We start from the raw sequence: 121,896 nt of genomic DNA, 5'->3' as shown, positions 1-121,896 counted from the left end.
GTGCTCAAAGGCAATGAACATTTTACGCGTACTTTCGCATACTGACTGGGGTGCGGACTGTGAAATGCTCTTGCGCCTTTATAGGGCACTTATTCAATCAAAACTCGACTATGGGTCCATCGTTTATGGATCGGCACGGAATTCTTACCTGCAAATGTTGGATCCTATCCATAACCAAGGATTACGTCTAGCACTTGGTGCTTTCCGAACAACACCAATGCAGAGCCTTTATGTAGAGGCAAATGAACCATCTTTAAATGACCGAAGGAAAAAACTTGCTCTTCAATATGCTGCCCAATTGAAATCCAACCCAAAAAACCCGGCTTTTTGATCTTGTTGTCAATCCGCAATACCGAAACATCTTCACTCAAAACCAAAAACTCTTACCAACATTTGGCATTATAATTTCGAATTTTCCTCATGAACTTAACATAAGCTTAGACAACATAGGCGAGTACACCGTATCGGATGTACCGCCATGGCATGTCGAAACAACGGATATTAACCTTACTCTACACGAGAGGGCAAAATCGAGTGCATTACCCAAAGAACACAACTCCTCCTTTCGGGAATGCATTACAGATTTTCCCTATCACGTTCAGATCTACACTGATGGCTCAAAAGATGGAGAAAAGGTCTCCGCAGCATGCTACACCGATCACCATTGCTCTTCAATCCGCTTACCAGACGGTGCCTCTATTTTCTCTGCGGAAGCATGTGCCATCGATTTGGCCCTCGACCATATCGATGAACAACGCATTAGAAAGGCAATAATTTGTTCCGACTCTCCATCTGTCCTTCAGAATTTACAATTACAAGATCTAAAAAATATACTGATACGAAACCTCGTTTTACGAATATCTCGTATCTTAAAAAAATGCAAAATAACATTACTTTGGATTCCGAGCTATGTCGGAATTAAAGGCAATGAACTTGTTGACCGCCGAGCAAAACATGCTTTAAATCTGCAACAAACAAATATCAAAATGCCATATACAGATTTCAAACCTGTAATTAGTTCTGCCATCCAGAGTAAATGGCAGCAACGCTTGTCTCTCGAGACGAGCAACAAACTTTTAAAAGTACAACCGAAACTTAAAACATCAACACCAAGTCGGAAGGATCGTAGAGAGGAAATAGTCCTCTCTCGGCTCCGTACCGGGTACACATATCCTACTCATTCGTTCCTTTTGAAACGAGAGGATCCACCGGTGTGTTATGCATGTGATGCTCAATTCACAGTGGAGCATTTTTTAATAGAATGTTCCGATTTCAAGCACATTCGTGATACATACTTTCGAGTCCCGGATATGAAAACCCTTTTCAGTTCCATGGATTCGAAAACAATATTTAGCTACTTGAAAGAAATCGATCTATTCTATAGACTTTGATGTCTTTTACGTTATCCTCTTTGACGTTCTATATATATCACAAAGTTCACATAATCTATTTGTACATATATATATTTCACCATTTTTAACCAACTTTTTTTTTATCATAATGATCTAAATATACAATACGAATGCTTTTAAAAGTTACAAATTTTATCTGATTTTAACGTTAAAAATAAATAACGATAGTATATTGTTTGGCCCTAAATGACCCTAGTTGTCGATGGGCCGTAAAACATAAACAAACAAACAATCAAATCATAATAACCTGCATTTTGAATCAATGAAAGAAGCATACATTTTCTCGTGTAGTCAAGGCAAATGTATATGATTATTATCATGATAAAATCATTAGCATATTAATTGTTTGAGATTCTAAATTATCATATCTCATAATTTTCTAACTTGATAAAAATAAGTGAAATTCATATTGTTAGATACGAATAAATTACTGTTTTAGGAACATTTTCCCTATGAAATGTTACATACACTTACAGGGCAATTTCAAAAGTTTATTTTCCATTGATTGATTGTTCATTGATATGCGATCGTTCATTTCATATCAGCAAAGAAAACATTTGATGAAATCAAATATCTTTCATTATCTCTCAATCAAGTTCTGCTGAATAATTTTTAAAAATTTCAAAGACTTACACTGTATATCTGCATCATGGATAATCACGGGAATTAAAAGATAAATACAGCGGTAAGCAAATTGGACTGGTAGAATGAATTAGAAATGTGTTCATAGATTGTTTTGGACATTAAATGTGAAGTGAATATCTCTCAGCATGTTGCGTTGTAATATATCACTGCGGTATCACTTGTAAGTGTTTTAGATGTATTGAGTGAAGTGAGGAATTGTATCCCCTGTTCACAATCGTACACGGCCTTTGCAAGCTTATACGCACGGAAATTTCATGATAATTACAATCGCTTCCACGTTACTGTATATATCAATCGCAAAGCTGGTCGGCCATTGTGTAGCTATAGGCCAACAAACAGCACACGTTTCATTTGTGACAAAATAGATAAACTTGCTTGTATTAGAAATGTTAATGTTGAGTCTCCGCGTAGTTGTATGTTTTATTTGAATCAGAAACTATCGATAGTTAACTGTAATGAATGGTCCGTTTAATATATTGAAAATACGAAAGGGCTAGTGTAGAAATTCGTCTATATATGTTGGTAAAATTAGGTCAGAACATCAATAAGTCTGATTTTAAATTGCCAAGTCGTATTTAATTACTACCAAACTTATTTGATACCTGCGAAATCAACTATCGCTAATTGGGACACCTGGCGTTGTTTTGACTAGACATGAATGCTTATCACGCACTCGGCATAGACCGCGAGTGACGCCTCGCGTGGCCTGTCTACCTAGCTTGAGGGAGCAGGTTTACAGGTAATAGTTTGATTAGAAATAATTAAGAGGTGTTCAGTCGCAATTAAATATTGAACATACTTAACTGCATTCAACAATACACGGATGATTTCTTAATTTACCACACAGTACGAGTACTGATAACGCATGTTATTTATACATTTTCGGGGCCTAAAGTTGCAATCAAGTCCCTCGTACGTGGTGTATTTTCAATGTAAAAGACTAAATCAACGCTTAAATATCTGATATATATTAATGTTTTTTCCCTCTCACATAGACTTAATGCCAACCAATTAACCTAAACGTGTCTGTCTGTTGATCAAAGTTTGGTACTTTCAATGGAGTTTGCCGAAAAAAATCTTACTTTATGTACATGGCCAATGACATCGCAGCGCAAAAATATATTTTCATCTTGACTGATAGCGCGAAAATATCCACACCGCGAACAGTTTGGAAGCTGACTAAGCGAAAATTTCGACGCGCGAAAATATCCACTTTTACAGTACTTCTTCTTTGTTGTAAATATTACATCTTTGTTGTTTATTCTACATCTTTGTAAGGTTTTCCAAATAACAATGCAATTTCATTAAGGATCTTACAAATGGTCTACAGTCAGATAATTAGCATGTATTTTGAACAACGTTTATAAACTAAAGATGACAATATCTTAATGGTTTAGATCTGTGTCTAATGGCAGTGTCTACAGGTCACATACGTAGCTACTGCCATATTGTACAGATATGTGGGGAAATTACATTTTAATTAAAGGTGACTTTGCGTGTCAAACAGCAATACATGTTCTGGTAGGATAATGCTGCATGGTTTCTTGGTGACTTCCGGATACATACTGGTGACTGGGTGAACAGGAAATACCAGCCATTATTACTTCGACTGACCATTATCCTTACAACAAATAATTCCCACAAACTAAATTAATCATAATTTATATAATATTAGAATGTCTGATCAAGCATAAGCATGTTGAATTGTTGTATGATATTGATGAACAACATAGCTGCATATTATTTCAAAATATATTTTGAAAAGGGCACAAATTTTACCTTTTATACTGAGCGCAAATTGCTAGTACTGGAATCAGTAGCACTGCATACCCGAACCGACGAAAAAACTATTCAATTCTTTCTTCTAAAAGAGTATTTCTTTATAATAGGTGATGCGCTCACCTGATATCAATGTTGAAATTCAAGGAAATATATGTATTAATTAAAATTTGTCGATCTAAACAGAAAATCCCAGTGAATTTATTTTTAAGAGCAATGAATGTAGGACCTAATCATTTCTCTTCTCAATATATTTTTGTATTGCTCATGTCTGCTTTTAACCTGCCTCCACTTTTGGCCCTTAGATTAAACTTTTGCCTTTGGGAGGAAAGCTCTGGGGGACCTGTCTTCTGGCCGAAGCATATTTGAGTCTTTTAATGTTTTTGTAGTTTACAACTTGGGTTAATTCTTGTAAGTATAATGTGACGTGATGAAGTACCATGCAACCTTGGGCAGCATATTTGGTGAGGTGTCATTATAAGACGGCAGTTGTACAACTCTCACAGGAAAACTGACACAACTGTATCGCAGCCTTTCGGTAACATACGTGATATCAACACCTTCGAATACAATGCGATGGGAGGTTGTCCTTAAATGTTCATCGTTATTGTTTAACAGACTTAAAACAAGCACCACTTTCTATATATATAAAGCCACTCCTTGGTGTTTCTATCCAGGCCAAAAAGAGTAATTGATAAAGGTTTAATATTTGTCATAACTGTTGTACAATATATAGAGATTCATTATCACTCCTTAAATTAATGCTGTCTTATAAAAACTTTGAACTATTTTGCACTATAAATACAAAATGTATATATAATATGTTTGACGTAAGTGAACATACTGAGGCAATTCTAAACAAAAGCATTCGATCCTCGACCATGTTAAGCAATCAACTTAAAATGAGCATTGATGGTCTAATCTCCGTACTTTTTTTCTTTTTATCATTTGTATCTTTTCTTCAAAATGACAAGAGAGTGAACCATCTTCTAGACATCTTCTAGGTTTAAAGTTTTTGAAGATTTTGTTTCTGAAAACAAGTTGGTAGATTTTTATACGGAACTCTGTGAAGTACTTCGTCCCGCTCTCTGCTTATTGCCTACTGCGTACTGTTGGTGATATATCCAATGCCTTCAGCGTATTGTCAGCTTAAATTTATATCCAATGTCTAGTACGTGCTGCTTGCAGTAATTCATGAATTAACTGCTTCCTACTGGCTATATAGTATATTTCCTGCCCACTGCTTATTGCTTACTTCGTACTACCTTTGCTCATTGATATCACTCGAGTGTTTGGCATAGAAGAGGACAGAGCAGTAAACACTACGCTGTATGTAGCACCTGGTAAGTAGTAGGCAGCAGACTGTACCTTATAAGAAGTAAGCAGTATCTAGGAAATGCATATGTATACAGCAAGCAACAAGCAGTCTACAGTACGTAGTTTATATAAAAAAAGCAAGCAGAAAGGAGAAGGCTGTCGCTGATTGAGTTTCCTAGTGATTTGTTAATTTATTTTTTCAAAACAAAGAAAACATGTAAATAACACCTATATGCAGCCACTGTACACAACCAATTAAAAATTGTTATTTCGGTCATTGTGTTCCTAATGTATTAAATATAAAATATATTCGCAGAAACCAAAAGCGTTTATTTTACTAATTCCTCTTTCTGGTTGATATCAGAACCTGACGTATTCGGTTTAGTATTTTGAGGTCGTTGTGGTGATATCCTTTTTCATTTACGAATGTCAAAGCCATTGGCCATGCGATCGTATCGTGTTCACAGACTGGAATGTGCTCCTTAGAACGTTTGCTAAATTCAACCTTCACTTAAATACAGCTATGATGTGAAAACGTTATTGCAGTCAATCTAGTACTAGTCAAAAATTTTAAACACAGAAGCAGAAACATTTTGAGGTACATTATAACTTAATGTCATTTCTTATTAGTGTGGTTACATTTTAATCTTCCATTAAAATGATAATAATATAGGTATCTCATTCATACTAAAAAGACAATAGGAACGCAAAATCGCCTACTAAGATACGTATTGACTGTAAAGCGGTTGAGTTCAAACTATATCCACGCATGTCAGCCTTTACCGATAATGTTGTCAGTCCAATGTCTCGTGCTGTAAGCATCTATCCAGGGGTTCGGAGTTCAGTGTAGTGTACATACAACATAGCTTCTACAGATAACATTGTCAGTTTCAAGTACTACATCTTTTTAAGGAATGCTACATACCAATACAACAAACTAGAATCGCGTCAATCATCTAATTAAAGAAACCTACGACTTGTCTAGAGTAACGTTATTATAATGAATTCTATACAAAGTATGTAAATTGAAACTGATAATATCTTAATGGTCTTTGTCTACCAGTAGTGAATACATGTGATACACACATAAATTTACATATCGTACAGACATGTGAGAGACGATCACGTTGAATTCAAGTATCAAAGGAGGCGTTGCATGTCAAACAGCAATACATGTTCCGATTTGAGAGTGATGTGTGATTTGTTGATGACTTCCGGACACATGTTGGTAGCGATGAAAACAGGAAATATTCATCATTACTTTCTCACTCACTATCCCTGCATATAAATTTACATATACAAATATATATATTTTCCCACGAAAGAAATAAAATATATAAAATACTAGGCTATCTTCAATGTTGATTTGTGCAATTGTGTCATATTAGTCTATACGACTGATGCAATTGCTTTTTGTTTCAAAATGTATAATATGAAAGCTTTTCGTCGCAGATTGTATAAGGCCTTTGTTTTTCACCAGGTGCGAATAAGACTTTCTATAGCAGTGACTGCATGCCTGAATTACAATGCCAATAACCGAAAACATTTCAATTATTTTCCAGTGACATGTTGGTTTAGTGACTCGGAACGAAAATTGATATTCATTTAAATTTAATCCATTTGTTCCCCCAAAGAAAAAAGTCAGAATTGGTATTATAATCGGTCCATCGAGCACCGAAATATCGACCCCAAAAGTGCGCGATTTGCACCTGCCGATCTAATGTTAACAAGCGTACTGGTCTCTAGCAGTGAACAAGAGCCTCCTGCAGCAGTGACGTCACCAAGTTCAACCAACGGCAGTGGTAGAGAGTGATAACTGTAAGGGGGAAAGTTGCCAAATAAACACGGACTTTTAGCAATTGGAATATGGTTAATATTAATGAAATGAAAGAATTGAAATGATTACAATTGTAGCTGAAATTGATATAGAATGTCATGCATACTTTGCTAAAGATTTTAATAAGATAAGCGTTTTAGATACGCGTGTCGGTCACGGTTCGCCTTATACTAGTTTGGGTTTTATTTGTTTATTTAATCGTATAACAATAACAAACATATATATATATAACATTTAGTATACTTGAAAGCATTGACGAAAATTGACTTCATTTTTCAAAATAACATAAGCCTCATCACAGTGTGTAGTAATGTCGGGGACCGCCAGCTATCTTTAACCAGATCTTCAGTCTTTAGTTATGATGGCTGTGTATTGTAAGTTATAGTCAAACTTTGTTTGTTTGTTTGTTTGTTTGTTTATATTTTACGGCCCATCGACAACTAGGGTCATGTGTAATATTTAGTTGTCTAATTAGATTGCAATTTACGAATAATTATATAATGAATAATCATGTTTTATCAATGCAGAAAATACAGTAATTATATTATTTGAGGGTTTATATAACCACGGACATATTTTGTCGTGATGCAATCTACGCACTAATGTTATTTATAGGTCAGAACATGTAAATAGACAATACTGCTTGTCAGTAAAACATAACTGGATTGCCGAGTACATGCATGTTAACCGAAGCGGCCTGTATCAGGGAACCCCAACAGGGAGTCCTGACATGCAGGGTATCTCATTAAGGACTTGAATAACTAAGTACATCGACATCAGCACTTAAACCACTAAGAGGAGACGTTTGTTGAAAGAATCGTCCTTTTCGTGCTTATGGCTCTCTGACAATATTACATAGATGTCCTGCATAAAATGAAAGTAGTAGTTTAATTTTGTTACATCAACAATTTATATTAGGGGTCAAAGGGTGACTTGGTTCGTTTTATGGACAGGAACTGTCCTCTAATAGGAAGACCAACTTCGTAGGTCTTTGCCTCTAAATAAACTTTACCAAAACACATACAGTTCAATGGAAACGCACGAAAATAGACTTTGTCTGCATGCGTATTCCGACATCAACATACACAACACGTTTTATCCTCTGGATACGACCTTATTCCATAAAACTTCTAATAACCGTATGGGAGTGAACAAACTTGTTCTTTAAAACATCTATACACATATCACAGTGAAAGAATATGAAATGATTGTCAAAGCAAATGATATACCTCAAATATGACAGGACAGGAAACTCGCTAAGGCGTTTTCACTTTCTTGACATTTTTTATTATGTAATGGTGTATTCTTATTCTTAATATTGTAAAATGTTCCGGGTGTGTTAACTTTGCTAGCTATTACACGCCAAAAACCACTAATCATTTTAGTATTGACATCATATTTCTTTATAAGCAGTGTAAATTAGTATTAAACCAAACCCGGTTTCCTCACAGAAAAGATAATACAAGTTTGTTTTTATTTCATCAATGATGTGAAACAAATAATGTTTTATCATCAATCCTAAAATAACTCAATAATACGGTAGCTGGGCATATTCATTGATCACATTATAAAAAACTTGCCCGCTCTTTGATTTGCCAATCTTTAACTTCCTTTGAAGTCTATATTTACATGAGTTGATATAGGCACATCTGGGGCAATTCTATAAAAATAACACAATTGATTGCTCGAGACTCAGCTCTGTTAATGAATCCTCTGTAGAAGACAGTCATTATCTCATCTCCGTCCAATCTGTTTGCTAATATATTAACGTTCAACAATGCCTCTTTGTAAAAATTGGAGCTATACAACTATATTTGTACTCTTAAGATAATATTCCAATCATTCTTCGTAGCTACGCAATTGCATAATGACAAGTACTAGTTGTTTAAGCTTCAACATATAAACTTATTCAGAATGTACCATTCCCTTCCTGCGTCTAACCATATGGTACTAATAGTTTTCACTAACTTTCTGATGAAGAAATTCCGCATAACATCATAACTCAGATAGGCGAGTTAATTAATGTTTCGATGTTGAATACTATTCCAGACTGCATGCTGCTTACTGCGTACTGACTGCTGTTTATACAATGCCTATTGTGTTTTACAAGCTTTCATTCATTTACTGTTCACTACTTATTGTTTGCTTAATATTTACTACCAACTACTTAATGGCTCCTGTGCGGTTATCGTCGTGGGTGTCTTGGAACGCAATAAAATGTAAACTGTAGGCAGTAATACATGTGTATATAACAAGCAAAAAGCAGTATGCAGAACACAGTGGATATACATGTAAAACTGGCAGAACGCAGTAAGCATTTACTGTAGTTAAGATATAGCAAACAGTACGCAGCACGCAGTACGTTGGACGCTGTCGCTTATGGAATTGAATAAATCTATGCTCTTTTTCCCGAACGAGGACATCGGTTGCTAACAGCTTTGCACCAGTGCTGTTAAAACTCAAAATGTGTCTTTTTCCTTATACAGTATGTTACCACGGGGTACAGTATGTAAACTCTCTTTTTAAACATTTTCTAAAATACATCATACAAAACGTCTAGACAATTTATCACATGTTTATATCGTATATCCATATATCAAGGCGTGGTTTGGTGGTAGGGGCGTGTGGATTCTATATTTGTAGAAATCATAAGAAATAATTTTATTAAATCGTCTGCCTAGTTGATATCAAAGTATATCGCACTAGATTTGCTGAAGTATATTGAGATACATACTACGACATAATTTCACGAGAATGTAGACGGCGCTGTGGCGACAGCCTTTCTTTTAAAAAGCCACTGTCCCCGTGATGTTCGACTGATATTGCGTGCCTGCAGTAGCTTAGCACAAAGCGCTGTGCGCTTCTCTAGAACTTAGCTCTATGGCTGACATATGACGCGAAGCCGTATTGACCATCAATCCTAAATGGAATTTACTATAACGATTTTATAATTTCATCGACATATTGAATAATCTGGATTAATCTGATGTTGGCCAGTTCCATAATCAGGTGGATCTTTTTTGCTCTGCCGTTTCTTATAGATAAGTCAATACTATATACTTAACTAAAAAGTATATATTGCTGAGGAATATTTATCCTTAAAATGTTAACATATGTGTCTCATTGAAAATTAAGAGACAATAGGGACCTGAAATACCCCACGGAGATCAATAGTACCAACTGAGAGGAGGCGGCGGTGTTAAACGTGTACTATATCCACACCGATCAGCCTCTACCGATAACATTGTCAGTCCAATGGCTCGTATTGTAAGCATCTTACCGGGCGCTGTAAGGAGGCGCAATGGGAAGTACATACAACGCAGCCTCTACTGACGTACAAACTTTAACAAATCATCAAATGAACTATACTGGCTTAAGTACCCCAGTTCCTGACGACTACTTACAGAGTTTCTACGATTCGTACGAGGATATGGCGTATAACACATTTGAGTACCCGGGCGAATTGGAAAACCTGAGAAAAGTCTGGGTACGAGAGCCTCACTTTATTCCAACGATAACTGTTTACGGATTGACATTCCTTACAGGTGTAATTGGAAATATTTTGGTGATTTTTGCTGTTTTGGGTGATCGGAAGTCCCGAAGTGTGACTTCTACTTTTATGGTCAGTTTAGCGGCAGCTGATATCCTGTTTTTGGTTGTATGTGTCCCATACGAAACGGCACGTTACGTTGTTGACCATTGGACATTTGGCGATGTTCTTTGCAAGTTTTCGGGATTTGTGGAAATGTTATCGGCATCTGCCTCGATTCTTAACTTGTCAGCCGTCAGTGTTGAAAGGTATGTTCCTTTTTATATCATAGTCATCATTTTATTCGATTGCAGTCAATGATGATTACAAAATGGTTTAATTTTCATTATAATATTTTTATTTTTTGCTCTGTCAGAGAGTATTAATTTTTAAAAGCTGTATAAATAATATTGATAAAACTTTTCGTATGTCTAATTTTGAAATCGTGTTCAATGTAAGGAAAAGTCTTTCCAGCTTTTCACCTTATTTTCATAACATATATATGAGGTTGTATGTCAAAAAGAATATTCAATTGATTCATATTTTTCAGGACATTGTCATATTTAAGTATTTAAAAAAATACTTTGCTTAGCTATACATATTCTTTATGTTTAATGTATGTTTCCTGTGGCTTTTAACTTCATATTGTTCTTCCTCTTCCATCATCAGAATTTAAAGAATAACATGTGTTTTTTTAAATAACCTTTATTGATTTGTTTACTCCAAAGTAGGGGAAAACTGTAATTATTGGCTATAAGTGTTACTATTACTGCAACGATACATGTACACACATATGTCTTAATATGATAAAAGTATGTGCATTGCATGGCTAAGGGTTTCTAATGTAAAGTACTATATAGATAGCAATATTCGCGAACTTCTGAAGATCCAGCTTGGACTACCGCGAAATTAACAACATATGTTCGCTCTTATTAACAGTGTTTAACTAAACAAAACATAATGTTACATGTTAGATTGTATTTAATTCCGTGTTTTAATGATTATGCAAGAAATAGCCAAATGTTACCAATTGAAGCGAGAACTTTCTTTTTGAAGAAGAAAGGTAACTCGAACAACAGTAAGACATCAAGTTGGCCCTTCATTTTGGTAACGGTCAAAAGGTCTCTTCAAACTTAAGAGTCGGACCCCATTTTTGAAGTCAAAAACATCCTCTCAATGGTCTACAGGATGCAATGTATGTCCTTCGAAATATTTCTGTCGAACTTAAATACCGTAAGAATGAACGATTTGCTCAGTCTTCCTAGCTTTGTAATAACAAAGCTCGTTAGCTAACCAATCGTCAATTACGTAAAAAATAACAACAAAAAACTAAGCATCACTTGAAACCATAATCATTCCAATAAGGATCACAGTTCATGCGATGATCGCTGTGATAGTTTTCTGCTGCGATGTCGGCGGCACCAGGCGTGGGCACTGATTGAACCTTTCAATTAATTCTGTGGATGAAGATTAAAACCTTCATTAGCATTCACCGTGACAATCTGGTCTCGATAAATCTAATCTAAGCAATTAGGGTTGGCGAAAGTATCTCCATAAAATCTGGGGTAATTGTATCACCGTTCTTTCTTATAAAACAATATAATTAAATAAGATTAGTAGAAGTGTGGGTCCTGTAGCTAGGTCAATAGCACGTTTATGATAAATGAAAGGAAATTTGTTGCTTTATTGACGAATTGTTCACTAAATGTACGTGGACTTCTGCACCTTCATTCTATGATAAACGGCACTTTTGGTTCGATACCAGTCAAAGGTGTAAAATAGTCATTCTCCCACAGGCCACCCACCAGGTGGCAATGAACAACAAACACATCACAGCATATTCACAACGCACTGCACGATTGCCATTTATATATAAAATTTATATATGAAATGCCATCAATCATGATTTTCTTCATACACTCAAATAATATTTAATACACATAAACTTCCGTCTATATTTCATTAAACACTGATCAATATTTTCTAATTCATTGGAAATACATTGTATTACATCAATATTCCCTATAACCCATACAACTATTCTTGCGTCATAGTGACAAAATGCCCATATACTATACAAACACATTTTATAAGCCCCAAAAAAACAACAACAAATTTTTTCCCTCTGTCGTCGCCCAGTGCGCTGCCTGAACTGATACTCTGCGGTGTACACGGGTACAACCCCGTGTGTCACACCACCCAGCGGAATACCCGTGGGAGAAAGTAATTTCGTGCTAATTCATTTCATTCAAACGCGCGAAATATGATGGGGTATGCATTACGATATCCTGTTTATCTTCGGATTGCGGCCGTCAATAAAGCTGATTGTTGGTTTGCATCCTGGATTGATTAATTGATACTCTACGTCTTTTCTACGGTTCATACGGACGAAACGATCAGTCGTGATTTATTTAGCTAAATATTCATGTGCAATATTCAAACAGTAACGCTAATTTATTCCAAAGGCAATATTACTTCTCGTATTGCATCAGGTAACACGCGACATGTGCTGCCACTTTCAAATTATATATGATATTTGAATTTGTCTGTAATCTATATTCTGTTCTGTGCTATACTCTATGGTTCTAATAAGTAGTCAAAGATTGCGTAAATCAAGGGAGATAACTATTAGGGTTAAAGTTCAAATGTGAAAATTAATTTATTGATACTGTAAAACAAACAGAGGACACAAATGTTTAAACAAAGCGTTCAGAGTGTTCTCAGTGAAAACTCGACCAAATAACACTTTCAAAAAGGTGAGGAAAAAGTTATAATGTTAACAGAACCTTTTCGAAACATGATTTTCACCTACGCAAAACGTATTTTACGGGGGATTCGGCCCATTTTCTAAGATTCTTTAGGGGGTTGTATTCAACCTTAAGTGTTTCGTCACTTTTTCATTGACTTCAAAATGTACATCATCAGAATACAATTGTCGGTTTGGTGTAAAGGATATACTAGTGTAGTTATCTTAACTACAATCCTCGCTTACTAACAATTGTTCCCTGGTCATGTCGTCAAATACATGTGTATATCCCCGTAGAAAAGGCATATAAGTTAAATCACCTTTATATATGATTTCAGTATTAAAAACAGCAAGTACCAAACAACGGATGAAACCTTGATCATCCTACTAGTAAGGCCATTAAGAAATCTTCTCCAATTTTATGAGTCAAAAATTACATTGGTTTACTTTGCGGAGGGATACATATTGTATCTGACTTCACTTTTAGGAAGAGTGGTCATGTTCTTCCGCGTAATGAAATAGTGTTTTCTGTGGCGTCGGTCTAATGCTAGGGTGAAATTGAATTTATAGATTAGTTATATTCATTTCATGTTCACATAAAATATTGACAATGTCGATCGTGGATACATACAGAGAGTAGAACTTGGATTCAAGAACACTTAGTACTCCTCATCATCGGCGATTTATCTCGATCTTTAATCACAACATAAGTTACAATCAGCCTATCCGTTAGCATCCATATCTGTTCATAATTGACCCTCATTTTATCGGAATTTTAATAACATGTCTATATTCTCGGTTTTCGTTTTATGTATCAATTGTTCTGTATCTTCCTTTAGTATTCATTATGTATGTTTTATTATATCAAAAGTTACATATATAATGCGTAATTATCTTCGTTGAAAACAGATTCGTATTTGCCATTTTAGCTAGATTCACAATACAGGTAAGTAGGACAATTTTTGTTCAACATTTTAACATTGAATAACCGAGGATCACAGTAATAATTAGCTAGAAAAGCATGGAACGACTGAAGCGATAAAACACCGATAATTTGTTGCATAAAAGCAACGTGCAAAGGTTTAAACTTTTCTATAGAGTTTACAACTGTTTGGGAGACACTTGTCGTTTATTTACAGTCGTACTCAGTCGAAATAGATTTGGGAGTTAAATGCAGGCTTCAGTCCTAAGACTTGAGTACTTGTACCTATTCACACATTATCTATTGGATCAACATCTCCAGTTCAAAACGTGCAGAGGATTTCCCACATTGATCAGCTTGAAGACACGTCTGTATTTTTCTCACAAACAAGATGCTATTTTTCTTACTATTTGTAAGAATATCTGTGATTGATACAATTTGGGACAGCTACATCCGGTTCAGATATTCAGGTTTGTGAACTATCGGTCTTCGCATATACGAGTCTCCGACAAAAACCTCGAAAAAATGAATGGTGATATAAATATATCGTAATTCTCATACACCTGCGCGACCTGTTCGGAACCAATCCTCCTCTTAGTTTGTCCATGTTTGATTGTTATAGAGTCATGACAATAATCGTTAAGCGTGCGTCTGGTATTAATTGAATATCCTATTTGCCCTAACTATGGCGCTGTATTGTGATCATGAAATTGTTGAAACATTATCCAAGACATTCCAACAGTTTACGAACGACGGAGACTTCATTTAGGATGTTACTTCCTCACTAGATTAAGCACATGTTGATCAACAGCATTGGATGTCAATGTCAGGTCGACGCTTAAATACTAAAAATCAGTTTAATGTCCAAGTAACTTACATAGTGATCCTTTCGAAACACGTATTATTGCTTCGACGATAGTTTTGTGAAATATTTGGATGCAAAGGAGAAATTCTGTTAAAAAGATACGAATATTTCCTGTAAATTACCATCACTTTTATATCTCAACATTTATTCTGACCATTGACATTTGAATTGATACACCAACCGTCGGATCGGTTTCGTGTGTAAAGAACATATTATAATGAGATATTGTTGAGCTGAGTGGGACAGTTTGAAATTGTTTCGATGTTTTCCCTTTTAATAATGCTATATAGATATTAGTGACATACTGATTTGCATGTTTTATATAAATATTGAAGATAATACTAAAGCTAAGATTAATCATTTCTTCCAATGAAACTACTGCACCACTATGACAAACCGCCATGAATGTGTAGGCTTTCTACTCGACAATAAAGCTAACGATGCATTTTATATTAATCACGTCAGGTTACGTCTTATAAAAATGTCATGATGAAAACTCTATTTGGAGAGTAGACTATAGTTTTGCTCTTAATATTTTCCGCAAGCCTTCTAAGTTCCCCCCCCCCCCCCCCCCCCCCCCCCCCAAAAAAAATACATGTAATCTTAGAAATTAACACTTTGTCGAAGAGACGACACACTCCGGTTTGGAATACCAACCTTTTCTCAGGTCACTTTTCAATTGAACACATTGGTTAACAAAAAGGTGACTTGGTATTCCTAAATAATAATCTTTTTCTCAACGTTTAAACATCATTCACCAACACCAGTGGTATTCATTGGAATGAAATAGCGATTAAGCTCGATACATTTAGGGAAACAGAGGAGAACTCGTTAAACTACTATCGAGACACAATCGCCAGTCGTGACATATTAAGGTGCCTGCGGTCGATCTCCTGCCTAATTACCATTTTTGATTAGTGGTCAAATCACATATAATATGTGGACAGGACACAAATTAGATAATGTGGTTAATTAGGGCCGATTGGTGATTAAGGCTGCCATGAAGGATTGAGGAAATGTTTTCCAGGAATCATGCAGTGCCTACATTACAGATAGACAGGATTTGAGAACACTGACCATTGTCCAATGACTACTGAAGACAGCTTAACCGAAAAGAGAAAAAGTCATAATTACATATATAAGTATTACATGTAAAATGAATACCTCAAGATCGTTTAAAGTATTTCTTTCAAATTGTTCAAGGTCAAGCATGTTTTTTTTTATATAAATCACGATAAGATACATTATACAATGTATGTACTTACAGGTATGCTAATGGTTAAGATGTCCCGAAACACTATCACTAACCCTCAACCGCTTGGTTGTGATTTCGAAACCTATGTGGGGCAGTTGCCAGATACTGACTGTAGGCCGGTGTTTTTTCCAAGGTACTCCTGATTTCCTCCACCTCCAAAACCTGGCTGTTAATAGGACGTTAAACAAAAACAAACCAAAACAAACCAAATTGAGCTGTTGTTCTTGCTACTGTTACATAGTTCTCCCTCTATGTGTACACATCGGAACAATTTTTTTTTTTTTTTATCTTTTTTACTTCTAATATATCTGTAAAATAAATATGGCAATACAATGCGGTTTATGCTAGCTACGATTTAAACTTCTATACTACATCGGCGTATGATTTAGAATTAGCTAGAATTGCATAATTGAGATTTACAACTGATCTTTATCTAAACTAAATATCGTATCTATCAAACGTTTCAAAACAAATTGATGTCAGGTAATGAAGAAAGTTGATTCATTCACACTAGTCATTTCAGTACGAAATTGCGATCAAACAAGTTTTCTGACAGCTCCTTTCAATGAAGACATTAGTTGCATTTCAATATCGGAAATATGTCACCAGTCATATGTTTTTTGAGTGTTCAACGAAAAGACAAAATCAATCCGTGAAGCCATCTACATGCATATCTCTCTCGGCTGCCGGATATCTGTCACCATTCGCCTATTTTTACAGGACGATCCCCGGGTCTTCAAAGGACACTTCTAACATGTTGAAAATTGTCATCTTTTTTGTCCAGAGATATTCTTAATGCATTTATGAACTTCGTTAGCCCATGTCTGAAGCTCGTCATTTTTTATCAAAGTGGACTAAAGTATGTATCGATGAAGTAGATGACTTCTAATGAATAATCTTCCACACGTTTGAAGGATGACCGTGATTTAATTACGTAGTGTTATTGACTGCTTCACACGCGATACACGTGACGTCTGTTGTACAGAAGCTACCTTACACATTATTGTATTAGAGTATATAATGAACGGCATTGATGCAGATGCTGTATTCGTATTCAATCTATCATTTGTATCGAATTTCAAGTCACATTATACTAACATAATATGGGCTCACAAATTATAAACTTAATTTTGAAAATGTGATGTTGAACAGCATAGCAGATAACATGACTGATAATGTCATCAAAATCGTATGTTTGATTGGGGCATATAGAATGTTACGTCATTATGCTAAACACTTTACTATATAGTACAGATTACATGCGCAATTCTTAAAAGGAGTCTTGTAGCTACTCCTTAATTCTTCTCTTGTATTTATATGATATACATGCATGTATGAAGGTAAAGATGAAAAGCTTCTAGATATTTTAAACATGCAACATATAACCCTCTTATAACCTTCCTTTATTTGTGAATGCCTCTATACATTTTTCCATGGGCTGTATATAACTTCATAAGATATTTAACAATTAAAAATATGCTTTATTAAATGGCAAATTTTTCTTTTGGTTTTCCTTGGTTTTATTCAATCAACGCATGATAACAGAAGAAATGGATTGAGCCATAATGGGACTGCTTTCTTAATTTAAACTTAATTAACAAACTTGTCATGTTTATTTGACTTTTGAATGCATGTTGAAACACAATATCATTAACATATATGCGTAGGTTACCATTAAGCTGCAACAAACAAGAGAACTATATAGATAGGAATCTGGACTGTCAAAGTCCCTCGGGATACATATCCCGATTTAACTGGCCTCCGTCTGATTTCGATCGTCACCCGGGAATAAACGTGAAGCGCCATCAGGGCCCCGATAATATAAAACAGTTCAAACACCATTATGGGGCGTTCATCTTTAAAGAGACGGTGCCATTTTTACCGAATAACGACCTAACCCTCATTACGCTTAATAATCGCTTTTGTACGTTTAGACATGTCCATTTACGTCTAGACTGTAGCGAACTATCTGGTCTCTATGCTAATGCTACATGACGCAGCGTCACTTGAAGTGCGATGCATGCGCCCGCTGGCCACGTGATATTTTCGGTAGACTCCTTTAAATTCTTGCGACTTCATTGTGAAATTTCAGTAATACTTCACTTAACCAAATGTGTATATATTGAATATTGATTTTAATTACAACTGGATTTAAGTTAAAATGTGTATAGTCACGATTTAACCTTATTTCGGCATGGATGTTGAAATGTAAAACCATTCCGAAAATATTACTGGATAATGGAATCATTGTTACTATACCAGTACTGCATAATGTTTCATCGACGACATCCATTTAGGTGTTATAAATCCTCAGTGTATTTTAAATTTTGATCTAAAGCATTGACGTAATTTCGCGTTATCACTGTCGCAAATTGAATTTTGTTTTATATATTGAAAGAGATCATCTTCCGTCCAAATGGCTTCCTTTCCGGTAATTCTCTCCAATCCACTAAAGCGAAACACTAGCCAATTAATATAGACGTAAAGCTATAGTACGTGTAAGGGACAGGAGATCCGGTAGATTACTATGGCTCAGAACACAGCCAACAGGAAAACATTCATGGCAAATTACTCAGTTTACTGGCTAAACTTAGGATGAACACCATCTGAATTATGTGTAGTTTTAACTGGCGAGACGAACAAGGATGATGATTGATAAATCGATATTGTAGAGATTAGATAAGTGAGTTTTGCTGTTGATGATATCAAGGAGACATATCCATCACATATTTAACCTCATTTATATTTTTTTTGTCAGAGGCCAATGCAGATATAATGGCAGCAGGCCATTGCAAAGGATGCTGTTAAATTAAACAGAAAACAATTCATATCCATTTTATTGATATATCACTGATGTTAAAAAGCGAATCAACTTAATGGGCATCCACGTTTTGTTTTTAATGAAACGAAATAGTAACTCTGATCCAGAAAAGATAATCTATTTTCTGAAAAAAAACGATAAAAAAGAAAAGAAAAAAAGACAGCTGACAACTTTAAATTCATCAATGAAAATGATAAAAAGTCTAGTTATACAAGTGGTGATAATCTGTCTCTTCTCAATAAGTTCGTTTGATCAATCACATAGTCAGGATATTGATCAATCGATTTGTTTTGTAAATGATGGTAAAATGTTCCCTAAAAGCGAAATAGGAATTTGAAATTGAAAATGATTAAATGAAATAAAATAAATTGTAACAAGGCGGGGGGGGGGGGGGGGGGGGGGGGGGGGGGGGGTGTTCTTAGTCACATATTACACATGTCATCTGTACAACACATATGCATTTTTATAAAAAAAAAAACACCTATCTATTTGATAAGGCATTAGATAATATACATAGTACTGAGGAGGTTATACCTTTGTCTAAACTTTCGTAACAGGCAATGTCTGTTGGATGTTATAAATACATCTTACATCACTGACACCTTCTACAGACGGTTACTATTTTACTTGTTTTCATTTTTAAAGCTAAATAAACTACTTTTGCACAAATTAATGTTTTGTATTGTTCAGGGATCATCGAAAACCACTGGTTATCTTTCGATGGCAAATTCACCATATTGACTTTGTTTAAATGGTGTTTATAATCCAAACAATGTAAATAGAGTGATACCGTTTTCATATGGATTTTCAATATTCGAGTATCGATTTTTACGATGATTTAGTGAAAACTTCGCAGGAATACATATGATTAGCATTATCCAGGACCTACATTTTGTATCTCAGTAAGATTTTGTTTTGCATAGCCTTCTGCCATCAAACGTTATCATGCTCTGGAAACAAAATAAAATTTAAACAAATGGCATTTGGGGATGGCTCAGAAAGATATGGCGAAACATCACATGGAATTTCAAGTGGCTTCTAAGAACACGTGACATTACTATTTATCGCAATCTAGATGTATTTAGAAATATCCCGACGTGTCTGCTTACAACAACACGTGCCTTATTATTGATCACAGTCTAGATGTATTTAGACCTATCTCGACGTGTCTGCTTACAACAACACGTGCCTTATTATTGATCACAGTCTAGGTGTATTTAGACCTATCTCGACGTGTCTGCTTACAACAACACGTGCCTTATTATTGATCACAGTCTAGGTGTATTTAGACCTATCTCGACGTGTCTGCTCAATACAACACGTGGCATTTTAAGTTGTTACAGTCTAGGTGTGTGTGTGTGATTAGAACAATATACAAGTGACATTAGTCTTTGATGTATAAATGATTAAGAATTATATTTGCATAATTCCATGTCGTGTGTAGACTAGGCCAATCTATACCGACAGTTTTTACCGTAGTGTTACTACATGTGTCATGACATGTAGCCTCTGATAAACTGTACGGCAACGATCATAACTCATGTATATAATTTTTACAACGGAGGATTGTAAGCATTTGGTGATCATTCTGTTGCTTTTCTATTGGTATCAACGTATAGAGTTGCCAGGATTCTTCTTCAGATAATTAAATTAAATTAAATCCATTGTTGCCTTTTTGCAGTAGCCTTTTTTCTCTTGATGTAAGTCACTTATACATGGGCTTTAAATAATCGTCACTGACACAAATTGGTATAAATTGAGACTTGCGTGAGATCTCTTTCCGGTGTGAATTGAAATCGTGGGTTACTAGATTTGACACATCAGTACACGAAACGGCAAGTGGCATTCATAGCCCTTTCTCAACAGAATTTCCCGCCATGTGTTGCGTAATCCACTTTTTCTTTTCACTGTTATCGATGGCGTTTTACATCGTTTGTTAAAGCTATTTGTTCGACATCAGTGTGCCAGTCTGCTAGCCGAGAATCCTGTGTTTACGATGACGGCGAATGTTCTGCTGATTTCAGCAAACGTTTAAGCATCATTGAAACGGACCAAATGCATAAAGGCAATGCCTACAAGTATTCATTGCAATTGAATCGTAATTGATGAAATCGGCTCATATCGCAGTGATTCAAACCGGATCAGTGGCACCTGCTAGGTAACCGGTATAAAAGTAACCGATACGAGCTCGGGTGTAAGTTCTCAAGGACATGAACTCACATATCTACTTAGTGAATGTCATAAAGCGAAAAATCAACGATGGTATTTCGTTGATGTATTTCATCTAACAAGACCAACAGCGTCACGGGAGCAGCGCTACATTCAGCGAATATAGTTTTAGACAGATTTGCATTCCCGATATTTACTTTCAGATTTTACAATCATATGTACAAAAGGCATATGTGTTGTATAAGGAGGGCAAAGCATCATGAAGCGTTACTGATAATGGTCCATATACTATTACATAATTTATATCCAAAGCTGTCCTTATCAATGTGTCGTTCCTACAATTGTTGCAATTGACTTGACCCTCCTGAAAATGTCATAACATATGGCTAATATTTACCAGATCATATATTCGACGTCCATTGAGAATATGCGATGGCAGTGAAGCTAATATTTACTTATTTTCTTACTAAGAATCTGTGATCTATTTGAAGACGCCGGTGACATTTCTGGTGTATGAAAGGTTAACTCTAGAGATTCACCAATATCCTCTCCATCTTAAGCTGGAATTTCGTGATTGTCTCTGGTTGACATCTATTTATGTGTAGTTACTCTCAGTAAATGTTGTTGCTGTCGCTGTGTGTACCTTCCACACACAATAAAACGTATAAGTTATTCGACAGTTGACAACGTTAACGTGGTTTTAAAACACGTACAAGCAGGGAACGCCGACATGCACACAAACCCTAATTCTAACTCATAATGAAATAAACAAAAGTAAAAAATATCTCTTTAAACGGGAATCATTATAAGCGAAGAAGGAGAATGCGAGAGTGTGTTCTAGGTCTTCTGCTTTATCGATGACACCAGTCATGCAAATCTAGGTCAGATCAAGTTGATGACACATCCTTCTGCGGAGGAGGGTGATGACAACAGAACCCCAGGCATGTGAAAAAAAAACAAAACAAAAAAAAACAAGTATGGCGTCATAATGCACAAAAGATATTTCTCTATGAGATCAATATGACGACCATAACATTTTCCAGTGGTCTTCAAAAGCGTCTGCGTCCATTTCTTTTGTTACAACATTGTGTCGCAGGTGTATTGCAAGTGGTTTAATGCATTTATAGCTTTTGATATTCAATAAAACATATTAAGATCAAATCAAAATAGTGCAGTGACCATAAACATGGTCAGCAATTTCGGATTTAAACTTAATATTACCCGCAGATAACACTCAACAAATCTCGGTCAAATGTACTTTTGTGTTTTTTTGATCCTACGGTATCTAAGTCTCAACTTGTTTTGAAAGGTGCCTTGTGTGTGTTTTGTATTATAAATAAACGGCACTTGATAAGTGGAAACATTTAAGAAGAACACTACAAGAATTATGCAGGTTTGTGTTTACCCTGACAAACATGATCTCTATTCTGAGGAAAATGTCATCAGACGTCACATTCCCATGCATATATAATAACTATGATGAAATAGTGCTATTTATGTAGGTCCAGTTCGATTGACAAGGCGTTATCAGTGTGTCGCTTCATTGCTTCACGAGTTCGCCTGATTGACAGACTGAGTGATATCTGCAATATTCATTCAGAAAACCATTTACACCACTCGTGTATCTAAGATACGTGTTTGGTCAATAGGTGCCTGTCCGCCTCACCTAGTAATGCGGATAAACCTTACAAGATTAGGTAGGGTCAAATATCTATACGAAATCAATCAAGTCAAGGTGCCACATGGTATCGGTTGATGTAGTTAGCGGAATAGGCAAGTGAGACTATTTGTCAGTAAGAACAAAGCTGTCATTGCCCGTAATGATTTCTTCGTTAATTATGTAGTTCTATTTGCGTCAAGGTGACATCAACATATGGCCCGCGTCTAAAGCTCCCGAAAAAACCCTGATTGAATCACTGAGGTAAGATCGGAAATATTAATAACTAACTATTCATCTTCCATATGTCTTGCATACCCTTTAAAATCGTTGCACATTGATCTATATTTCAATTTCTACTAAAGTTGGATTCAATGCAACCTTCAAATTCAATATGTGCGTATGAGATATTTATAGAGCACAAAGCGCCCTTATTACCCGGTCCTATAGTCCTAATCCATGCGTACGTTAGGCCTATGTGGGTAAAAAATCTCAACATTTTTATTTTACAGAAATAGTCAGAAATTACATACGTGTGAGATGATCAGGGGTCTGGAGGAAGTGAATAGGGCTTTCTGTAAGATCTACATTAAATGCATTTCAATGAGATTTTCAAAACAATCACGGGTAACTTTTTGTGAACTAAAAATCTTAATACTAAATTTTAATGGTCAGCCAATTTTTTCATTTAGCTCACAACAATGCTCGAATACTGATTGGTCAGCAAAGGCCCCATACTTATGTGGCCAGGGAACACAATATAAATCATAATATTCACATCCATATCTGTTCTACTCACAGAAGTGAAGTAATTCTTATGTTAGATTTGATTCGTTTTATCTTAATTCTTAATACGTATCCCACTAAGATCCAGGGTCATATTCAGAGATCTTTGACCATTTCAACTAGATGTCCTTAATTTTGACTTCGTGAACTCGCTCTTTCGACAGTTGTTTGACCTCCACGTAACGACCATTTTGTCAGTTGTTGCTGTGTTTAATTCTGATCAACTTGCTTCATTTATGTCTTAACAAAATAATCATCAGTTAAAAGAGTTATTTGCAGTTCATTAAAGTTTCAAGAGCAACTCAATTCATCACCCATGATATCGTTCAATTCTTAAATGTCAATATTAAAAAGCATTTTTGTTAAAGATTTGTCCACAGGAACAGCCATGTAATAAAACATTCAATCATCATTCAGGAGGATTTTTTTACTATTTTGGTCGTTTTCGCTTTGTACGTTATATCGGAATCTTAATTACTTTTGAAATGTGCCGATATATTGTTTGTCTATTGTACGGTCCTTTTAAAATTCGGTGCAGTATTTCAAATTATCAGTTCAACTTCATCGAATAAAAGTAATCGTATGGTCATTTTTTCAGTATAATGAAACATTCTGATTAAGATTATCTTTTTGGTGCTTGTTCACATTTTTCTACATTTCCTTTGACATTGATATACATGGATATATAGGGAACAAAACCTCAACATTTTATAACTTAAAAATAGCTAACTGAAAACAAAGTATTAACAAAGGAAAGATATAAAAATACATCTTTGAGTACTACAAAGAGACCAGATGTTCCTAACAGCTAAGCGTCTGCTACTTCATGGCGACACTGACTTTGTGAATATGGATAGGTTTCTAATGATCCCATGGTCGTTATCAAAACGGTCTAAAGGTAAAAGAAATAGACTATATTTGTCAATATTGTATGTTGCGATAAACGTCAGTTAATAAATGTATTTTATATAGGCCTATAGTCAGAGGTTTACTTGGTTTGTAAAAATGTATCAAGGTGTCGTCATTAATACAATTAATTAAAGTATGTCAATCATTTTGTACTCATAGTGAATGTTAGGAAATAAAGTAAAAAGTTTATTTCTATATTCAGGTCATGACTAACTTAATCTGTCTTTTCCAGTTATGAGGAGGCACACTGGTCTCAAAACGATATTGGTGAAGCAATATAATGACATTCACCAAAAACAGTAATTATTTCTGAACCAAGTTTGTATATAGGAAACAGAGGAACGTCCAACCGAGACTTCTTAATGAGTTTTAGATAATGTGTCATTTCTGGTTGTTGTTTGTTGCTAGACATAACATGTCGAGACCAGAACGAAATGAAACAGTGCGAAAGAAAAAGTCGCTCGAGGTCTATTACTGACCACACAACCATTGGTACAAAATTGCGTTTGTAAACTAGTAGATTAATTGTTGTTTAGGGCATTTGACTTTTAGCTTTTTGTGTCATATAGATAATTCGTTTGGACTTCTCCACTGTTGTTAACTTTAGCATCCGCGTGAAAATAAGTAATAGAAATGAACTTCAGATGGCATGAACATGGACTATAATTCCAAGTTAAAATGCATTTGGATTCACTGTATAATAAAACATCAGCTTTAAGTTACATTGTTACAAAGGATTACTAAAAGGATTAATAAAGGATTTCGGTTGGAGGGGATACCATAAGGTTACGAAGGCATAGTTTTGGCCATCTCGCAGATGCGGCTTCATGTACGTATGAAACAATCAATTTGGTTTGCATGATACAATTCAATTTGAAAGTGAGAAGTTTGATATCTCTGTAACATTACATCACGCTGGATGATAACATAAGTCATAGTCTATGCCAAGATGGTTTATCACTAGGGTAAAAAATAAACTATTGTATTGTCATAAATATATAAAATAAAGCCAACTGGTGATCTCATGTCCTAGTGAGCCCATCACATCGTACAATGTCTTAAAGCAATATTAGAGCATATCAGGAGTGTCATGCGCCATACTTTAAAAAGGGTTAATTAATTGAAGTTCGGTTCGGAACCCTTGAGGCGACAACGGTAATGAAATTTCCCTCGTTTGCGTGCAGCAAATATATATATATGTATTTTAAACCACAAACAACACAAGTTGGATAGAAGTCATTTCAATAAATACCTAGATCAATTTTGCAAAATGTCTACTACAGAAAGTGATCTTTCTAATATCATTTATCCGCCAAGTTGGATAAATCAGAAACAGAATGTCTTGCTTTAAAATATCTTACAACTGTGCATATCTTATGTCGAAAGAAAAATAAACAACCACAGATGATAGTGAAAGAACGAAGCGCGCGAGGGGACTTATTGTGGGAGGAAATCAGATTACTCTGAGAAAACCACGTGGTCGGGCAGGTGACGCCTTCACTTTTCATGTCCGATCCGGGAATCAAATCCCCTGGCCGCCTAGGTGAAAGACAAGTACGTTAACTCTGTGCAAACCGACCAGCCAGATAAAATACCTCCAAACTTGAGCCAATGACTGACGCTTTTAAATTGTCAGCAGAAACATTATACTGACAACAGACGAATGATATAACAATATATAATATATATGATTAGAGAGAAGCAAGTGTTACAGTAGATAAATATAGATCACCTTATCAGCAAGACTTAAATTTTCCTTCAGCTGAATAGAAGGATGTCTGCTGGGAAAGCGAAGGGTCGATAATCGGAGGCTCAGCACTGGCAGGTATTTTTCATTGCTCCTTTAACTTTCGACCAGGGGACAGAACAAAGGCCCTTCCTGAAATGTGCAGACGCCAAATCTAAAGCCAAAAGGGGACATTTGAAAAACTATTGGACGGTCTAAAGGAGAGGACATTAACGTCATACATGTTGTAAAGTATTACTATTGTATCGTTGTTTTACGCATCATTTGATGTGTAGTAAATTATCTTACACTGACGATCTCCTATCCAGAGATATTTATTTGAAAAAACATTTGCACCAAGTCGTACCCGACACTTTGACACTTTACCATGTAATTAAAACGAAGACATCCATAAACACCTTTGATAATCAAAATCAATGGCGCAATAGAAATGAATCTTGAGGAAAATTGAGATCATCATATTTTTATACACTGCAAATCCTTCAATTGCGTGATACATGTAATGCTTCTACCAAATACGCTTCCGATACATCATCTATTGTTATCTTGACAGCGTCGTGACTCACAAACAAAGTCAGGTAATAAGTAGAATTTCATTGAATTTTTGCAACGATGTTCAAGTAACCCTTTTCCAGACAGGGAGACAGATAGACAGGGGACTCATTCCCTGAGTATCAAAGTCAGGGGAAAATGGATAAGTAGCAAATGAAATATGTTAATTTACATGGCGTAAACATATAATTGATATTTATGTACATGTATGTTAACAATTTGTGGAACACATTTAAAAAGCAACCATCAGCATGCACTGTAGAATAACTACATAGTCGGGATATTGCGATGTATTAACACACTACCCTGCATCTCCTTGATACTGTATAACAATGAAAATAAAACTGATTGGCTGCTGACTCTCGCTGCTATACTTAAAACACGTGTTAGTCAGTTACATTCCGTAACTATGATGTATTTTCCAGGAATTACTGACATCATTGATATGTTTAACTGTCACAATAAGGAGTGAACAGATTGCACATCCACCTTTATAACGTGTAAACATAGTTAAACTAATTGCTCTGTATCGCACCTATTAAATGTTTTGAGACAAATCAACTTCAGTATTTACAATAAACCTGTTCAACGGCTTTGGATATGTATTATTGTTTAAAATGTTTGTAAAATGTTTTAATGACCGTTCTGTTGTGTCCGCGGTAATGTCTGGAAACGAATGACATGGTATGGATATTATTCAATAGTAAATGGGGTGATGTAAAACATTTGTTACCAATATCTACCATCACTATGGTTACATGATGTAAGTCATTTGTTACCAATATCTACCATCACTATGATTACATGATGTAAGTCATTTGTTACCAATATCTACCATCACTATGGTTACATGACCTACGTCATTTGTTACCAATATCTACAATCACTATGGTTACATGATGTATGTCATTTGTTACCAATATCTACCATCACTACGGTTACATGTTGTATGTCATTTGTTACCAATATCTACCATCACTATGGTTACATGATGTACGTCATTTGTTACCAATATCTACCATCACTATGATTACATGATGTATGGTATGTGTTACAAATATCTGACATCACTATGGTAACATGATGTACGTCATTTGTTACCAATATCTACCATCACTATGGTTACATGATGTATGTCATTTGTTACCAATATCTACCATCACTATGGCTACATGATGTATGGTATGTGTTACCAATATCTGACATCACTATGGTTACATGATGTACGTCATTTGTTACCAATATCTACCATCACTATGGTTACATGATGTATGATATTTGTTACCAATATCTGACATCACTTTGGTTACATGATGTACGTCATTTGCTACCAATATCTGACATCACTATGGTTACATGATGTACGTCATTTGTTACCAATATCTACCATCACTATGGTTACATGATCTATGTCATTTGTTACCAATATCTGACATCACTATGGTTACATGATGTAAGTCATTTGTTACCAATATCTACCATCACTATGGTTACATGATCTATGTCATTTGTTACCAATATCTGACATCACTATGGTAACATGATGTATGCCATTTGTTTCCAATATCTGCCATCACTATGGTTACATGATGTATGATATTTGTTACCAATATCTGCCATCACTATGGTTACATGATATATGATATTTGTTACCAATATCTGACATCACTATGGTAACATGATGTACTTCATGTGTTACCAATATATATAATTACTATGCATCAAACAATATGTAGTTACCCAAACGTAAATACCCCTCCATACAGGTATATACAAAACTCTTAATGTTCCCTGATGTTGATGTTACTGAATATCGTTATATGGACATTTAATTTAATTCAATACATAGAGCACACATTTGTGCTCTCTTATTTTTCCTGGGCCACTGCTATAAATACAACTACGGATACCCATTCTGGTTCTTTAATGAGTGCTCCATCTCCGTAGGCCTCGCTAGCCATGACGTTATCACGGAAGGAAATTAAAATATCGATATCCGATTAATGCATCTATTCTTGTTGATAACAAAGAGGCGAGGACCATAAGCAAGGAAATGAGGGAAACCAAAAAAACAAATAGCTTTATAATGTTCTATAACGAGTAGAGACCAGTTAATATTACTTAGGGGACCGATCGAAATTGTGAAAATACCATGTAATTATCTGAGTAATGATAACGTTACGGACAGTGTCAGTGCCCTTAAAACACAGTGAAAGGTAACAGCAACAGAAATAAAACCTAATATAATTATAAGAAGGGTTCACCCAAGATCGCAGCTTTATAGAAACGTGTATTCATACTTCTTTTACGGTCACTGTGGAAAATATACCAACAGACTACAACAAAAATTGAAATTGGCCCGCAATGAAATTGGAAGTCAGAATATCACAATGCCGTTGTGTATTACATCCGGGTCTCATACTGCACATGTTCGTTTTGGTCCTTTTAGGTTCAAGATATTATGTTTTTATTATCACACATACATTCTGGTTACTGGATTTCGCCTGGTTCTCCATGAGGATTCAGCACTTTGCCTGTCGAGCTTTTTTCGTTTCATGATATAAGATCATACTAAGCAGATTACCAGCTTGTGTGACATTTTTATATGCTTATAGAGCCCCTATTGAAATGTTTTTGTGTTATCATATACGGTTATGGTTAAGAATGTCATAGAAATATATAATTGTGGTTTTAGAAATTATATAGGTTTGTTTTGCCTTGTGTTTTAGATAATGTGCTATAATAGGTTTATTTGGCCTTGTGATTTAGATACTTACTATTATATAGTTATCTTGCCTTGTGTTTTATATATACTGTACTATAATATGTTTATTTTATCTTGTGTTTTAGATACCGTACTATAATAGGTTATTTTGCTTTGTGTTTTAGATATTGTACTATTATATGATTATTCGGCCTCATGTTTTAGATACTGTACCATAATAGGTTTATTTGGTCTCGTGTTTTAGATACTGTAATATTATTTGTTTATTTTGCCTTGTTTTATATATACTGTACTATGATAGGTTCATTTTGCCTTGTGTTGTAGCAGTATGATAACATTGAACCTAGATTGAACTTGAAAATATATAACACTACAACACACCAGCCGTTTACATCGGTTACCTTCACTGTACAAGGGTAGTGTTTACCACTCTATAAGCCTTTCAGAGATGAACGTTGATAAGTATGACGTGAGAAACCAAACCAAATCCTATTAGAATTTAATCTTAGATGTGATCAGAAAGGCTAAAAAAAAGGCAACGTTTATGAAATAAAATGAAACTAGTTTTTGTTGATGTGAAAGCATTTCCTTCTGCGGGTTAAACATGTATAAGCGATATATGCTTTCATGATCAAATGACTTGGCAAAACAAAAAAATTAATTTAATAATTGGTGTATTGTATGCGTTTTTGTATTTCTCAACTGACAGTAAACCGGTTAATATACCCATACATATAATTCAAAATTAATACATTTCATTTCCTTGAAAAAATAGCAACTCAAACGAAAATTATTTCCTGTGTATGGTTCTATTAAATGAAGATTGCTACAGAAACCTGACTGACTGTATAGCCATTTAAAGTAAGTATGGATATACCATGAGTCATCCCTGTGTCGCCGGTCACGTGTTTGTCACCCAGGCTCAACACGTCAGATTCTTAAACAACCAAATCAGCTGGCGACAATTACTAAAATTGTCCCTGAAAACATGGGTATTATTATTTTGTGACCTGAAGTAATCACTTTACGTGATTGGTTTAGTAAGTTGACATCAGGACACCGACAAATATGTCAGAAGTGACCAATGAATTATTAACAGTGTGTACTGAACAGCTTTTTGACTCTCGTTAATGGACTTCTGACATTTTCTCTGATTACCCGTAGTTTCGCGAAGACGTTTTACCTCTGATGTTGTAAGCCCCAACTGGACACTTAGTTATTTCGTGCTTTCATATGCGAGTACTAGACAGTGATAGACTAGATACTGATATTGATATTGTGCTATAACTTCTATAAAAGGTAATGAAAGGAATAATGAGTTTAGAAAAACTATGGTTTTGTTCCTCAATGAAATTGACTATGATCCATAGAAGAATAACAACCATAAAAACAACCGACAACTGCCATTGCTGATCAACATAGTTTGTAGGTGTAATGCCATTTCATTATGCCTTTATATATAGATGGATAGGCTGCAAACAATGTTCTTAATCAGTTCAGTCTAAGCTAACGAACATTCTGTAAATGTGGTCTCTAAATTGGTATTGAAAGGTGCTAATATATTGTGTCCTTTGACAATCGAAGTGTTACTGTGCTGGTTACAATACCAGGCTAATATATATACATGTATAGTATTTTAGCCGATTCTAATTTGTATTTTCCAAACTAAACGTCTAAAGCCATTGAAAAGGAGTGCAAATTGAAAAATAGAAAAAGCTTAGAATGTAATATTTCGTTTTTGCTAACAAGTGAGAATATATCATTTCCGCTCTTGTTAACAAGTACGAATATGTTTTTGCATGAAGCAAAGACAAATGCCAAATGTAACAATAACATCATGCATCGATATTTTTTATAAATACATACATTGTTTTGAATTAAGCAGCCGTTGAAATAAACAGTTTGTACTTTGCGAACCATATATGGGTTATATCAGTTTAGTTATAGTTTATTGAGATATCTAACCTCGCAAGAGAGTCTTGAAATTGTCAAATTACTTTCTATTCTGCGTGGCTATGAGAAAGATGGATGATCAGATTTCGTTAAGTGATCAGTATGACAAAATAATTTAGCACTTGACCATTTCAGAAGATGCATTTAGCTCGTTTGTCAGCAAGGAACACATTCCTCGCCACGTGTTAAGTGTATAACATACATCACCCTCGAATATCAACACGTGCGAAGATGCCATAGGCGATAACGAGGCTATTAAGTCCCCTGTAGAAATGAAGGTCAAGGGTTCAGGCATCACGGGAGTCGTCATCATAGATATGGCTGAATAATTCACAGTGACTTCCTAATAAACCGGACAGTTATGAGATCTGTTTCTGTAATTAAATACTTCTAGGTACCGGAGTCTTTCAGACGGTCTTCGGAGGATTTCTACGAATGGACAAATGTGAAACATGGACTCAAACATATACAGTAACGTCATCTGATAGTAATTAAACCGAATACTCGTATTTACATGTAATAAGCTTTATTTAAATCTTTGATATTGATGCGCACACAACTGATGATGAACTTCCTCAAGTTGTTGATTTGATTAAACAACGACGTCATTATATAACCAAAAACAAGTCCAATATTGAACATGAAACGAGATGCACTCGTGAAATTATCGATATTCTGTCATACTCGTGAAATATATGTTATATTAAACGGGAAATCATTCAATATCCTCTATATATTTCACAGAAATGTTATATTTCCAAATTTTGCTTTAGCACATACAGAAAATGTAGGAGTACATGTGATGGCAATTAGCTGTGTTTCGTCTACTATGCCCGTTTTAATATGAACTGCTTATACCTTCTATAAACAATGTTGTACATGTACAAGCAGCGAAATTGTAATTTTTATCCAATTCTCTTGAAGGAGAATAAAGTCGTTATCCTTATTTCATCAACATTATACAGTTATGAGTCAAACTGACATTACTGTTTCGATATCAAACCAGAGCACACACAGATTTGATGGCATAATCCTTACCATTTTAACTGCATCTTATTCCATAATATTCACTACAAAATCATCAATAGCATTTATTTTATATAACATCGTATTGCGCTTGCAAGTAACTTGAAGGAATGTATCCGGCACATCCGATTGGTTGAAATTATTGTTTGTTTTGTGGACTGTGACAGTTTGGATCAGATAGAGATACTGACCAAACTCAAAATGGTACATCTAGTTTGTAACATGCAGATTTATATGCGTAGTCTATTTAAGTTATCTTGTTATGTCGACTATAAGCAAAATAATAACAATGAATACACCTAATTAAATAGTTGACATAAACAAATCCTGCTTGTGTTGCTACATAAAGGTCAATGTCCTTGCCGCACCCAGATTATGGATGACTGGATAAGCTTGTTCACTTTAATACTGAAAGATTCCTCTAGCTTGTAGTTTTCACATATAAAAAACTCAAACTGATGCATTTTAATCTTGTAATCTTGTATACTATCCATAGAGTGCTATGTATGTCTCTATTTTAAGGGTGACGAATGCACGCTTATTAACTTATGAATTCTCAAGAGGCGTCAAAACGTTAATTTTGCAGAATCCATTTAAAGGGATAAAACGATTGACCCCTATATACAGTAAGGTTTTAATGGTTATATGCAGATTATGTTGTCGTTGGCATTGAATATTTGAAGAATCCCGAATAATTGTAGTAATAGGGGAGGTTTTTCTTAATTTTCTATTGAGATATTTTGCAGTCTTCAAGTGATATTGTATGAGTAATGGATTTGTATTAAATATTAAAAAGAAAGGCTTAGTAATTGCTTCAACTTGGTAGCACCATATTATATCAGGTTTTAAAATAAACATTTCCTTCAATAAAAAGTAACAGCTGTATATGGCAACGTAACCATAACAAAACGCAACACTTCTCTAATGATCCTTCGTCAAAATAAAAGAAATGTTAAGACTTTGCTAGAATGACAATAACAGGTCCATTCGTCTATGACGTTACACATTAAATCCATCTAAGGTCAGCCTACCTCATGAGTTCTCTGGTCTATAATACCAAGTCAATAGGGACTTAAACATCACTTAGGTACTCAGTCACAATCTACGATAATATAATCCGCTTAAAGGAGAAATAAACCACACGCTAACTGAATTAAGTGAACAGGAATCTCCAATGTAATAAATACATTTTCTCGTACTAGTGTTAGAGTGCGGAACGATTTCGATATCGTTCTCTTCGATGTTTGTAGTCAGAGAGGAGAGACATATTGCCAATTTGGAAGGGGGGATTGGAGGGGGCTATGTGTTTTCATATTCCTGGAGGTTTTGTATAATATACTTGCTCCTTTATTTGATCTGCATATTTAGATAAAAGTATAGCCTTAAGATACGTTAACTTGTATGTATAAGGCATGAGCATTAACAAGAGACGAACCATAGTTCGGGAAAGTAGTAATAAATAAATGAACATCTTCTAATGACCTCCTTGGGAACCATGCTGCTGCTATGCTAAGCAACAATTACACCAATTTCAAGACAATTTCAACAGGAACGTGTAGGCGATTTGACAATCTAAGTAAACACACATAGGTTATATACATTAATAGTTAACTGTTGATTGTGACTCAGTCTGATCACAGAAATATGATATATGTTGCTGTTCAAAACAGTTTGTGACTTTTAGCTTTTGGCTTTTGCTAACGAAACTAGCCTTTGAATTAAAAAAGAGGTTAATTTCTGTGAAAAAAAAAATCTGTCACAATAGAGTTTAAAACCTCTTTAAAAATACAGGACTTTTCGATTTGTTTAAAAATGAAACAAACCATATACAATATATATGCATCATTGCAAGTCTTGTTGAGCAGATATGAGAGAAATATCAAATATAAATTAACTTATATTCCTACATTTACATGTGCTTCAATTTGTTTCTGATGCTTTCAACTTAAGGTAGAGGTTGCTTCATATATCATTGTACAAGAGAAGGTAAATAACCTTACATCTGCATTCTTTATATGCAAACATGGACCCTACATTGACTTTGTCGTTTACTCAATCTCATGAGGAAGGATACATTTATCTGATCAGACTTTAATGACAACTGAGGAAGTTCCAGATTGTTGACCCTAATCAAAGCTTTCTTTTTCTTAAAATCAGTTTCATTTTACGTATTTAAATTTAAAAAATCCATATGCTTGGGAACTTTGTAAAATTCAGATAATTTACACTCGGTCTGTCATTGTGATCAAAACGTAATATTTATACGGCATTTAAGGATGTCGTTCTCTGATTATGTCACTTACATACGCTTTTATAGTATCATCACACTGGAATGCCATCCTGGAATGGTATCGAAACATTCTACAAATGCCACATTACATCGACAGCAGTCCTCATCGCCAGCGTAAATGCTGTCTATCAACCAGGGAACAGCAAGAATGACTTTAATGTGCTTAAGTTTGTCTCCCCTTACGAACAGAACCAATATTCCTCCTCACAAGGGTTAACTCTCAATGAAAGACGAAAAGTGAGAAAGGAGTTTCCAAAAGTGAAATATAACAACAGCCATTATATATATATACATCAATTGAAACGGAAGATGATTTTGTGAGGAAATATCGAAAGTGGTATGCCATAAAGGATTGTTCACAAATCTATTTGAAATCAGAATATTCAATAATAAATTGTCTGATAGTTAAAATTTCATCGCAGGCATGACAGAAAGGATAATTTTGGTTCCTTAACACTGAAATTGGATGTTGAGGTAAATATGGCCAATGTACAGACGCTTGAGGATAACTTCCTTTCAGCGATTTGCATTTCTTATAACATATTTACTCATCCTAGAGTCTATATCATGCAGTTGATGACTGATTTCGCCAATGTGACAATATGGCATGGCCGAAATCAGCAACAGCTGTGGTATTGCCTATTCCTTTTAATCAAACTATGATATCAATGGTTAAAAACCTAAGTAAATGTAGGTCAGTTTTATATAGTTGTATTGTAAGCGTTTTATTACTAAACTTATCGACTTTCCTAATTCTAAATGCTTAACAGATCATATCGTTAATAATGTTGTTATGTTCGATTAAGTTTAGTTTGTTTGTTTTTTTTGTTTAACTTCCTATTAACAGCCAGGGTCATTTAAGGACGTGCCAGGTTTTGAAGGTGGAGGAAAGCCGGAGTACCGGAGAAAAACCACCGGCCTACGGTCAGTACCTAGCAACTGCCCAACGTAGGTTTCGACCTCGCAACCCAGAGGTGGATGGCTTGTGTTAAAGTGTCGGGACACCTTAACCTCTCAGCTAGATTAAGACATAGGACGATACAGACAAAGGAAAACGTACTGTAAAAAATACTGTAAGCGTACTGTAAACGTACTGTAAAAATCCTTTATTTGGCGCACTCAAATTTTAGCGCATTTTCGAATTTAACAGATGAGCGCGTGCCAAAACTATTTTAAAAATAAAACACGGAGTATAAAAAGTGCAATTAGCGCAGCCAGAACTTAGCGGAATGATTTCATCGTAAACATATGTTACAGCTCCATTTTCCCCTCTTCCTTAACCATCGGTATATGTGTGAGCGTAGGAAGGAAGGAAACTGTGACGTGATCGCATACTCGAATAGAAGAGTATGTGATACAATGAGACCCAGTCGGATATACTTGTAATACCATCAGATAATGATTTAGATACATATCAACCAGACGTCTAAGACCCATTTTATATCCATAAATATCCAACATCCATGGAAAGAAAGTACATTTAGCAAAATCAATATCAATAATAAAAAACGTATGATATAATATATTTTATGTGAAACGGGAAACCATTCAATTTTCTTTTTATTGCATTTGATATGCTTCAAAACAAAATTTAAACATCGAAAATAAATAGTATCAAAAAGTGCTGGAATCAGTGACATAATTCATCAGGTCATCTATTTGCAACTTAACGGCACCATTTTGAAAGGACTTATCAACGCAATTTAAGCGTGTTCTGCTGTTATCGGATAATCTGTGCTTTACAAGCTATCGTCTAGTGAGTATTTTCTCAAAATCTAGACGAACATTTCAGAAATACAGCAAAATAATCCATTTATCTATATTGGCTTCGATAAGAAAAATCGGCAAGTTTCAATGAGGTGAATACAAAGGCTCGCTCTGATTGGTCAAAAACGAAAAACTTATATTTTCACTGCAAACTATTGTATTTCACTGCTCATTGCTGCAGTTAAAAATAAAGTTTTATTAGTTTGATAAATTGCTATATTTCTCTGTTAAAAATACAGTAAAATGGTTATATACCACCTACATGATACATTTTGTATGTGCCATCTTCAAGGGTGATGTCTGGAATTCCCTTCCTCAAGAAAAGTTTCTAAGACTATCAGTATCTCTGTATATTTGAAAATAGGAAGATATACTGTAGGAAACATGTGATACGATAAAGGGATAGTTCACTGATCAACCCATTTAGTCTATGATCGCCATTCACTCTTGTTTCAATTATGCTGCCTGTATCAGAATCAACATGTTCGAGGAATATTTTTACCTTACACTAGTCGTTGCCTTAGGCACAGACCCGACACAGAAAATTTAATTCATCTGTACACAAAATAGAAAGTGACAGATACATCGCGTGCCTAACTTCATAAAATCATTGGGAATTTACATGGTCGACATCTCATTCGGAAATTTCCTTCCACAACGTGAAGACGTGCTCGATGCTTGTTGAGATGCCAATCGGTTTGGTTGTCCCCACCCTAGTTCTCATTTCGAGAATATGACCTAGATTTACATGGCAGGTGTAGCGGATGAAGCCGCGGATACCGAGTCTCTCTCGAAACGCCTGGTCTTATTTTCCTTCTACTATTTCAAGGCTCTCTTTTTTGTTAAAACCTTTAAATATCTATTTTAGTTAGAATTCTTTTTTATCATTATATCAGCACTCTGTTGTTTTGGTGAATTATAATACTTATGTAAAGACGTGTTTGCTGCAGAATGTTTACAGGGCGAAATGTAATACCGGCGAACTAGGTCTGACCCCGAAATATTAGTCCTATGAAATTTAAGTACACAATATCTATAGTGGCGTCGTGTATCCGCTTGTATAAGAAGTGGAAGTGAGCAACCAGGCTTAAGTAGCTTTGCATCTACGCAAAAGGAAACGCGATCACTTTGATGGCGAGGTTCTCCACAGCTTAGTTGCAATAAATCGGTTAAGAAATGACTGCTCACAGAGGTGGCTACGGCTCAGACACTGGAATGTTTTCGCGATGACGTCTATCATTAAAGAAAAAACAGCTCAGCCTAGCTAGATTGAACTACAGCAAAAAGTGATTCGAAAGGTAAATCAGTGTCAGGATCCAAAATGTATAGGAAAACGAGAACGGTGACCTAGACTAGTAAAATTATTACTTCAATTATTTCAGTTTTAAAGTATTTTTTTTTCCGATTGATTTATTCCGATGTATGTGTGTTTAATTTCTTGGATTAGGCTACATTTCCCACATAAGTGATTAAGTTGCGTGCCTTTATTCTATATTATTTAACAATTTGCCATTTGTTTTCACTTTCGTGTTCGATTGCCGTTTGGAAACGCTTCAATCAATGTCAGCACCTACATAATTGTACTATTTGCCGGTTGGCGGACCTTCGAAATTATGATTCTGTTTAATCAAATAGTGAACTATCATCAGGTGAAGTACAAGGCTAAATAAATCGGTAAGTGGATAAACCATAACACCCTTAAACGTTTTCATTCTTATTTTTATTAAATACAGCAATTTTAGTTGAGGACCAAGACTATAAAGGTTTTAGAATTCGTCCAACTATATAGTTGTAGATCTATTACATAATCTTGTCATTTGTACAATCCGTTTCTTCTCAAAAGTGCAATATTTTGGTAATATGGGAATAAAACAAACAAGCAAGCTAACATGTTTTGGTCATTTCAATTTAAAATGAAGAGAGAACACCAAAAGGTAAGAGGAGAATAAGACCAGGAACTCTGAAACGGTAGGCATCGTCGACTTCATCGACGGCATACCCAATGCAAATCAAGGTTAAACACGGTAACGAGTCAAACCCTCAAACTGTGAAAAGGTGTACCTAATCTATCAACGAGAATCAAACACGCCTGTCTTTATAACACACAGGTACCATTATATTTCTATATATGATCATAATGTAGAGAGAGAAAAAATGTCCAAATAACCTTCATTCTTCTATATTTCCCGAAACTGTGCTGTTATCTGTCATATAGATGGGAACAGGCTAGATATGAGAAGCAGTACGTATTTGTACTTGATTTCAACTTCTTAACGGTATTTTTGATTGACATGGTCATAATGCTTTCGCTATTTCAAAAGAATAGATATTAAATCGAAGAAATTTGGAAAGGAAAGTATTGCCTGTTCTCATAACCTCTCGAATATAATCAACATTGAGAGGGACACACTTTTTTCCTTGTGATCTTCAGTTTGATAACCCTGTCACAAAACTTTACAAAGATGTTGTAGAAGAGATCTTTATCATTCCCAAGATAGACACCTTGTTACTATGTGGCTTGCATTACACCCATCTGGCCATACCATAACCACTTAGTATATTAAATGAATGCATTGACCATGAAATATATACACACACGAATCAAAAGGTCAACAGAGTTGAGAAGCGACAAAAACAAAGTTATAGACAATTATTGTAAATTTACTATAATAAACAATGACCTTTATATAAACATTTAGGAATGACAGAGAGTATACCTCATTGAATATTCTGTATCATAAAACGTTGACATTGCTATGACAAATTGTTCATAGATCATATTTATCGTAAACATATACCATCATAAACGCCTTTGACTGTTTGGCCTTTGTTGTTAATTGCTATTTTTAATCTGAGTTTTTATAGATAAGATACAGGATTTAGCCGTGATCGATACATTCATAATGATAATTAGGTATGTCACTGGCTGTATAACATCGTATCATCATTTTCTGTAGAAATTTATTCCAGGAACTTACGTAAATGTCTAAAGCAACCAACAACCATAACACACAGGTCGACACTTGAAGCAAAAATATATAATTACGTGTTTGATACCTTGAAACCCATGACACTACTTACCAACTCTTCCACATCATCAGCTTATCATCATCTATCCTTAAAGAAAGCGAAACCATCAAGGTCAGGCTAAACCTAGGCTGTTAATATAAGCGTGATGCTTTCAATTTCCATATAGTGAACTATCATTTCTTAATAGCTTCACATTTTTTGTTTGTCTGAATGTTGATGGCAAGGTACCATTAGCGCTCGGTTCAAACGTTGGTCAGATGAAACGTTGTAATCAGACATGAATTAATGGGAGATTGAAATCGATTTCTCGTGCAACATTTTTTTCTGACCACTACGATTGTCAATACTGATTTCCATTTCGTGATCATAAGCTTTCCTTCATTAAGGTTATAGCCTCTTCTCATAAACCTGCAATCAAACTTGCCAATATTCGACCTTGTATCAACGTGAAGAATACAAACAACTCGACTTTTCGAAAGCAAATTAGAAATTGCGATGCTGAAATCACCCTTTAGACACACAACTATCTAATTAAATATCCTAAAAGTTGATATGCCCATATACTGTTTTGGAATATGTTAACAATGTTTTCCTTGGGTTTCTTCAAATTCTTGCAAATTTCCATAATGCGTAGTATGTCGTCTACATTTCACAGGAAGTATAAAATTGACAAGTTACTGAGTCGTTGATCAATCACTATGTACATATCCAATGTCTACGGAACTTGTCTTCCCTCCAATGTATACATCCTCGCTAGCAGTGTATGAAAGATGAGGTTCATACAGTAATGTTATCGCTGATTTCTGTTTTGCCTTATTCATTTCAAGTAACATTCTCTTATTATATCATCCCTCCGGCAAACCCTCCACAATCCATTTTTAATGTTCTGCAACAGAAAAACTACGTGTACTTCTATGTGCTTCACCAATCACGTCAAACAATACTTGTCAGAAGAACACTCATATCCTGTGTAATTGCCCTCACGTTCCCCCTGGGTGTCTTGATACAAATGTATTCATTGAGCTGATGAGATTTTGTTGTGAATTCGGTGCATTTGTTTGACAGCCAGATGGAAGGCAGTGTTTGGGCTCGGTTGTATGGAGATGATGGACGAGTTATAAAACATTGACACTCCGAATGGTCTGTTGATTCTGCTACTTTGCTTTCACCTGTGATTGATTTGATAGTGTAGCAATTTTCACATATGAAGATATTTTTGTATACTGGAAACTGAACATCTCTCAGGGGCAAGAAAAAAGCAACACTGACATATCGCAGGTGCAATTAACGTTTGCGAAGCTCACCGGAGGGAGACATAACGAAACGCTTACACTTAAGTTTCAGAAACGTATAAGTATAGGAAGTTAATGCATTTTATGCATACACGATAGGTATGCTTGCGGGGTTGAAACATATTCCAAACATATCAATTTGTTGTCATATAAGTGTCTTTAAACACACATTTCGGCAGCTCAACAGAAAACCGGACGCTTTATATCCTTTTTGTACTTTTATAAGAGGAAAAAACAACTATATATTCAGACGACTTGGCGGTCGTTGAAAGAGCAGATGTCCAGAAGTAGTCCCAGGAGACGATGCCACGATATAAAAAAAACTATTAAAGCTGAATTAAACTAAAATTGGCATTTAATTGCTATACGTAAATAGTACAATACGCTGTTTTTTTGTATTTGGTTTTGACATCGGCGATGTTTGTGTGACATTTCTTTTACCAGATTTTGGGTTTGAATTAGGCATAAAGCATGAATAATATTAACCTACTTGTTACAGTGTTTATATTTGGTTTGGTTTTTTATTTTGTTTTTAACATCTGATTAACAAAAATGATTATAAGCACATATAGCAAAGACTGAAAGATTTGCATGCAACCCTACCTCATATTATATATATCATCTGTTACAGGTTTATTGTCATAGTCCTGCCAATCAAATCTCGTACCTGGTGCACCGCAGGAAACACAAAGAAAATTCTTCTCCTTGTTTGGTCAGTAGCCATCTGCCTAGCGTCACCACCTCTCTATGTAATGGTGAGTATAACACGGTTGTGTACCCAATAGCTAGCTGTAATTGAGATAGATATACATGTACAAATGTAGGATGAATAGACTGGTAAACTAAATCACGAAACATAAAATCATAAAACATAAAATGATAAAACATAAAACATAAAAACATAAAACAAAGACAAATATACACATATGTGAACAAATTCAGAATTAACACAAATATTGTTAATATTCATAACTTCACCAATTAAAACTCAGCAATGTATTCAGGTTAAAAACTACATGATGACGTACATGTATGTAGATAGATGGTAGTGTATATATCTGAATAAACATAATTTCAAATGCTGTGAAGTATTGAATGTTATGTATGGGGGCATATTTCTGCCATCAAGTTGCCGACTTACGACTTAGAGATGTCGACATATTTCCGAGAAGATGTCGACATCATAAAGAAATATGTCGACATAAACCGAAAAATATGTCGACTTATTAGTTTAATTGCCGAGATATTAAAGCCGTGATAATTAGCTAGGAAGTCTGAAACTCGGCTTTATATCCCACGGTGGCATATTTCTGCCATCGACTTCCTAGATAATTATCACGGCAATATTATCTCGGTAAGTAAACTATTAAGTTGACATATTTTCCGGTTTATGTCAGCATATTGTTTTATGATGTCGACATCTTCTCAGAAATATGTCGACATATTTGAGTCGTAAGTCGGCAACTCGATGGAAGAAATATGCCACCATAGTTATGTAATCTATACAAGGTACATGGTATATACTCCGATGTATAGTTTCCTTCGACATAATTGCTTTACACAAGTGTTATTTGTTGACTAATGATTGATTTGTGTGGTTTCGTATTGGTTCATCACTTCTGTGTACACTGTTTTTTTTTTATATCAATTTGAGCTACTAAAATATTTTCCACTGAAAGAAATATGAAATAGTTTTCTTTACTTTTAGGTATTATTGAAATGCAAAGATGACCTTAAATTTCAATATCAAACAAAAAAATATATTTTCTCATCGATGACGATCGTCAGGCTCTCGAACCATACATCTAACCGCCTATTGAACCAATATTAATCATAACGGCATTTTAATATTTTGTTATTTTTGAAGCTAGCAGCAGTCCGTGTCGTTTCATCTACATATCGTTAAGTATTATAATTGTCAACGTGATTTTATTGGGAAATATTATATCCTTGCGCGGTATAAAGAGACTGTCGTGTCAGAACTGTTAGCAGACAAACGTGTTCCTTGTTTTGATAATCTGACACTTAGCGATCCAGAGCAACTGTTTTAATCTCCTTTTAATTTTGCTACTAGTTGCAATCACAGTCTTTTTTACAAGTTGTAGGTTATCTCTTGTTGTTTCGGTAGAGTCTCTATAGCCTGTTGTAAGGAGGACTTATTTCCGTTTCCGCTAACCTCAGCTGTGGTAGTGATTTTATCTAAACGACCAATGTATACGATAGTGATAATGGTATACAGTTACTGTTCAGAGAGATTTTCGATTCCTGCGGAATGTATGATTATCAGACAATACCCCATAGGACGAAACTTTTAATTCATCGGTCGCTTTGTAAATGTATAATGTTTGATATCAATTAAAAAAAATGCAATCAACCAAACACCATTATTCTTATTTGCAGGTGTCATTGTCAGTTTATGCTATTTTTGTGATGTTGATTGGTTGACAATATGACTGGAGTGATGTGATCTAATCTTACATGTATCTATCCTTAGATATGTCATCTATAATGATGGTTTCACACATTACACTACAACTACGTCCAATGAGCCATTCAGGTTTGACAACAAACACCGGAAAAGATCCGTAAGATTATAAAAGCCCATGACGTTTATGTTTACGATTACCAGATCTCCTTCTGCGTACCATTTGCGAGATGACGTGCGTGGGCAATGTATCCGCTATGGTTAATGTTCACAGCTTCGCCATTTACTACGACAACAGTGTTTGTCGATCAAATGTGGACGCTTCCTGATTCCGTACAGCGATATAAACAAAAATATTCGATTTTCGCCAATAATTCTTTTTAAAACAGAATATCTTTGTTGCATCACATATTGAGAAATGTTTCAAATGTAAGTGAAGTCTAAAATAAATAACAATTACCTCCGTACTGTTACAACACTTCTATGCTAATCCCGTCCCGTCTCTAAAGCCCCGATATCTCTCTAAGGTACTATTCGGCTTGGTCAGTTCAAATAACATCTAGAATACCAGATAACCATTCAATGAAACATGGATCTTAGAGTTCGCGTCTCTCTGCCTTAGTAGGCTTTGTTCACTGTATGGAAGTCTTTAAGTACACAAATATTTGGCTAATCTGGGAGCGTCAATTATAACCTTCAACTTGGGTAGTAGCAGCTGGAATGTATAACGGATCCCCGATAGGGACATTGTTTCTAAATACAGCAGTATTGTATTGTTCGCAGACGGGACTGTAACGTAATGTCCCCCTCGAGAAAACAGTCGACTTGACAAATCATCATTATTAGAAAGTTTGACGATCTCTCGATCACATTACAGCTTTCGCCAGTGGATGAGTACTGTAGGACATAAAGTATAAAGTAAAGTATAGAATGTGAATTTTGGTATATTGATTTTCTCAGTTGATTATAAACAAGACAGTGTCATTACCTAAGAGTCATTTGTTTAGTTTGATATTAAAACTATACACAAGGACAAACATGTTTCTGTGGTTGTTAATGAATAATGATGGTTCTAATTAAAAAAGTATTGAAACATTAATGTTAAAAGATTTTAAAAGTTAAATTAACATTTTAGCTGTTTTGCTATGGTTGTGGACCTCAGGTTTAAGGTTATATGAAAATCAGCAATACAATTTCTTTTCGTTTAGCTACGATTGTGGATCCCAAGTTTAAGGTTCATTAAAGAAATTAACAGTAAGGTTTGGCTTTGGTTTTGCTATGATTGTGGAACTTAAGCTTAAGGTTCTATTAAGAAATTTACGGTAAATGTTTTCTTTTTTGCTACGGATCGCAAGTTTAAGGTTCTTTTGAGATATTAGAAGTTCCTTTATCTCATTCTGCTCGCTATGACCGCAGGCTCCTGATTTCTCCTTCTGTTTATTGTAGATAGTTTAAATTGCTTATATTGTGTAAGGACTTTGTCGTTGTTACGACGACAGAGATTGATTTATTTGGCGTTTGAATATGTCTGTCTGACTGTTTCGGGGTAAATGTCCTAGAAACAACAAGGACGATTGGCTAGAGGAAAGCCAAATCCATCGGAAGCAAACAAATCGAAGAAAAAATAATTACATTTGATGTAGGTTGGAACCGAATTTAGAAATCTTCAGACCCAAATTTTGGCAATAGGAAGTATCAATTCTGGCATCTTCACAGTCCCCTTAGTAGTATACATAGACACCAATGCACTTTTTTCACACCGGTCCATTAATAGTTGTCCCCATGGTTAACAATTTGGTATATGCAACATATTTGATTTATGGGTAGCTTCTGCTACACTAGTATTCTTTATGTTTGTCAGTAAAACTATATAGACGATGGTACTTTTCACAGATAAAAAATCCTTTGTATATAGAAATTCTCAAACAACCATTATGAGAGGAGTTGGATTTTTTAAAATTATCTTTACGACTACCAAGAGACTGATATTTTCATTTAGATAGCCTACGGGATATCATTATTGACAATAAGAGGATAAAAGTGAAATATCCTCTTGTTCAAGCTGATTTCTTGATCTTATATATGGTGCGTATTTCATTTTCTAATTAGCTAGAAAATAAGTAGATATTTTATTGTTGCCAATTAGTGTGTCTTTATATTAAATGGTTTATCAGATGCTGTTTTAGAGATAAATACAGATATCGGCACTCCCGAGTCATTTTCATATGATACATGACGTTATGACAACAAAATTGTCACTGTCACCTCCTTTTACACTGAAACCCGCATCCTGAGGAGTTATATGAAATCTATGTATTAGTCTAGATGTAAAGGCTTCTTATGAGGTTTCTCTCTTCAGTATCAATATGAAGCCATAACAATAAAAACCAACAGTTGAAGTGTAATTGGTAAATATAATGTGATGGGGTGAACGGGACATTGACATTGACCTTAAGCTAGGCCCAGGTCTACATAGATTGAGACAAGGTTTCCCCTGAATTGCATGTAAAATATTTGTATCATTATTATTGTTATTACAAGATAATCGGTATTTTTGTTAATTGTATCGACGAAGTGAGATCACACGAAAATGCGAGATAAGTGATAACCTGTAATTTTTTAATCAATAGAATGGATGTGTGTTTACAATTACTTGACATTTTTTTTTATTGGAAAACCTCAATCTGCCTTTGTTCATTTTTTTAAAAATTGCCCTCGGTTTTATTAGATACTTAGTCATAAAAAAAATAAGAAGCAATTGATATTAGATTGACCATAAACACCATCATAAGAGTGTATGTTTTTAGCATAATCATTAAGAAGCTTTGCGATACTGACTCTTCCAAACGCGCGTCTAATCCGGTATTGTTTACAAACATGGCGACTGGGAGCTGCCAGGCGGTGTGGATATGCATTTTAGTTACGTGTATGTACCCGTGTGGTCACTTAATCGAATTTAGTTAAAATGAGCTGAGATCAGTCGTATATTTGCTGTGGTGATCAACATAACATCCGGATTCTTTTCCCCATTTAAATCTGGCTAATTTAAGTCAATAATTTACCCGTTAGCGTCCTTGTATCTAAAATTGCTGAATTTCTTTAGAATTTGCTGCCCCAGTGACGGCTCATTCTTCGAACACCAACTCTGGTAAAGACAAAGGAAGGTGTTTATGTAGGATGTTCTTTGAAGTTTAATTATAGTCTGTTTCAATATGGAATACCAATTCAGGTAAAAATAGGGTCAACTTAGGTATATTAATCAGATAAAGTGTGTTTTGATTTTTTAATTTACAGTACTATCATATATGTTACTTTATAAGTAATAATGAAACGACAATATTCTATCAATAAATATATATAAAATAAATTAAAAATCAAATTTTCAAAGTACTATGCCTAACTATATTTTTTACTGTATTTATAATGGCAATATCAGATTTAAATATGTAGATGAAAATAACTAAAATTGGAAATTGTTTTCTAAATTCAAAGCACTAATCACAGAGATTACTATGTATAATGACAATATCTGTTGATTATGAACTTTGACGTTGACCTTTGCGTTTGTCATTCCGTGTATGATAAGAATCAAAAAAAAATATTACTGTTAGCTAAACCTGAAACAGATACATAGAAGAAGATTACAATAGTTCTACAAGAACTGACCCATAAAGTAATTACTGTATATGATAATAATTATCTAAACAAATCTGAAAAAAGCAACATATGCATAGCTTTTCGAAGAGAACCAGTACTTATTAAGCCTGAAACAGATACAACTTAACAAGAATATTACAAGAGTTCTGCCATAACTGATATATATAGTAAATCAATATAACACAAAATTTAACATAATGTTAATGTTTGATCAAACGTTTTACAGAGAATATGATTCGAAAGTATTCAACGATACAATTATTTATAATTCAAGATTCAGAAGTACATATTATGCCAAGATGTTGATAATTCATATATCAAAGCAAAATATGATGGCTTTCAAAGTGCGCTTCAGTTTTATGCACTATTTCTTAAACAGTTTGGCAATCATTAACAGTTAATGATTTTCTGATCACCTAACACAGGTGAGTTGATTTACCTGTGTTCTGGTGTGTTCTTACAATGAGAATATTTCTGTAACAGACTATAACTCCCTATAAACACACCTTAACCCCTATGTAAACACTCCATCCTAACCAGAGTTGGTGTTCGGGGAACCCCCCAGTGCATGCTAAAAGATAGTGAGTTATGTGATTAAATTAATAAAACGTCATGATATGAAACTAAAGGTGTTGTTTAAGTTAACTTTAATTTAAACATGCCCTCAACTTTTACTCAAACAAAACTTTTACTGATGTATTTTACGTTCGATGTTTGCACAGTCTATTTGAGAAAGGATTTTTTTTTTAAATTTATTCAAAATTTAGGAGCAACACTATACACATTTAACGCAAAAGTAAATGTTATTGATATGCAAATGAGAGTCGATTCAGACATTTCCTCGGTTCGCCTAGTCAAAATCAGTCAGATGAGATGCAGTGATCAGTGGTAATGATAACAGTTGTAAAACACTAGCGATCCCTGTCAGTGGTAATAATAACAGTTACAAAACACTAGCGATCCCTATCAGTGGTAATAATGACAGTTGTAAAACACTAGATATCCCTATCAGTGGTAATAATAACAGTTACAAAACACTAGCAATCCCTATCAGTGGTAATAATGACAGTTGTAAAACACTAGCGATCCCTGTCAGTGGTAATAATGACAGTTACAAAACACTAGCAATCTCGTTCAGTGATAATAGGGAACAACCAACCAAGTGAAAAAAAAATAGATTTTTGAAACATCCCCTGTGTATAGAAAGTTGAGCCAGGGATAACATGTCTGGCAGCCACTGATTGGTCAGTATGTTATGAAAGTAACAAAATAGATATGTGGCCTGATAGGTAACTGTCCATAAGAAATGTTGATATAAATTTCGTAAGTCCGATTGAATTTTTCCCCAAAAGTTCAGGTCATAATAATTAACAGGTAAACATTTCAGATTTTTGAGAATTTTTACTGCGAAATTCACCCATTTTCAAAATGGCTACCCTGGAAAAAATTTGAGCTGAAGGATCCATCTTTTTTTTGATAACGTGTTATATGAGGCCCTAAACTTTCGTTATAAACCATAATTGCCATATTGAATTCAAGAGTTTTAATGATATACTCCAAAACGTTAACACTAAAGTCTATGGAAAAACAATTGGTTGGTTGGTCCCTAATAATGACAGTTACAAAACACTAGCGATACTTGTCAGTGGTAATAATGAAAGCTAGCTATAACACACTAGCGATACCTGCCAGTGGTTATAATGAAAGCTAGCTATAAAACACTAGCGATACCTGCCAGTGGTAATAATGAAAGCTAGCTATAAAACACTAGCGATACCTGCCAGTGGTAATAATGAAAGCTAGCTATAAAACACTAGCGATACCTGTCAGTGGTAATAATGAAAGCTAGCTATAAAACACTAGCGATACCTGTCAGTGGAAATAATGAAAGCTAGCTATAAAAAACTAGCGATACCTATCAGTGGTAATAATGAAAGCTAGCTATAAAACACTAGCGATACCTGTCAGTGGTAATAATGAAAGCTAGCTATAAAACACTAGCGATACCTGTCAGTGGTAATAATGAAAGCTAGCTATAAAACACTAGCGATACCTATCAGTGGTAATAATGAAAGCTAGCTATAAAAAAAACTAGCGATCCCTGCTTGTGGTAATAATGACAGTTACATCTGAGAGAAAACAAGGAATTACGCTCATTAAAGATTTGAAAATCAATTGCCACATGTCTCTAACAATGATTCTTGGTTTACAGTTTTTAATACAATTGTAAGCAAATGTACGTTACCAGCAATCCGATAGCGAAGTGTTGGTAGCTAAAGTAAGTGAATAACATATGAAAGAGAGAGGGACAGAAACAAAGTTTAAAGACGGTAACACTTTAAATCAAACTCATCCATCTTAACTCCTAACTCACCATACCTCCCCTCCAACCAGACAATTACATCTTTTAAATATGATTTTAAATAGTGCATATATAAGCATCAAACTGCCTTCTTTGTAAAATATCTGTCTTATTATTGTCACGGGATAGCACCCAAATTGAATAACGCGCGTAACTGATTAATTTATCTGCAATCATGCGATAGGTTCAGGTCTATAAGTTTGCAAACAAGGCAGTGTAATATTTAAATGTCCGTTTTTTTATATCCAACCTGTAACAGTATTATCAATTTCCAAAGTCAAATGTTGCGCTGGCAAGGGGTCTTTTGTTTATGACTCCACATTTACAAGCGATCTTTTCATGAAAAAAAAATATATTCTCGAAATTTACACAAAATCACCAATATAATATCAACATTTTAATTATTCTATTCAATATGAGGATAGTAACATTTTGTACAACATAACTTTATAAATAATTGCAAGTTACATTGATCAACATTTCCCCCTGTAACGTGACGTGAAAAGAACATTTAATACAATGAAGTAATTTCGTGACAACGTCACGAACATTTTTCTCCTTATCACTACACCAATTGAAATTACTTGAGATTGGTAATCTGATAACTTACCATTTTGTTTAGTAAGATTATGTAGTGACATGTTAGGAACATAAAAAAGCAAAAAAAAAAAAAAAAAAAAAAGGTAAATGCAAATTCTTTGATAAGAATAATGTTTTTTCAAGAACTAAAATGTCATTTCAACGAAATCTCCTCATTCGAACGTCTTTTCGTAAATCCGTTTTTTGTTTGTTTTTGAACTGACCCTCTAATCTCAAATACACCATGCTAGATATCAGTATCAAGAGCAACCCTAAGCTATACTTTAAACTATTGTACAGCTGTAAATGAATATTGCAGGGTCACGTGCGAACTATTGAACACAGCGTACCGTATCAGAACTGAACCCTACCCTTTCAAGATTCAGATGTCAACACTGCCAGACAGCAGTCATAGCAACATCTAGGCCTACAGGGAAGTGGAGATTTCAGTGATTTATGAGTGTGGTTTAGTGATTATGTAATAAAGATGGTACATCACGGGTGTTTGTGCAATAGCCCAGACTATAACATTATGCGTTTGATTTTCCTTAACAATACGCATAAGCTGTATTTTGATTTATCACGGCTAAAATGACTATTGCACGGTCACTTGCAAACTAGTGAACACTTGTGACGTTTCGGAATTTGGTCAGGTGCAAACTATTGAACACCTGTGACGTTTCTAAATTAGTATATACCCTTTCTAGCGTCTAAGTCATCCAGATGTCAATACTGCCAGACGACTTCTAGGCCTACAGGGAAATCGAGATTTTAGTGATTATAAATGTGTGTTAGTGATTATGTAATAATATAAATATATCATGGGTGTCTGTGCGATAGCCCAGAACATTTGACACGAGGTGCTGTTGATCGACAGCTGTTCTATTGCACGAGGCCGAATGAGCTATCGCACAGAAACCCATGATATATTTGTATATTTGTATATTTGACGCTTGGTACTTGTAATGGACCGATGTTCTATTGCACTCAGCATTTGGCCTCGAGCAATAGAACATCGGTCGATTACCAGTACCTCGTATCAAATATTCTAGACTATTGCACAGACAACCATGATATGTTTGTTTAATGTTGCACATTGATAAGTTACTACTAAGCTCTTAGGTCTGCTTCGTTCCTTCATCTCTCAGTCAAGTAAAAACCAGTATGAGTTTGCTTGTGTCAGGAATCCGCCCTATTTGTTATGATATTACCATGCCCCGCAGCGTGCGTGCCCAATAGCATGATTTACATTTTTCCTAACGATAATGATATACATTTGTGTTGGTTTACAGAATTTTATTCTTATTATGCAGAAAGACTCGAACAAGAGGTGAAATTAAATAAGACCATCTTATGGAAGATGGCAACTTATTAAAAAGTATCATAACATGCATGATATGAACATACCATCAAGCAATATCCAAAAAAACAACATTTATGTGATGAATTTTATAAACTCCATCATAAAAACAACATGACAAGATCCCTATCAAATAACTATTTTATATAACAAAAAAGCATGACTTTTATTTTAATGTATTTTCAAACGGTATAACACTTTTTAACGGTAACTAAATGGAATCTAACCGCTGTCAATTGAATACCCGTAAGGTCAGTGATATTTAACAATCAATATGTAAATAACGTTGAATTAATAGTATAACCTCTCTTTATTTAAAGCTACTGAACTTTACTAAGGTAAAGCAATTAGATCGCACGCAATCTGGGATGACGCGCAGTAATACACCGAAAGAGCCTTCTTTCCAATACTCAACACAACATGGAAACACATTCATACACAAAGGCGTATGTGTGCAAAGATTGATGTTCCAAAGTCAATACCCATTTCAGTCACATAGCAATTCCTGTTAGTTCACGTGTTCCTCAAGTGCCGTATTTAGAATTGCACGTTTAAAAACGGTTATTATTAAGTTGCAAAATGATAAGTACATTATCTAGCATTTAAATGACTAATTTCCCTCCTTCCTGTACATATTCCACGTCATCGCTGCTTTTTAAAGCAAGCAATGTCGTACTTGCATATGAAAAGATGAAAGAATAGATGACGAGTATCAATTTGATTTCAACACCTATTTTTTGAGTTTTTGAGAGAAAAAACAACAACATATGTTTCGTCTCATTGACCGTTTTGAGGATTAAGGCGATAATAACTGTAAAATCAATGTTGGAAAATCTATTATAAACCTAAGTCTTTCACTTCATTACGAAAATTAGAATGTCAAAAGTGCAAAACAAGTTCGATAAGTCATACACGCTGCACAGCGTAAATCACGCCTAGGCTACGCCGCTCAGCTATTTAGGTCACCTGCGATGAAGTCTCAGTTGAACTATTTATTTTGTCATCGCCTTTTGTCCGGCGTCGTCTGTCGTGCGTCGTGCGTCGTCCGTCGTCTGTCGTGCGTCGTGCGACGTAAACAATTTTCATTTTTAAACTTCTTCTCAATTACCCACCAATAGACCCACAGACCTAATATCATGTCTGCAGTGTGCTGAAATAAAAGGCTTCCCATTTTGTTCAAATGGATAACCTTGACCTTCATTCAAGGTCACAGGGGTCAAACATTTTCTTGATAACCAATAGGCTCAGAGACCAAACATTAGGTCCGCAGCATGCTCGCACGAAGGGCTTTGAAGTTTGCTCAAATGAATGACCTCGACCTTCATTTAAGATCCCAGGGGTTAAATATGCCAAATCGTTAAACAACCTCTCTTTGATAACCAAAAGTCATAGAGACCCAATAGTAGGTTTGTAGCATGCTGGCATACAGCGATACTTAGTTTGTTAAGATGGGTAACCTTGACCTTCATTCAAGGTCACAGGGGTCAAATATGCTTAATTTTGAAAATAGCTTCTTGTTTATACCCGAAGGCCCAGAGACCCAATATTAGGTCTGTACCATGCTGAGATGAAGGGCTACCAAGTTTGTTTAAATGGATGACCTTGACTTTCAATCAATGTCACAGGGATCAAATATGCTTAAATCTTTGAACAACTTCTACTTGGTAACCAAGAGGCCAAGATACCCAATATTAGGTCTCTAGCATGTGCAAATATATGACCTTGACCTGCATTCAAGGTCACAGGAGTAAAATATGCTAAAATCTTTAAATAATTCTACTTGATGACCAAGAGGCCCAGAGATCGAATATCATCTTTATAGGATTCTTGAGTTAATGGCTATAAAGATTGCTCAAACGATTGAAAGTGATCTTTATTCAAGGTCACAGGGGTCAAGTTTACTAACATCTTTAAACGTCTTCTTCTCGATAATCAATAGACCGATAGACCCTATATTAAATCTGTAGCATGCTTGGATAAATTGCTACTAAGTTTGTTCAACTGTACGACCTTAACCTTCATTCAAGGTCACAAGGGTCAAATATGCTAAAATCTGTTAACAACCTCTTTTTGGTAACAAGAGGCCCAGAGACCTGATATTGCGTTTGTAGCATTCTTGGGTAAAGTGCTATAAAGAGTGCTCAAATCAATTACCTTAACCGTCATTCAATGTCACAGGGGTCAAATACGATAAAATATATCAACATGCAGGTGACCGTTAAAGCCCATGGGCCTCTTGTTTCGTATAGCGTTGTTTACAAACACCAACCGAGATAAACGGTGTTTTTAAACCGATAAACATAATTATATTTGTAGTTTGTTTTACGATGTAAAAGACATAACCCCTTAATGAGAATTAATTATAAAGTTACAATATACATTTGCTTTAAACTGTCAAAAAGTAAGGTGCTGTGTATTATTGATTTTGCTTTATGTACCACTTTGTTTGATGAAACGATAAGAAAGGCAGTTTAATGTTGTTTTTTTTACTTTTTTTATATAAATATTGAAAGGACAGGTTTATTTGTGTGTGTGTGTGTGTGCGTGTGTGTGTGTGTGTGTGTGTGTGTGTGTGCGTGTGTGAGTGTGTGTGTGTGTGTGTGTGTGTGTGTGGTATCGAACCTACGTAGTAGTTGTACCAACTTAGTTCCATTTAACGACTATAAAATGGAATGGAGACGGTCATCATTCTTCCTCCGAAACACCGAAACTATGACATATGCACTCCTTGACTACGTTAGCATTCAAAGATTTTACGGTTTTATAACATAATTTAACATCAGACCAATACTCTATCAGGAGAATTTTAGATGGTAGGCGTAGAAAGCCTGTCATAGCCTTGGGATCATGTTTCAGATTAAGCGCAGTTCCAAGGACACGCGATTTTCATTTATTACCCACGGGAACTATTTGTCTTGTACAGTTGTATCAATAGTCTTAGTGAGAGCCAGTGTCTTTAACTTGTACAGATAGCTATATGCGTATATGACGCTGTTCATTCAATATGACTCGTGTTACACAATTTATATTGTCACGTGCTCATATTAAATGTCCGATATGTAGCATGTTGAACCTTCATTATACTATAGGATATCGTTAATATCAGAGATAGACGACAATTTACCTCGGCTTTACTCTTGGCATTAAACTTCTAATGATAGGAATCAAGCATTTGTACCGATACAGGAACTATCAGAGAGAGCGAAAAGCACATAATAACCGTATTTTTTTTAGCAGAAAAGGCATACATCATCTCATCATATCCGTTCATGTTACTAAATCCTTTAGATGCTTTATTTCTGCTGACAGCATTAAACACCGCGAGCGTGTAAATCAAACGTGTCTGATTTGTCAGGATATAAATGGCCAAACAAAAGTGTTATATTTCTGTAGTCATTTGGTGGTATATCGATTCCATACTAAATAAAGGAAAGTCTTTCACAGCATACGTTCATATAACAATTGTCAGTATCCGACTTCTTTGTACTCATTCGTTAATAGATTGAAATCTATCAGACAGCACGTGATAATTAGCTTTCAGAAATTTGACAGAACCGAGTCTAGCCGCCTAAAGCTTTCTCGCGTTTTTTTGTCGAGGACATGATCCAATCGTATGTAATTATCGATAACTGCGGGCAAATATCTCTTAAAAAGTTTGTTTATGTTTGCCCTCAATTTATTGATATGATATATCTCGTTTGCGCCAGGTAATGATAAATTGCAAGCACGTGGTTCGTTATAAGTAATGACGTCAAACGCCGCAAATAGCAAAGCGGTGCGAAATTACATGTCAAAATGGAGGCGTCGTTTTGCAGATCATTTATACAGCGTTATCTTATTAATATTTTTATCTGTTGGATATAAATTGATCGATCGAAGAATCTAGGTCTTTCTGGAAGCTTTCAAATTCGCCATGGCCATATCAACACTAGATATACTACATAGAAGCATACAATTCGCAGATTAAATACTTGATAATCACACTGTGGTAAACAGGTTCACAGCGCCACAATACTATAGCAATGATTTCTGTCGAATTTTGCTTAATTGCTTTACGAAACACGTCCATACACAAGATTTTATCGCCAACAAATTTCCTGGTAATTGTTCGTCTTATAGCTGCCAAATACATATTAGGGGCTATGTATTTTGAATTAAGTCCTCATTAAAATCTAAATTTTCTATCAAAGGCATGATTCTGCATGGAAATCAAATTGCGAAACCTATAAATAGTATTTCAAGTAGTTGTTACCAGTACAACATCAGCCTCACATAAACATTTATTTAGACAGGTAGCAAAATTGATTCCAGAATTATCTCAACCTTCGTTGATTAAATCAGATATATATCATATATATATATATATATATGGAGTCTCTTTCAAAGGCTCCCTCGGTACATTTGGTATTTTTGAACCAAATTTCAAGAAGCAAAACTGTTTAAAGTTTGACCCTTTTGATGATTTGATCAATCAGACAGCAATCAAACCGTGCCAGACTTACGGACGAAATTCTTCTTGAAAACATCTTATTTTAATGTGTTTCCAATACCAGAATTATACCAGCGATGTTAACAAAATGTATCTGTCTAACGAACTACTTGGTCATAGAAATACTGATCCTGATTTCAAAAACAACTGTAAGACGAGTGCCATGTTTCAGAAGTTATTGATGGACCGGACCTCAAACATGCGTTTTATCATAATGTCTTCTCTTTTTGCTATCATCATATATGTTTGGTTTAGTTTGGTCAACTATTTATTAGACTGGCCACCATGCCCTAAGTTCTTTTGGTTAAGAATTGCCAAGCTAAATTCTCTAATACTAGGTTTTCTGTCCCTAGTATTTAAACTAAAGCATTTACTAGGGACCAAAGTCATGAAGCTCAATTTTATTTATAATTTTAATACTATAGAGACTCTAGAGCCAGTCTACATACTTATGTACAAGTAAGAGTTATATATACAAGTTGGCTAGAATAAGCATCTTTGTACTCCATAGCGATGTCTATCTGTTCCGAAGATAAATCGTTATTAAAGTGGGTGAAACAGAAATTCTGTATCATTATCGAATCTTCCATTTAGATGACAAAACCCTTTCTGAAGATAAATTGCTATTAAAGTGGGTGAAACAGATATACATTCTGTAGTATTATCCAACTTCTACCTAGATGGCAATACCTGGAAACATATATAAAAAAAAAGCAATCCCGATTACTGTCTGTAAGATCGCTTTGGTAATTGTACAATGATAATGGAAGTGTTTGTATACGGGGTGTGAAGTACTCTCTAATATGTGAATGACTGTCATATGGATTGTCTAACAAAAAACAAAGTAGGTTGACCAGACTGAGTGAACGTCAAGTGCTAATAACAAACACAGGTCACACCAAACGAGTCCTCAAAGTGCAATGTATAGCAGTGTCGATAGAAGCCACACATATGTACGTATTAAGAGGAGAGAACAAGGAGTTCAATGTAGTAGAATAAACCATCAGAAGAACTAAGAATGTATGGAATAGAAATAGAAAGGTATATATTTATAGTGAAGTTATCCTTTAACATGATTTAAGAGCTATTGTAAGGTCTCATCACAATACTCCTCCCTCAGTCCACTTCAGAGATATCTAGTTGATGTACATCAACGCGTTGCCATCTAATATTGTAGTCCGTTTCTTTTCCTATTATGCTAATTGATCGATGATAAATTGCTGAAGCTGTGTATGTGTGGTGTTTGTTTTTATCTCTTTACATTACCACACGTGGAAAAGAGGAATTTCATATTGGCAAACACGGAGATATTAGCAGTTATGGCTTCAAAATCTGCTTTACATTCTCTTTCAAAAATCGTGGGTCTGGCAGCTGTGCCCGGTAAACTCGTGTTACAGTGAAATCGATGTGGTCGAGAGTATTTTATCGTTCAATTTTCTATCTTCCATAAGTAACTAGAATTCCACTGGTTATTTTCCTTAAAGTGTTACCTAAATTGGTTAAGCTTTACTGACTTTTAAGTATCCCTTTCTTATCAACATTCTTTATCTAATTATTGTATATATAAGTATAGCGTTGGTAATAAAGTCATCTTTTTATTATCAATATACGGAACGGTTAATAGACAAGATATTCCTTCATATCCTGGAATATTATTGATTGACTCCAAAACATAATGATAATCCTAATCGACGGAGATGACAATAAAAATGTATTTGCCTAATTCTATATATTCCGAATATTTCCTTATGATGTTGACTTTTACCTTTTGCCTCGCTCTATTCGTTGCAACTTTTCGTAGATGTCTATACTTTGTCAATTAGGTTTCTGTTGGGGTATATACGTTAAATATTCTGCCATGGTGCAGGTCGTTTTTTTAGGTTAATAAAACTGCTTCTGCATTCGTCGAGACTATACATCACGACATTTTGCTCTTTTGTGGAGGCCGTGTGTTTTGAATTGTAACTCCTACGTTTTATTCTGGTTGTCAAAACCATTATTGTATACAAAGAAAAAAAGGTCAATTCTTTGTGGGATGCTTTAAGGATGCTTTTTAACCTCACATCAGATAGAAGATATTCTTATAACAAGCCGGATACGGTATGTCAAATTGCCTAAAGATAGCCTATGATTCGTGGACGTGAAAGCCAGCACTTCCGGATGTTAAATCAACTCTGTCGTCTACATCCGATTTTTTACGGCCAGATTTTCTAAATTTTGAGTTCAGTTGAGTTTATCATGTTCCAAGAAAATACAGTTCGACCTGGCTACCGGGAAATGTGTCATGTGTGCCATTTTTGAATGAATAAAAGCTTGTGTTATCACCCAGTATTAACATCTCCTCCTTTAATAAAACAATATATTACCCTTCAATATAATAGGAAATAGCCATCACCTCTCGTGAGGCAATAGCCATTCATTGGTTTCGCTTTGACCATTATATATGACAGCAAATAAAAGAAGACCAAAGACTGAAAGAAGTCACTATAATCAAGTCGTCGCACTTCATCAAAGAGTCAATATCATCTCTGGGTAATCTTGGTTTTTGAATTCGACGTGTTTGATACTTACACGGAAATTATTTTGTTGCCACCTGTTCTTATTTTGAAAACGAGACATGACTCAGACTTAACCGGGAAATACGTGGTGATTGATGTTTCTGATACATCACAAAAGTCTGTGCTTCAGGTAAACGTGCCTTGATTATAATTGTATTCTGAAAGTTCTTTGTGTAAGTAACATTCGCCCATATTTTCACTAGTTTGGAGTACCAATGTCGAAGTATGGTTTAGCTTTCATGTTTCTTTTTAAACTCTTATCAACTCGTACAAGGTGATGTCATTAAGATCAGTAAATTATGTCAAAATAAAGAAATGGGCGGCGTGGTGGTAATTGGGATGTACTGTAAATCTACATGTGTACATATTATAGCGGGAAATATTGGGCTTATTGTTCCATTTGTAAACTGTTTCTATGGAAAATTATTTCCATGCGCCAATTCATCATTTCGCTATTAAAATTTTGAAATGCGCGTGAGTTTGACAAATTAAATACGTTTACAGTACGTGCAAATACTTGTTTTATATACACGATCTTACAACCGAATATTAATGATACAGTATAATTAAAAAGTTTCGAAACGCTGAATCCTAATCTAAAAGGTATGTCTCTCGGATAAAAGCGGAATAACGCTATACCACATGTGCAAACATGCAATCTAATTAAAATCTAGATGGTCATTTTCTCTACGTTACATGCACATCTAACAACATCCCATATGGGGTCACGTCGAGGTGACCTTTGATATATGTGTATTTCACTTTCATGGCGAATCGTCAATTTGTCGATGTCATCGATGTAAACCATTTCGTCATAGTATGCATCCGAAGCAAACCATTGTCGGCACAGCATTTATATCCATGTAGCTATATGCCTGCTGGGACGAAATGACTTGAAACAAATTGACAGATTATGCAAGCTATGCACTCTAGTCATGCTAATTCGGACAAATAAAATTCACTTCCAAGATTCTGGAAGTAGTCATTTGATTGGTTAATCCAAAAGGTCACGCCGACGTGACCCCATTTGGGATGTTGTTAGATGTTCATGTAACGTAGTGAAAATGATCATCTAGATTTTAATTAGATTGGTAAACACGCGCTAGTTTCTTTATACAGCTTCCAGGGATCGTAACATGCGTTACTCAATGTACTTGTAAGGACGATATCTGATCTTGTGGATAAAGCATAGGTCATAATTTAAGTTCTTATCGCACTGAACTGCAACGCTATATATGCAAGACGGGTTTCAATTCATGCTATGATTATGGCAGAGCAGATGTGTCGTAGCGACACTGTGAATAGAGAGGGAGTTAATTATCTAAATCCGAACAAAACGACTCTTGCTGCTATGCACTATAACTATTATCTGTTTTCGTCGCTATTATTTGGTATAGTTCTGTGTTTTATTTGACGTTGTGTATTAACGCTGCCTAGGAGTTTTTACTTTTTTTTATTTCACTTAATGCAGACAAATACTATTACTATTGTATGCTATTATTAGAAGATGATAACGTTTTTTCGTGAAAATTTGGCGTCTATTAAAGATCCACCAGTATTAAAAACTATTGTTAATTCAAAGCTTGCAATCCACGAAACTTCTAGTTGGGTTGCACAGAAAAAAGTTCCTACCGTCTTTACCCATTATGTTACTGACACATATATGGAGAATATAATCGGTGATGTGTCTGAGTCGACTTAAGACATCAGCACAACATAAAATGAGATTGGGCTTATTATATGAACATACTTATGTTAGGGGTCAGTTCTATAAGACTTGTCGAAGTTAGACATATATTGTCCACAACGAGTTGTTCCAAAATATCATTAAAACATATCTAGTTTCTTGATGCACCTCCTTCTTTATTTTATTCATGCCCATTGTTTTTCCGACTTCAATTCACCACTCTCTTCGCATCACAAAATAGTTGTATGCTGCAGCTTTACTTGCATTTTTCAGCATTATATAAATTATACTTTATAGTTTATATATCAAAATGTTATTCACTTGTGTGTCGTTTGTACAATTGAACAGAGCGAAAGGAGGAAAGTTTATCTTGTATCGAAAACAGTAGAATCGGATTGATTTCTGCACTGATTCTGCGACTTCTGATTACTTTTGTACATACATGTACTTATAGTAAGGTACATAAAAAGAAAATGAATATTTCCTCTGGAAATGGTTTTTATTCTGAATATTTTCACTTTATGTTTTCAGGGGGTAGAAACCACAACCTATTTCAAAAACGACACTTCCATTGTAATTCACAACTGCGCAGACACGGCGTTCGATGACACCTTCCGGTTATCATACGCCATCTACAGGATGCTAGTCATGTTCGCACTACCAACGGTCATCATGGTCGTCTGTTATTCTGGAGTCATCTACACACTATGGCTCAGCTCACAGCAGCTCAGCAAACTCACATCAGGCTCAAGGTATGTTTTTAATTAACTTGACTTGTACTCCAGATATTTGTTAAAGACGGGTATGTCTGTGTCCCTGTTGGTTGTCACCAGAGTTACATTTTGTGTCATTAAACATAATAGCATACCCCGCTCAGAATGTAGTTCACTTCAAGACTTATATTACATCAAACTGGGCTCGTTAAAGTGGTATTTGTGTATGGATTTAATATCATATTTCAGGAAAGCAGACATCGAAGTATTTGTACTGCACATGTTTTTTTTCATCTTTCCTTTTTATGGCAGATTAATGATTGTGTTTGTTATAAATAATTGAAGCCTAAACCATAAAAATGACGCGTGGTTATCGACGCCGCAGTTTCGGGAAATCACAAAAAAAGTAATAACCTTACGGTATCTGGTGTCTTTGGATAACTCGACGGCTTACAAAACACTATACGTGTCATTAAAGTATACATGTTCCGGCTTAATTAAAACAAGTAATCACCTGATAGCATATAAGATCCCTTACAACATTACATTGTTTCTCAGATTTGTCAATGTTCCTCACATTTGCCGACTAGTGTGTCTTCAAAAACAACGTTAAGGTCATATACCTTTCTGGGGAGGTTATTGCATTGGAACTGTTTTATTTAGCAATTCAGAGTCGAATCACATCATAAATAATGATATTTTAATTAGGTAAACATATTGTGTTTAAACCTGAACCTTACCATTTCTTATTTAAAACTAGTCGAAACGATGTATATGACAAATATGGGCGCGTGTTCTATGGGGAAACGGAAATGAAAATATCCAGATTTAAGTAGCATATAATGTTATATTGTTGGTATAATAATGCTATATACTGCCAATGCATGTATTCGTCAATGCTTCCTGGCAAGAAAACATATTCTCATATTTGTAATGATACTCACTTTCTATCGCTCTATTGTTGAAGACAAATATGCATGTAAAATTACCATGTATGGTATAAATTGGAGTGGTGGTGTTCATTAATTGAATATGCAGTATTTATTTTCTGTAGGGGTTTTCATTCCTCCACAATTTCATTGGAAAGATCATGTCTACGACAACATCCCACCCATTCAGTCACATTAGTAACCGGAAGTCCATACCGGATCCGGAAGTTCACTGCTCGTAATGGCGTCCAAAGCCATGACCGGAGTGTGGATGTTTTAACAGCTAGAAAGCAGGTTGGTTATTGAAGTTTCTTCTTCTTCACATATTTAATAATAAAATTCAATCACCTCGAAAGACAACATCCTAATAAAAACACCAACAAAATGTATTTTTCCCCATTTAAACAAAGCTAAATAATTTCAATTCTAAATAAAACTACTTGTTTTTTTTTCACCCTTTCCGAACCAAAAAATCAATGGTGCATTGTTTCATCGGTAACTTCGAGAAATACAAACTTTAATAACATTTTTTTTTTTTAATTTTGACTTAATCTATATCTTCTTGTGAATATTCATTAACATTCATAAACAAACACTTCCGTAGGTCTTATTGATTTTATATTTCAACATGATGTGTGAAAAAAATCTCCCTAATGTCACGACAATATGATATATTTGGAAATGATTTTAAAATGCCACGGACAATCTGGCCCACTCTCCCTACATATTGTTGGAGAACATTTGTTAAAGGTACTGATATATAATCCGATTATGTTGTAAGAATAATCATTTGAGAGACGAGAAGCTAATATAAACTAAAGTGACGGCAGAGACTCTTAATCTGATACCACAGACATTCTTGAAGGAAGGCAAACAACAATTATAAATGAGGCTGTCTCTTCTATGAGTCATCCTGCTGAAGCCGACATGTTTGTGGAAAAAACGAATCTAATAGTTATTGGAAATATTTTACAGCTGTGACACAGATATGACCTTGTAAAACTAGCAATATTTATCTAGGATTCGGAAAAATGACTGATGGTTGCTATTGATTCTGATCAGTCAGAGGAGATATTAAAATACCGTTACCGTAAATGTGTTTATCTCCGATCAGAATACCTGAGTCTTTTGGTCTGCTATCCACTGCACCATTTGACCATCTTGGGTAACGCAATTTGTACGCCCGACTTATCTTTATCTATGTTCATATTCAATGTTATGGTTGTAAATCAGACCTACTCGGTCGTTTTTTTACATTAATGAGCGATCTTAGATGATATTGTGTCAACTGCAAACTGTAATCTAAGACACAACCTTCTCACATATCGAATACATGTTCATATATTACCTGATCGGATCTAGTGCACTATTAGATTTTTCAAGTGGAAAAAAGTGATATTTTCACTATACGATACGTTGTTAGAGTTAAGTGATGTCACATTCCGAATGTGTCCCGATATAATATATTTTATGGCGGCTTGACGTTCAGGTAATGTAATGAGCAGGAAATTCAGCATGCCAGTTGGTGATATCATTATAGCGTTTAAAGTGCCCTGAGATGAAATTGATAATTAATCTAACTAAAAATGATGTACTAACTGGGAGGCAGCGTACTATTGGAGCGACAGTGCTTGGTAGAGACACGCTGAAACTCTTGAGCATTCTGCACTCTTCATTGTTGTTACACCTGGCATTTTGAAATGGTTATAGAACCAAAATTGTAGCGACTGCTTTTCATGAATGAAGTGTAAGAAACGTCTAATGTATGATAGCTACATACATGTATACTGTTAAGTAATGCATTAGTATAAAAGATTGGACTCTTTCAGTGAAAATCTTTATTGGTTTTTAATCTTTAAGTTCATTACCTAATCCATAATCAGCTCATTCAGTGAAAATTCCTAACCAGTGATGTCTTATTACAGTGTTAAACATATTTCCTTTGCCTACGAAGTCACCAAAGAGCCATTTCTTTTCAGCTCGTTGAATCGCTGCCTAAATTATACGAAAACAAACTCTCAAGGGAAACCGACCCTCATCACTAGCTGAATCAGAGTAATTCAGAGTCTCCTTAGGGTCATGTTACAAAACTCAGGACTATGACTGTCCCGAGATACACTAGCGCGGATATTGCAATACATTCTGGACAGCTTTCAAATGATATATATAATACCGATATCCTGCTGGTATTCGTATTTCCTTTAAATGAAAGTGAATGAACTGAACTATGGTAAAACAAAATATTTCCTTCAATCATGCGAATAAGTTTTGAATAATTAGAACATGATATCTTACAATAGGATGACAATTCGATAGCTATCTATTCACCATAGGTTTTCTATGAAATACAGTAAGCATGTCTTAAATGTTAACGATTCAAAGACCGATACAGGAGAGGGCGTCGGGGATAAATTACTACATCCCATAGGTAGATAGATCAACGTATAGCCTTCGAAGAACACGGATAGAACTTGTTTTCACGGTTCCTATGGGAAACATTCGTGGTCGTCAGCAACCGTGTTCAGATCAACACATTTCTAGTACTGCTACATGTTGCCATAAAGCTCTGGTCGTTTGTAGACAAAAATGTGGTGTGCGTAATATATTTACGTCACCAACATAAAGTGTCGCTTAAACGCGTTAGAATGACGTTTTTTTTAAAACTGTCATGCACTTTTCGTATCAAAAGAACACAACTCTGAAAATATCAGAAAGAACATACCCTAACGGATGTGTTCCAACGTCAGGAATGTTTAATGTCGGTTATTAAATCTTGATTTGATTAAATCATATTTGGTCATAATTTCCCATTTCAGGTAATCAAAATGCTCGTCGCCATTGTCGTGGTTTTTTGTCTTTGCTGGGGACCAAAACTTATTTACTGTGTGTTGCTTCGCCTGCACCTTCCCATACTATATCACACAGAAGCTTTCACTACAAAAGTAAGTAGTCTATTATAAAGTACTCTTTTCACATATATATCTACCATGTAGTCTACCCGTATAACCACACAGAAGAATTATCTACAAATTAAGTTACTTGTCATATAGTTTATACCAAGTAGCCTACCCATACTACCCGTTGTCAGTATAATGTGACCGGGTGGGGTGTGCTGCTGGGTGTCTTCGGCAGTATGCTTCAGTGAGGTAGCACTTTAAATCGGCAAAAGTTCCGGCCTATCACAAGGAGACTTAACACGAACATACCGCAGCCTCCCAAAACACACATACGCACTCACCACACACATGCATGTCGCACGCACGGGAGGCCGTCCTTAAATGACCTTAGCTGTTAATAGGACGTTAAACAAAATCAACCAAACCAAACCAAACCCATACTACCATACAGAAGACTTATCTACAATGTAAGTTACCTGCCATATTGTTAAAACTAAGTAGCCTTCCCATACTGTACCACGCAGAAATTTTATCTACAAAGTAAGTTACCTGTCATATTGTTAAAACTAAGTAGCCTTACCATAGTGTACCACACAGAAGTTTTATCTACAAAGTAGGTTACCTGTCATATTGTCTAAACTAATTGGAGCCTACCGATACTGTACCACACAGAAGCCTCCACTACAAAGTTAGTAGTCTGTTACATGTATATGGTTTATGTCAAGTAGCCTGCCCATACTGACCACAGAGAAGCTTTCACTACAAATGCAATTATTGTCTCTAGCAATAGATTACATAAAGCTAGTAGGTTGTCCGTAACACCCCCCATTATCTACTATTCTACCATGTTTGCTATGTAACGCCAGTTTTGATTGGTTTAAAACCATGTATTATTTTCCAATAACCCACGCTCGTGCCAATAATACACGTTACTGAGTCACGGCTGTTAAAATTTTATATATCTAATATTCACACATTTTAATTTTTTTTTATCCTTTTTTTTTCAAAATCAATGCCATATGATAGATGCTCTTGATTGTAGTACTGTATTGCCTGTATATTTCATCAACAAATAATGCAATACTCCAGAAATAAACTACAACGTTTTCTCGGGGTTTCTTTGCTTTTTTTCTATTAGAAAGAGGTCGATCTCAGAACTAAACAGTACATGGTAGAACAGAAATAATCAACTTTGACTCGTGTATTGTTGCAGGATATACAACTCGGACTCGGATATTTTGCAATTTTAATTAATAACTCAGGTCTGCGGCCTTCGTTATTAATTTAATTGCAAAATATCCTCGTCCTCGTTGTATATCCTGCAACAATACACGAATCATCGTTAATTATTTCTTAAATAAAGTAAGTAACCTATCAAATACTGTATATAAGAAATGCCAATATTGCATATTGCGTGTTGTAGATAAATAAACATACGTGGAAAACCGTTCCTGGTACCTAACAGCCTCCTGTTTGTAACCAACAGTCGTACAATATTAAACCGTAATCATTTCATCAGTGTTTGAGTGCATGTGAATGATACCTGACCAATAAGTCGTAGCCCGATTTCCTCTAGGTGCAACAACATTCTCTGTAGACTATTTAATTGAATTGTCAGATTATCATATAACTCGTACACCACGTATCAGAGGCATTAAAAGCGCACTGATGACCGCCCAAATTATCATTGATATATCATATAGCCTTTTGGTGAGGTCACAGGGCAGATTATACGTCTATTATATTTAAAAGGTAATCTATTAGGGTTATATTGTTTCTGCGGATTTACAATATAGGTGCGTGAACCATGCAAGTATGTACTTCATTTATCGTCGGAGAAATATACTGTGTTAACGCCTTTACCATTCGTTATTATCTGAACTTAACCATAAAACTTTGTTATGTTCCTCATTAATCACATCTTTTACTGTAACAGCGAATATGAATTTTATTGTTAATTTGCTATTTTGACTTGTTTCACTGTAACTTTACATGAGCAAATTGTATTCAGATTGATTAACAGTTGAAATGTAGATTTTGATTAGAAACTACAATTTTATAATGTGTGTATGGTTGCTGGCGTGTCAAAAGATGTTATATATTATCTTTTCTTAATGATTGTTGACTGGTTAGCAGGAAATAAAAACCAAACTAATCATTCAGCCTCCTAATAAATTGAAAACGCCTTTCAGCAGAAGATAATTATAGGGAAATGTATCGATCACCTGGTGTAACTCATTTGCTGACATAGAACGAGATGCATTCTTAACTGGAGCATTTAAGAAATCCAAATAGCTTCAACTAAATAATTACTTTTTTAACTGATACAATTGTTATTGTATATGTTTAAATACAGTGGACTGTATAGTACTTTAAATTTATTTTAGATTATCTTGGATTGTCTCCCCTACGTGCAGTCCTGCCTGAATCCCATTATTTATGGTTTTATGTCGAGGAACTTCCGCCGGAGTATGATGGCTGCATGTCGACGACACTATTGTCTGTGTCGTTTTTTAAAGTGTTTCGCAATGAAGAAAGTAATATTCACGGACTATGAGTTGGACTCGAAAGCAAGTAATGGCACATCTCAAACGAGGCTTACTGTTCACAATGCAGCCCTGGATGACTATCATTGTACTATATCAAGGGGAAACAACTGTGTTTCCTAAACTATTCCCATGAATATTCTTATAAATATAACCTCTCTTACACAAGATTCTTGTTCATTCCAGCAGAACAAATACAATCTTTCAAATTCAATTCACTCGATGAACTTGTCTTATCTTATGTAAATACCTTATTTTTCGTATATATTGTCAACAAAGCTTTTGAGAGAAAAATATTAAAAAAAAAAAAAACGCTTACTTTAAATCCTGCCAAATGTCTTTTAAGACATTTAAAAAAATTATTGTAAATTTCGTTAAAACAAACACTGCTGAAATCATGGAATTACCAATAATATTATGATGATTTTTTTCATCGAGGACATTTTCACAAATCAGGGATAAGGGTCACCTTTATGTAAATAATCTAACACTGATATGTAAACATTTAATGTTGCTTCAAGTTCATATCATTCAATATATTTATACTTTTGCGCGTGTGTTCAAATCTACATGTGCAATATTGGCATGTTTAAGAGTTTGATGTCGCCATTTCATTTAAATGCTACCTCATCTTTGCTTATTTTCTAATGCAGTTGCAATGATATATAAACTGAAGTATGAGAGGAAAATACTAATGTAGGTTTTTTGGTCGGTTTTTAAAAGCAGATATCAGTGGTTATCGTCTTGCCGATAAATTCCCTGAAAACAATAAATTTCTTTATGAAGATAAAAAAATCAGTTTGCTTAACTGAAGTAGCAGTTATGATACACTGCATTTACAATATAACACGTAAAATTAAACAAAAAAGTCATTTGTGCAAAAACACTGGCAAAACTTTGTCGGACAATTATTCACATGCCAATCGAAACCACTTTGCTTTATCCGTTGGATATTGAATGTTCACCAAGGATCAGTATTCGGACTTTTGACATGATGAATAGAATAATTATTGACCTCGTACAGCTTTAATTGGAATAATATTTTACAACTATTTTTTATATTATGCATACATCTATGTTCCTGCTCCTTCTAGGGATTCTAAAATAAAATACTTTATGAGCTCAGAACGATGTTTTGTTTTACGTATATCGCTACCGTTTAGGAGTATGCTTAATATCATGAAACGTTGAACACACGCAAGGCATTAAGATTAAATACCATGTATTGTATCTTCTGATATATTTTCAGTTTTACCTACACTTCCGGAAAAGAATAACAATTATCCATGTCAGCAACGTCAAAGGAAACATTTAAGGAAAAGTACTTTTTTTAAAGGGGGATTTGTTCTGAGCTTAACAGTTTGATAGCATTATTGAATTGATCTTGTGGTATTTAAATAATCCGCCTTTCATATTCAAAAACTGAAAACAGCTATTTCAGTCACCCTAACCCCAACCCTAACATGAAGTGGATGACTTTCTGAACAGCCCAGAAAAGGAGTTCTATGAGAGTGGCATTGAGGCCCTTAAAAACCGCTGGCAAAAATCAAATCCCTCAATATGAGTATCACAATTTATCAATCAGCCCTCGTATGTATAGAAGTATGGAATATCGAATTGTACACACCAGTATACCATGCACTGTCCCAGGCTTTGATGAATGTTACCAAGTTGAAGTTCTTTATTAACTCTGAGTTTTTGGACTAATCAGTGTCAGGGTTGATGAGATATTCATTTCAGTCACACTAGGATGGACGATGGGGTTGATTGTCGGGTCATTTTGACCATTCAGCTAAAGACATACGTCAATGTCGTCATGTATCTTCCTTTCGTCACATTGTAAGTCTCATAATCTATATTGTTTAAAAACCAACAAAGAATACCAACATCTAAACGAAAACGTATCATCTGCTTCTCCGACGACTCCCGTCAGGGAAACGTTTGTAAACCAGGTAACGTCACACATTCAGATCACACCACATGTTGTGCAACTTCACTAATCACTCAATGAAAATCGTACGAACTGTGACCAAAGGTGCTTGTAGGTCTTCTAGTTGATCCTGGTGTGTTTAGTTTTAGAACGAGAATGGATTCCGAAGTAGAATGTGAATATGTAGTTGTTTTTTTATTCGCGAGTAGATCCACATATAGATAACCGACAAATAATTAACGTACACGCATGGTTTGTGTAGTCGACAAGGAAAGTGTTATCAATTACAACATTACATGACAGCTATTCAAAGCCTATAACTAACGTGTTTGGTCTGTCCAGAATAATGGATACACTCATATAACATAGGTAACAAAACATGGGGGTTAAGCTTTTGATTGAAAATATTTCTGATAAGATATATTTTTAGATCTTTTATCATTTTGATATATTCAAGACACATTTTCACTGGCTTGTAATAAAAACGGTGACCATAAGAGTAGAAAAACCGAAATTTCTTGTAACAGAATCAGACCGTCAAATTAAGAATGCATTTTCTTCCATAATTAGATCAATAAAGAGTATGACTGTAAACAATTAAGGTCTGAATACTGAACAATTGGCAGGTTTTGAATAGCAGTAGTTGTTTTGTTTATTATACATGTATTTATCTTAGTCGATTTTCAATCACAATGTGAAAAGGGGTTTGCAAATTTCATCAAAGTACGCCTCATTCGTTGCGATTGTAGATCTGTTTAATACACGGTTTTAAGGGTATCGATACTTAAATGATCTTATGAACTATGGTAATCGTCTTACACAAAACCGTCGTTGAAGGTATTATTTTAAATATTTCAAACAAAAGACCGTGATATATATACGAATCCCGACCTTATTCAAGTATTTAATACATTTTATTTATTAGCGCTATTCGAAGTATAGATTCTGCAAGTAATTCTTAATTTAACCGGGATATCATGTCAGTGACAGGTGTTTCCCCTGAGCTGTCCTTATGATCCTGACTTTAGTCTCCCACTGGGAATTTTAAGAGTGTGCATGCATTTGCTGATTACTTCAGAATCGAAGCCTTAATACATAAGTAAAACAAGCTAAAAGGAAATGTCAGCAGTGGATTTTTAATTTCTTTTTGACAAAAAATTTGATCAAAGCATTTACCGGAGGCAAAATACTGTTATTTAGGATGGCCATGTCAGTTCGTTTTGTTCAGACATTTTTTTTTCAGCGGTAAGAAACAGCAGTGGCATTGTTCCTATAAAATAAACCTCAACACAAATGGCATGAACCGCAAGCCAAGAGGAGTGCAAGTACACAATGAAGTGCATATACAAAATGTATTGATAAAAAAGGAATTGATACCGGATACAAATTCCAGCATTCCAGCAGATAAAGAGATGACTAACGATCGATGTTTTACTATCCTTGCACAAGAACGATGACTTAGTATTAAATAATATCTTACTTGTCAAAAAACAAGAAAAGAGTGAGATGTATATAGCAATTTTCACTACCAAAGTACCAATGAAACAATCGATTAAAAAAAGAAGAGCAGTGTAGTGCCAAAGGAAATCTTTGATACAGCAGTAATAAACACAATAAGAAGTTGTAATGCTTTACAATAAATGTTTTACTCAATACAACTATACAATTTTAACACAGTCTACATCATCACATATTTACAAGACTTAAACAACCCAATGCTAACAGTTACAGAAAGACTAATATAATCTTCCCCTACTTTGAGGGTGTGATAAAGAAATCTCCAACCCTAAAGGTGATATTGTAACCAGAGGCTCTGTCAAGGGTTAGACAATCAAGAATATCACCCCAAGGGTTGGAGATTTCAAGGTAGGGAATGATTTTTTCCTCCGGAGACGTGTTTGTCAACGCATGGTTTAGTTACTGCAATGCAGGAAAATGTTGACGTGACTTGATTGAGTTGTGGACGTGATGTCATTGAATTGTTGCCATGGCGTCATTGTATTATCGCCGTGAGGTCATTGTATTGTTGCACGAACGTGATATCTGTCATACCCTATGGGTTGATAGAGTTATCATGCTCTTCTGCTCCTGCAGACAATAATATCTAGAAACTGTTCACTATTCTAACTAATATCAGGCTTTGTATAGGCATGATACACCGTGCCACAGTACAATGTGCATCGTTATTGCAATGCACAACTGCAATATATGAATAATTTGTTTTGATATTAAAATTGTTTACGCATTGAGCGGGAAGAAGGTTATTATAAATGGTTATCGGAAGTCTTTATAAAAGTCTAGTTCAAGCTGTCTAGCGTCAAATTATTACGAGTAGATATTGAATTTCAATTGTAACACGTGAATTATTTTCTGAGATTAACATTTTAAGTACAAGAACTGCTCGATGTGTACTATAAACATATGGAACGTTTCAGGTAATGCATAGTTTTAGAATGTGAATCACAGAATTTTGGCTTTCGAAACATTTGGCAATAAAATGCAGTGATTTATCACATATTTCATAGAACTGCACACGGGTTAAAGCATGGAACTGAAACCAACTCCGCTGTAATACACTGGACTCATGAGACACAACACAAAGTGTCATATAGTCACAAAAAAGCAATAAACCCGCATCGACATATCCGTTTTTTTTGTATTGTAGAGACCAACACTAACACATCTAAAGACAAATCTATCATTGTTTTAGTACATGTCAATCTAACAAAATACAATACCAACATGAAACAATACCATAATTTGGCCCTTACATAGTCTGTCTGTCCCCCTGCCCGTGATAGGCTCGTGTACATGATATATACTGAACCGCTGGACATATTTAGGTCATATTCATACCATGGCATCATACCATCAAAATCTATTCCAATCCTTTTTAGATCTTGGTGTTCATCTGTCAGTATTAAAGGTAAAAGTTCACGCTTGACACATTTTAAAATAAAATCAAAAACAAAGCACGCTTGTATACAAAATGTCTAATGCGTTAATTTCTCGACAGATTGATTTTATTGATAAAGCTGAGTGGGAATATCTAGGTGAGTCTCCTTTCAATTTCCTTTTATCCCTAAACTCTAAAGCGATATAATAAAACTATAAAAGCATACAGATTTTACACTGGACCATAGGAGACATACAAGATGAATGGAACCTGGGGCTCTAGAATATTTAGCGTCTTTTGCTTACCCGACATCCCCCGCTATCTAGGTCAAATAGGTAATGCCATAAAACAAGTCACAATTCTGTGATCAAGTCAATTATCAGTTATGCAATACGATTTTCCGTATTTCAAATCTTATCTTGTAACAATCTTCCTGGTCAAATTTTAAAAACAATGGAAATGACTAGCGTCATTTTATGGTAGCACGTAGTAAGGTTCACGATTTTGAGAAATAATATGTTGGTAGGTAATGAAATTATAATAACTAAACATGTACAAATCGGGCGTCGTTGGACACATTCTATTATTATATTGGTCCACATAGACAGTCGTGTCAAAATCCTAGTGTCCAATTCGTCTGGATACAATGTGTAAAATGTAATTTAAGACTTGTAAGGTCTACAGACGAAATATTTGAAAAGGTTAAGGCATATTTATCTGTCTGGGTTAGTACAGGCTCAATGTTGTGTGGCAGATGTCTTCTATCGGTCTTCAGAATCATCTCATTGTTTACCAAACTTGGCAATCTAGACGCAGAAGGTTTAGGTTTGAATTTTTATTAGCAGTACTACACACAGAAAATATAAGTTAAGATGTATAAATTCAGTATCTGAATCAAATGTATTTAGAAAATGAGGCTAATTAAGTCCAATCGGACAAGAACTGAAATCAAAGTTAAGAAGTTTTAATTGAAATATTGGGTTGCCTTACTGATTCGTCAGTTCGGTTACTTGGCAAACATAGTGATGTCATCAAGTGGTTATTTTGGAATCGGATATGTTGTCCGTGTAAGTCATGATATTGTTATTATTGCTGTACATCATGAAGTAAAATTAATTGATGAAAGTGGGAGACAGGAGTTCAGTAATTAGTTGGGAAGCATCGAACCTCCATGGACTTATATGACCGTATTCAAAATGGAATATTATCATATAATTTTAGCATCAATGGTCTTGTATAATATCAAAGTGATAAAAGCATTAGCCTTTTATGTTTTTCCTAGACAAAGAGGTACTTGAGTCCCTGTTGTATAGATTCAAGTTCGCCCTAGATAGAAGGGCTCATTCTATAAATAACCTTACTACAACATTATATACCTTTCCCTCACTTCAATAATGTACTTTATATTAATTTTAGTCACTTATACGTAAGTATCTTATTTATGTTTTTCTTCCACTTCAGGGATAAGACATGCCATGTATTCACAAGGTACAATGTACTACCTCACATTTCTTTTCTTTTCTTTTCACATTTCTATTTTTCCATCGAAATAAATGTAAATATAATTATCAAGCAACACATACGATAATATCATATATGAAATTGCTCCACTATCTTACATTTAAGTTTCAATTAAAACAGCTAACTTTGTTTATATTTGTAAACGTGAAATGGTTCTGATTAAGTGACTTTTTTTGTACTAAAATGTTGCACGGATGATTAAGTTCATCACTTTGGCCGAGAAAAGGGGAATTAAACGATGCCTAATCCTGATCAGAGAATCGGTGGTGTTTTAAGTAAACACGGCCCTCTACAACATATTTACTCTGTATATTGTATTCCTTTCAGATTTGGGTTGGTCTTAGTTTCGAACAGCTGTGACCTAAGCTGTCATCCAAATATATCAAAAACAATCAAAATTGGCTATGCGAAAATTTGAAGCTGTATCACAACTGACAAAAATGATCCATTTATTTTATTTTTGTCTAAATAAGTAGAAACGAAATACTGAACAGCAAGTCCTGGTTCACAGTGTATTGATATATGACGATTCTTGTTTAATACGTCTTCAATTCTATCTCTGAGGTGATTTGAATGCAAATACTACACAATTACATAAGGAATAGCATCAAATGTATGTGTCCAAGTAATTATATGAACAGGGGATTTTCAACTTCTAATGTACACTTATATATAAATAGCAACAGTTTCAACTGACGTATTTTGTTTGGAACACAGCATGTTACAAACCTAGATCAAAGTAACACTACAAAATTTATCTTTTTGTGAAATAACCTACATCATGTAAACTTACGTCCTCAATGTCATAGAAAAATGCTGTAGCCAGCATAGGATCTAGCTTACGGCATAAAAGGGTATGCTGTAGTGGTAACAACCATTCCTTTTCAGGCCATTTAATTAACAACAGCTGTATGTGACACAAGTAGGTCAAGCAAACATTGAATGATATGCAGAGCATTTGAGGAACTTTTATATGTTAGGGATACACCTTTGGTGTATTACCGTATGTTCTGCTGTCGCAAGAATAACAAATGTCATTGTTTCTTATTCCATGTGACAATATTCCCTTATTTTCATCTAAAACTATATTTATATTTCTTTAATTCTCTTAACTTGATATCCTAAACCTTACTTTGTTTCTAAAATGCGTAATAGAATCTGCATCTGATGCACGATTCAACAAAAACGACAAGAACAAAGCATACTGACATGATAACGAAACCAAAATTCAAACTCAAAACCGATTAAACGAGGGCAAAATTTCATTCAAAATGTAGGCTCCTGAAAACATAAAAAGAGACAAGGTGTTCAACAAGAGAGAGCGTCTTCTGCTTTATCGATGACACTCGCCATACAAGGTCAAATCCTTGTTAAGTGACAATCTCAAATGAGAGTTAACATGTCCACAAGCATCAAACACGAGTGACTTCATATCGCGTCAGGATATAGAATGAGGTCATGATGTCAACCACAGAACGTCCTGGTGGTCATCATCAACATGCATCTCCCGAAATCTTGTGTTGCTGATATCTCCGTCAGTGACCGACATCTGTCACGAAAATCATGATGATGAAAACAAACTGTGACAAAACAAACAACAAACGTTGAAACAATGTTTCTAAGGGTAAACCACATGTCATCATTTTTATGGAACAAGCATACCAAATATGTGTATTAATAAATCAAAATCAAAATCAAACTTTAATTTGACAACTAGGGACTAAGGGAATCTACATGTGAAGTTTGAGTAATATCACCCAGTTCTTTTCAAGTAATAGAGGTAACAAGTTTCAATTGTCAAATCAAAGATGGCCGCCTGTTGGCCATTTTGTTTTTCAGATCAGGTGTAAAGTTAAAAAGGCAAAACTAGGAACCAAAGGAAACCTACATGTGATGTTTGAGAGACATCTAAGTAATTTCTTAGAAATAACGACCACAAGCTTTATTTGTCAATGTCCACGATGGCCGCCTATCAGGCATTTTGTTTTCCTGATCAGACTCAATATTTATTGGGCTCATCTCGGTATAATAAACAATGCATGCCCCTTGTTGTAAGGTAATATGAATGTTTATTAACCTGAAGATATCAAATTTCCCTCGGGCAAGTAATGCATAATACTAGGTGTATTCGGAAAGTCAAATAAACATCAAACTTGATACATGTTCGTGAATTTGAATGATTAAAGCATAATAATATCGCTGGTATCCTTCTTAAATCAAAATTATTTTGTATACATGAGATGAAAATAAATAGCAATGGTTAGCAACAACCGATATTTGCCTGTATAACAAGTTATACATGTAAATACGGCTGATCTGATCATATCTCCTAAGTATGTTCTGAGTAGATTTTTCCAGTCTCGCGTTTCTACACTACAAGGTGAATTAAGGCGTACACAATCAGGATAAATCGATTATGACTACCGCACGGGAATTCTACAATTATTGATGACAAAGACGTCCCGGCTTCATGCCCTATTTATATCAAACCAAAAATGAACAAACAAAAAATCGTCACGAGGTAGGAAAAAACCAGATTTAAAAGACTAAAGTTTACAACCGGAAAAAAAATCAGAATAGTGATATACTAAACACTTAAGACACTACATTATTTATTTTTCTGTAATATGATTGTTTGTCGTTTTTGCTTGTGTTACGTCGTTTCAGGTTATTTAATGGAATATGTCACACTTTCGTATATATGATATAGGGAGAGACAAGTCAATAAAATGTCGCCATAATATCTATTGTGGTTTTAGAAAAAGAAAGCAACTAATGTTGTGTATTTGCATTCTAACACTTAGTGCTCTTGTTCGTTTTTTTTTTTTTAATTTTATTTTAATGTATATCTACATTTGTTCCTATCCCAAACTTCCATACATTTCATTGTTCCAGACTGTTGTGGGTTTCATCACCCCAAAGTTTCTTGAAGGTTTCGTCACCCTCATCACAGAAGCCGAAGGATCAATCTGAAACTCTTGCTCTTTGAATGCATCTCTTCTACCAAATCATATATTTTTTGGCTGAGAATGTCGGTAACTATACTGGAACAGCTACATTTAGGCGAAGATGAAACAATGAGGATACAATTGCGAGAATGAATGTATGTTCGACAACATGTTAGCAGACTCGTTATGATTTTTATAGGAAGTCAGAATATAACAGGGCATTTTTTGCAGTACTTCAATTCCATGTCTAGACATGTTTTATTTACCATATCGATATAACCTAGATGCTTTAAAAATAACGTAACCAGTAGGAAAACTCACAACCAAGTTGTATAAGGATTTTACTTTTCTTTTACGTTCCAATAGTAAGTAACATCCCTGCTTTATATCTACTTCATTTATATTACCAGAGATTGAAAATGTGGTTTCAAAATATCGCGGTTGATGACAATTATGGAATTAAGTATGTTGGAGATTCCATATTGAGGCTGTGACATAATCTGATTCCACCTAGCGTAGAACTTTAAAACTCTACCATAACAAAAGGTCTGAATATTCCTCTACTTTATCAATGTTCTTTATGTAAATCTATGTTTCGATCATAGTTTGTCTCCGTTTTATCGATTGTCGATAGAGAGAGGTCGAACTGCCCTTACCTCGCCCTATCTGATCTATTAATAAAAGATTCGGGAAAAGGTGTTTTATGTGTTTGTTCCCCTCAACTCTGTGTCAATTTTAATTATGAAATTGGTGAACTGCAAAGCTTTTTTTGACATGTCGGAAGTTAGCAAATTGTATTTATTTTCGTTTTGCCTATTATGAAAGTTGACATTACATATATCATTGCACTATTCGTTACGCAAGCCTGACAACAGATGATAAAATAAAATGTTCAGCGGCCTTTTTTTTTCTCACAAAACCGATAATTTATTTTTAGAATATTATCCCATGTAAACTATGCCAGTAAAAGGAATCCGACAAACCTCCCGAACGATGTTGGCTTATTTGGAACGTCATTACTTCAGTTTGTAATTGCCTTCGTTAATATCTTAAACTACGATATGGCCTGTAATAAAGTATATATATTTGTAAACGTATTTTTTCTGTGATTTTTAGAGCTGTGAATACCATTGTAACAGCTTAAAAATTGCTCAAAAATTGCACAATATTAGGATATTTGACCCAAAATAACACAATTCTCTACACAATTTTTTTTCTGAAACATATTTGAAATTAAATATCTCTATCCCAAAGACAGAATTAATCTTGTTTTTGGCATATTTTGTAAATTAAGTTTTCCCTGCTATCTTCCATTTTTCACTGTAGGCAAAACTAAATTTCCCGTGTAAACACACTTTCGGAAAATCAGCAAATTTAAAATCCGGAACCAATTTATAATTTTTGTTTTAACAAATGTGAAGCCTGTATGTACTACTTCATACTGAATATACCAATTATAATGTACATTTATTTTTTTTCATTTTTATGCATATCATAATAAAGGAGTTATTAGCTTAACAAAAAAAATCGCCCATGACCAGGCTGTCTTACTGTAGTGTGCTACCTGAGACCACATCACTGCTTTCTCCATTAACGGTGGTAATGGCAAGTACATTTTTTCTATTTTTGTTTTATACGGTGGAGTGGTAATCAATGAACTGTTTTCGCGCATTCTTCGCCCACGTGTAATACCTTAACCTCGTTGGTTAATAGAGATAAAGGAGTGTTCTGATCTATATAGGCTGCGTTAACTAGTGTATCGAGCGAACATAATCATTTTGATCCGACCCACTGACATAAATCCTGGACAACCCTTTATTATCATTTAACAGAGATTATGTACACCATGTTACACACCACTATTCCATATTTATGGAGTCACACTCCCCTTCCTGTATAGTGTTCAATCCCACTTACTTTCAATTCGTTTCTAGTGTTAATTTCACTGTGTAAGAATTGATACATATCCATTGAACCAATATTGTATACATACAAAACAATAGGTGTTATAGTGTAATGGATAAATTTCGATCTTGCTGTTTAAAAAGCCAGATTCGTAGGGAAATATATCAACGACGGAATTTCAAACTATGCTTAATTAGCATTACGATTCGTTCAAGTTGTTCCTATACACATCAAGTGGCATATAATCATGTACCGGTGATAGAAATGTAATTTCAAGTTGCAAATCATTTTATTTAAAAATATGTCTTCGTTAGTAATTTGAATATGCTATCGTAGATCAATATACGCAGTAAGACCTTTAAGGCCTCCGATAAAAGTTTTGCTATGAGAAGACATCTAGGGTCGTATAATGCTATATACATATGTAAGTTCCTGATCTATATCTTACTTTTATTGAATTGAGTAGAGTACAGTGATGAAGGGGTAGTTGATGTGTTTGAAGACGTATAATAATAGCTTATTCTGTTCAGGTTTTATATATAGTAATCATAATATCAATGCCTGATGCTCACATATTTTGCCCCTAACATCAGTCGATAGTCATCGAAGTACGCGCAGCTGTATGGTACAGCTTCAATCACAGAATATATGATTGTATACTTGATAGAGTTATGAGTGTTTTAGCAATCATTTGAGATTGCTTGGCGGTAAGCTCTTCTGGCACAATTTTTCTGCACCTCTGTACCCCACATCTTAATTATGATGGTAGGATAACAGAGACTACAGAGAGTGAAACAATGGTTACAGGAAGCGAGATATGAACAAAATTGGTAAGGGGGAGTGAGGTAAGCAACACATTGGTTATAGTGAATGAAGGAGGATACATTGGTTAGAGTGAATGAAGGAGGATACATTGGTAAGAGTGAATGAAGGAGGATACATTGGTAAGAGTGAATGAAGGAGGATACATTGGTTAGAGTGAATGAAGGAGGATACATTGGTAAGAGTGAATGAAGGAGGATACATTGGTTAGAGTGAATGAAGGAGGATACATTGGTTAGAGTGAATGAAGGAGGATACATTGGTTAGAGTGAATGAAGGAGGATACATTGGTTAGAGTGGGTAAGGAAGCATATATTGGTTATAGTGGGTGAGGGAACATACATTGGTTAGAGTGAGTGAGAGAACATATATATGTAACAGGGAGTGAGAGAACATACATTGGTGAGAGTGAGTGAGAGAACATATATTGGTTACAGTGAGTAAGAGAACATGCATTGGTTACATTGAGTAAGAGAACATGCATTGGTTACAGTGAGTGAGAGAACATACATTGGTTACAGGGAGTGAGAGAAAATACATTGGTTACAGTGGGTGAGAGAACATACATTGGTTAAAGTGAGTGAGGGAACATACATTGTTTACAGAGAGTGAGAGAACATGGATTGGCTACAGTGAGGGAGAAAACATACATTGGTTACAGAGAGTGAAAGAACATGGGTTGGCTACAGTGAGTGAGAAAACATACATTGGTTACAGGGACTGAGAGAACATACATATGTAACAGGGAGTGAGAGAACATACATTGGTTAGAGTGAGTGAGAGAACATGCATTGGTTACTGGGAGTGAGGGAACATACATTGTTTACAGTGAGTGAGAGAACATGCATTGGTTACAGTGAGTAAGAGAAAATACATTGGTTACTGGGAGTGAAGGAACATACATTGGTTACAGTGAGTAAGATAACATACATTAGTTACTGGGAGTGAGGGAACATACATTGGTTATAGTGAGTGACAGAACAACATACATTGGTTATAGTGATTTAGGAACATACATTGGTTACAATGAGTGAGAGAAAATACATTGGTTCCAGTGAGTAAGAGAACATACATTGGTTACAATGAGTGAGAGAACATAAATATTGTACATTGGTTCCAGTGAGTAAGAGAACATACATTGGTTAGAGTGAGTGAGAGAACATACATTGGTTACAGTGAGTGAGAGAACATGGATTGGTTACAGGGAGTGAGAGAACATACATTGGTTACAATGAGTGAGAGAACATACATTAGTTCAAGTGAGTGGGTGGACATACATTGGAGAATGAGGTATATACCTCATATCTACAAAAGGATTTGTGAGGAAAATGCAATGGTTGTAGAAACTATTGGAAAAAACAGCAATGGTAGATTCCAGATGTGAGGTTTCATGAAAAGTTGATAGAAAGAATGAACTAGTTTTACAGACTGAAAATCACATACTGGGTCGGATGGTATGCTTAGTCTATAATTGAACATCCACGAGACTACAGTGATTGATGAATACTGAAATTATGACTGGCGAGGTTAGAATTAGGAACAATAAAAACTCACAATGTTTGCGTGAATAGGCTCTGTTTCCTGTTTTTCCTTTCTGTCTCTGACAGCTTGACATTAAATACGCTGACAGTATGGGGAGTTCGGTGACAATATCGAAAACCTAATGTTCTCCGACAATAGCAATCAAAAGAGGTCGGACAAACGAACTTTGTTTTGATGTCAAGTCTTCTCAGCTTTGATACCTTACGTTAAATGCATTTGCGTCTTTATCGCAAACAGTTTTCAAAAACAGTACACAAGGGCACTGCGGGACTCGCGCCGGAAGAAGAAATGTAACGTTATTTGCATTTTATCACGGCATTTTGGTGTCAATGCCCTATCTGTAGTCTATTTATACTAATGTCTGTATTCAGAGCAAATCTGTGATACGGAAGCTGGAAATCTCGTGAATGGATTTAGGCCGGTTTAGGATATAAACCGTTTTACTAAGTCTCCTGCCAAGCATTTCTCATAATATAATCGCTTTACTCTAATCATACAATAAGAAACGACTTTATCTCTGTATTAAACACTGTCTATCAAACAGGTACTTCACGAATGGTTGGTGAAAATAGTGGTAGGTCTGCTATCGGACTAGAACATTATCAACATATGCTGGCTTTACATAATGGACTTGTTGTCTTTGTAAAACCAATCGACAGCAAAATGTAACTCGGAGTTTGTTCGGTATGTGCCAACGTGTAAACTCTGCCTTGAAATGCATCAGCAGAAGATTGAGCAACCATATTTCATAATTTGATGTCTTGTCTTGGCGGCCATATTGTTTTCTTAGCGTTTTAAAGACCGTGACTGTATAGTTAACCCATATATCAGCAGCATGATAGTTATACAATCGTAATTGATTTATTATAGATATTTATACATAACTCTTAGATAAAACTTCAATACTGTTGAATAACATGTATGTACAGTTTTGTAATCAAAGAAAGAATGATTTTTCAGTTCAGGTAGCAGACTACAGAAAGACTGGGTTGCCGTGCATGATTTTTTTGTTAAGCAAGTAACTCCTGTATTATGATATGCATAGAAAATGAAGAAATAAATGTACACTATATGTGGTATATTCATTATGAAATAGTACATTCAGGCCTCACATTTGTTAAAACTAAAATAAATATATTGGTTCTGGATTTAAAATTTCCGGATTTTCTATCTATAATGTTCTGCAGACAAAATTCTCAAGTCACAGCAACCTGCATTCAGCAGTTCTCCTGATATAGCAGATTGTCTCCCTTGATGTGCTGCCATATCTGACCTTGACTGTGCCAAAAGTAACAATGACCTCACCTGTGTTGAAGCAACTCACCTGTGTTGAAGCCCTCGTTTACCTATCAGTTTTAAACATTATTTTTTCACAATTAGTGCACTTTTGATTCACATATGTACTTTAATAAACTAATGATTTAAAACTTATAAACGAATTCAATGCAGTTTTATCAACTTTTAAATAATTATATAATAGATATCTGAAAATTGATTAAAAAACAAGATTTCTTAAAAGTGTAAGAGGCTCGAGGCACTTTGAGTCTGCCTTGAATTGGGGAAAAGTATGCTTATATGATATAAATAAACATTGGTAACCAACCAGATTTAATCTGGGAATCAAACATAGCCATTCAGCTCCCTCAGATGAGGTTTCTGAGTGACCTGTCAGAATGGGTGATGGTGACATTTAAGCTGCTATAATGACGCTTGACTGACCTGACAGACGTCATTATCCTTTAATCTCATTAGCAGAGATACTCTACCATAGGTATATAACACCCACTGAAATTAATTCTCATTGCATTCTGAGAAAATTCGCCGAAAGTACAGTAAACTTTCTAAATCTCTAAGATTTCCTATGGGGAATGTCCCACACAGCAACCATACATCAGTGGTCAACACAAAAATGATAACTACTTGTGTATTTGAATCCAGAATCATGTCTGAAAACAAAGATGTTCCCACTTGTTGTCATACAGCCAGAATTCCGTCCAATATGAAAATACTACGGCCAAAAGACAAACTGTAGGCCATACCTAAAGATGAGCTCAAACACCCTAACACAGGAAATTCAGAAGGCTACATTAGTAAGTTGTACTGGTCTATACAAATATTAAGAGTTAAGAGACTACGAAACGGACTAATTAGAAAATCTCACAAAAAAGTTTTACTTTGACTAGCTTATGTCTGTAGTGCTCCAAGACCCTACTCTTTATTCTCGTATGTAGAAAGTACCCATTTCATATGTTATTCACTCAGGAAACCGCTACAAACCTAAGAAAAGGTGAAACACCAGCTGATTGGATGATTTATTTGTGTGAGTCCTTTACACCGGAAATTTAGTTCTGCCTCCAGCAAAAAACTTAATGTACAACATATGTCAAACTAAGATCTAACTATTTTCTATGTATTGTCATGGTCTAAGGGTAGATAACTCTTATTCCGGATATGTGTAATGTGTTATATTTCATTTTATTAGTATGTACCTAATTCCGGAAAATATGAACTGGATATCGATATTGCTTTGGATTTTAGATATGAGATGGAATAAAAGCGATGGAAGGCCGAGTCAATATTTAAATCAAATCCTCTCACAGCCATTGAAGCCCCTTTAACATAGCGCAACTATGGGATCCTGAAATGTGGAATGAAATATTTCGTTTTTATTTTTGTGTTCGGGTGCTAAGATTATTGAGCGCCTTTGTGCCTCGGACTTTTTATTTATCACTGTGTGGGCTAATCCGTAAATCAAATTAAAACGTTTTAAAACTGAATACAAAAGCAAATCGGCGGTATACATATGTATACTGAATATCTATTTAACGTAATACCAGACAAGGATAACACTAATATTGTCCTTAATAAATAACAACAATAATATATCAACTATATTTATTTGTAACAATCTTGATTCGGATTGTTATTGTTCACTCAGAAATGTGTGTTACAAAAGGTCAAGCATAAAAAGCAAATTTTACAAATGGCGGAACACAACAAATCTTATACCCTCTTTAGAACAAGTCGACATGTCAACAAGCCATTTTGACCCGAATGAATAAGCATTAGATGTCATAGTGTAGGTTAACAAGACCCAGAGAAAACCATGCTGACCCAATCCATTTCCACGTCGAATCTGGAAATCGATCCCTGATCTTCTTCGATCAAGTTCATTTAGAATAATATATATCATTGAAAAACGCCAGCCGCGGATGTGACACTAATTTAGACAAAATGAGGTCAATAATGTTACCACTTTTACAGCGAACTATACAAGGTTTCTACAGGGTTTATTTCAATTTTGGAATGCTGATAGCGTAATGTTTTTTTTTGTTTTTTTTAAAGAACTAATACATTTTATTCAATGAAACGATGATTTTATCTTGATATACATGTGTCATAAAATCGATGACACTATCTTATTTCAACCTTTCCGTAACATGAAACATCTGTGTACGCTATATGGATTGCGGTTTTGGTCCTTATTCAACCCTCAGAATAAACTGCCGAATCACTGGCTTTTCATGCCTCATACGTTTCATGTTTTAATGATTACATAATGAGAGTCTCTTTTCTATCCGTACCTGTAAAAACAACACAAAATAAACTATATTTGATCGAGATCGAAACACGGGATTCCCATCCAGGAAATTAACAGACATGTTCTCGTTCTGACGGACTTTTAATACGTTTTATCTATATTTTTCTTTTGACTATCATGACATTGAACTTCGAAGTTCAAGGTCAACGATTTGAATACGTTTTGTAGGTAACCATTTATGCTACAGATGTGCTAATTAGCAAGTCTGTATTTGACATCATTTCAATACAATTTCAGGTTATTTTTAAATTTTGGCGGAGAAAACGTTTTCAAAGTTCTCTTTCTCTGCTATTTTTGATCGTACAGCAAAAAAACTTCCACATTCCGTCTCAGTGAATCATGCTCTTCATATGCATTGAAATATATACTTCATTTTGATTTTTTCCTTCCTGATCTTTATTTTACTTCGTACGTGGACCTTGACCTTGACACATTTTCTGATATTTTAAAGAGAAACGTTAGCCCCGACCATGAACTACACGACGCACTAGGCATGCAAGAAATGATTGAACGTAAAAAAAAATACTCATTTGAAAGATTTTTTTTATCACATGACCTCTGTGACCTTAAAGAAAGGTCAAGGTCACTGAAAAGTAAAGCATTTTTTAACATGCCATTGCTTTGCCAATTATCAAATCTGTTTGTGTAAAGATGAAGAAGCGAAAATAATTTCATGTATTTTTGAATATTGGCGGGGAAAAGTTTTGTTTTTTTCGAAGTTCTATATCTAAGTCATTTCTCATCACATGACAAAAGAATGCATATTCCATCTAAGTGGATAATGTTCTTTCATATGTTTCTAAAAAATACTCAACTAGTGACTTTTATTTTTGACACAATTTTGACCCCATAGCGAGGTCATGACCTGGACACGTTCTCTGATAACATAGCCCCAACCATGATCTACACGACTCACTGCACGTGCATGGAATCAAAGGAACGTTTGTTTAGTTATGGTCGTTCAAAATCTATTTTTAGATCAGTGGCCTTAGAATTGGATCACCAAAATATCAGTGAAATAGGAACCACTGATTATAAAATTAGTACTTAATATAATAATCGGATTTTTTTTTATGTAAATGAACGTAGCGATTGAACAACGACTGATCTGGGTATCTCTTTACATTGACCTCTTGTTACACAAAATCTTGAAAATCTTGACTAAATTAGACACCTTTTCCGGTGTTAACTTGCTGAAATATAAGCAATTTAATTCCAATCCAAACTGCTTGGAAACTTCTGGACGCCATCTTTGTTCACATCAAAGCATTTGTGCGTAAACGAACTTGTGATCAAAAATGCATACGCGTAAAAGAAACGAAAAAACGTATTTCAAAATATTTTGATTTTAATTAGTTATGCTTTCGGTTAGGAAATCACAGCGACTATTTAAAATAAATATTTCATTTTGTACTCAGTAACGATAAAAATGTTTTTATTTGATATCTTTATTTATTTCGTTTCCTTTAAAAGGTTAAGTTGTAAATTAGATTTCCCAATACATCCGCATCACCTGGAAATAATTTTCACTGTTCCCGACAGAATCATCGAACTCTACAGGACTATTGTCGTATTTGTACTAGAATTCAACGAAAGGTAACACTCATTTTATTCATACCTATATTGTATCAAGTAAACAGAAAATTGATCGCAATAATAGGAGCGTTCGCTTGCACCTTAGTGAGCTTAGCTTAGATATAAATTCGTTTTACAGTTTACGCCCATAAACATGATAGCTACAGGCTTATATTTCATCTCCTCGACTAAAGTCGATATCGTTGCTTATCGGTAGGATTGTCATGTGCAGTATATCTTTGTTAAAATTGACTGGACTTGAATTTGGCTACCCCAACTGACATTAATTAGACACTGAGGCAGAGCACAGGGGGTTGTTGTCGATGGCACTTTTACCCTATATTGGCAAACTGCCATACAGTAGTATAACTGTTTACCATTCAAACTTTTAAACTTTTTAAGATTGTTCAAGCACTGGAAACCTATATTTAGCATTCCAAAGTGTAAAATAATACACACATATATATATATAATACTTAAGGGAATGGTCCCAAATCATGAGATGTGGTGCCCTAAAGTAAAAAGGTTTTCGTCCGTGTGTCTATGTTTAATTCAAGCACATACCCGAAATGCTGCGAGGTTTGTTTGAAGGTGTAACGCGGTGTTAATATTACACTCTGACGTAAATCACTGTACTGAGTGTATTAACTATGCTCCGTTTCATAATTGTGTGTGTGTCTGTTACTGTTTATATATTGGACTTGGCATCTGACCAATCGACGGGTGCACTAGTTCGACATTATTTATCTGACGCTTCGTTAGAGACGTCCGTCTACTGGTGTTTTCTTGTGTATTTGCTGTAAAGCATTAAACGTGTTTACAAGTATGGAGATAGGCGTTCTCGGTTTTCAAGGCGTATAGCCTGGGCCAGACCTAAATGGAGTTGAAGGTTTGTATTAAGATGCACAGAGGTTTTTTTTTTTTTTTGTTTAACGTCCTATTAACAGCCAGGGTCATTTAAGGACTTGGCAGTATTTGGAGGTGGAGGAAAGCCGGAGTACCCGGAGAAAACCAACGGCACCTTAACCACTCGGCCACCGCGGCCCCTTTTGCTTGCACAGAGGTGACATTTGAGCAATTCTGAGGGATATATACTGTAATTGAGAATTTGATAACATCTTTTACGTGAAATGTAGAGACATATTCACAAATCATAACATGAAATTCATATTTAGGTGACAAATACATGTATGTGGAACTTAAGGCATGTATTTTAACAGACGATGGATTATTAGTGTCTTCAATAACCATCATGGCAATCTGAATTGCTATGATATAAATGTCAATCGTGGTTGCTTTGCATGAAAAAAATTGGCCACCACAGTGTCTAGATATATGGGGCAGTCGCGATACTCATGTTACGATGCCAGAGAGGATGTCCTCCTATAGAGTTCTGGCTGTGATACCTCTTTCTTCACTTAGACATCACTCAGTGAAATAAGTAAATTCAAAGGTAAAGGCTTCGAAATATATTGCAATACTTTTTTTCTCTCTTTTTTTTTCTCAGAAAGATATATATATCTTTTATACATGTATCTCATTTCAAAGTCCATATAAAAGCATGCATGTTGTTTAGACACAGAGTATGCATCCTTGGTATGTTTTTCTTAGTGATAATGTGATATATACAATTATAACACAACATAGATAACAAGTATCCAAACAATTATATTAATATGTTACATTTAAAATTCACATGGCATTTTGATTTGAGCACACAAATATTTGATTTAATAGAATAAATTTAAATTTTGAACTGCAACAATCGTAAATCTCTCAAACACAGAAATTACTTAATACCCCGGTACAAGTTGTACATACTACTATTGATTTTGTGTGCTGACAAGCAAGTTAATCTAGGTGATATACATTTTATTACAATGGATATATGAAACAATATTGGGTCATAAACAAATAACCATAGATTAAGAAGTTTGATGTCATCCTTTGGAAGTTTTTTGTAAAATCTTGTTTACTGGTTCCTCTTTGGTCCAAGTTGTGTCATTCTGATACATTCTCAAGGTCAAAGCCCACGGTCATATTTATTTAAACCCACCATTATCAGATGGACGACCCTTTTAATCCCTATTTCTTGAAAAGTACCTAACATGAAGGTTCCCCTTGGTCCCTACTTGTGCCCAATTATCATTGAGTCTGATCATGATAACAAAATGGCTTGAAGGCAGCCACCATTGATTCCGACGGTTAAATCTGTCATTGATACATTTCCGAAAGTATTCTTTCTTAAACTTCATATGTAGGTTTCCCACATGATCAAGTCATTTAAAGAAGGGAAAGAAGAAGAAAGTAGGCTCTTGACTAGGTCCGTATAGTCTCGTGTACAGTAAATCCCAACAAAAGTCAATAATTGTATAATATTCAATTGGAGTAGATACATACTTTGTAGGGATAAAAAAAGATTATTATTATACGACTCCAGTATTTACTCAACGCTGATTGGTCTAAACAGCCCGCGTAGGTCAACATTAGATGCAATATCCACCTGCAATAAGTCTGCACGAGAGGTTAATATTGAAATTTATAAAACTCGCTATGAACCTCGCAGGTTAATAACTGAATCCAAAACACCTGCTTCGGAATATTGACCAATCAGACGCCAGTAAAAATTTACTTCGTAGAATGTGAACATGGTAGACGACTAAGACACATCACCGAATGTTATCGTAAACAGGACACGATTTGGAAGTATTTCGGAAGAGGAAGTTGCTAAATTATAAAATGAAAAGGATGCAAAGAACACAAGGAGCGCTACAGAATCATCGATAACTGTTCTGAAAATACCGTTCAATTGCTCCACTATATGGGTTTCAAACGCGCAACGAGGTGGAGGGCTAGTAGTAGGATGTCAGAACACCTTAATGCCGACCCCTTTCACCGTCTTCATGTGTCATTAAAGCGCATTAAAATAATACAATATTATAATAAAACAGTTATCAACCTTTTTTGGGTGAATATGAGGATTTCCCTCGGCCGGCGGCACCGGGGAAAATCAGTTTCCCAGTTTGATAAAGCCTCGTGTTCACCTGAAAAAAAGGTCGATAATTATATAATATACATGCGGGTAGATAATACTGTGTAGGGATACAGTAGATATCATCAAATGGAAATAGATAATACGTTACATGGGTACAGTAGACAAAATATTCAATGGGGGTAGATACATACGTTACAGGGGTAAAGTAGACAATATTCAATGTTGGTAGATACATACGTAACCAGGGTATAGTAGACAATATTCAATGTTGGTAGATACCTACGTTACCGGGGTATAGTAGACAATATTCAATGGGGGTAGATACATACTTTACAGGGGTAGATTAGTCAATATTCAATGGGGTAGATACATACTTTACAGGGGTACAGTAGTCAATATTCAATGGGGTAGATAATACTTTACAGCGGTACAGTAGTCAATATTCAATGGGGGTAGATACATACTTTACAGGGGTACAGTAGACAATATTCAATGGGGTAGATAATACTTTACAGCGGTACAGTAGTCAATATTCAATGGGGGTAGATACATACTTTACAGGGGTACAGTAGTCAATATTCAATGGGGGTAGATACATACTCTACAGGGGTAGAGTAGTCAATATTCAATGGGGGTAGATTTTTTACGTTACCGGGATATAATAAACAATATTTAATGGGGGTAGATACCTACGTTACCGGGGTATAGTAGACAATATGCAAGGGTGGTAGATACATACTTTACAGGGATACAGTAGTCAATATTCAATGGGGTAGATACATACTTTACAGGGGTTCAGTAGTCAATATTCAATGGGGTAGATAATACTTTACAGGGGTACAGTAGTCAATATTCAATGGGGTAGATAATACTTTACAGCGGTACAGTAGTCAATATTCAATGGGGGTAGATACATACTTTACAGGGGTACAGTAGACAATATTCAATGGGGTAGATACATACTTTACAGGGGTACAGTAGTCAATATTCAATGGGGGTAGATATATACTTTATATGGGTACAGTAGACAATATTCAATGGGGGTAGATACATACTTTACAGGGGTACAGTAGACAATATTCAATGGGGTAGATACATACTTTACAGGGGTTCAGTAGTCAATATTCAATGGGGTAGATAATACTTTACAGGGGTACAGTAGTCAATATTCAATGGGGTAGATAATACTTTACAGCGGTACAGTAGTCAATATTCAATGGGGGTAGATACATACTTTACAGGGGTACAGTAGACAATATTCAATGGGGTAGATACATACTTTACAGGGGTACAGTAGTCAATATTCAATGGGGGTAGATATATACTTTATATGGGTACAGTAGACAATATTCAATGGGGGTAGATACATACTTTACAGGGGTAGAGTAGTCAATATTCAATGGGGTAGATACATACTTTACAGGGATACAGTAGATGTCTATCACGAAAGTCTATTTATATATTCATATAAAATACGGAATATTTCTATTTATATTAAATAACTGTAAATATAAACTTGTAAAGAAATGACTGAAATTTAAATATATATATAAGGTATAATGATGTACATGTACATGTAGCAACAACCAAAAAGTTATATTGCTTTAGATTATTCAATCAAAAAGCAAATTCAAAAACACATCATTGTACAGGTCAAACTTCTGCCTTCCTGCATATGGTTATTATCGAATGTGTCTTTTGTGTTCTAATGGTGTGGCTGAAATTATCATTATTTATTTGTTTTCGATTATAAATTAGTATGCCAAATTAGAAATTTAAACATTCCAAACTATTAATTAATTAAAAATGAAAGGTTTAGTTTCTCTATGTAATGTTCGTGTGCTCTCAAATGTTAGTGAGTTTGTTGAAAGACTTGACACAATGGGTGTGTACGAATTGTTGTTTTCCAACATATTTTAAACTTATGTGTGTCTGAGTGAATGATAAAAATCTGAAATCTGAATCTATAGACATTGTCTGTGTCACTAGCAGCTTATATAATTATTGGCTATATATAGACACAGACATACCTATGGACTAGTTATTTAGCCATACCTGACCAGGTGTGTAACCAGGCAACATGACACCTGTACAGGTACCCCTGCTTGGGTGTATCTCTGAACGGTTGTCAGCAATCAATCAATCAATATTCTTTTATTCCTCTTTTAAAGAGAGTACAAATACAATGTAGTAAATACTATTTACAAAGACGTTTGTAGATCAATGTTCATTATTCATTTCCGTTTATAACAGACATTTTCTTTCATTATTGGAAATATATTTTCGAAGCCATGTACAAGAATGACGCGCAATCATTCTGAAATGAGTTACAATGCTCATCATTATCAAATACACAGTCTTTGATTTTGCCTTTGAACATAGTCTGTACAAGAATTTCATTTTCCATGTTACTAACAGCTAGATATGAAATTTAAAATTTTTAAAATTTTGTCTTTGAACACATCTCTCAGGGCGTAGGTAACCTTACAGGAAGTCAGGTAATGTCTGATTATATCCGATCGGAGTTCACCACATTTATCACAATGTTCTGAAACTGTTGTGTGTAAGGGAACACATGTTAACATCTTACATATATACATTTTCACATTCGGTTTAATTTTAGAATTGTCTAGAAGTGGATACGGTCTGTACGACGTGTTGTGTACATACTGAAATCGTTTAAAATCACTGTCGGAGTTCATTCTCTGTCGTAGTAATTTTTCTTCTTTCACGTCTGTAGCGTTTTTAACTATACGTTTCCATGTCCATTTGTTAGGAAAATGGTGTTTGTCTATATACTCGGTCAAGTACTGTGTTAATCCATATGTATCAAGTATGTTAAGGATATCGGGTATGAACCCGCCTTGTGTTCTTTCTTGATCAAAATTACGGAATAGTCTCCGGATGAATATTTCTTTTGATATTGTATTCGGATTAGAGCTGGCCAGGAATTGCAGGAAATACAGTTTACGTTTATCAATTTCTGATGTGATTCTTCGTAGGCCTAACATAGATTCACACATGTCCGATCTTGTTGACGGTCGAAGATTTAGAATCAGTTTCACAGCGTAGTGCTGGAACACTAATAGCTTCTGTATATCACCTTTTGACATGTTTGTCCATGTCTCACATCCATAGAGTACAGCCGGTAGTACCACTGTTCGGTATAATTTCACTATGTTTAATGGGTTGCTATGTAGGCAATCCGTGCCCATTCTTGTAATCGCGTTAATCATGTTACGTCCTTTTGTACATGCTTTGGTGATGGCGTCAGTGTTTCTCAGGTTCGCCGATAATACCACGCCTAAATGCACTTCAGTGATTTCCTTTTTGACGACTGTGTTTCCGATATTCCAGTTCCGGTCCGTAATACTCCGGCCAAAGCACAAAATCGCACATTTATTACTGTTGAAGTTAAAGTTCCATCGCTTTGCGTAGTTATCCGATATGGTAATCAACGTCTGTAGTGCACTGGGAGATGTGGCTATCAGTGCAATATCATCCGCAAGGCACGGATTACCACATTTCACGGAGAGAATACGAGCTCCAGCTCTGGAATTTTCTAATTTGTTCAGCAAGTCATCAATGTGGACTAAGTACATAAACGTGGAGATAACTCCTCCCTGCCTCACTGAACGTGTGACGGGGAATGCTTTTGACGTCACGTTATTTGTCATGATAGCACTTGTGATGTCACGATATGAATTCCTAATTATGTTAAATATATTTCCGGTCACACCCAGACTGTAGAGTTTTCGAAATAATCCCTCGTGCTGAACCGTGTCAAATGCTTTATATGTATCAAGGAAACACACATACACTTTGCTGTTACTTTCCAGGTTATCGTGTATACATTCAGTTAAGTTAAACGATGCCGTCATACAACTATGGCCCTTGCGAAAGCCTTGTTGCTGACGATTTGGGAATGATATATTTTCTAATTCGCTCCACTTGGTTATTCGCCGATGTATAATATTCTCTAGTAATTTATTCAACGTTGGTAGCAATGATATAGGCCGATAGTTGTTAGGGTCTTTTTTGGATTTGCGACTTCCTTTATGAATCGGTATTACTAGACCCTTTTTCCATGTCTTTGGAATAACACTCGTAATTCTGATACGATTAAACAGATACACCAGGGAGTCTATCAGTTGCTTTCCGCCATATCGAATGTGTTCATTCCGTATGCCATCCACACCCGCAGCCTTATTAAGGCTGAGGGAGCGAATTGCTCGGTTAACTTCCTCAAATGTGAATGGGTTATCTAGTTCATCCACAGTGATGGGAGGAAAATCTGTGTCATTATTTTCTGCCGTAGATGACGTGTCCGAGTATAATTCGGCGTAGAACTCGGCGAAAAGGTCAGCAATTCCTTTCGGGTCGCGTTTCGTAGTACCTCGGAATGCTAATTCATTGCATGCTGTTGCTGGTTTATTAGTCCTTTTCCTAACTATCCGCCAAAACAACTTTTGGTCGATTTCGGCTGCTTCGTCTAGCTCCCTATGGATCACGTCCAAGTATTCGTTTTGTACTGTATCATGAAAATTTCTGAATGCCCTCTTCGCGGCTTTATATTCTTTATAGGAATCGTGTTCCATTCCGCGCGGCCGGCCTTTATTCATCCATTCCATTCGCTTGATCATTGCGATTTTGTGTAGTTTTGACAAGTCTTTACTCCAAAACGGTTTTAAATAATGCTTGAAGCGACGTTTCGGTACGGTTTCCTCTGCTGCTAACGTCATACACAATGCAATCTGTTCATATAACGAGTCAGTTTCCAACTGGGCCCCGGTGTCTGGCGTAATGATTTTACACAATCTGTCACTTAACTGAAGCTGATATTGTACAAGATCTTCAATTGTTGTTTTATCCCATGCTGTATATTTGACGTTCGATCTAGGTTTGGCCTGATCAATGATTGCAACATCTATCTGGTAATCCATGTGACAGATTACGGGAAGGTGATCGGAGGCGATTTCTGTTTCGTTATTTTCGAGCACGACACAGCTCACGATCTTTTCAGAAGATGATCTTTCAATCAAAACGTAGTCTAATACTGTTTCGAAAGGACGAAATGTGTACGATACGTCACCTTCACGCCTGTGGTTGCATACGTGCAAGCTTATATTCCCAATCAAATTTCTCATCAGGTCCGCCTTTTGTTTCGCAGCATGATACGTATGATTTTCGTAAATTCGTGCATTAAAGTCGCCGGCTATTATAATTTTACCCTACTCACTGTAATATGTACATAAATCTTCTAGTCTTTGTAGCGTGTCTCTGTAAGCTGCGACATCTCCGTCGCTTTGCATATATACTCCAAATATATACAGTGTGTCAGTCTGTGTAATTACTTTCAGGCCAACAATCCGTTCGTCTCGGACCCCGCTTACTTGTCCCACATTGTATCGAAGGGTTTTCTTCACCAGAATTCCCACACCACCTTCCTTTCCAGTTCGCGGAAATTCTATGAATTCGCGCAAGTTGAAAATCGGAAAATATTCACTATTTACCGATTTATATACATCTAAAGCATCATTAGCAAGTTTATGTTCTGTTACGACACATACATCACAGTTCGTCTGATTCAACAGATTCCCCAGTATTCGGGACGACGAAAATAACCCTCTTACATTCCATGTCATCAGAGACAGCACCATAATACTCAGGAATATTGTTTTACAGGGGTTCAGTAGTCAATATTCAATGGGGTAGATAATACTTTACAGGGGTACAGTAGTCAATATTCAATGGGGTAGATAATACTTTACAGCGGTACAGTAGTCAATATTCAATGGGGGTAGATACATACTTTACAGGGGTACAGTAGACAATATTCAATGGGGTAGATACATACTTTACAGGGGTACAGTAGTCAATATTCAATGGGGGTAGATATATACTTTATATGGGTACAGTAGACAATATTCAATGGGGGTAGATACATACTTTACAGGGGTAGAGTAGTCAATATTCAATGGGGTAGATACTTACTTTACAGGGATACAGTAGATGTCTATCACGAAAGTCTATTTATATATTCATATAAAATACGGAATATTTCTATTTATATTAAATAACTGTAAATATAAACTTGTAAAGAAATGACTGAAATTTAAATATATATATAAGGTATAATGATGTACATGTACATGTAGCAACAACCAAAAAGTTATATTGCTTTAGATTATTCAATCAAAAAGCAAATTCAAAAACACATCATTGTACAGGTCAAACTTCTGCCTTCCTGCATATGGTTATTATCGAATGTGTCTTTTGTGTTCTAATGGTGTGGCTGAAATTATCATTATTTATTTGTTTTCGATTATAAATTAGTATGCCAAATTAGAAATTTAAACATTCCAAACTATTAATTAATTAAAAATGAAAGGTTTAGTTTCTCTATGTAATGTTCGTGTGCTCTCAAATGTTAGTGAGTTTGTTGAAAGACTTGACACAATGGGTGTGTACGAATGGTTGTTTTCCAACATATTTTAAACTTATGTGTGTCTGAGTGAATGATAAAAATCTGAAATCTGAATCTATAGACATTGTCTGTGTCACTAGCAGCTTATATAATTATTGGCTATATATAGACACAGACATACCTATGGACTAGTTATTTAGCCATACCTGACCAGGTGTGTAACCAGGCAACATGACACCTGTACAGGTACCCCTGCTTGGGTGTATCTCTGAACGGTTGTCAGCGTGTTTTCCCACTTGGCCAACATGTGTTTTTGTTATATAAGTATACCCGAAGTTACATGTGGAAAATTAAGGTATAGGCTGTTTCAGTATAAAAGGAACTAAGATGTGACTCAGCAAACAGTACGATTGAAGGAAATATTTTAGAATACATAAAAGAAATGAAATGATGTATATATAGTATATGTATAGTTTATCACTTACCCTAATCAGAGACATACTAGGGATTCGCAACAACCGCTTTTCTCGCAGAGTCACGACCTCACCTATTGTTCTCATAACCGGAGGTATATTTAGCACGAGATCTAGCGAGACCAAGCGCTGCGGCTGCGCAATAGGTGGATATCGGAGTTGTTTATATTAGTGACATGTGCCGTGCCAAGAGATGACGACTGTCTGTGCACATGTGTCACCGCGTTTGGCCGAGATAACTTCACACTGGCGATAGTTATACCTATGCACTGTAATGTATATCGGCAGATGTGAACAACGATATTTAAGTAGTGTCTAACCGAACAAAAGCACCATTTTTCATATAGAAACATATGGAAAATGTCGTCCGATTTTCTGCCATTAGACGATGATCTAAATTTAGATGTATAGAGAAATATACTGACGACGATTCTTATATTTTCGATAGTGATACTGACTTCAGTCAGTGCTTCCCTAATTATACCGGACTCTTACAAGGGGAAATATAATCATCTGTGTTATTTTCTTTGTATCTAAATACACTGTATGAATGACAACTATCCAAGTATTGAATTACAGATGCTTGATCTTTTCTTGCTAATGTATACCGACGACATGGCTTTATTTGTTAACTGCCCAGAAGATTTACAAATTATGTTGGATTCTTTATATGCATATACCATAAAATGGAATCTGGAGGTCAATGTTGATATAACTAAAATCATGGTGTTTAGAAATTGTGGACAAATAAGAAATAATGAGCCATGGAAATATAATAATGACAATATAGAAATTGTTGACAGTTTTAAATACTTGGGTATGCTGTTCAACTACAATGGGAAGTTTTACAAAACACAAAAACATTTTGCAGAACAAGGCAGACAAGCTTTATTTTCTCTGACAAGTTCTCTTTGAAATCATTGCTTGAATGTAGAAAATTATTGTTCTATTTTTGATTCGTATGTAAATAGTTTTTACGTTATGCATCGGAAATATGGGGATTTCATAAAGCACCGGATGTCGAAAGCGTACATTAGAAATTCTGTAAAAAAAAATTCGTAACTTAATAAGGTGCCTAAATCAACTTGCAATGACTTTGTTTACTGTGAATTGGGTAGATTACCATTAACTATTATGAGAAAATTAAAAGTGTTCAAATATTGGTGAAACAGTCGGATAATCTGGTATTGAAAACATGTCTTGATGAAATGGTAAATGAGAATGACGTGTGGATATGACATTAAGAATGAATTAGCCACTTTAGGTATTGAGTACGTTTTATTCTAATTCACCAGTAGACTATGCTTTTAAAAGCATTGAGCAGAGATTGACCGATGTTACAAAAAAAACATGTTAACAGATATCTAGTTCGTTGAAAGGTAGATTACAGTTGAGTGTAGACTAAAGGTTACACCCAAGTGCACTCCGAGTGCACTCCATTTGGACTTGGAGTGCACTCCGTTTGGACTCCAGGTAAACTTTTGGACTCCGAGTCTACCTGGAGTCCTATAAGACACCATGCCTACCCCAGTTCTATAATCAGACTATATCATATATATATATTAATACTTTGATGCTTTTAATATAATTTACATATAATTAAATAGATATTTACAAATTACTTTTGTTCTGTTAATATTACTATTAACATTTATTTAGTTACTAGGAATATTTCTTTTATTGTTAACACATGGTAATAATGCCTACATGTTAAATATATATTTATTAAGATCCATAAAAGACAGTTATACAATTTATGCTATAATCAGGTTTCTATGAAAGTTAATTGCTTATTATTTCATATTTCATTAAGATGTAAGTAAATTGCATTTCATTTTATTAAGGAATTGAAAATTATTTCAATTAGAATATTTATTACTATACATATGTCATGACTGTAAAGGAAGTTCAGATAATATATCTATATTATGTTATTGATTATTCAAAATATTGAAAGTTTACAGTATTTAATGAATTATGTGTTTTTTATATAAGACATTCTCTACATATATGTAGTCAATTCAGGCAAGTAATTATAAAATAAACAATCATTTTAGTTTATATAGGTTATATATTTAAATGTATCATTTGAAAAATATACATTTACAACTGTACATATTTACGAGCATTGCCTAGTTAAATTAATATTCTGACATAACGTACACACAAGTATGTAGTTCTGGACTACCCGTAATAAATGACAGTATCTGTTTAATTGCTACTATTATTGGCAATGCATGACTGACTCTGGCCTGACACCTCTGATACTGTGCCAGGTGAGTTTTAGGAGCCAGCTACAGGTACTGTCCTGGGTTCACAGAAATACCTGTGTCAATACTGTCACAGTATGGCTTCAAATGATGAAGCTGGGCAAAGCAGGGTCACAGTGTTATAACCTCAGGCCAATTAACAGAACAGTAAGATTATCTCCTGACTTGAAGGAAAGGATTGTAGCTCTTTATTTGAGAGGCCTTAATCAGACCAAAATTACATGTATAAATGAAATACCAATGTAATTAAGGTGGAAATGTCAAGATAAGTTGTAAAACCATTAACAAATTGGTTAACAGATTTAAGAAGACAAACTCTATTGAAATGAAGTCATTCTTTACTGAAATTAGAAAGTAAAAATAAGCTGTTTCTTATTACATTGTAACCTGTCTAAACCGTAAGTCATTGAGACCAAACGTATTGGCTGGTTTATGCAGGTGTCCGGTATGTAGAGGTACAATGTTGAATGATATAAGTTCAAAAAAAATTAATGCAAATCAAATTAAGAAATGATGCAGTTCTTATCTTGTTATATGCAAAATTATAAAGACATTGCTTTAAAAAATTAATTGTAAAGAAAGAGATTAAACTAAAAAAAACAAATATTTCAGTGTAATTCAAAATGGTATAATGAATGTAAATGCACCATTTCCCAAAACCAACATATAGCCTTATACCCGTAATTAGTACACATTGTTCTCATCCAAGAAATAAGATTATAGAGCCTGAGGTAAAATTTGCCTCGGGGCAGTTGGACACGGCAACCTATGTACCATTTACCTGTAAAACTGACCTGTTGGAACTACGTACATCATTTTCTATTCCCATTCAGTCATTATCTATCATGATATGTGTCACTCATACATTGTATGTAACAGATACAGGTCATGAATGTACAATGGCATTATAAAATCATAACGTTAAATGTTCAAACTTTAAAAAAAAAATGCATATTAAGGCCCGCTGCAATTGGTGTATGGAATGTTCGATAAGTATTTTTTTATAACATCAAATAAATAAAGTAATAGTACCAGTTTGAAATAAAAAAAAAAAAAAAATATTTCAAATATTGTTTTTTTTTATATTAATGACTTATAACTGTTTTAATATTATAATACTGTAATAGGAATGGACAATCATATAATTTCAAAAGTGTCAGATATCGACCGTCACAAGTCTGTACCTATATTCTATATGACCTTGGTATACATGTAGGTCAGCCTGAGTTTCCTCTAGCCTTGACAACATACCAGACATGGTGTCAATGCCAGAGGAAACTCGGGCTAGGTAAAGGTAAGGTGTGATGCCCAGTTTCCATCTAACAATTAAGGGGGTCTTTCTCCAGTTAGATGACTGTGTGTACACCTGTCCAGATCTTCACACCTTATGAGGTAAACTTGGAGGAAGGGGTCATTATTGGGGTCAGTGTAGGTTTGTCTTTTCTCCACACCCCTGTAATCACGCTTGATATACAGGTAAATATTGACCTGGAAGTTGGGGGGGGGGGGGGGGGGGGGGGGGGGCGTAGGATGTATCTGATATAACTGTTAAAAGAACTCCATGTATGACCTGGATTTAATGAGGCAGGCTTAACAAAAAAAAAGTTGGTTTACCAAATAGAAATGTAAGTCTGATGTTAAACTGTTAATCAAAATTAGACATTAGATCCGGAATATGCTATCAAGGTGATAAAAAAAAACTTTCTTTTTGTTGTATGTTAAGATAAATACAAACTGTTGGAAGAAAACTATTTGAAATATAAAATATATTAAAAACAGTACTTAGTACTTCGAGTACAAGTTATGTCCAGTACACAATCAACTCTACATTTTGATAGATCACAAACAACTTGCCAAATACATTTTTGTTTATTGCCAATTTTCTACTTATTAACTTAGTGGCTTAATTGTTAAAACTCTTCAAATCAAAGGAATGCTATCATACATTTTTCAACGAAGTGCCAGATCTATTCATTTTATATAGGGTTAACTAATAGAAAAAATCAATTATATTAGATGCTATTAGTTAACCAACGAAAAATGAACCGACAAAATAAGATGATATATACAAAGATAAAACAGTAACACATATCTTATTGTTACATGTTTAAGGAGTCAAAATGTATAAGAGTATACATCTATCTATAAACATTATGTATATATGTACTTGGTTACAGGTACATGTGATACATGTGGACCCAGGTAGGATTGGGGCCTGATAGGACTCCAGGTAGACTTGGAGTGCACTCCGAGTGCACTCCAAGTTTACCTGGAGTCCAAACGGAGTGCACTCGGAGTCCAAACGGAGTGCACTCGGAGTGCACTTTGTGTAACCTTTAGTCTACACTCAACTGTATATCGATATCTGATAGATAGCCACTGTGTGCAGTTTTAAACCTATAGAAACTAAATATAAATGTATGTGGAGCATCCTCACACAAATTAATTATAGAAATAGGTAGACATAATAATATTACCCAAAGAAATAGAACCTGTAACAATTGTGATTTGTGTGACATCGAGGATGAGTTTCATTTTATTTTGATATGTCCATTATATACAGGTCTGAGGGTAAAATGTATAAAACAATATTACTACAAAAGACATTCTGTTTTTAAATTAATCCAACTATTATCTGTTAATAATGTTAGAGAGTTGTCAAATTTAGGTTAATATCTATACTTGGCTTGCAAAAGACCAAATTTATTAGTGTAGATAATTTTATATTGAACAGTTTTCATGTACATGTATGTAACACTCTCCTGTACATATCTGTAGTTGTTTAATGTTATATATCTTATATACCTATAGGCCTTAGAGCTCATCTGCACCCACCACTAGACCAGTGATTCGTTGATTTATTTCACCAGCAGTTTTACAGTATAAAAACCAGCATTAAAACTATGCCTTTTATCTTTTTTGGAGATATTTCTTGTTTATTAGACAATTGCTATAGCAAAAGTCTTAAGTAAAATGAAAAAAAAACCAATGTCATGTTTGATGATTGATAATATTTTATTATTTAGTATTGAAAACTTTGATAGTGCTTAGGTCATGTACCAATGGTAGATCTTTTCTTCTTTGGCTTTCTGAAAAAAAAATCAAGTTTAATAAGTATTGATACATTATGGTATAGAATAGGCAGAGAAGCTTCTATAAGATTTAAATTTGAAACATTCAAATTTCAAATACCCTGCAGTAAATTCATATACCCCAAATGTTGATTAAACAGATTGGTAAATTCAAAATTAACCTAAAAACATATATATCCAAAAATGAATGGACCCATTTAAATGTAATTAGGGAATGAGGACACACCTGAGGGATTTTTGTCTTCCAGAGTACAGGTAAATATTTAGATTGTATACTGCACAGCATGCCTTTAGTAACTCTAGTATTTTGGGGAGATGGACATGGCCAGCCTCAGGACAGTACTGACAATGAGACACACCTGTTGATCCATGTATATCTCAAAGGTAATAAAGGTGTGGTCAATGTCCCTATGGTTTGGATGGAGTGGGGGAGCCCAGGTGATCACCATGACAATATTTTTTTCTGTAGACCCAGAAGTACAGGTACATACAGGTATATACTCTACATATATTCTGAATGGACCCCCCTTTGAGTTTATTAGGAGATGCCCCATGACCAGTTGTTAATATTTTTATCAAAGGTGAGGTGTGATCAATGCCCCAAAGGTTGGGGGGGGGGGGGGGGGGGGGGGGGGTTATATCGGTCATAATGGGGAAAAAATATATATATAACCTTTTGATTTTATTAATTTCCAACACAATACAATAAAATATATACCGCAGTATTTAATGTTTTTGCTATGTGCAAAAGATATCATAGCTATTATATTCCAACACACTCATTCCCTGCAATTCTGTATCAAATATCTGTTTTGAAACACTAAATAATTTACAAAAAGTATAATATTTAATTCAATTTACATTAGACTGATTTATGCTTTTTTCAGTTAGTTTCAATTAACGCATTTCTTTCAATAATGGCTTTATTATTCATGAGATCAATGTTAACAGAAGTCATGATTATACTATATAATATTCTACAGATTATAGCTGTCAAATCACTAATCTAATTATAAATATGATATTAAAGACAATGAATTACACAACATATTTGACAAAACGCGATACAGTAACTATCGAGCAACAATTATTTGAAAACTATTTTGAAATTGGTCAATAAATAAAAAAGGAGTTAAACTGAAACCATGTAGCACTGTCCTTAACACCAGCCATTCATAGTATAACCATAATTTGTTTTGTTTACTTATTTTCACTGGGCAATAACTAAATATTCACAATGAATTACACAACAAATTTGACTAAACGCGATACAGTAACTATCGAGTAACAATTATTTGAAAACCATTTTGAAATTGGTCAATAAATAAAAAAGGAGTTAATTATATAAACTGAAACCATGTAGCACTGTCCTTAACACCAGCCATTCACAGTATAACCATAATTTGCTTTGTTTACTTATTTTCACTGGGCAATAACTAAATATTCACAATGAATTACACAACAAATTTGACTAAACGCGATACAGTAACTATCGAGCAACAATTATTTGAAAACCATTTTGAAATTGGTCAATAAATAAAAAAGGAGTTAATTATATAAACTGAAACCATGTAGCACTGTCCTTAACACCAGCCATTCACAGTATAACCATAATTTGTTTTGTTTACTTATTTTCACTGGGCAATAACTAAATATTCACAATGAATTACACAACAAATTTGACTAAACGCGATACAGTAACTATCGAGCAACAATTATTTGAAAACCATTTTGAAATTGGTCAATAAATAAAAGAAGAAGTTTAACAAGTAAACTAAAACCATGTAGCATCGTCTTTAACACCAGACATAAGCTAACCAGCGTGGTAATCGCCGTGAAAAGAACGGTCACATGTGCAGTCTTCCGAACATAAAGCACGACGGAATACGTTTGAAACACCAGTTTACATAAAAATAATTGCACTTACGTTTGATTCCCGTAATTTGTTATCGGACAATAGTCTTCTATGAGCTGTCATAAAGCTGACCGTGTTTCAGGCGTACCTTCAATATGGCGTCTAAACAGTAGGAGCAGCAATGCACTATGGGATATATTACCCGAACTTCCGCTCGGCGGTGACGTTTGGTAAGCCAAAGAGCTTGTTGCGAATCCCTAGTATATAGGTCTCTGCCCTAATCCTGCCCTGAGATCAAGACTTAACCATTTATACAATTTATTATCGTATATTATTATTATTGATTTAATATCCATAAAAGATATATTTTATAGTCAGTCTTTCCATGTCTAATGCACACCAAATCATCCTTGGTTCCATGTTGTGCCGATGCAATTTAGATTTTTGATCCGAAAAACCGTCGTGTAGGAGAGCAGCGATGCATCTCAGAATAAAAGGAAGATGATTACTTACCAATACATACACAAGTCATTTACTTCAAACATACACAATATATACTCTACAAACTACACACCACTCTTTCACTCACTCTGATAATATTAACACTGGGTATATAACACAGGAAAGTTCATTGTTATTGCCGGCCAGCACGAATACTGTCTACTTAGCCGATGGGACGTCTATTCTATAACGACACCACGTGATATATCACGGAGTCGTTTACACAATGTAGGGACGTCGTCGTTCCAAGTCTGTGGTTTCACTAACCAAAAGGGCGTTCATAAACCCTGTATCATCTGGTGATGACGTGACATCGCTGTTGGTGCCGCAGCTAGTCACTCCGACCCAGTATAGTAGATCTGGCAAGTGCTCTTCTATGTGGCACAAACATATCTTGTCGGCTGTCTTCTCCACAAATTTCCACCTTAGGCCATGTGTGTTTGGGTTCATGTACCAAAGTGAGAACCAGACATCTGTTATGTATAGACGTAGAAAAATACACCAAACACAACATGTTGTATCAATATGATAATAATCACAATTCCTTAATACATCAAGCTACAGTTAAACCAAACGACCCATATTCTGATGACCTAGTGTGCATGGCTTTACATATATATATATATATATTCTATTACATATGTAATGGACAAAACAACATAGATACATGAATCAACATTGACTAAATAGTTACTCCTTATATACGAATGTCAAAAACTACGCAGCCTAATAAATGATGATGATTTATACAACTTATATATTATAAATTAAAGTTAGACAATAATAGTGTAACCTACACTAGTGCTGTAGTGCGGCCACCGGCAATCACGTTATCATATAATGTAAATATAAACAAGTTACGCTTGAGAGACGCGCAACCGTACCTAGCCTACCCTACTTGTCAAACGCATGTGCGCCGTAAATGATATAAAACCCGTTGAATATAGAAAAAAAATATAGTAATACAAGTTTGTATAGAGAGAATAGATGTTAATAAAGATACCCCAACACACGTCTTAATTATCGGAATGGCAGTCACACTGTCGGTGACTAGGTGTGTATAAATATCGGAACGAAAAAAACATATTTAGTAATACAATAAACTGCAATAAAAACTTACTTTGCAAATATGCTTCGTGACTACAAAAAAGGGCCGACAGGCGGCCATCTTGGATGTTTGGAATTTGAGTGTGTTGTTTCAACTGAATGGATATTTCTTAATCTTTATGTATAGGTTCCTCTTGGTACCTAGTGGTGACACTTTCAGTTTTTTCATCTGGAAAAGAAAAATGACTGAATATCAATCATCTTGGATTTGGGTAATTGCAGTTTTAATTGTTATTTCTTAAAAAGTACTTGCGGGATATTTTTTATGAATGTGATCAGTAGGTTCCCCTTGATTTTCATAGCTCTGCCAATGATAATGATAATAATAATAAAAGCAAATTATCTGACAGGTGGCCATATTGGATTTTGGAAATTCAATTTTTGTATCGCTATATCTTGAAAAGTTCTGTAGGATTGTTTCTCAAACTTCTCATGTTGGTTCCAATTATCCTTGTTATAACATTAAAAGAGGGAAGAAAGAAGGGACAAGTAGAGAGAAAATCTGTCTGGCATATAACCAATAAATATAATTTAATTTGGGGCACCAATATCCCCCTGGGATATCTCGTATGATGTAAACAAGCCAACTGGTTTTCCGCTATAAAGAAAACAAATTAAGATACTATCAGACTTTGAAAATTTAAAACAATATTATAACATTTTAATCAGTACATGTTGTGTATGTGCTAGAGGTTTGCAACCAAGTTCAATGTATACTACACTGTTACATGTAGATTTATTGGTATTTACACTAAGCAAATTTTTGCAAAATTCCAGATTTTTTCTACCTCAACCGCTTTATGATTTCCCTATTATTCACACACATTAACAGAATTAATCTACATGCATGCATAGTATATTGTGAAATTAAGACTAATATAAAACTCGTTGATAATGACATATCTCGTTACCTGGCAGTACCTGGCAACTGCCCCACGTAGGTTTTGAACTCGCAACCCAGAGGTGGAGGGATAGTGTTAAAGTGTCGGGACACCTTAACCACTCGGCCACCGAGGCCCCATTAAAGTCAACAGTCAAACATAATGTTACTTAAGACAGATAAAAAGCATGAGCATTACTAAGAATGTTGGTTGGTTGTATGCAGTCAAACTTCGTCTAGTGCCTTATCAAAGAAAACATTTGCTTTCCAGAGATAAAGAAATATTTTACCCAACGCTATCTCACTAATACACACTCTTTGTTTCAGTGAACACGGGGATAGATACGGCAACATTTTAAATATATCAATATATAAATTCTTATTACCGATTAGATTGTAATTAAAAGAATATAAAGAAGATTGGTTTGGTTTGGTTTATTGTGTTTAACGTCCTATTAACAGCTAAGGTCATTTAAAGACGGCCTCCCGTGCGTGCGACATGCATGCGTGTGGTGAGTGCGTATGTTTGTTTTGGGAGGCTGCGGTATGTTCGTGTTAAATCTCCTTATGATAGGCCAGAACTTTTGCCGATTTATAGTGCTATCTGACTGAATCATACTGCCGAAGACACCCAACAGCACACCCAACCCGGTCACATTATACTGACAACGGGCGAACCAGTCGTCCCACTCCTAATATGCTGAGCGCTAAGCAGGAGTAGCAACTATCATTTTTAATGACTCTGGTATGTATCGGCCAGGGGACAGAACCCAAAGCCTTCCTCACAGGGGCGAACGCTCAACTGAAGTCCAAAAGTGAGGCATTGTCAAGGGAGACATTAGGAAGAAGAAAGTTGTTCAGAAAGAAGAGAAAAGATAAGATCCCAAATTAAGTCGCCTCTTACGATCATGCAAAGGGGGCAGCAGGTACAATTCAATATCAGATATAAAGAAGAAAAAACATAACGAAAACAATAGGGATTTCCATCCGAAATGATAATCCTTAATAAAACTAGTACATACAATTTATATCCATTCACATTTCATTTTTTTTTTTAAACAGGGGTTCATATTTTCATAAGTCATATATCTGCCGAAACTAAATGTTCTTTTATCAACACCAAGTAATGGTGTTGTCCTTTTCGTCCTCAGTCATGCATTGAAATATATACAGGAAACGACTAACGATTACTGCCAACCACGTCAGTCAAATAAAACAAAAAAACATTGTAACCTAGTACTTGATAAAAACTATTATGCCATATAAATAACATAACACGGGTTCTTTTACGGTAAATGGCAGAGAGACCCGATTTAACACTTACCATTGACGACTTTAGTCCAAATACATAGTAAATAAATAGTTACGAAAATCTGAACATATTTCGGCTGTTTATCTTAAAGTTGTTTTTCTCGTTTGATACACTAATATTGATAACGACGTCATTAAATGTTGATCAATAGTAAGCAGAACATCGCAAACAGTTCGTCAATACAAATGACATTGTGTCGTCACAAGCGAAAAAAATGTGTTGTAAAATATAAGCTTTATTTTGGCGAGGGTAAAGAAAGACAAAAGTCCCGAGCCAAAAATACATAACGATAACACGGTAGGACATCACGTGACATCCGTTGATGAGTCCACGATAGTCCAAGATGGAGTCACCGGTCGACTCGATGAAAAAAAAGCAGAGAAAACGGAATTTAAATATAACATCTCAAATCTAGACATAGCCCACGTCTTCTGGACACTACTTCTGTATCTTCTTAAGTTTATATTACATTACAGTTTCCCGTAGTTTTCCCAAACACTTCTACAAACCGTCGCCTATTGCCGATATTTCCATGCGATTTGTTGTGGTATTTCCCACGACAAAAATGTTTTAGGGCCTAAACCTATTCTACCGCAACTACTGCCTGAACAAGTTGGTATATATTCATATTTGATCAATAGTCACAAAATACTAAAACATAAATGGTGAAAATAGACTAAAATCACTGTTGTTTTATCACGCTAATTATCATAGTTTTGGTTGGTTTCCCCGATATCATTATTATTCTAAAGTTTTCATATTTTTTTTTTAATTTCGTGACGTGGTGACATATGGGAAGTATTATTATAATTCATATAGTGTAAAATTCACCGTTGGAAATGATCATTAATAAACGTTTGGGTTATTCCATCTATTACTAACCACATATACATCATAAATGATGAATTTCGAACGACTTATTGTAAATCATATACAAAACATATAGCAGAGCAAGCACGCAAATAAATATTTTGTTCACAAATCAAGGCAATATGCCTTGTTGATATTGTGTCATTACATCCTGTGTCATGTAAATATTTTAACCGCAACATACAATGAAAATAAATAATAATACATAATAAAACTTATCTATGCCAAATACGCACATGAAGAGTTTGTGAAATACACGCATATAGATATAGGCGGAGGCCAGTCTGATAACTTCACTACAAGCTACGTAGCTTCTTCACACCGGAGGCTTTTAAAAGCTTTCAAATCATTCAAAGTTGAAGAAACAGAAAAAGTGACTGATTTCCTCAATCTCAGGTCAACCTGCCCTGCAGGTAGGGCGTAAGAATTGTACCTGCTGCCCCCATTGCATGATCGTAAGAGGCGACTAAATTTGGGATATTATCTGTTCTCTTCTTTCTTAACAACTTTCTTCTTCCTGATGTCTCCCTTGACAATGCCTCACTTTTGGCCTTTAGTTGAGCGTTCGCCCCTGTGAGGAAGGCTTTGGGTTCTGTCCCCTGGCCGAGACATACCAGAGTCTTTAAAAATGATAGTTGCTGCTCCTGCTTGGCGCTCAGCAAATTAGGAGTGGGACGACTGGTTCGCCCGTTGTCAGTATAATGTGACCGGGTGGGGTGTGCTGCTGGGTGTCTTCGGCAGTATGCTTCAGTGAGGTAGCACCCTAAATCGGCAAAAGATCCGGCCTATTACAAGGAGACATAACACAAACATACCGCAGCCTCCCAAAACACACATACGCACTCATCACACGCATACATGTCGCACGCACGGGAGGCCGTCCTTAAATGACCTTAGCTGTTAATAGGACGTTAAACAAAATAAACCAAACCAAACCAAACTCACGTCAACAACCAGGCTGTTAAACAAATCGTGCCTTTCATGATTTTAAGATAAATTAATAGAAAGAGTATACTATCAGCCGTATAATGAATTAGCCAAAATTGAATTGAGCAGATATGGGGTTCAAAGTGATCGGACACTGTCATTATTTACCCGATTTTGTCTTGCCCTACAGCATTAACTTTGATGAACTGCCTCTTTGAAGTGTGCCCAATATTGATAAATTAAGCGGTGATGTTGGACATACTAACACACGTTATTTGTCTTCTGGCTATCAGTGTATATGTTACTGATCGATGAATATCACGATATGGGTATGGTCTTAGACGTATATAAAGACTTTTGATAATAACACTGTCCCATGTGCTAATATGGTGCAAAAGAAAACATTTGTGAAACTCGGTAGAGTTCGATAAAGAGATTGAGGAAGCAAGAATGTTCTCTAATCCATCAGACAAAATATTGTACGCTTTGTTGTCAGAAATAGTTGAGGGACGTGACAAATTGAAATTAGGAAAAACGTGCGGTCAGTATTCAAAAAGAAACAACAACAAGCCAAACGGTTTATCCTACGATAGACAATCGCTATATCGTGTCGCCTTGGTGGGAAAATCTTGGAACTCTCATTAAAAGAATAAACGATGGTAATTTTTCTGCGGAAGAAAAGTTCCTCGAGGATATGTTTATGTTGTTTAACTTCGTGGAAGGGAGTGTTGAAGAAGGAAAAGTTCGCAATATCTTGACCTACAAAGACATATATTATTCAATAAACGAAGTTAATTTGTCTGTAATTAATGCATCTTCGATGAGGACGTAGAATCACCTTCACAGACTCACAACTGTTAGTAATAGTATACGAAATATCGGAATCGGGAGAGAGTAGTAAATCAACAGACATCGGATAAAGAACTTTCTTGACTTAACAATATTGATCGTCGAATGAGAGGAGAAATTATCAAACGTAATAGACACTGCAAATCGGCACCTGGTACGTGAACTAGGCGATGAAATACGCGGTCTACGCAAAAAGTAAAAGATAAGAAAATAAATGCATTGGAACACCAAGTACATTCGATCGTATTTACAAATATTTTACAATCGAAAAAGCAAACAGAAGTTTCGGCCCAACCCGACCCCGCCACGCCTGACAACTATCGTAGTGGGAGAGCGACCGATTCAATCATAGAGCCTCTACCTATCTATATAAAGACACTGAAATCGACGAATCCTTGTATATTACACACAACAATGGCCGTTATGAAGATGTTGATCCTAAAGAAAATTGAGAAAAACAGACGGAATTAATGACTACTATGCATCGGCAGAATACCCAACACTTAGAGTCAAATGAGAAGACAAGGAAATCTTCATACATATTCCGAAGTGTTCGGCATAGACCTAGGAGCAAAAAGCTTCTAATGTAGCGTAATACCTTAGATGTTTCTTCAGATAAAAAAATGAACTTTGTAAAGGCACAACGGCGGTAAGAGAAGTGAAAGCTACTTTGATGCGCTTAATTAAATTCTGGGACACAGACTATCCCTCCTCTACGACACACATTAATGTTCGCGAAGATAATTACGCAATGGCAACTGATCCATCCATCTGGCCGGACGGCCAAGGATATGGGGAAGATAAGCGTGGTAGTCGATCTAACAGTCAATATTGATGGCGCTGAATTGTGTGTTTTTTTTTCCCGTTCTTACTTATATTTGTCGTGAAGCTTCTTACGTTGTAAGATAATTATGATAATTAGTCACGCCCTGCGTATGAATATACAGTACATACTGTCTGTCTGTTAGTAAAATAAAAAGTAGTTCTATGATGGCGAACACGTGTTGATGTTTGTCATAAGCCCCAGACACAACAATCACTCGTGGGGTAATGTACGGCACCCTTTTACTAGTCAAGCTTTTTCGTGACACGGATATTGCAATCATTACGGAACATCGTTCACCGCCGTACAGCTTAACTTTCTCAACAGTATTGACCGTAGCTTCGGTTTTGTTCGGACAGAGTGATGCACGTATCCCTATAGACTTAACACTAAGAAGGCACCTGAAAGGGAAGAGACACTTGAAGGTATCGCCCCTGGTGAATGAAGGGAATGACTGTATAATAGGGATAACAGTGCAACCGATGGGCAAGTCGTTTATGTATACATTCGGGATATTGATGCCGTCGACCAATCCATCTATGGTCCTTTACTGAGAAACAATGAATGACTGATGTATACCAATGGTATAACGAGTAAGGCCATGTCGCTATTCTCGACGACTTAATTGGACGTATATCTACGGTTTGGTGAAAAGAACTGCTACTAGGCATACGACAGTGGAAAACTTCTTGAGGCTCTTAATATGGAAAACAATCTTATTTATGTGCATTCACAACAGTGGTGATGTGATTTACCTATCAGGATGGTTAGATTAGTTCTTTGATTGACAACATTTCATTAGGAGTACATGATATAGATAATGTGAATGCTGTGTTTTACACAAATACAATATTCTTAATGCGTCGGATCATCTGTCTGTGTCCTTAAAATTCTGTTGTGCTTCAAAAAACAAACATAGAAGCATTTTTTCGTCAAAGGCCGTTAAATTGAGAAAAGTGTCCCCCGAGCAAAGTCTCTACATCGTTATTAACTTAAGTTACGAATTGTCAAAGACAGGTAAAATAAAATATTAATCAGCAAAACAAGACTGAGACTCTGCATATGGGTATAAGACGTGTGATGGCGGACGTAACCAAACTAACCTGGGTTCGACAACAGGTCGGACTTGAACAGATGTGACCAATCCCAATAAAACGAGGTTGTCTTGTTACTGCGGTTTCTCCCCATATTGAGATTATCTGCAAACTACCATCTGTGCAAACAAAGGCGATTGATATGTGGATATAACGTGTTTTATATTTGCTGTTTAACAAGTTTAATATGTTAATGCCTCATCTATATTCGAGATGACATGATGTTTGTGCCAAGAACAAAACACAGTAGAGCGGTCCTCTTTTTGTCTACTGCATTTATGGGTCATAAGTAAGACAGATAATCCGTGACGAATCATGTACTTTTGAGACAGACGTGCAAATAAGCTGTCATTAAAAAGATGAATGACATTGTGATTCACGTTTTAAAACCACCTATAGGCTTTAAATGATAAATGGTTGTAATTATTTGCATTTACCCGAAGATAACAGTTTTAAGATGTGTTGTCATCTCTGGTATGTAATAAAAAATACTGCCACATATATTGCCACATATATCGCCTTCATTAGTATGATTTGTTTATACAGCTAATGCTAGGAAATGACATTCGTCCAAAGGCTTTTTTTTTTTTTTTTTCTAATATGTCGGGGTCGAATGTGTGTAATTGAGCGTTTGGTCCCTTTGATTTACAACGAAACATGATTTCAATGTTCCTTGAATTAAATTGCATAGATGCTATCGTTTATGATCCTCAATATCGAATTGTTTTACCAAAAGATTTGCTCTCAAGGCTTTGTTGAAAATATAAATGATCTTTTGACATTCGATTTGTTATAACAGCAACTTCAATATGGGATAAAAACGATGTATTTCAATGCTTTTGTTTCTTTCTGGTTTGAGTGATGTTGTGTGGCGTTTCATGATATCATTAGTTAGATATATAATAGGATTGTATTGCTGTATTATAAATATTTTATGTTAATAACTATATACATTTTACATCCTATTTCTAACGGGATCATCAACATTGGAAAATAAAAACATCTAACATTATAAAGCATATGAACACAAATGTGTGATAAGCTAATGTAATGTAAAATTTGATTTCAGGAACTGATAAGATCTTGGGAAATGCCGCAACAGAATATCATGGATTACCAAATGTGTATACGATCGGATTGAAATAGCATCATTATATACGTTAATTAATGAAGAATTCTCTAAACGCGACGTTCCATCAACAAACAAATATGAAAGTTATTGACTTGTGGTGCTTGAAGTGACGAAAGTTGCATTTATTTAAAAACAAAACGGTCAAAAGATCAATTCAGTTTCGGTTATAATCAATAAAAGCAAGTGGAATCAACAACAAGAAGTAAAACCCCCAAAAACGACGATGCCTTTAATTCAAATTCAAAAAGTATATGTATTGACTCTTTTCAAGTGATTCGAAAACACGCGATGGAATTAATTTTGCGAAATCGCGATTACTTGTGTCAAATCAACTTATGATTGACCATTTTGATACAAATACACATTGTATGTACATACAAAAGTGAAAAAGATGCATGCGTTTGAAAGAGTTTATTTACTGATTTTTTAAAAAGAATGTCTCTCATGTACTGTTGAAAGGAGGCTTATTTATCTTTCAGTTACAAAACTTTTTAATGCATTGTATGTTTAGTCGACACATTTGCATGCTTTCTATCATGCATTTGTTTACACAACCCTTGCACACGTCTTTGTGTTTAACGGGATCTAAATATTTTAATGAGTTTTAGAGAACGTGCTTTGGCCATCACTGTTGAATTGACCGGAACAGCGCACAAGTGTATATCGTCATACAGCTAAATACAACGTGTGCCACCAAGTCAAACATATCACATTAATTATCATACCTTCGGTTTGTTATTGTAATATCCTTATATAGATGTATATGGAGGCTAATTTGAGTAATTCATTACAAGCTACGTAGAAATTTTACACCAGAGATTTTTTAAATTTTTATTTCAATCATTCAAAAGTGCAATAAGAGCAAAGGTTATAGATTCCCTCGTTCAGACGTCAGCACCCCAGGCCATTTAAAACAACTCGAGCCATTCATGATTTTAAGATGAATTGATAAAAAAAACAGTATACTATAAGCCGTATAATGGATTAGCCGAAGGTCAAAATTTTAAAGATACAGAACGAAGGTCAATAAATATAAAAAAGAGGCTGAACAGGTGTAAAAATAACTATAAAATTGATATGTGTGTGTGTGTGTGTGTGTGTGTGTGTGCGGGTGTGTGGGTGTGTGTGTGTGTGTGTGTGTGTGTGTGTGTGAGGATGTGCTAGTGTCTTTTTACCACATAATTCAATAAATTTCAAAAGATCTTGAGATATATGGATATATTCCGAATTGGTACCACGATCCATCATAGTCTTAAATTCACCTGCATAAATTGCTACAGGTTATTCGCATGTAGAGTTTAGAACAAATTATTCTTAATTTTGAGATTATACATTCTTTTTAATCACTTGAGGTATGTGTAATGTGAAATGCTGATGTAATCGGGTTATTTTATGGTATTTACACTTGCTTTATGTCTTTCGATCAGTATTGTAGCAGGTTGGTCTGCTCGGGTTTTTAAAGGGTTTGATACACGATGATGTTCTATTCTATGTATTACATCTCTTGAGAGAATATCCCCGATAACAACAAAATGATGATAATAATTAAACAATGCATTATTCCTCAATAAAATAATCTTTTTTGTCCATACCAGAATACGACCGATTAACGCATATAATACAAACACGCTTCATTATATAATCACTTCTTATACAGAATGCTTAATCAAAGCTTAAATGTGAAGCCGACAATTAGACGAAGAAAGATAACTCACATTCTGTTCACATTTAATACGTTATTTGATTGAATTGATTTAATTTCACCTAGTCACGAAGATTCGCTTATCTAAATTATATGTGGAAACCGTTCGTGGCAGTCATGTGTATACTAGTATGAGCAACGCAGGTGGAAATTCTATGGAAGCCCGTAGGCATCGTAGCTGTTACGCTTAAGATAATTGCTTTGGCCGTATGTAATGTTAAATTTAACCACGCACCTTTGAAAGTAAGCTATTTATATTACAATATGGCCAGTTAAGAGTACGTTTATTATAAATTATAACTTTACTTTTAATTTACAAATTGTTCGACGCTATAGTAATGTATTGATAAATGTATAAATAGATAAATATTAAGTTTGGTTAAATATCTCATGAGTGATTAAAGTTACAATTTGTTTTTATTTTTTTATCGTCACAAACAAATTAATAAGATATTAAATAACGTTGTTTCATAAATGGTTCGACTATCAGGTCGGAGGTAATATTTGAAACGCTTCCCAATAACTTTTTCCTGGTGCTCCGGCTTTTCTTCATATCAAGATCCCCCGCGAAATGTTATCTACGAGAATAATGGCGATTATTACAGATGTATGGCATTTTAAAGAGAGTTTGTACGAGATGACATGACGATGTTTTTGCTAGGAAAACAAAGTAGAGTGGTGCTTTATTTTCTATTACATATTTTTTGCCATAAACAGGACATATATTTAACGGCTCTATTTGAGACATGCGTGGGGATCAGTTGTCAGTGAAAATATGCAGGACAACGCTATAGCCAGTTTAAACCCGGATATAGGCCGTACATTCGCTTTCCTATAAAACGTTTGTTACGGTAAACAATGGATACATTATTGCTGAAGATGAACAAACAACTTGTTACCACGATGATCCTGGTGTGTTTCTTTCTAGTATATCTAGGATCTACATTTGTCGATGGTGAGTCACGAAATTTAGACAAAGACATATCATATCTAACAGATATATCTAATATTAAAAGGAGTTTTCTGTCGTTTGCTAGCTCCTTATTATAGAGGTTAATTAATCATTAATAAGTACAGAACATATGATCATAATTATATGACTCATTGTATCTGAGTAAAAGTTTTATGTCTATCCATTGACTGTTATACTTGGATATTTAGATGTATTATGTTGAGTTTGGCCATATTACACAGGTCAGAGGAACTGCAAGTGTAAGAGACAGTGTCTATCGTTTCCGTGGGAATGGCACAGTGGCTACTGTAGTGCCCTAGATACCAGCATCAGTTATTGTTGTAATTACGGGTACGTAGACACAAACGCTGTCATACATAACCATCTATCACTAAAAGAATCACAAAAACATGCATGTTCAAAGGGATAAACCTTTTGCGTATAAACTTTATAATAGATACAGTCTATACCAGGAAATGAATTACATGCTTCATACAACTGTTTCTGGTTAGTATGCTCGGGACCAAAATTGTGCCACTAGAACCACTGCTATAGGCGTAGTAGAGATTTTAACAAAAAAAGCATGCGGAAGATGTCAGCAGAATTTCACTATACTGCTTCAATGAAAGTGCATGTATACTGTTGATTGTAATTCTAAATCTACAGCTTCTTTGCCACGTCCAATTATATGTACGGGTAAGCTTTTTTCACGGCTTTAGGGAATGAGTTTTCTAAAATTGTATTTGTTAAAACAGAAGTTTCAATATGACATCAACAACGATGCATTTTATTTGCATATGTTTGGTATTTCAGTTCATATGATAATAAGCAAATGGTATTTTGATGTTACATTTTAATTTTAGGCCACTTGGATAGGACCTAGCAAATGACGAATATGCCGCTACTGAACACCATGAAAGACTTGTTCCATATATCAGTGAAGTGAACTGACATCAATTATTGACGAAGAATTCTGTAACAACACGTTGCATCATGAAACAAATATGGAAGCAATTGCGTTGTGATCAAGTTGCACGAGTTGCATTCATTTCAAATTGCAACGGTGTTAGTTATATGTCAATTCTAATCAGTATTGTAGGCCATAACTTCTGTGTGAATAAGCAAGTGGAATCAATAAGAAATAATAATAATAGAAAATAGAAATAAAAAAGGCGATGATACATTGTATGTATTGATATTTTTCAAGTGATTTGAAAACACTCAATGGAATTTGTTTTGCGAACTTTTGTCAATTCACCATGATAATATATATATATATATATATATAACCGATAAAATAAAAGAATGGCGCTTTCCTGAATTTGATCTCTCAATAATTATCAAGTGTTTTGTCTTATAAGTCGACTTCAGAAGTGATTAGATAAAAAAAAATGACTGCAAAATGGAATAATTGGGAACAACTCGTTTCTGACATATCAATGGGATAATCAATCACATTATGATGCAGTTCATTTGACGATCTGTGGCTCAAAGGCACACACGATACTTGGTGACTTAAATTCGGTTTCGGTGTCCAGACTTAATTAAGTAGAAGATAGATGTTAAAGTTCCATGTCCAGATTTTAACAGTTTTTCTATTCATATATTTACTTGCATTGCACTAGTATACTCCGTCATACAGTTATATACAACGTGGCCCTAAGGTGTCACCAAGTTAAACTAGTATATCAAATTAATTATCGTGGTTTCTGTTTGTTTCCCCAATATCATTATCTTTCATTATTTTAGTTTCGTGACGTGGTGACATATTTTAGTATATATGTGTGTGAATTTTATCGGTGGAAATGAACATTAATCTACATTTAGGAAATGTGTGCTTAATCACACCTATAGCATTAAGTTATGCCAGAATTAAATCATCTTAATGATATAATACACATAAAGCATATGAGAACAAGTATGACTAGAGACACCGCCCTGACATATGGAGACCACCAACAAGTCTATCATGGGGTGTTTGGGCTCGGGAATTATGATATTTAAGATAGCTCCATACATACTCCATGTATTACACCTTTATACTCATGGATATTACATGTGAGGATCTTCATGAGGAAAAACGCTGTACACACGATTGTTATGCATGCGATCACCATTTATACTCATAATCCAATCATGAAAGAGTTTAGAAAATAGCGACAAAGCTGTAAAGACTGGGAGACGAAGGCTGAAACCCATGTAACACATGCACTAATATAAACGTGAAACCCATGTAATACGTACCCTTGTACAAACGTGAAACCCATGTAACACGTTCACTAATTAAACGTGAAACCCATGTAACACGTACATTAATCTAAACGCGAAACCCATGTAACACGTTCACTAATATAAACGTTACGTGAAACCCATGTTACACGTACACTAATATAAACGTGAAACCCATGTAACACGTACACTAATAAAAACGTGAAACCCATGTAACACGTACATTAATCTAAACGTGAAACCAATTCAACACGTTCACTAATATAAACGTGAAACCAATGTAACACGTACACTAATATAAACGTGAAACCAATGTAACACGTACACTAATGTAAAACGTGAAACCCGTGTAACACGTACATGTACACTAATACAAACGTAAAACCCATGTAACACGTACACTAATACAAACGTGAAACCCGTGTATTACGTACACTAATATAAACGTGAATATGAACTAAAGACAATTATAAAAGCATTACAAACTTTACAGATCTACTTGCTGTGAACACAAAAACGCATTAACACTTATGAGGCTCTTTAGCAATCCCGACTAGCTAAAAGCACAGTGTCCTAGTTATGACAACAAACTAAGCTCACTCATGATCCGTCGTAGAAAAAATACCCGGCAAACTTTTGGTATGAGCCATCAAGCAGTACCGACACAGCCATCCTGTCCTGAGCTAGTCGTAGGACTGAAGGTCTACAGAGATAACATCCAGCTACTTCGGTCCTGTCCTGTCAGATCCCACTACCCTGTTTCACTCCGATGTTAAAACCACGACGTTCTCTGATCGCTCCTGTTTATACTGTGAGATAAATTGCGACCCCTTGTGTAAATAAAACTAATTTTTGTCTCAAATAGATACTAAAAAGTACATTACTTTTGAACAAACAACTTCTCACTACGATGCTCTAGGTGTCTTTCTTGTTGTATATCTCTTATATCAATATCTTATATCTTATATTATATCATATCTAATAAATATGGAATCTCTGATGATTCAAAGTTTTTTGCTGTAAAGTTCCCATAGTTCAGAGTATCATTAATCATTAATAAAGATAGGAATAATATGATGATTAGTGATTATATTATATTTTAACAATGACTGCTGACTCACTGTTTCATTGCCTGATTTATTTATTAAGCGTCACTATAGGTCTTGTGGAGACACAATGTCCACCGTGGGAGTGGTCCCATAGTTACTGCAGTGTCCTAGATAGTAGCATGATTAATGTTTTAATAAAGGTACGCACTCAGAAACGCTGTCATACATAATATTAGATCACCTTCAAAAGATTGTACAAAAAAAACGAACACGTAAGGACACATATGAAGTATGAATTTTATAACAGATATAGGGTTTGCTAGGAAATAAATGAAATTTGTCATACAGCTCTTTCTTCTTATTATGCTAAGGAATGAAAGTGTGGAACTGAATGTTTGACCTCTAGCACCACTGCTGTAGAACTTATATAATTTCAGGAAATGTTAACAATAATACATATTCCACGAGTTAAAACGAAACTTATTCCAATCCTAATATATATTCTGTAATTCGGGATCCTAAACTCCTTATTGTTTTTGTACGCCCATCTAAATTAGAAGAATGTTTTGGAAATTCCGGCCGTGTTTGGGACTTGCTTATCTCCCGCAGGGTTCTTCAGTGGTCTTCATATCAGTCAGATCATGTGTCCTAATGTCAAAGATGAATGATCATGTGAGTATGGTAAGGACCGTGTGAGATATTCGAAATTTTGGACATGTTTTGAACAATATGTATTTAATTTCTGGTAATTATATCTATCTTTGAAAAATACTTTTTAACCATTTTGGACTTTATATTTTGAGATACTTATTCCTTTGTCCAAGAATATTTTCTGTACAGGGGTCTGATAATGAAGATGGCAGATGCTGAATTTGTCCTACACTTCCCATTACCATTCATATACCAAAATATCATAAACATGTAATTAATCAATTACATTACTTTGGCATCAATTAATGTAGATTTCAATTTATATGTTTTTCTTAAATTTGAGAGATATCGAGTGATATTTCACGGCATAATACGAAAAATATGTAACAGGATTGTGTTCCCTGCAAATGTATTATAAATAGTTTATGTACATTTCACATTCAATTTAAAATGAGAAAATGAAAACATTAAACACTATAAAACATATTAACACATGTTAAATTTTAATCTCAGGACACGTTGATAGGATTTATTGATTGGCAATGCCGCAACAGAATTTCATTTGCTACATTTCCGTACATCATCGAATGGAACTGACATCAATATATCAGCTGTTTCTCTCTCCGTTATTAATGAAGAATTATGTGAAAGCGAAGTTCAATCAACAAACAAATATAGAATCAAAAGCCTTGAGGCGCTTAAAATGACGCAAGTCGCATTTATTTCAAAACGAAATGGTTAAAAATGTCAATTCTGTTTCAATTATAATCAATTTAGTAGGCTGCAACATCTGTTCAAATCCTAGATCGATAGGAAATGAAAAACAATGTAAAATGGTTTGAAAATTCGCGTTAATATAAGTTCTGCAAAATCTTTAGAAATTGTGTCAAATTAACATAATAATATTACCAATAAAGACATTCCTGTTATTGTCCTCTTTATTCCCTATCAAGTGTTTTGTTTTATACGACACTTGAATTAGAAAAGACATATAAATAAGACTGCCAATTGGAATGACACCCTGGAGAACACCTCGGCCACGACCTATATAAAGGGGGTTAATTCATCACATTGTGTTTCAGTTTGCTGACCTAAATTCTGTTTTGGTTTCTTGATTTAAGTAGACGGTATCTGTTTCATGTCCAGTCGTATAACGGATTTTATTTTGATACAAACACGCATTGTATATACGATATACATACATGTCTCGAAGGTGTCGCAAGGTTAGACTAACATATCAAATTACCATAATAGTTTCTGTTTGTTCCCGAATACCGCTATCATTTTTTGCATATCTTTAATTTCTTGCGTGGTGACTATTACTATTGAAAAGAATATTAATGAACATTTGAGTTAGTTCGTCTATTTAACCACATTTATAGCATTATAATGTATTAAAATATAAAAGAAATTTAATGACTAATTATACATTGTAAATTATACACAAAAAGTAAAGAGAACACAAAGCTATTATATTCTTCACAGATCAAGGCAAGATATCTGGATATTATTATTGTAAGTATTTTACATACATGATACATACACACATCCTACTTTCCCAGTAGAGAATGACGAGAGACTGCCATGTTATAGGGAGAACATTATCAATGGAGTCCTTCAGTGAGATGCTAGAGAATGACAAAGTTTTAGAATTTCCTAGACACCAAACATACTCAATTCCATACAACTTTATGTTCTTGGATAGAGCATGTGAAATTGTTAATGATGCAAACGCTGTACACACGAATATGATGCTCGCACTCATTATCAAATCCCAAATCATTACAAAATACAGGAAAAGAAAAGGTGACGCCAACACAACAGGGGAATATTAAAAACAACTCTGGTCTTTCATGCTTTGGATATGAATTTAGTAATAGATACAGTTGCCTATAAACCGTATAATGGATTAGAACTGCATTATACAGATGTCATTTTAGGATGTGTGAGTGAGGCCGGAGGCCAACAATGTGAAATTACAGAAGGGAGGTCAGGAAATATCAAGAGCTAAACAGATGTAAAGGATATAAAACGGCGGGGTATCGATCTTGAGAAACGTGGATATATTCTAAATCAGTGGCACTAATCATTGTGGTCTTATAGTTCACCTGCAGATATTTCCACTCAGCAATCCTATGTAGGGTTTTTGGAAAATTTGCGTTTTGGGAACACTTTCTGCATTCTGAGATGATACAAATATGTTAAACAATGATGATCTGTGTGTACTGTGTAGTACCGTTATTGTCTAGTATGAACATTGTTTTACAAAATTTGACATAATTTGTATCAGCATGGCTATATAAAATACACTACATACGAATTAATTAATTCTCGCAACCAAGAAACATCGGTAGGGGATAGAATACTATATCACAAATCTTCTTCACAACTGATATGGTACGTGATAAAATTCGTAGCAGTGTGTTATTGTTTTTGTTTACACACCGCGGTGTGTTACCACTTTCTAAGCCTCCGATTTGTAAGTTGTGACCCGAAAAAATCTGATTAGTTAACCTCTGGCCTTTGACCACGGACTATTTTTACATCTCTCACTTATTATGTTTTGTCGTCAGTCTTCAAAAGATCAACATGGACTAGTTTTGTGGATTTGTCTGTGGTCAACATTAGCATAACTTGGTGAGAGGGGTGTCCTCATGAAAATGTCGATTAATCTGGGGTTTGAGTCTTACGAAATGTAATTTGATGATGGTGAAACAGACGGCGCACGGAAGA

General features: G+C 35.0%; 1 protein-coding gene and 1 long non-coding RNA gene across 2 annotated transcripts; both read left to right on the top strand.

The window, feature by feature from the left end:
* The first annotated feature begins 10,246 nt into the window (after positions 1-10,246).
* LOC117325814 (QRFP-like peptide receptor) lies at positions 10,247-68,353 on the top strand. The gene is made up of 6 exons (XM_033882299.1): positions 10,247-10,788; positions 41,663-41,786; positions 60,680-60,900; positions 61,916-62,084; positions 64,607-64,732; positions 67,075-68,353. The coding sequence occupies exons 1-6, from the start codon at positions 10,292-10,294 to the stop codon at positions 67,354-67,356; spliced, it is 1,419 nt and encodes a 472-aa protein (XP_033738190.1). The 5' UTR covers positions 10,247-10,291; the 3' UTR covers positions 67,357-68,353.
* A 46,591-nt stretch (positions 68,354-114,944) lies between these two features.
* On the top strand, positions 114,945-116,422 carry LOC117324804. Its single transcript, XR_004532065.1, has 3 exons — positions 114,945-115,237; positions 115,477-115,585; positions 116,098-116,422. It is a non-coding gene; the product is annotated as an uncharacterized LOC117324804 (long non-coding RNA).
* Positions 116,423-121,896: the final 5,474 nt, after the last annotated feature.

The sequence above is a fragment of the Pecten maximus genome, chromosome 4, assembly GCF_902652985.1.
Source record: "Pecten maximus chromosome 4, xPecMax1.1, whole genome shotgun sequence".
NCBI lineage: Eukaryota > Metazoa > Mollusca > Bivalvia > Pectinida > Pectinidae > Pecten > Pecten maximus.
This window is presented reverse-complemented; position numbering and strand designations above follow the sequence as displayed.

Excerpts from the sequence above, each read along its gene's own strand:
- LOC117325814 (XM_033882299.1), top strand. The coding sequence starts at position 10,292 with ATGGGAAGTACATACAACGCAGCCTCTACTGACGTACAAACTTTAACA. Across the intron at positions 10,789-41,662 it reads TCAGCCGTCAGTGTTGAAAG|GTTTATTGTCATAGTCCTGC; the intron begins GTATGTTCCTTT and ends CATCTGTTACAG. Across the intron at positions 41,787-60,679 it reads CACCACCTCTCTATGTAATG|GGGGTAGAAACCACAACCTA; the intron begins GTGAGTATAACA and ends TTATGTTTTCAG.